Source organism: Fundulus heteroclitus, chromosome 4, assembly GCF_011125445.2.
Source record: "Fundulus heteroclitus isolate FHET01 chromosome 4, MU-UCD_Fhet_4.1, whole genome shotgun sequence".
In the NCBI taxonomy this organism is placed as follows: Eukaryota; Metazoa; Chordata; class Actinopteri; order Cyprinodontiformes; family Fundulidae; genus Fundulus; species Fundulus heteroclitus.
In genome coordinates this window covers 15,625,774-15,768,968 of record NC_046364.1, presented here as the reverse complement: position 1 = coordinate 15,768,968, position 143,195 = coordinate 15,625,774, and the positions used below count along the sequence as shown (strand labels likewise).

The 143,195-nt window shown below is 39.4% G+C and overlaps 8 protein-coding genes across 13 annotated transcripts in view; 4 read left to right on the top strand and 4 right to left on the bottom strand.

Annotated features, from left to right (window-relative positions):
* The window catches only part of dync1li2 (dynein, cytoplasmic 1, light intermediate chain 2), a 16,227-nt gene extending 4,349 nt beyond the window's left edge, over positions 1-11,878 (bottom strand). Inside the window, exons 1-12 of one of the 3 annotated variants that reach the window (XM_012850796.3) lie at positions 11,466-11,878; positions 10,626-10,699; positions 10,075-10,191; positions 9,725-9,955; positions 4,346-4,506; positions 2,961-3,054; positions 2,704-2,839; positions 2,466-2,577; positions 2,306-2,365; positions 1,898-1,942; positions 1,692-1,806; positions 571-696 (exon numbers count right to left, since the gene is read on the bottom strand). In XM_012850796.3, coding sequence (XP_012706250.2) covers positions 571-696; positions 1,692-1,806; positions 1,898-1,942; positions 2,306-2,365; positions 2,466-2,577; positions 2,704-2,839; positions 2,961-3,054; positions 4,346-4,506; positions 9,725-9,955; positions 10,075-10,191; positions 10,626-10,699; positions 11,466-11,551 — 1,357 coding nt within the window. In that variant the 5' untranslated portion in view covers positions 11,552-11,878. Of the gene's footprint in view, positions 1-570; positions 700-1,691; positions 1,807-1,897; positions 1,943-2,305; positions 2,366-2,465; positions 2,578-2,703; positions 2,840-2,960; positions 3,055-4,345; positions 4,507-9,724; positions 9,956-10,074; positions 10,192-10,625; positions 10,700-11,465 lie in introns of all 3 variants that reach the window. The other 2 variants (XM_012850795.3, XM_012850797.3) reach the window with 2 other exon arrangements.
* A 6,677-nt stretch (positions 11,879-18,555) lies between these two features.
* Positions 18,556-22,747, top strand: si:dkey-56m19.5 (cell surface glycoprotein 1). 2 transcript variants are annotated; one of them, XM_012850798.3, is made up of 2 exons: positions 18,556-18,818; positions 20,697-22,747. In XM_012850798.3, the coding sequence occupies exon 2, from the start codon at positions 20,705-20,707 to the stop codon at positions 22,415-22,417; it is 1,713 nt and encodes a 570-aa protein (XP_012706252.2). In that variant the 5' UTR covers positions 18,556-18,818; positions 20,697-20,704; the 3' UTR covers positions 22,418-22,747. The 2 variants fall into 2 exon arrangements, with proteins under 2 accessions (XP_012706252.2, XP_035992050.1); XM_036136157.1 differs by lacking the exon at positions 18,556-18,818 and adding an exon at positions 19,298-19,398.
* A 21,997-nt stretch (positions 22,748-44,744) lies between these two features.
* nae1 (nedd8 activating enzyme E1 subunit 1) lies at positions 44,745-51,732 on the bottom strand. Its single transcript, XM_012850799.3, has 20 exons — positions 51,616-51,732; positions 51,117-51,220; positions 50,972-51,032; positions 50,856-50,886; positions 50,618-50,689; positions 50,300-50,379; positions 50,085-50,194; positions 49,831-49,940; positions 49,671-49,733; positions 49,510-49,573; positions 49,341-49,432; positions 49,181-49,240; positions 48,937-49,070; positions 48,744-48,819; positions 48,402-48,441; positions 47,864-47,950; positions 47,319-47,411; positions 46,890-47,004; positions 46,758-46,807; positions 44,745-46,652 (listed from the first exon to the last, which is right to left on the bottom strand). Exons 1-20 carry the CDS (start codon positions 51,663-51,665, stop codon positions 46,543-46,545), a joined length of 1,602 nt encoding a protein of 533 aa, XP_012706253.2. The 5' UTR covers positions 51,666-51,732; the 3' UTR covers positions 44,745-46,542.
* Positions 51,733-53,403: 1,671 nt separating this feature from the next.
* Positions 53,404-67,295, top strand: ca7 (carbonic anhydrase VII). 2 transcript variants are annotated; one of them, XM_036136156.1, is made up of 8 exons: positions 53,404-53,531; positions 54,042-54,239; positions 57,022-57,140; positions 58,421-58,516; positions 59,115-59,177; positions 59,292-59,447; positions 60,596-60,697; positions 67,072-67,295. In XM_036136156.1, exons 1-8 carry the CDS (start codon positions 53,495-53,497, stop codon positions 67,087-67,089), a joined length of 789 nt encoding a protein of 262 aa, XP_035992049.1. In that variant the 5' UTR covers positions 53,404-53,494; the 3' UTR covers positions 67,090-67,295. The 2 variants fall into 2 exon arrangements, with proteins under 2 accessions (XP_035992049.1, XP_012706254.3); XM_012850800.3 differs by lacking the exon at positions 67,072-67,295 and having other exon boundaries at positions 60,596-61,637.
* Positions 67,296-80,358: 13,063 nt separating this feature from the next.
* On the bottom strand, positions 80,359-116,346 carry cdh16 (cadherin 16, KSP-cadherin). Of its 2 annotated transcripts, XM_012850801.3 has the most exons (17): positions 116,239-116,346; positions 116,013-116,111; positions 113,219-113,353; positions 112,828-112,984; positions 112,138-112,296; positions 109,737-109,933; positions 104,151-104,276; positions 103,253-103,403; positions 99,669-99,881; positions 97,482-97,558; positions 91,085-91,276; positions 87,182-87,423; positions 86,977-87,107; positions 86,610-86,849; positions 82,457-82,573; positions 81,732-81,848; positions 80,359-81,575 (listed from the first exon to the last, which is right to left on the bottom strand). In XM_012850801.3, the coding sequence occupies exons 1-17, from the start codon at positions 116,281-116,283 to the stop codon at positions 81,475-81,477; spliced, it is 2,499 nt and encodes an 832-aa protein (XP_012706255.2). In that variant the 5' UTR covers positions 116,284-116,346; the 3' UTR covers positions 80,359-81,474. The 2 variants fall into 2 exon arrangements, with proteins under 2 accessions (XP_012706255.2, XP_035992048.1); XM_036136155.1 differs by lacking the exons at positions 116,013-116,111; positions 116,239-116,346 and adding an exon at positions 115,298-115,534.
* Positions 116,347-117,044: 698 nt separating this feature from the next.
* On the bottom strand, positions 117,045-119,769 carry rrad (Ras-related associated with diabetes). The gene is made up of 5 exons (XM_012850802.3): positions 119,632-119,769; positions 119,004-119,394; positions 118,479-118,552; positions 118,161-118,365; positions 117,045-118,047 (listed from the first exon to the last, which is right to left on the bottom strand). Exons 2-5 carry the CDS (start codon positions 119,374-119,376, stop codon positions 117,770-117,772), a joined length of 930 nt encoding a protein of 309 aa, XP_012706256.2. The 5' UTR covers positions 119,377-119,394; positions 119,632-119,769; the 3' UTR covers positions 117,045-117,769.
* Positions 119,770-124,803: 5,034 nt separating this feature from the next.
* Positions 124,804-128,471, top strand: LOC105916347 (ATP synthase F(0) complex subunit C3, mitochondrial). The gene is made up of 5 exons (XM_012850803.3): positions 124,804-124,939; positions 125,249-125,334; positions 126,604-126,675; positions 127,451-127,644; positions 128,131-128,471. Exons 2-5 carry the CDS (start codon positions 125,296-125,298, stop codon positions 128,243-128,245), a joined length of 420 nt encoding a protein of 139 aa, XP_012706257.1. The 5' UTR covers positions 124,804-124,939; positions 125,249-125,295; the 3' UTR covers positions 128,246-128,471.
* Positions 128,472-130,983: 2,512 nt separating this feature from the next.
* nsun3 (NOP2/Sun RNA methyltransferase 3) lies at positions 130,984-137,249 on the top strand. Its single transcript, XM_012850804.3, has 6 exons — positions 130,984-131,179; positions 132,344-132,447; positions 132,530-133,047; positions 133,385-133,539; positions 135,566-135,687; positions 135,837-137,249. Exons 1-6 carry the CDS (start codon positions 131,048-131,050, stop codon positions 136,168-136,170), a joined length of 1,365 nt encoding a protein of 454 aa, XP_012706258.2. The 5' UTR covers positions 130,984-131,047; the 3' UTR covers positions 136,171-137,249.
* The last annotated feature ends 5,946 nt before the right edge of the window (positions 137,250-143,195 follow it).

The following is a 143,195-nucleotide window of genomic DNA, read 5'->3' as shown; positions in this document are numbered from 1 at the left end:
GACTGGACTCAAAGCCAAGCAACAGTAATGACTTATATTTACTTGAGTAACGTTTTACAGAAGAAAAAACGCGCTTCTACGAGTAGTTTTACCGCACTGTGATCTTTACGTGAATATTATTTTGAAGTAACGCATTTCCACTTCTTTGTAAAAAAAAATTTATTTGGAAACCTGTAATGATAGTTACCTTTTATTCATTCCTCATTTTATTTTTTTTTCAAGACCAGAATTTGCAATTAAATGTATATTTTTGTGTCTGATTACATAATTTTTTAAACTTAAATCAAGTCTTATAAAAAGACAGGCACCAAGTAACAAATCCATTTTACTACACATTAAAGTGTGCGCTACTCTCAGCCAAGGCACATCTATTGTCAGGTGGTGGAAAAGCAAACTGACTCCAAGCCCAGTAAAATGTTAAGAACTGGAACCTCTTTGGTGGAAAAGGCCCAACTGTGTCAACGTTCAATAGGGACAACTGTAAACTGTGACGAAAAAAAGTTTAAGGAGAAGAGTAAAGAAAAAAACAACAGTCAAACGGATGGTCGGCACTGGAATGATGGGTTCTACCTGTTTTCTTGGCAGATCCTTGCACTCCAGCTCCCACTGCTCCGGTTCCCGGGCTTCCTGGGGATCCAGTCTTTTTACTCAACAGACTGTTGAAGAAGTTGGCCAGCACTCCTTCATTAGCAGCCCCTGCTGCAACAGGAAGATTTCTGCATTACAACCAGAGCTCCACATTTTGACCCGACAAAAGCCACCAATTAGCACATTTAATCATGTTATATCCCCATTTAAAGTTAGACTGAGATAATCTGTATCCTCCTGTAACATTTAATAGGGACAAATGTTTAATTTCCATTTTAAATTACCACCATTTACTTATTCGTTGCAATACATTTATATTTACTGCGAGTTCCAAGATACAGTAATATGTCATCAGGATGTCCACAAGATAATGCCTGAGATGTAGGGATTATAAAATAGGGGTTCAGCAACAATAAAGGGTTAAATTCAAGACATTTTTAGTATCATTGTGATCCAAATACAAGACCAGCTGGAATTATTAGAAACAAGTCAACTTATTTACTCAGTTACATGCTTAGTAACTTAGGTAAGGGAAATATAACCGTCCCTAAACGGAGGTCTGCCACCTGTGGCTCTGACCAACATGTGGCGCTATAGCCCCACCCACAGAGGCTCCTAGACTATTTGTTCTTTAGGCTAAAATACTATTACCAATACTTTACTCATATTATTACTAATATTTTTTAATATAAAATTCAGAATGTTTTCTTTTTTTGAAGGGGGATTTGTGTGTTTTCCAGCTGTCTACACAAACGTTGCTCAGTAAGAGTAAGGTCAATGGCTCACTGGGTTGTAAAGGGGGCTGATGTCCCCGGCTCTAGCAAGTAACAGCTTCTTCTATGGTTTTGCAGAAATGACTGAATGTCAGCAATCAATTAGCACCTTCATTTCTTAGCCAGACCTTGGAAAAGTTGATTGCGGCTCAGGCAGACAGAGGTACAAATTAAAGGAGTACTAAATGAAATGTAACACCCAAGAGGGAAATTCTGGAGATATTTAATACTTCTAAAGACTTAATATATTTTTAAATGACATTTTAAGACCCCAGAGAAACCCCTTATAGACTTATTCTCTTAACTATAGGAGTAAAGACACTCTCTAACCTTTCATGTTAGGGTCAGGCTTCTTGACAGAAGCCATTGGTGAGGTGGTTGCGCTTGACTGAACTGCGCGTCCTGCTGGCCTGGGCGACCCAGAGGCTGGCCTTCCAGGAGATTCCTAACAACGCACCAAGCAAAGAGATTAGTCAGTCAGATATAAAAAAAACAAAAGAGAGCAGCAGACATTCATGGGACTTTCAGACACTTACTGTTGCGCCTCTTGTTGGCGTGGCCGGCTGCTTTGCTAACAAAGACTGCAGAGGGAAAAAACGTAGAAATTAACGCCATTCAACAACTGTTTTGATTCATCTGAATTAATTTAAATGCATTATTATTTTATTATTATTACTTCATTTTATTATTATTTTAGATCAAAAGTCTGCATGTTTTACGTAAGATACAGAAGGGAGAAGTTGAGAGAACTCTTTTTAAAAATAGATTTTTCCCCCCCATGTATACTTCCTGGTTTGTCCTTAAAAAGAGGAAGGATGTGTAGCACTACTTTAAGCCTACAATAAAGTGATTAAACTATGATTATCATTCATTTATAAGCTTTAGTCGAGAACCCTATATAAGCAGAAAACAGAGAAAACCTGAAACATGAAGCTGAAGCGTACCTGCTGCTTCATCAGGAATACTTGCTCTTCCTCTGCATTTATCTCCTTGTCATGAACCAGCTAAAAAAAGAAAAAAGATAATTAAAAAAAAATGTGTTACTATGACATCTTGCAATGCCCGCCGTCCAGTTCCTGGCAGACAGGGATTGCTCAGCCGTACCTTTCGAACTGGAGGCTTTATGATGAAATCTTCAAACGGATCTTCTGGTCTGACCGTTGTGAGGTTTTCGTGCAAAATCCCAATTTTCTTCTCATTATCCCACCCAGACGGACTAAAATATAAAAATGGAAGAAGATTGTTCCCCGTGCAGGGGGCAAAATGAGAGAGGCTTAAACATTTTAGAGCCAACAATCCTTTTAATTGAAAATTTAAGTGGTTTAATGTAAGGCCTGCTTACATGAACACTGCATCTTTCTCCACCACTAAGGCGGGCGAGGCGAACTGAAAGTCATACAGCTTGTGTACGATGTATTTGTAAAGCAGATCCAGGTTCTTCTCCTCTTTGACTGAAGTGTAGATCAGGCCAGCGCCATCTGTTGGATTTGGTTAGGGAAGTTACTGACAAACCCAGTTACTGACTTTTTCCTCAAACCCAGAACTGAAAACCGCGTCCAGATAAGCACTTTGAAGGATGAAGCCACGCTAAAAGGATACATTGTAAGCTGAATCGTCTGATGCAGGACTGGATGAAATCAAAGTGCTCGTCTCTGAAGTCGTGCTCCTTCTCTAATACGCTGATCGCATCACACTAAACACAAACACAGAGTTTTATATACAGGGTGAAAATACAAAGCACAAAAAACAAACTAAGCTTTAGGGGCATTCTCCTTTTTGTTTGAAACAAACAACTTCCAGCACCAAATGAAATATATCACAGGAATGTTGTCATCTTTATTTTACCTGCTGGGGACTTTTATTATGTGAAATACACATTAGGAAGCTCTAAGAAATGTGTTACCTAATGACTACATAAAATTAAAAAATGACTAAGGTACCATGATAAATCATGATTTTATTTCTTTGTATTTTGTTTGCCTCACCCTGACCAGTTTTTTATTTATTTATTTAAAAACCAAAGCGATACTAATAAAAAGGCACAGGCACTGGTTTCTAGTCGCAGCAACCACATGCCTCTTTTGCTGGAAGGGTTTAAAAAAGAAAGTATAATTGCAACATTTGTTCAGAGGGTAATTCATACAAAGCACATTAGTAAATTTTACACTAAATAACAAATCAAAGGATGTGGACGGTCCAGGGGGACGGACGTAATCAGCAGTGATTACAGAGATTTTTTAAATATAAAGTTTGCTAAATGTTTTTTAACCAAATGAGAAAGAAATGTGAAAGCCTGAGAAAGTCAGGAAGAGGTTAGGAGCAGAGTTCAGAAACCAGGGAAAATGTACAAATATTACAGAGGGTAAAACCCAATCATCTCATTCAAGGATGTAAAAAAACAAACAAAAAACCCCCGCTTAAAACCAGCATAAACATAATCTTGACAGGTAAGGCGCCCACTTTAATGCAACTTCAATGCATTCCCTGGGAAAACTCGTGATCAAACCATGATTTTTCACTTTATATAGAAATCTATTTCAGGTATGCATCATTTATGTGCATTAAGTTAAATAAGGTAATAGATTAACTCAAACATTTCAGTATCACTAGTCGCCAAAGTCACACTGTTGGCACTATGGGGGAAATTATTTCAGTGGACTTCTTTTTGGGATCAACGGACCGTGAAACACCCAAGAGCTGTCGGTTTGTTAAGGACATAGCCACCATTTCACAATCTGTGGTTGTTTTTTTTTATTTTTTCCTCAACTCATCGCTTTTACAGAAATGCAAACCAAAACCCATAACCCACTGATCACCTTAAAAAAAAAAAACTACCACAAACACTTTTGTGGGAGACGTGCACACTGAAAAACATAATTTTCGCTCTAAATGATAAAAAGACAAGACTTTACTCATCTGGAACATAAGATCAATAAAAATCTTACGGTGGCAGCCAATTATTAGTTTTTGCATTAGCCGTTTACCTTTGTGCAAACTATTAGCACTGGAATGCCCAAGTTGTGTGTGAGTGTGTTGTCCCCAAGTGGCAGCACAATGGCCTCATCTTCCCCCGATGTCGGGGCCCGTCGTGGGGAGGATGGGGTGGCATCCTCCGGTTCTGTGTACTCCTGAAAGGCTTTTACCACTTGGGAGAAAAAAAGAAGAAGAAATAAGGACAAAATTAGTTATTACACAGCTAAAACGAGGCAGACAATCAGACTATATGAACTGGATTTATCTCCTTCACACAGACTTCTTTCTTTCCATTCAAAAAAAACCCCAAACTATTTAAGTTTCGATGTGCCCTTAAAAATGCTGGAAAAATGGGTTTAAAAGAGTTGACTGGAATCTGAGCCATTGCCCAAAAAGACAAATACAAACAGACCAAGTTTTATCCCACTGGATGTGGTTTGCAACAATCTATGAACCTACTTTGATGCTCTAACTGTGAGGAAAACCTTTCAAACAAAGCTCTTAGATCAGATTACAGAGACGGTCAATGGTATAGGTAAACAGAATAATTTTCGACCATTGACCGTTTCTTTAATTAAACGCAGTGCTAAGAGAGTTATTTCATTGGCTACAGTGCTGTGAAGGAGTATTTGCCATCCTGGTATCGCTCTTTTTGTCACACACCTAATTTTAAATCCGACAACGATAATCTCAGCGAGCACAAACAGCAGAATTCAAATGAGGATTTTATCTATTAAAAGGTAAAACAGCTATCCAAACCCATCCAGGCCATAATATAATGACCCCTTTGTTAAATTTATACATTAACTGTAATCAGTGTTAATCATTTTATGTTCAGTTTTGGTTAAGACAAGAAGCAGTGTTTGACAATATCAATGTGGAACGAATAACTAAGCCAATACTAAGGCTTAGGGACTCCAGATTCCCTTATCAACAAATGGAGAAAACACCATAGAGGTGAAGCTTTGAATTTGGCCAAGCAAAATGACTCCTGAAGCTCATCAACAACTCATCAAGGAAGTCACTGAGGAGCCCAGAACATCATCAGCACTGAAGGACTCTCTTGCTTTGGGCGAGGCTAGTGTTCAGGATTCAACATTAAGGAGAAGAGATGTGGGAGAAAATGCTATCCAAGGGTAACACGGTAACGGGTAGCGCAATTGTCTGCCGCTGATTTACATATTTGGCTCCCGGACGACTCCCATAATTAATGGAAACAAACTCTCATCAATTTCTCTTTAACAGAGGATTCTGAAGGAGGCTGTCCAGCAACGGGTTTGTGACCTTAACTTAGAAAACAGGTTATGCAGAGGACAAACAAAGACGAAGGTCTTAATGTGACCTGGTCAAAGTCTGGACTAAAATCTGATTGAGATGCTGGGACATGACCTTAAAACAGGCCATCCGTGCTACAAATCCTCCAGTGTGGGTAAATTAAAAATAATTCTAGAAAAAAAAAAGATGTACCAAAATCCCTCCAAAGCAGCGTAAAATAATTCGGCAATTTTCACCAACGCTTGATTGCAGCTGTTGCTGCCAAGGATGGCACAAGCAATTTTTAGGGCTTAGTTTTCCACATAGAGTACTTCTTCAACTTCTTTCCCTTAGTAAAAAGCTATCATTATTAACTCAGATTATAACCTGAAACATCCCAACGTGACAAAAAGGCGAAGTAACAAAGACCCTGTTCCACTTTTCCTTTCCAAAAAATCTTGATGCTCTCCAAGTGTTTGGGCAAAATATCGTTTGAACAGATTCACATGCTCAGCATCCAGGGATGGAAGAAATCTGTAAAGGGCCAAATGCTTTTTCACGGTACTGCCCATAACAGAGTAAGGAGAAGGGAAGAAAATTGCATTTTCAAAGTTCTGCAGGAGAATGAGGAGCGGAGGGGTGGGGGGGTTAAAGCAGGAAGCCTTGGCTTACTTCCTCTGGCGCTTTGAGAATGCAGTTTGGGAAGAGCTCATTAAACCAGACGGGCTTGTCGCTTTTAGTCAAACATTTTTCCCCTTTAGATACGGGATTTGGGAACATCGGACAAGCACTGGTGCTCTAATCACTCTCCCAGCAAACCCTTCATGGAGGTCAGCATTACACAAATCCATCCAGAGACGGAGCAGAAACAGGCTGAAGTATTTACAATCATGCATCAAGAGTGAGTGCGTGGCTTTTTAACGCTACTCACAAAAACCATAAAAAAAAAAAAAATGAGGCACTGAAAGTGTAGAAGCAGAAGGAATCATGGGGCCATTTAATCGCTCGAGGACACAAAGTTACTTTATTTCATTTCACTTTATGTCACTCTAAAATATTAAATGAATGCACAGCCTGACAGACTTTGCTCCGTCAAGATCTACTTATCTGTTTAACAAAGGTGGGGCCCAAATGGATCCACGCTATCTAAAGCTCAACTTTAAACTCTCTTATAATCAACTGAATGCTAAAGAAATAAACGCTCGCCTGCAGTCAAAACCGTGCAGTCGGGATGCTTGTGCATGAAGCATTCTCAAATATTCTTGTCAAGCAGCAAAAATCTCTCCACCGGCAGTAAAACTGAGCAAAGGCTTTGTCGTTTTAGCACACCGTAGTGCAACAAAAGGCTGATCCTTGTAATTTGACAACAGCAGGCCCAAGAAACCCAACCTACTCTTAGTTGCAGCGCTACAGCAGTCCGAACATCCGGCCCACTGACTGAATTCAGAGCCGCTCGGTTTACTTCCTTTCCTTGACGCTGCTCTTGGAAAGGGAGGCGACCATGATGCAAGACGTGTGCAAGACTGCCTGGACAAAAGCCACTGACGCGCTCTTCCAGACTGCCGGCCTGTCGAAAAACATTTGGTCTCACCACCGTGTTACTGACCCGACAACGAGGCTTTGTTTTTATGAGACACACTGAAGGGCCTGACCAAACACAGCATTTAAACCGACCACAATATTAGGAACACTGAAAACTGATACAGTGGAACCTGATACCAGCATTGTGCATTATCCTTTAAAATGATGGCCCAAGCTGGAAAACTACGGAGAATGAGATAAAACTATTATATTCTTCAAGGTCGATTAAAATAAAAAAATTAAAAAAATCAAGTCGATACCAGAACCAGCAACCTTACAGAACGCCTGAAACTGAAATGAACCAAAAAAAAAAAATAGACCTGGATGTTGCATCACTGTAACTTTTGAGCATAATTTACTATTGAAACTCCTGTGTCAAAAGCAGTCAGATGTTGGTTTATCAGATGATGCTGTATCTTGGTTTTCTAATCATCTGTCAAATTGTCAATGTGCGCAGCGCAGTGGTCTGTGGTCAGAACACTTCAACGTGACAATAGGCGTGCCACATGGTCCATTATAGGCTCAGCTCCTTTCTCAAGTCATGTGAACAGGGCCGGTGAAATCGCTACTGATGTTTGAGTATATTTTTACGCCGATGACAAGGTGCTATACTGCTACATAAAAACTGCTACTGTTGTGGTCAGATGTCTGGTTTTGACCTATTCAGTCTGACTTGCTTCATCTGAGACTTGCCCTAAATGCCAATAAGACAAAGAAAAAAAAAAAAGCTCCACAAACTCTACTTTCCATTAAACAATGACAGCTACACCAACAGTACTTGTTACCTACAAGTATTTGGCATAGAAATTAGCAAACTTTCATTTAAGTCACGTATTGAACATTTAAAAAAAGTTAAAAGGTCAAACTAATCCTGCCTCCGTTAGATTAGTGCAGTGTTAATACGAGTGCCTCTGCCGCCTCTGTTGGGTGCCGTCTTTAATGGAGCGTTACGGTTCATAACGGGTATAAACCTCTCACTCATCACTGCACGCTATATTTTTGGGTCAACAACCATCATCATCAATCCGTAGACTTGTGTGTTGGTAAATGTTCATGTGTAAAGCTATACTCGCAACGTTTGGGCCTCATTTAGCCTCCTACATGTCACTTAAGACAGTCCAGCCATCGTCTTCATTCTCAGGACTTCCGCTCCTTCAGTGAGAGGAAATATTACCGTATTTATCAGACTATAAATCCGGACTACGAGTTGCATTTATTTAGAAATTTCACAAAACCCATGACTAACATTGGATTATACAACGGCATTCATCCACAACGGGCTAAATAACAAAACAAACCTGGGCGATTGAATGAAGTAAATTAGCATAACAAGCTAGCAACTCCAACCGGCAAGGTTCTCACCAGTACATTTGAGCGTAACAAGTTGACAAAATCATGTTGAAATTAAACCGTGAGTGTAACGGTGCAACGTGCTAAGCTAACGGTATTACACGGATGTTTGAGAGAAACATAGAAAGGTCAGTAAAGCTCTCAAATGTGCATTGGTGCAGTTGTACACCTCCTGGAAACATAAGCTAACGCTAGCTGTTATTAAGTTCACGGCCAGCCCAATGACGTGGTTCGTTGGATCTCAATGGGAGAACCTGTACAAATAAAAGGTTAACTAAAAAAATAAACTGCTTAACCAACTGCAAAGCCGAGAACCAATTCTAAATGTACCTCTTTGGTCAAACCTAGAACAGCTTCCCCTTTCTAACGCACAACTTCCTGATTACTGTCCCGTTACTCATTTAGCATCCAATACATCGAGTATAAATCAGAAAATGTAAGCACGTTTTACCCCTAATACTTAGAAGAAACTATTTACATTCTGTGTAAGAAATTGTTTTAGACTTGAGACCAATACCAAGTATGATACTTTGGAAACAAACTGGAATGTTCATACCAATCCCTGAAGGCCTAACTAAGTAGTCTGAAAAGCAATCTTTGCCAACACAAAAGAACAGTTCATAAGTGAGAGATGACCAGATCTAAAATTAAACAGAAGAACATCGGAGTGCATCACACTCATTGATTTGCAGAACTCGCCTGCAGCAAGGCGCGCACAGCTGAGGATCATGGGCCTCTCTGATGATGACCTAGAATCAGCCATGACAATGTGTAATGTTATACAGCGTCTGCCTTCCAAGGAGCACATTTACTAAACTTTCCTTTTTTTTTCACCCCCCTCGGTAGCCGGTAAGCAAGAACCCGGTCTCTGATTACGCAACACTCACGTTGCTTCCACGCAGGGATGCTTCAGGCACCTTTACTGCTCCTTGTTGTTCAGTTAAGGGGAAAGATTTCTCACAGAAAACTGAACAAAGTGTAATGTTTTCATATAGATCTTGCTTTTTTTGGGGGTCACGTAGTTTAGTTCACTTTACCAGTTTGGTGTTTTCCCATTAATAGAAAAATAGCATATTTGTATTTTCCAATCAGTTCCACAACTTCCAATTCAATTTGCCCTAAGGTTCGCTTTCTGCTGGACAGAAAATGGAGAGACGCTAGCTATCCCACGAAAAAAACATACAGAACCCAAACAAACTCCTTACTCCTCTGCTCCATTTCCCTCAAGTCCTCTGGAGGAATCTTTAGCTTGTCCACATGGTCACGAAGCACACTGGCCCACTTCTGCAGCGACTCCATAATGGTCCAGGGCCGCGACATGTCCGCAACGAGCACGGCTAGGCAGTCGGGTAGCGACTGAGGCGTGACGGCAAACTTTAGTAGGCCTTTGTGGTACAGGTCTCCGTCCAAGATCCACACGTTACAGCGAGTCAGGTCTACAGAAAAAGACACGGAGAGAGCACAAGTCGTTAGACTTATCCAATAACTTGGACGTGACTTTTGGAGCAGTGCAGTTATGGAACGGGTACAGAAAGGTCGGAGCAAGCGAACTCACCATCTCGGTCTTCATCGTGGACGCTCAAGTAAAGATACTCCAGTCCTCTCCCCTTCTTGTTGTGTTCAGCTCCTTGAAGTTTGGCCATGAGCGTTGTTTTTCCCGATCCATCCTCACCTGCAAGACGATTTAACAGTGGCATCCTAATCACTAGCTGCATTAGTGAAGTAAGTAGGCACAATGGCAATTAGTACGCTTTCCTCCTGTCTAATTATTTGCCGCGGTTGTCCCATAAATATAAGTAACCACTATTTTTGTTGAATCAGAGCTAAAATGTAAAAAGGAGTAGAAACCACAATGCGGATCATGATGTCGCTTGCAGAGGGATCTTTGCTAAAAACAAAAAAAAAAAACAGCATTCTTCACAGTTCAGGAGTGCTTATTCATTGATGACCCCACCCAAGAAAACTTCTCAGGGTAATTAGAAAAAAAAATCATGCCATATTATATGTGATATTGCAGACTTTGATGCAGGGACTTAATATTCAGGATCTCAAGGTTAAAGAGACAGTGTGCAAGATCAGGCAACAACAACAACAACAAATACTCACCAAATACCAGGATATTTTTTCCTGATGGCAATTTTGAACTCGAACTTGTTGAAACTTCACTAAGTATTGAGGTCCTACAAAACAGAAAACGAGTCAAAATCAGCACCGTCTGGATGTCCGCAAGTTGATCAATTATGACAGACCCCAATCCCACCCCCAAAAAAAGGTGCAACAAAGACGGTGGCAGCTTCACCAACGCTACGGCTTTATTGATAATTTAACTGTGCTATTAGCGAGTCCAGAAAAGAAAGGAAAAAAAATAGTCCACGACAGCACAAAATCAGGAAATGATCATCTATCACAGCTGACCAGCACATAAAAAAAAAAACGAGCAGGCGGACACCTGAATTCATTAAATCTGACAAGGCCTTAGCAACAGTGGTCCCCGGCGATCAACACCACCTCATGACAGCTTCAGCTTTTCTGCATTCCTAAGCTAGTCGCTTGTTTGCTAACATTCATTCTCCTGTTACCCCAGCTGTATCCTCCATAAAAAGAGGCTATATGGTGTTTAGCACTCCCGTCTAGATAAACCACGAATAAAAGCCCGTGGTAACATTAACGTAAAATGAAACTTGGCCGATCCAAAACACAAAACACCATGTACGCCGAACCTGAACACAACGCGACTCGTTTTGGCGGAGTGAAATGTAGCGGGCAGTTAGGTTAGCCGACGTTAGCTCCTCCGTTAGCATCCTGCTAGCGTCCCTGTTACGGAGCTTAGCCGGGGGCCGGTGTATGAGAGGGAGCCACCCGGGCGGTGACAAAGCACAACCGCGGGTGCGCCGCGGCTGGTCCGCGCGGAACACGGAAGCGCTTAAAACGACAAGCTCCACTTGCCAAAGGTTTTGTCCTTCTTCGTCTTCCTTGTTGTTGTCGCCCTGTCCGGCTGCACCCGTGAGCTGTTTCTCCAGAACGGGAGCCATCTTCTCTTTCTACACCCACAAAGGCGAGGCCCTGCTTGCTGCTCGGGCACCGCTAGCACCGCCTTCATCCAAAGTAACCGACGGTACGTTACATCCGTTGACTGCGACGCGGCTACTTCTTTCTATTATTAAAAAGGCAAAAAAAGTCAACAGTGTAATAAGGAAGAAAATTACTTCTTTGTATAATAATATCTGAACCGGGTTTGTCAAGTGTTTTATGTTCAGTGGTTTAACGTTTAAATATAACATCTGCTGGCCACATCCCAACAAATGATGTCACCTTTCGGTGATCAGCTGAGGGCGGATGTCGTCTCGTCTCAAGGTTCCCGGGGTTGGACAGTGGGTCCTGAGTACAATTTTATTAAGGGGGGGAGACAAGTATGGAGGACCAGCTCTGACACATTTAAAAATAAATAAATGTGCAGTAAACAAATAAGCATGAAACTCACAGAAATTCAGCAAATACATACATACATGTAGACAGTTACGGTGAGACTTACGCATATAGCTTGTTTAATTAGCTTCTTTATTTTTCCCCCTTTTTTAATAATTACACTATTTATTTGTACTACGTTATAATTTTCAACTTTATTTATTAAACAATATTTTTTTTAAATTTATTTATTTATGTGTGTTTTTCAACTCCTGCCTGTTTTGTTCTTTGTATTTTTTCACCCTATTTATTTCTTCAACACTGCCTTTTTTACATTTCTGTATACATTTCTGTCTCATTATGCAAATGAGAAGGGCGTGGTCTTAAGGGGACAACTCCTGCCTATTGGTCGGTTTGACTGCATAGCTGAATGTACCTGCTGCTGCTATTTGGTATCAAGGGCTGCCGCTACTACTGACCCCAGTCACAATGGCAATCCGGGTTATCCGTGAGCTGAGGCATTTAGCAACTTTTTTGAAGACGCCTCTTTAATTCCCAAATGTATTATTTGTAGTTTGGACGCTCACCGAACATTTATTTCAGTTAGTGGCCATGTAGTCGTAGAAATAGAGATATTTTAATTTTGTTATAAAGTGAAAGAAGAGTGTTGTTACTTCATCGTTTAGTTAGTGGGGTACAACAGACAGTTAAACTGACACTTATTGTTTAAGATCCCCCCTTCTCATTTGCATAATGAGACAGAAAGACATGTAGAAATGTAAAACGGGCTGGCAGAAATAAATAGGATTGGAGAAATAAATAGGGCAAAAAAATAGAAAGGAAGAATAAAACAGACAAAATAATTAAAACATGCACATAAATAAATAAATACATTTAAAATAGAAGTGATTGATGAAACATCATAAACAGATGGTATATAAATAAGATCATTATTTCAAAGGTGAAAAAATAAAGAGGCTAATTAAAAGAGGTCTATACATGTATGTCTCGTTGTATAGTTTAATTGTTGCCTACATTTATTTGTGTGGTGTATTTCTATGTGTTTAATTGTATACTTATTTATTTTTGCCACATTTATTTATTTATGTATTTACTTTTAAATATTTCAGTGTTTGTCCTCCTTAAATCAGGGCAACCAGATATTTACACACACAACATAAAAAGACATAGAGGTCAACCTTTGTTTGATCTATATATTAAAAATATATTTAAGATATTATTAAGATATTAAACCTACCTAAACCTTTCCTGTTTCAGTTCAGTCATTAGTTCACTGTAAGTATCTGTAGTTGCATGAGGCCTTAATAAGTAGTGAGCCTTTTTTCTCTTACTTTCTTGATATTCAGAAGTTTTCCTTAATAATGGAGGAAGGGCCTGTATGACTTGAGTTGAAAAGGTTTGTTTTTCTATCACAATGGATAATTTCATCAGACAGGACTGGTGTTACCTACTGGGTCAGGTTTGGAGGACACCTTCGTCACAAACACCTTTTCAGCTCTGCCCATAGATTTTCCACATGAATGAGATCCAAGGTTTGTGAGGGCCACTCCAAAAGATTGACTTTGCTGTCCTTAAGCCGCTTTGTAAATAATCTTCTGGTATTCTTGGGGTCCATTTGAAAAAAAGTTCAAATTAGTACCCAAATTTGAACTTTTGGGCTGATGTCTTGAGATGTTACTTCGATATTTCCACATACGACCATAGTAAGTGTTTTATGTCTAATCGTAACTGTGTAGTATCAGAGATGCACAGTGAAGGAGAGGAAGGACCTAGCACGGGTGGTGAGGACAGCACAGGGTATTGTGGGATGCCATGTACAGGATTTGGACTCAGTTTATGCAGAACGAGTCCAGAGAAGGGCCAGACGCATTTCCACTGATCCCACTACCCTGGGTAATCCACTGTTTGCCCCTCTCCCATCAAATAAATGCTTCAGACGCATCAAATCGAGAACTAATAAACTAACAGCTTCTCTCCAAGAACTGTGAGGGCTATCGCTCCCTGCTGGAAAGTTTGCGGTCCATCTTGTTACAATCACACTGCTGTTATTGCCTGTTTGCACACTCTTATTCTCCAGAATATCAAATTGCACTTTTCTGTAAATGAAGCCTCGAGATCACTGCACAAAAATTACCTCATTACTTGAGGTTCATGAAGGAGGGACTAATCTATATAGCATGGCTCATATCACTCGCTAAGGGACTGATATCAAAGCTCTTGGACTCTGCTAATTTTTTTATATATCTTTTGCATGCTCCAGTGTGTGAAAACAAAACGAAAAAAAGAAAACCTGTAAAAAAAAAAGTCTGTTGTGCTTGCATGACATGTTACTTGTTATTTATTTTTTCTTTCTGTATATCCTAGGCCGGTGTCTGCTTCAAGGGCAATCTCACCATGGTAACACATGATGGTGACAATAAAGGATTCTTGATTATTGATATGATGCCCTGGTCCCTCCTTCAACAAAAACCCCACAAAACACTGCAAACACCCATACTTTGCAGTTCAGATGGCGTTTGTCAGGCTTGCAAGATTTGCCTCTGTTCCTCTGAATGTAAATAAAAACTACATACATTGGTTTTTTTAAATATTTGAGCTTTTTTTATTGATTGCAACAACTATTTCTTTAATATTTTTCCCCTCTAGTGATAAGCTTTTGGGAAGAGTTTTAAACAGGAGGGAGCTGCCTAGCACTGGGCATAGGACATGTTCTCAAGAATGAAGGTCTATATCCATAAGTGACCAAAAAGCCTTATTCACTTATTTTCTTTTTGTATGTATGATGTTATTATTTTTTTTTTTACTATTTTTAAAGTTTTAAATGGTCAAGCCCCATCTTATCTATGTTATCTCCACTCTGGTCAACCAGCCAGTTTCTCGTCGAGGTACCGAGATCAAAGTTAAAACGTGGAGATGATTGAGCTTTTGTTGTAGCTTTCCCAAGATTGTTGAATACCCTTCCTCTACACGTCTGCACTCTGCACCATGCAGGGCATAGAATCATTTAAATGTCCTCTAAAAAGACATCTCTTTTCACTGGCCTTTCCTCTGATTGACTATGAGAATTTGTTCAACTCTTGCTGTTTTGAAGTGTGTGATAGACTGGCGCTCTGCCTCTTACCCATTGAACACTGGAGACAGGCTAGCATGTAGTAAGGTTTAATGCAAACCTAATTTTTTTGTTTTACATTTTATTCTCTAGAAATAAATACATACAGTTAAATACATACACATTAATTGTTCACTACTCAGGTAAAAATTGGGAGCCACTAAGTTATAAAGCGGAGAAATCACACATATATAATATTTGTCATTTTTTATGTGGTTGGACAGCTTGGTTTTAATAAAATGTATGTACTATTAAAAATGGACTGTTATAATTAGCCAAAATTAATCTTTCAACAATTCTGAAAAGATGCACAGTGGGTTTAATTTGCAGCAGAGAGCCAGGCAGACACCCACAAACATACACACACAGATAACAATAAACTATAGTCGTATCCTCAGTTTTACAATTGATGATCCTTTTTTTACTGGTCTCTAAAGTTATACTTTACTTATTTATTTTTCTACCTTGCATTATTCACAGAAAAGGTTGGTAAAAAACTAAGTACATGGTGTACAACAAATATAGTCATCAAAAGAGATCAATGGATTGTCAAAGATAACAATATTTCTTAATCTTAGAGTACATAAATAACCAAAGGAGCTCTGTGATTTATTTTATTTTCATGCATGTTCATAAATTGGTCAGACACTGTAGCTGTGAGACAACAATCAACAAGCAGATGGCGCTATTTCTGCATTTCAGATCAGTGATGAAGATTTCTGTAGTACAAGGTTTTTGTTACATTTAATATACAGTGTGTGTTTGTGTGTGTGTATATATATATATATATATATATATATATATATATATATATATATATATATATATATATATATATATATATATATATATATAAAATTAAAGATTGCAGGAATAAAATAAAATAATGCTAGGAATAATGATTCTGTCACAAAAGGACTAGTTGACAAATATAGGTCTAGTGCTCTTTTCTTTGACAGATGAAAGTCATATACAGTAATCACAGTTATGATTTTCATAAAACCAAATCAATACATGCATTGTTATTGCTCGTAAACCTACCCAAAACTGTTTTTAACTTGACAAATAATACAACTCTACAGATTTCTACTTGTTTAATATCTTTTAACCAGGTTTGAATTTTACAGAGATTATAGCATTATATTATATCTGTATAAACATTTAATAAGTTGCATACTTTCTTACGTTCTCTGCTCTTATACAGTGCTGCTAAATAACTGAATGTTGCATGGTCTTCTGTTGTAGTTATTTTGGATTGAATCTGACTTTCGCTGGAAATCTGATGCCGTATTCTGTCTTTATTCAGTTCAACTAAACATGAAGAAATATATCCTTCTGTCTGGGGATTATCCTGTTTTGTACTGGGAACCACAAACCGGCTGAACAAGAAGCCACATTCCTGCACACACTCGTCCTGCTGGTGGGCCTATAACGGGTTTTGCAGAAACAAGCACCTGTTTCTACACTTCTCTTTGTTTCTTTCATTGTACTGTCAGGGTCATCTGAACTAGGAGCTGCCAGCAGATGAGTTTTACATTTTAATGCCAGTTATCTGGGGGGAATTTGCAAGGCCTCTCCCCCACACTCTTCCGTCTTTTGAGTCTTGTCTGTGTGGAGCAGAGCGGTTGGCTGGGATGGAGGCTGCACTCATGGGATTGCATTCCAGAGCCTTTGCATCATGTGAAAGTCAGCCTTCTCTGCCCCCTTTTGACAATGCTGAGCCCTGCTGTCAGCAAAGAAAACTAACGTCAATACTTTTTTCTTGTTTTGTTTTTCTTAATGAGGCTGTGCCATCTGAAAAATAGATGCAATGTGTTTTACTAAATGCAATTCAACTAAGTTCCTAAACAAAACTTGTGACTGTTACGACAACAGTCAAAGTTTTATAACAAGGACTGAAGTTGCAAATGTATTTAATTGTCTGTTAATTGAACGAACCACGGGTTTCCCAAACAGTGACTGTCAAACCCCCCTATCATCACTGACAACTGATCATTTTCCGAAAGTGAAGAAGAATCCTTGCAGCTAAAGTTAAATTCACACTGTTTGGTGAAATGTCCATGCCGGCTGTGGTATTTGTAGTAAATGTTTATCTGAGGAACAACAGAGGATCAATACAGTTGACTCGCAAAAGAAAACAAAGGTGACAAAGGGTAGATGTAAGGTTTTTTTTTTACTGACAGCTACAAAATGTGCATTAAGTGTGCATCATCAGTAGATCTTTGCTTAGTGCTGTGTGTTGTGCATCAGCGTAACGCTGACAGGTTTATTCCACGCAAATAAATCATGTGTTTTGACCTTTTAACAGAAGAGGGTGCTGTCTGCTAGAAAAAAAAGTCATCAAAAAAGCTTGTTTTCTGTGGGTGTAAACAATCGAAAATGTATATTATGCGTTTAAATTTGCTTATTTCTTTGCTTGTTTGATTCAGTTTAAAGGATAGTTTCATTAAGATTTTTAAGCCACATGTTTTAAAGATAACTTTTATATTACATCAAGGTTATTATGGTCCTAATAAAACATACTGAATGCTTTTCAAATACTGTCTAACAGTTGTTTGACACTGAAATTCATCCACGACAAACCCAAACCCACTCCAGTATCTGTCTCCACTCACCTGTGATTGTCTGCAGGACTTGATAGTTTTGATTGGCCAAATCAAACCCCTAACCCAGTTTTTGTTTTTTGTCTTGTTTTCTGTTTCACTGAAAGAAATCTTAACTACAGACCTTTTTGGGTGAGTGTTCATGGACAAAGCTGATCTCTGCCTATTGTTTGCACACAAAAGTCCTCATCCGGGGAGAGATAAAAAAAAAAAAAAAACAACCTCAGTGGCTACAGGTATTTCCCAGAGGTTTAAGTGAGATCACACAAGGTGTTTTTCTGCGTCTCCTGTTTCACTGTCAACACCCATCACCTAAACATCCAGTCATTTACTTTATTCTTAGAAAAAGGTGAAATTAGATACTAATAAATGGATATTTAATGTGTTTATAGCTTATGGTTCTTTAAAACCTACAATAACCGTTTTAAAATGTAATTTTGAACTACATGACATCTGTTTGATTTATCCTTTAATTAGCATCTGCGTGATGTTGCTCTTGTTAATTTGATGCCACTTATTTCCACTTATTACCATGTGCCTGCACAGTAAACAAGAAAGAAAACATCAGGGGAAGTATGATTTACATGGAGTGTGTGCTTGCGTGTTGTCCGGTAAAGTCCTGAGGGTGTTGTTTTTCTTTTTCTGTTTTTTCCCCCCCTGACATAGCGCGTCTCATGCATAATTTACATTGCAAAAATCCTTGTGGGGATTTACAACTAACGCGGATTACAGGGTAATTTGTATCTGGGAAAGAAAGGTCGGGTGAAAAATACAGCTGTATACGAAAAAAGAAAATGGATGGTCAGTTTATTATTATTATTATTTCCCCAGTGTTTTGTTCAAAAAAAGGGGAACCATGCGCTGCAGTGGGTGTGTGAGAAAGAGAGAGAGGGAGAGAGAGAGGGAAAGGGGAGGAGGGGTTAAAGACTGGGAGGTATAGATTGCAGACGGAGCAGTCCTGGGGTTGGCTGGATTGTGATAGCGACAGATGTCCAGAAAACTGCGTGAGGGGCCACTCCTCCGGTACAGCGCACTGCATCTCAGAGAGAAGGAGCGAGGGGCGGAATCTGCAGCTGTCACTCCAGAGGCTCACCTCCATTATCACATCCACCCGGAGAGACTGGACAAGAAGCCCGACTGACTCCCCAACAAAAGGCACAGGTCAGTCCCTGCAAAAAAAAAAAAAATAAAAAAAAAAAGAACATGCGGTGTGTGGTACGCTAAGAAGGGAAATAGGCAAAAAGAAAGAGAGAAAAAACAGAAGAAAAAAAGAAAAAAAAAACAAGAAAGAAAGAGAGAAAGAAAAGGTAGAAGGGAGGGCTTTTCTTTTTTACAGTATGTTTTTTTTTTTTTACCCCCATGTTTCAACGCTACAACGAGCCGTAGTGCGTCTCCTCCTCCCCGCACGGCGTTGTTACGCGCCCCAAAACCTTGTAGAAATTGAAGCCAACCTGAAATCAAAGTTGCGCGTAACAAAACCGGGTTCCTGATTTATGCTCCCGCATTTCCAGACCCTCGTGAACAAAAAAAAAAAAAAAAAAGAGGAAAGGAAAAAAAAGAAGGAGGGCAGAGCAGCTGAGGGAGGCAGCGGTGGGTGGGTGGGTGGGTCTGAGGTGGTGGGGGGATGGAGACCTCTGCTAGAGCTTTCAGCGCTGATGCGTGTTTCTGGCGAGCGTACGTTTCAATTCAGCGCTAACTAGATCTGCTGCAGCCTATATATGGTAGTTTAATATTGCAGACGGTAGGGTTTTTTTTCCTTCTTCTTCCAAATCTTCTGCCTTTACAAGTGGGAGCAGTTAGACTGGCGGGGAGGGGGGGTCTCATCCTTTGTTACCGGCCGGCATGTGGACTGCCTGAGGCTCCATTTGCATTTGCATGTGACCATCCTTGCAACAGGAACTGGGTTCTACGTTTTGAATTCGGTGTCCAAAATTATCCAAACATAATTTGGAAGGAAAGGGTTGAAAGGACGTGAGATAAAACAGATTTTTTCTCAAACTACTCAGTTTGACTGGAATAGATATACCCCCCCCCCCCCCCAAAAAAAAAGGACGAAAAAACAGCAACTATGACGTCCATACATGAGGATTTAGTTTGTAACTATTATATTTACGTAATGATATTTGTTGTAGTAAAAAGAGGTACAAGGCAATTCCGGTTTAGTTGTTTTAATTGCTTTATGACAGCACTATGGACAGTTCCCCATTTTTTTCACCCCCCGCCGTCTGGTTTCTGTCATGTCTCGCATTGAGACACACCGAAACTTGACGTTTATAGATGACACGCTATTGATTGTTTTTTTTTTTTTTTTTTTGGTTCAAAACAAATTTATGATATCAATGATTTCTTTTTGTCCAATTGCCAGAGTTGATTGCTCATTGTTTGCTGAAAAGACTACCCTTAACACAAAGTTGAACTTCCTGTTCTCTGGGGAGTTGTTGCTGCCTTCTGTAGCAATCTCTGCTCTGTACACTTCCTCTAAAGGACCAGCAGTATTGAGGCAATAACTTTCACATTTGCTCCCATTCACAACATTTTTCATGGGATGGAAAATAGATGTGGATGTAGATCATAGATGTTCGACTCAGACTTGTGGGCTCGTTTGGCACCAAGCCTCACCACACATTCCTGGAAGGTTACATAGACTGTGGGGCTGTCTGACCTCCCTTAGGTTCCCATGCGTTAACATTTGTTTTTAACCCAGACTCTTTTTGGCAGTGAGCTGTTTCCCAATTAAACTTCTCATTCTCTCCCAGACACTTCTCTACTGAAGTGAAAAAAATATATTAAAGGAACTAAGTTTTCATTTTTATAGTAAAAAGAGGAAATGTTACTTGTATTTGATATTTCTTCATCACATATTTGTTGGTTGCCAAATATGCAATACTTTCACATTCTGTTTGACAATTCAGATGCATTTTATGATACATGGGTTGCTGAATTTCACCTGGTTAAACTTTAATTTACTCATGACTAGTGCTGGTATGCTTTCTGAAATGGGAAGGGAAAAAAACACTTAGTCTCATTTCTTTCTTTCAGGAAACACCATGGGAGGCAAACTGAGCAAGAAGAAGAAAGGATATGACGTGAGCGACCCCAAAGATAAAAAAGATGAGACTACGGCAAATGGGGCTGGTGCAGAAGAGTCTGCCAAAGTGGAAGATGGAGCTCCATCCACAGGAGCAGAGGGGACTGCTGGGAAAGATGGCGTGGTAGAGGAAACTGCAGCGTCAGCAGATGCCACAGTAAACCAGGCTGCGGTGCCTCCAGAATCTGCACCCGCAGAGGAACAAGCTCCTGCAGCGGAAGAGGAGGCTGCTCCAGAGAGAAAACCAGAAGCAGCCCCAGTGAAAGAAGAGCCAGCTGCTGTGGCAGTGGAAACAACCCCAGCTGTCGAGGAAACAGTTGCAGCAGCAGAGAAAAAAGCACTTGTTGGAGAGGAAAAAGGAGCATCACCAGAGAAAGCATCTCCAGTGGGGGAAATAGCTCCAGAAGAGCCAAAATCTGCTCCACCAGAGGAACTAGTAGCTACAGAGCAGAAATTAACAGCAGTGGAAGAACCTCCAGTAGAAATAGTGGCAGCCGCACAAGAGAAACTAGCTCCCGTGGAAGAAACGACAGCACCGGCTGAAGAAGCACCTTTGGCGGAACCAGAGCCGGTCATCGCTGCAGAGAAACCGGCAGCTGAACTGGAGGAGCCAGTGGCAGCTGAAACTGCTGCAGCTCCACAAGAGTCTGCTCCTTCAACATTTGAGGAGCCTGTGCAAGCTGAGCCTGAACCCGTAGAGCCCAAAGTGGAGGAGCCTCCTGTCGCTGCAGAATCCGTACCAGAAACAGAGGCTGCTCCAGTCAGCACAGCGGCAGCATCTGAGGGTCATCAGCCCGAGGCTGTCCACGAGACGGCGACTGAGCCAGAAGCCGGCGTGGAAGAGACGGCGTCCGCTGTTGCGGTGCCCGAACCTGAATCAGAGGCTGAGCCGACACCAGAGCCAGTGGCAGAGTTAGAAACCCAACCAGAGCAAACTCCAGAGGCAGAGCCTGAGCAAGACACTGCTCAAGCAACAGAGCCAGAAGCTGTGGAAGCACCCACACCAGAACCTGAGCCACAACCAGAATCAAAAGAGTCAACCGAGCCAGAACCCGAGCAAGACGAAGAAGAGCAGCAATTAGAGGAAACTGAACCCCAACCAACTTTAACGATGTCTGACACCGCTGAACCTGAGACTGTTGTAGCAGAATCATTCGAGGCTGTGGCAGTGAATGCCTCTGTTGAAAACAATCACGCAGAAGAAGAATCGTTTCCAGCAGAAGGCCCGGGCCCTGATCATTCAGCCCAGACCCAATCTGCAGAGCCTGTACCTGAGATTGTCATCTCCCAGTCTGCCTCCGCCAACAACATGACTGCTGAATCCGATAAGGCAGCTGAAGCCTCTTTGGAAGAGGTACCTCCTGGGCCGGAGCCGGAGATGGAAGGCAAGATGGAAAACGGAGACTTAGGAAGCCCTTCTTCCACGGAGAACGAGGAAGAAGCAGTTACAGCCGTGAACGGAGACTGCGGCGATAATACCGACGCCACGGCCGAACACGCAGAAGAACGTGTCAACGGAAACGAGAAGATAGATGAGAGGCCCGTCAAGGAGGAGCAGGGTGATTTTGAACTGAGAAAGGAGGTGCACCTCTGTGGGGACATCCAGGAAGTCCCCGACACGGTCTCAGACATGGTGGAGGGTCTCAGCACTGAGATCACCCAGGCCGTCTAGAGCGAAGCCCTCTGTTACGTCACTCTGAGTCAGTCAGCTCGCTGGAGTCGCTCGATGGTGAAGGAGAATCGTCAAGGAATCACAGACAGCTACGCTTTCATGAAACGCTTTAACCACTGAACTGTCTTCATGAGGAACTCGGGGAAAAAAAAAAAGCTCTTTTTTTTTTCCCTCTTGGGTGGCCTAAAAGGAAACGCAACCACTGGATAGAGTGACAAACATGTTGCAAGGGAGAAGGAAATGAGACAAAAAGTTACAAGGTGGTGATCTCCGTGCAGACAGACAGTGGAGCTGGGCAGCATGGCTAAAAAAAAAAAAAAAAAAAAAAAAGCAAATATGGTATTAATGAATGAATGGATCAATCTGTGTGTTTGAGGCTGATAAATACTACAAACTGGGTCACTGAAGAAGAATTGATTAGTAGCATATTCTTGAATTTAGTCTTTCATATATCCTTTCTATTGCTATATGAAGCGACGTGAAGTAATTGTTTTTGGCCTTTTATAATAATTGTACTTGTAAGGACTGTTCATTTTGAAATGATTGTTCGGAATAGAAAATAAAAAGAGATTGTTGTAGTCCACATGTGATCTCCATTTTCATTTTATGATTTTTGTTTTGTCGATATCAAATTTGTCAGAACTGTCTTAACACGCCGGTTTAGAAATCTGATAGAAACTCCAGTAAATTGCAGAGGATCAGTTATTTAGAATTTGATATGTTTTCATTCTTTCAGTTAAATGACGATATTGTTTATTTTGTAAATTAATTGAACAAATAGCAGCAGAACTTAAAGGTCCAAATCAGAATTTTCTAAACTCAAATCTTTTTTTTAACTTGTGGGCTATTTTAAGTTGGTGAACAGCGCTCCAGGAGCTCCTGTGACCTAACAGCGCTGTTCCTTGGCTTTCCAAAATCAATGTAGCAGCAATATGGAATTTGAAGGCTCTAGTCTTTTCTAACAACATGTTGACATTCACTGTCACTCATAAATGCCTTAGTGGATTAACGTTAAGGTGACACTGGCTGTCAGGCCTCAGGATGGCAGCCTCCATGTCAAAACTGAGCGACCGACAAGATGTCCCCATTGCAAGAAGAATGGTTGGATTTTCAGAAGTGAAAGCAGATTTCTTTTGGTCAAATCGCCACTCCTCGCTGCTGAAGCTCAATATTCTGGCTGCACACTTCACTAACACTTCACAGACCTATACTGGGGAAGGGAAACTCAAGGAGGGGGGAGGGGCAGGAATGCACGCAGGAGGCAGAGAAAAGAATGAAGAGGCTGGGATGGGGAGGGGGTGTTGGGGGATCAAAGGCTTTGATGCAGCATGGTGTAAAAAAAAAAAAAAGAAAAAAAGAAAGACCACTCTATGGCTGAGGACATTTTCAGTTTCACACTGATTTGGGAGCATTCGTTGGGACGTTATGACACCCATACATGAAGTCTTGTTGCACATTGCTGTCCCCTGCCCCCCATGCTGCTGTCTAATCATATTGACTATTTCACAGAGGCGCCACACACACACACACACACACACAGATATATATATATATATATATATATATATATATATATATATATATATATATGTGTGTGTGTGTGTGTTATAATTTCAGAATTGCTTGATCACTAACTGCTTAACTCTAAATTTATCTTGACTTTTGGTTAAGTCATTTGACTATCATAAGAGTTCAGTTTGAATATTGTTAATTTATCCTGTACTCATCCAATACCCATTATCAACCAACTAATTATCCATTCATTACTTTTTAGTTTAGACGTAGACTTTTAGTTAAACCTTTGTTGTAATGTCATTTTTCTTCCCTTCTGCAGTAATTTTGGGGAGTGGTAATCTAGTGGTTAGAACATTGTGCTTGTGTCCTGGAGGTTCTGGGTTCAACTCCCACAGACTGCCACTCTGGGTCCCTGAGCAAGACCCTTAGCCCCAGCATGCTCGCCGGACACCTCACGGCGACAGCCCACTGCTCCCCATGGGGAATAAATGCAGTGAACATATATCTTTGGAATGGAAGTTGCAATGACAATAAAATTAATATTATCCTGTCAGCCTGATGCAGAATAATTTGCTGAAATAGCAATCACCAGTCATCTTTGCAATGTGAGTGTGAGAGCAAGCGTTAATAAAGTTTATTAATCCAACCTTGAAAAACTTGCCGAACCAGGCGAGAGCACTAAAAGAGATCCAATCACGATAATCCAAACGTCCCATACGCAGCTCCATACTGGGTCCATCCGCTTACCCGCTCTCTCCACTTTCACACAAAAATACGCAGCACTGCATACTTATGACAGGAATGCTGTGGAGAGGGTTTGGGGCCAGAGACGCTCAACTTCCCGGGAAGTTTTCTGTTGTGCTTTGGAAAAGTCTTTGTGCAGATACAACGTACTGAGCGCCTCTCTCACAGAGTCCTGCTTTTGGAACAATTTATATGGAAATTTAATTTTCAAGTTGTTGCCAAAGATATGACTGATCGTATCAGTTTTTAGTCTTTATGTGATAACAGTGGGACAATTCAATTTTAAAAGCTGTTGAAGGGTTTGTTTGTCATCAACACGACTGTAACAAGACTTTTTGCTTCCTTTAAAACATATGATATGGAACAACAAATGAAATATATTTAAATCAAGCAGAATGTGCATTTCAAATATCAATTTACCATGTCCTCTCACCTGAGAGAGATAGATTATTGAAATCTAACACTAAGGACGAACTATTTCAACATTTCTTGGTGTGCTCAGCTTCATTTTCTCTAGCTATAGTGTGTGTGTTTGTGTAGGAAAACTGAGTCCTTGTCCTTTGGATCCTGATTTACACACTGACTTAAAGTTGCATGTTTGTGAAAGGCCAGCTGCACTGCCTGGTTACCCTGACACTATGTGCTCTATATGCACGCTCCTGCACAACGCTCAGACTGTGTTTCAGCCTCTTTTTCCTTGTGAGAGGAGCAGCCTGAAGGCTCCAGTTATCCCCAAATGATGCCTCTGAGAAGCAAAAAGGGGGAAAGAAAACGTGAACTAAATCCAAACGTTCTGCATGTGGTCAAATCTTGGCGCACCACAACTATTGATTAAATGTGTCTTTGTCGATAAAAGAGTGGGCTGGAGTTGTCGGCTTTTACTGTGCAAATATAGAGGCAGAAAAAGTGTTTTTTTTTTGTTTGGTTGGTAAAAACATGTTGGGGGAAAAAAAGATTGTCGCTCTTTAGTCTTATTAGGTTCTCCTCATAAACATCTGATTGACCTCTTTGTCTTTAATGTGGCTTAACCTGTGTGTCAGGATTAAAGTGCTTAACATTTGTTTGTTTAAGCAGAACCTGGAACATAACCTGTAACCAACACTCCTAAATGCAACATGAGGAACAGTAACCCACATTGCCAAAGATATCCTCTGCTTTGCCGCCACACGCATATGAAATTGAGCGACATCCCATTCTCGATTAATATAAGATTTTAAATGATGCCATCCCACCCCCTACAGCTATAACAGCTTAAAGGGGCTTTCGGCTTATGGTTGAATCATAGAAATGTTTGACCATTCTTCTCAAAGTGTAGGAGGTCAGACACTGATGTTGGTCGAGAAGCCCTGGCTTGCAGTCTCTACTCTAGTTATCCAAAACATGTCGGGTAGGGTTGCCGGTCTGTCAGGTTCTTCCATACCAGACTTGCTCATCCGTGTCTTTATGGACCCTGCATTGTGAGCTGATGCACAGTCAGACTGGAGAACAAGGAGTCATCCTCAAACTATTACCAGAAAGTCCGCAGCAGGATCTGTCTTGGTCTTAGAGTTCCTTTCACTGGAACTAAGCATTGCACTTGGTGATGTTAAGCTTGGATGCAGCCGCTCGGTCTTCAAAGCCCATTCCACGAAGAAGCTCTTTACAAACTGCTTTTGAGTTAATCACAGGAAGTTTGGCAGTCTGTAGCTATTGACAAGGTTGGTGCTCTCTGTGCACAACACCGTGTGCCTCAGCATTGCTCTCAGTCACTTCCACTTTGTTACGACGCCACTAACAGCGTCGTCAGTTGTCAGGACGTTTCATATCTGGGCTGGTCCAATCGTGCGGGAATTCACTGAGCACCTGAGAGCGACCCGTCATTGTTTTTTATGTGAACCAGTCTGCTTGCCTAAATGCTGGTTTTTATGTACATGCTCCACTGAAGTGATTGAATGGAATGATCTGGAAGAGCGACTGAATACTGTATGTCACACAATCACGTGGTAAAACAGAGCAAAAGTTTAATGAAAGTATCTCAGAATTGGATCCATGGTAACTTACAAAACTCATGCAAAATTACATGCCTTGCTGTAATAATTTTCCGAATCTATAGTTCATGGTGCAAAATTGTAGTTTATTGGAGGCCATTTGTTGTCAGACTCTCTATAGATTTGTTGTCATTGTATCTCATACAATCATTCTGAACTTATTCTCATTAAAGGTACTTTCTTGAAAAAAATATCTGAAGCATTATAGATTTTTGCATTCTGTTCGCAAAGACAAGAGATGTTACACACATTCGAACATAATGTGTGCGCCACATGTATTGTCAGCTTCGGAAAATAATAAGAGTCAGCCAGCGAAATACAGCAGCTCGTTATTCATTACTGAAACAGGAGGGTGGCAGAGCAGAGAACAAGCAAGGGATAGTCAAAAACAAACAGCTCCCTCTTTTCTCAATTGTTTGGACACTTTGCCATCCTAGACACACACACACGCACACACACACACGCACACACACACACACACACACACACACACACACACACACACACACACACACACACACACACACACACACACACACACACACACACACACACACACACACACACACACGCACACAGACAGACAAATGTAACATTTATTATTGCGACTGAAGGAAGTTCCTCTCCTTCCCTCTCTGTAAAACATTCAGGAGATGCACTAAGTGACTGACAGGTTGCAAGATCAGCAAAGATAGATTCATTTCCTGTGCTGACGAAAGCAAAATGGGAGTTCTCTGACAAAATAATTTCTTTTTTTTTTTCCTAGATATCTGTCTTGCACACACGGTTAGCTTTAAACGTTTAAAACTCTTTTCTTCTGGAGACCAGAAAATCTGTAAATTAGACTCTTTACTCCTTGCAGTGGTCCCAGTCCCAGATGCATCCATCTGGCCGCGTCTGCTAATGCTGTCATTGTATCAAGGAGAGCAGAGCCCTATTAGCCAGAGCCGAGGTAGTGGTCAGGATCAATATTGATCCGCTGTGCTGGTCTAATGGATGCTGATTCCTTCTTGTCTGTTCAGAGATCCCATCACCTTTAACTTCTCACACATGCACTCTCGCTCTCAACCACGCGCTCTCTCTCACACATAAAGACGCTTGTGTCCAAACTCTGCTGATGCTGCGGCTGCTGCAGCAAGCGAGCGAGCGAGCACTTTGCCGTTTTTGCCCATTTTCTGCATCTATGGATATGTGCCGGAGAGACAATGATGAATTTGCACATCATACTCTGACATGTTTCTCACCAAACATTACAAGATACCGAGACGTTAGCAGAGACTTTTGTTTTTCCGAGCGCTCTGCTCCGGAGCTAAGATCACAAAGTGAAGCGAGTATCAATGCGGTTGTCGTCTCAGCTTTCAATTTGGCTCAACCCCTGCTGAGATCTCCAGAGCTCAGTGTTGTATCAGCAACCGTTCGGTGTTGCAGAGCGCAGCTTCTAAATGAAAGTTGAGATGGCCTCCATCTGCTGCGCCCATCATTTGGTTAGAATGGATAATATCTTCATTTTCAGCCCTTTCAAAACAGCTCTAAACACGTGGGGGGGACAACGTGCTGCACAAAGCACTTCTTTTATAAATGCTGTCTGCCACAGTATTCTTTGGAGACTCTGTCAGTGTAAGATTTTACTTTAATAACTCAGTGCTCCCAGTGGCATTTCTCATTTCTGAGATGCTAATGAGTTGCTTTTGGGTGGACGGCCTGTTTGAGGGCAATCGTTGTAAAACTGATAGAGATATCTCACTTTGGGTGAGAGACCATATCTGAGAGGTCATAAGTGGATCATGAGAAATCAGCTTTTAACTAACATTTGCCTGAGGTTGCAGTCACAGGTACCAGCTGATTGTGGTTTGCAGTTTCTTCTGGTATATTTTAGTATTATTCAAAAACAAATGTCTCCAATGAGTCTATTGAGTAGAGAACACAGACTCAAAATATAGTGCGACTTAATAAATACACACACAGATCAAGTGTGGTTATAAATGTGATTATTTGTGTGTGGACCCACTGAAGTGTGCAAAAACGACAGTTATTTTAGATCAGTCTTTATACCCCTTTTGATCAAAAATAAAACTGTTTCCTAAACTTGATACCAGTGGTAATTCTTTTCCACTTCCTGCAGTAACTGGCTGTCCACAAAAAAGGTTGCCTGGATTAAACGGAATAAGCCAGTGATAGCCTCCCATTGGAAAATCAATGCATGGATGATTATGTTTTAGCTGGAAACAAGTTATTTAACCCTGACTAATGCAGTGAGCAGCTTCTAATTTCTGTCCCTGTTGGAAGACACATCCTGTGATTGAGTCAAAGATAAATGAACTGAACTTATATAGTGTTTTTCTAGGCATTACCGCCACTTAGACCACGTTATTCTAGAGTCACTCTTATAAAGAACATTATAAAGTTACTTTGAGGGTCTAAGACTTGGAGGAAAAGCAGATCAACAAAAACTTTAGACATACAATAACATTAATGACAGCCAAATCTGACAAGTTGAGCAGGCCTAGTGCTCACAAGGCGTCTTGATGACTTCTAAGGGTTGTTCTTATAGAATCTGGCAGGACTTAACTCTCATCCAACAGTGATGTTTTGGAGGGGTGTGGGGGTGGTGGAGCATCATCAAGACTGGCTGATAAATCAGTCACTCATTGACTTGGGGTGGCTGCAAAGCTAGCGCTCTTTAGAAAGCCAATGAAAAATATGCTATTATTTTTTTTTTTATAACCAGACTCTTTAGGTCTAGACTCTTGACACACTAAATTACCAAAAATGTATCACTTTAGACCAGTGGTGTCCAAAGTCACGCCTCAAGGGCCAGTATCCTATTTGTGGTAGATGTCACCGTGGGTCAACACACCTAAATCAAATGACTGGTTCATTACCAGGTCTCTGGAGAACTTAAAAACACGTTGAGGAGGTAATTTAACCATTCAAATCAGTGGTGTGGGAACAAAGACACCTTAAACATGCAGGACACTGGCCCTTAAGGACTCGAGTCCTGACTTGGACTGTTTTCACATTCATAAGTTTCTGAAGCGAGTTATCACTCAATCGAATTAAGGGAGCTGGACGTTCAAAGTTTGACACATTGACAATCAATATTTAGAATTACAAGAGGCGGCTCAAAGTTCATGCTGAAAATGTGCAAGGCCAAGGTCTTTTAGCTGATTATGTACAACAGGTCTCTAGCATGAGTTTCTTACTTATTTATTATATATCCCATAACTTTTTGTATAAGTATAGTACAAGTCTGTTAATAACACTTTAAATGCACAGTAGGTGTATATATATGTTTAATGATGATGATTAAAATGGTCCTTCTGGACTTCACCTGCTCAGTCATGCTATGAATCAGGAATGTTTTATTGGTTTAAGTTGGTGTTTTGTGTGCTTTTAAGTGGACTTATGCTATGAGTTTTGTGTCTTATTCATAGACAGTATGCATGTATGCTCAGTTTAACATGCCGAGGGACAAGCAGATGGATGTCAGCCTTGGGCCAAAATCTGGCATACTTGTGAACACTATGAATGCGCTGTTTCTGTTTTAAATGTACAAAGCTGAATGTAAAAAACACGTCCAACAGGTATATTCTGAGGTGTTTGTGTACCCCACAACACATTGTCTCTGAAAACAATGTTTCTGTTTTGCATCAAATTAAACTTTTACTGCTCTTTATGACAAATAAAGTCAAGCTAAAGATAACCATGTAGCAATAAAATGATCATGACAAATGTTTAGCATGTAGAAATGTCAAATGCAAAGTTTACAATGCGTGTTTGATTAAGAAAGCAAGGCCATCGAGTCCATTACATAAATCTGACTTTAAGACAGTTGTTTTTATCTGTAAATTAAAAACTATATCAATTTCAAGTGATGATTCAAGATTACTGTAGTCATTAAAGATCAGTTTCTGGTTAGCAATATATTTGTGTATTACATTTATTATGGAAACCTACCTGTGAGGCATCAACCAGGTCCCCCCAAACATTGTAAATTACATAGAAAAGTGAGGTAAAAAAAGGAAAAATATTACCTACTGCTATACCAACACAAGCGATTATCATTTTTAAGTGGAAAGGCACATCTAATATTAGAAACAGAAAGCACTTTATGGCGTATTACTTAGAAAAACACATTCTAATGTGATTTCTGTGCTGCTGTAATAAAATCACCGCATTGTAACGATTCAGTGCCAGCCACTACGGCAGCAGAGGAATGTCCGCTGAGGGCAGATGACCTTCACCGTGCCTTTGGTTACAAACAAAACTAAATCAAAGCCGCTTCTTGTTTAGCGCAGCCCCTCCACAGTTTGCTCCTGGTGAATTATTTATACGTGGCATGAAATGACCTCTGGCACCTTTGAACCAGCAGAGATCGGGCAAGGACGAAAGAGACCGAGTGACAGGTAGGAGGTAGGCAGACAGAAGGTTGCAGGGGAAAACAAATAGTTTCAATGTTTTTGCACATGCTGTCGAGCAGAACTACAGCTGGCCCGAGAGGAAATAGGAAGAAAGATGTAGACAAACTGATAGCTCAGCTTTCACCAGGAGCCTGCAGGGGTTCAGATGTTTGAGGTATTTCCTAACTTGCTAGCGCAGCAGATGGTGCTTTCTGAATTTATGTATATTTGTGTCTTTTTGGAGATTTGTACGGCATAGAAAAGGTGAAAGGACTCATGTGCCTTTATCTTATTCTAGCAGCACTCTTCAAATGTTGTTAATTTATTTTTAAATTCCCAGTTACCTGTTGAGTTTATATTTTTCAAAGTTTTATTTCTTAGGATAAAAAGGAAGATGGATAATTAAAACAGGCTGGAGGCCTTTGTTGGATACCATCCTTACTGGCTGTCCACGGTTGCTCTCTTACTAGTAAGTTGCTGGGGATTGGTTATGGATTGGAGCGGCAACATTTACCACAAATAAATATATGTTATAAAAGGTTGGCAGGATGCAGTCATCACATAATTCTATTGCTTGCAAACCCTTTAAAAAGTCTGCTTGACAGAGTAAGCTTGATAACTTAATACCAGGAATGACAGGAAGTTAAACTATGAGAAGTATGAAAAACAGAAGCGATCAGTGCAAGGCAACATTGTTACGAGCAAGAATAGACCGCATTCTTCTTTAATCCCAGTAAACAACTGGTGTCTCTCACACACACACACACACACACACACACACACACACACACACACACACACACACACACACACACACACACACACACACACACACACACGCACGCACGCACACACACACACACACACACACACACACACACACACACACACACACACACACACACACACACACACACACACACACACACACACACACACACACACACACATTGATCATGCACCAGACTGTAACATATACCAAATATATCTCTTTGCCAGATAGATGTTAAAACTTCTGATCTGAGGAGATAACTGGAAATAACAGCTCAAAACATTTGCCAGATACAGTCTAGCCAATAAAGATAAGTGGAGAGCATACACCGGACAAGCAAAGCCCCCCCCCCCTCCCTCCCCCCTCTTATGCTCCTCTACATGTTTATGAAATGTTGCACAGCTTACTTCACACAGCTTTTTACCATGGTGGCTGAGAAGTGTCCAGGCTGAGGAAGATTTCAGAGAGACACGGAAAAAACATGCCAGAAGACCGGCAGTCTTAAAGTATGGCTTAAAAACTTTTTATTGAAAATAGTAAGTAAGTAAGATCATCTTTATTGTCATTGAAACATACATTACAGGATGTCCTCATTTATCAGCACACGATTTTGCACATTTTTACTATGGCTGTTGAAAGTCTTGGTGCTAATTTAATTTAGTACTGCCAACATCAATTTAACTGTGAAAGACGCTGAAGTACTGTGACCGATCATCCTTCACACAGGCAACAAAGAAGAAAGGAAAAATAGAAAACAGATAGAAATCCATTCAATATAGTGACACGCAGTAGAGGTTCGTGCATGAATGGCTCCCTGGGTGAGTTCGTCCTTCTACCCCTATACTCTTCCCTCCATCTCATATGCAACACCCCAAGCATACTTAGCAGATTTCTTTCTATTTGATAATTTGGTTAATTCACTAAAAATCTAAATTACTTTAACACAACACATTTTTATCAATCTCTGCTCTGTGCAGAAGAATCCTGATGAAGTTTGACTCGTCCATGTATTTTAAACTTTAGAGATGATAAAATGCTGCTTTCATCTTTATTAGCCAGCTTCCATTTAAAGCAGTAGACATGCAAATAGGCAGTGGGAATTATTTACTAGCAAAATGTTTTGGAATGATCTTATGGCACCCACTAGACCAGGCCGCCCTGGGTGGCGTGCCATACGGTCCATAGCTAAAAGTGCAGCTGGTGACAAATTAAAGGAAGAAAATGTAGAGTTAAACAGAACTTTCACTGTTTGTCGGTGTAAATTTGACCAGCATTAGAATGAAAAATAACACTGAAGAGATTTTTCCGCACATGGTTTATAATGATTGTTAGCATGTTCAGGTAGTTTATGTACCCATTTATCTTGCTGAATGTTTCTAATTTCCAAATGTTTACTGTGTGCACTTGTAATTCGAGGTAAGCTATTGTCTATACACCACAAATAAACACAAACACACCCCAGCCTGAATTATGCACAACAAACTGGTATCTTTTTTGCCTTCGCAGTGCTTAGTGTGGTAAATAGTCATGTTTGTTTGACCTCAAATAGTGCATTTACTTGCTGATGGTGCAGACGCTTACCTTTGTACACAACAGTGTTCAGTACAAGATATTGGAAACAAAGGAAACGTGACCATGGCGAGATCCTTTTGTATTAGGATAAAGAACAGATATTCAAAAGGAATCCACCCCCCTTCATGTCACCTAACCCCTGCATGCTAATTTTAATCCTTTCTTAACTTTCTCATAGATTTATGTATACTTGTGGAGATATAACACCCAGTGCCCTGTGTATGCACCCCATAATGCCCCAGGCCTAATGCTTTGCCATATGTCCACCATGAAGGATCTGGCAGCTCCGCTCTGCTTTGTTCTGAGCACATATACACATTTATGCCTCCTTCAACATGTGAAGGAGGCACACCACGCAGAATTACTTAACCACAATTACAAAGCACCCAAAGTATTTTTTTGAAAAGAAGGGGAAGACACTGTTTTATATAAACAACTGGTTTACGTTTGGATTTAAAATAATCTAATGATCTAAAGCCAATATTGCAGTTCAAAGTGTCACAGACGCTCCGGCAACAACAGGTCACTGATTAACTTCTGTCCAGCAGGTTGGAAAGTTTGCGCAGTACCAAGCAGTTACAAACAATTCGAAACTGAACAGGATCGTGAATACCAGAAGTTTATTGCCCATCGCATCCCATTAAACGACAGCTGACTTAGTGTCTCGATGTTATTTATGTTTGTGTGTTAAAATAAATGAACAAAACGACAATTACACGGTAAATGCTCACCCACCTTTGTGCTAGTGTTGTTGAAAGGTAAAAACAAAAACACATGCCGGCTACCATTATGTACAATAAAATGTTCTCTCTGATAGACTTGCTTAGTGTGGTAATTATTCATATTTCTCGCCAGAAATCTTAAAAATAGATGTAAAGGTTCATAAGCATGTTTACTGTCAGGTTTTCGTCTGATGATAAGTCAGTTTCTAAAGTGACTTCCTCCCTTCCTTCTCTGCTGCTTTCTGGTTATGGTGATGCGTCATATCATGCTTTTCCAAGTTTCATTACAAATATCACGTCTTTTATTATATATGAATATACTATATTCTTTGTTTAACTGTTGAACAGGAATTTCCAGCAAACCAATGTAGAAGATTCTTGTATGTTTCGTGACTGCTTCCTTCTACTTTTTTTCATCTTAGCTGTAGAGCTTATTAGCGGCTCTCTGCCAAGTGGTTACTTTTTTATGACCTCCAGAGCTAGAGAAAAATCCATTTTCCTAATGTACTTATGGGACACTGAATAATCCACAGACAGGAATCAAATTACATAAGTCAAGGGGTATACCAGGAAATATAGCAACCGAGACCTGCAGCTGTTTATTTTAGGGTGAACAGCTATTTTATGGGATCAGTTTTATGTTTTTATTGTATTCAGTTTAAATAAAAACAACAAAAGTCTGTTTTTTTTTCCCCACGTGAACACACAAATCATTATGCTAAATGGAGGAAAACCCTTTGGTTTCTTTTTTTTTTAACCAATAAGTGAAACAAATAAGTAATGTGCAAGTTCTGTTTGCTGATGAATATAGAGATTGCTTTTGATTTACTGTATGCTGGTGGACAGCACGACCAGTGGTTAAAACAGTAATAACTGGAGGAGTGACTCAGCACGGGCCCCTGGGGAAAGGACCTATGGCCCCCTCTGCTTTCCTTTGCTGATGGAAAAGTGTCCAGTAAAGTAGGTCAGTGGGGGCCGTCACTTCAAACTACTACTGACACCCAGAAGAAAGGAAGAACCAGCTTCCTTACTACTATTTAGTGGGGCAGCCAACTCAGCTGACGCTAAAAGGGAGGGAGGGGAGCTGCTCGGCATGTGTTCGAGTCGGTGTGTGTCCATCCAAGCAAATAACTCAATAAGTGACCTAGCAGAATATTTTCCAATACGTTTCTTAAAAAAAAAAAAGACAAAGGAACAATAACTAATCCGTCCTGTGCTGCCTTTCTGTCGAGGCACTGGTGGTTTACTTTACTTTGAGTTGGCTGCATTGCTTCCGTGAACACTGCTGTTTAAGGAGGAAGATAATATCATGTGTGTCCATGTGAAAAATATGTAGGCTTCCATTAAAAAAAACTCTGCTTGTTTAAGACAATGCAATATGAGACAATAGCAAATCATATTTTTACCTGTTCATATAATCATATAACGGAAAAATATGTTATGTTCTGCTGGATCTAAAAAGTGTCTTTAAAGTTTGGTAAGCATGATGTTTTCTCTAAGGCTTTCTTGTCAAAGAGTATGTGGGTTATAGTGTCAGAATAAGTATACAAACTGAATAATTCTTATTGAAAAAATTAGCAGTAGCCTAATTGTTTCAAAGTTAACAATTACTGTAAATCAAAATATGACATCGAAATAGATGTGATCTTTTTATCACATTATTTCTACGAGTCACAAGAGGAATCAATTCTGGCAAAAGTTGGCTAACTCCGCCATCAGGCAGCTTTGAATGTGTCACTGCAAAATATTTAAACACAGTAGTGTTTGAGTCAAAATTTAGCCAAGAGGTTATCACAAGTGATTGTTTAAAGTCATGGAGTTCAAGAAGTTGTCTGGACTCTGTCACTCAGGAAATGTGTTTTTACACATCAGGGTCTAGGCTTTGTTCAACATTTTTCCCCTTTTGCAAAATGCTATGTCGTGGTTTTCTGATGTGGGGGTGGGGAGGCTTAAACGATGTGCATTTGTCTGGATTAGATAACAGTCTTACAGCTGCAGACATCTTCCCTTGTCCTCTGCCAAGCTTTAGACTCCCAACATGGCAGCAAAACTCCCCAGTTGAATGTTATTGCAGCCACGCACCCCCTGCTGTCTAATGCGAGGATTAGACAGCACATATTTGTTTCTAACCCCTCTTGAGGTTACCCCTTCCTTTCCCTCTCTCCGTCTCTCCCTCGGTGTCTCTCCTCCTTCTCCTCACCTCCTCCGAGCCACACGGACTGCTGCGTTTATGGGTCTCTTATAGCTTTCCACTGCGGGCTGAGCCTCCGCTAGCCTGCTTACACATGCAAAGGTACAAACATTCAAGTGCAGCACAAAAACAGCCCCTAAGCACCTCCATGCCATGCCGGGCCATAAACCCGTGTCTGCACACAAACCTGAGACGTGGCGCATGTTTGAGTGTTTTGCTGTTAAACAACGAAGCTTAAGGAGGTGTCTCTGCTACTGTGTGCAGAGGGTGGTATTGTGTGGTTAAACTGAGTAAAATCATGTTTGTGCTCTCTGAATTTTGTCAAAAAGAAACAAAAACAGGGTGATTCATGGCTGCCAGTATAATTTCAGGCCACAATGTGAACAATGCTGTGATCTGACACGATGTATAAAGCCTGATTTATCTAGGTCCAATATGTGTGTGCGTGTTTGTTCATGCAAACACGTGGAAGAATTTCAACATGGTCTTATTGTTAGTTTCTGGCATCTTAATATCATGAATGGACAACATTACAGAACAGTAATCAACAAATATCGAGGAGAGGTCTTTGCACCTCTGCGCACTTTCTGACAGCAGACTCAGGGGCCCCGTTCGGTGCCTGAATGTGTCTCTGAGGTTAACCATGGTCGGCTCTCCAGCCAGGACAGCGAGAGGCCATGTCACTTATGTGAGGAATTCACCCCGACCATTTTCTGTTCATAAACACTCCCCTGTGGAGTGTGTTTCTCCCCTCTGGTTCTGCCTTTTCCGCTAACACACCACCCTGTAAATCTGCATGCTGTGCAGCCAGTTTGCTTTAGAAACAGCTGAGACCAATAGCCAAACAAGGAAGCGCGAAACTAAAACAAAATCTGTCACGTAAGATTTACTCTGTTAACAAATTCTGCCGAGGCTTTTCATACGCCGCAAATGTTCTGCATCGTTTCCTTTTGTTTATAAAGGATTTTACAGCGTATCAAATTATACGTTTTTATGCAGATGATAATGTTCAGTATTCCTACAATATATGGGAAATTGCATAAATAGTTTTAAAAACCTAATTAGCAAGCCCACTTTGATGTATGGGGACATGACTTTTTTTCCCCCTTAGCTTCGACCAACACTGTAACAGTGAAGCCAAGAACAGTCTGTTCTTGGTTTCTTTGCCTGCTTGTTTTTCCATCAGAAATATGCCAAAACATTGTCAGTTTTTTGGGTAGAGGAGGATCTGAATTTTCATTAACCTAGTAGTATCTTGTTGTATCTCCTTATCTCAAATCAGCAACCTCCTGCTTACAGTGTTGATTCTGGTTTTAGCTCAGAGATGTTCCATAAATCCACATTACACAGATACACAGGCTGTGAGAAAAGCAGGTGTAAACTATTCTCCCCGTTATCCTCATTTTAACTATTAAGTTGTAAGGGGCAAATAGATGAAATGACGCTGAGCTGGATAAGCAGAAAAAAGTAGTTTTGTGGTTGTTCTTTGCTGTAATAAAATATTCAGCTTGTGTCTGAAGTAATGCTGAAAAACGAGTCCATGAATTTGTTATTTCAAGGCTGGACTATTGTCATTTTTTAATACCAAGAAGTCCACAAAATGCAATTAAAAGCCTTCAGCTGATCCAAAACGCAGCAGGAAAGGTTCTGATGAAAATTAGAACTAGAGATCATATTTCTCCTATTTCTATTTCCCTTCATACGCTCCCTGTTAAATCTGTCAGGATCCCCAGGGGTTTGATTACTTCCTGTAGCTCCCTAGGGATCCTGCAGTTTATACACTTTTGTTTGTCTTTAGATCCTCGTTTCTGTCATTACTTACATTTTCTGATCAGTATTTATGTTAGCAGTGTATTTTGAAGCCGTTAGATTCAGTTCCTATTTTGGTCAGCGCATGTCCATCATGGTTTCAGTAGTTCTGTTAGATCTTTATTTTCCGCCTGCTTTGTCTTAGTTTAGTCAGGTTTTTCCCTCGTGTCTGGGCATTCTCATGCTCCCTGTTAGATTGTGTTATCCTCCAGCCCCTGCCAGTTCATGGTCCTCCTTCTCCTGCAGCCTTATTGCTTTTACTCAGTTCACCTGTGTTCTTTTACTCCACCTGCTGTTCCTGCTGGCTTCTCCCCTATAATTTCAGCCAGTTCTGTCACAATCATTGTAAAGTCCTTTGTAATGCTACCTGGTTCTGGTTATCTTTTGTTCTGCTCTTGGTTCCTGTTTCCCTGCCTGCCTGTAAGCCTCATTTTTCATTATTAAACTTAAACTCTTCACTACAATATGCCTCTTCTGAGTGCTTCCACACCTTGGTCCACAAACCAAAACACAACTTCTGCCAAAATCAAGAATAGAATTTAAAATTCTCCTTCTCACATATAAAGCCCTTAATAATCAAGCTCCATCATATATCAGAGCTCTGATTACCCCGTATGTTCCTAACAGAGCACTTCGCTCTCAGACTGCAGGTCTGCTGGTGGTTCCTAGAGTCTCTAAAAGTAGAATGGGAGGCAGATCCTTTAGCTATCAGGCTCCTCTCCTGTGGAACCAACTCCCAGTTTTGGTCAGTGAGGCAGACACCCTATCTACTTTTAAGACTAATCTTAAAACTTTCCTTTTTGACAAAGCTTATAGTTAGAGTGGCTTATGTTATCATGAGCTATCTCTGTAGTTATGCTGCTATAGACTTAGGCTACTGGAGGACATAATGATCACTTTCCCTCACTCTGCTGTATTCTCCTACTACTCTCTAATTGTGTAATATTTGTTACTATTCCAACTTTCAACTTTATGTTGTCTCTTTTTTCATAGTAACTACACGTGGCCTGATATTCTGTTCAGCTGGGACACTGACATGGAGGGGGGCATTGGCTACTGCTAACTCATGTTCTCCTATAGATGACGGCTTGGCTCCATCTTTCAGTGGCTAACTCTGTCTCTCTCCTAGATATAGCTGTTGGCTGAGCTTTTACTGTGACTAACTGTATGTGCTCTTTGTTATCCTATAGACTTGAAAATGGGTTCAGAGCTCATCGGCATAGCCTCTTTTCACTCCTAGATGAAGCCACTAAAGGTGCTAGTACTACTATTGTATATTTAAAACTCCTAATTTAAAACGCCTTCTCTAAAATAGAAAGCATTCCTGGATCTATGCTTCTGCTTTGTTTTTGTGTCTCTTCTCTAACCCCAGTCGGTCGTGGCAGATGGCCATTCACTCTGAGACTGGTTCCGCTTGAGTTTTCTTCCTGTTAAAGGGGAGTTTTTCTTTCTACTGTCACTACGAGCATGTTCGGTATAAGGGATTGCTGCAAAAAGTCAACGACAAAATGCAAGCGACTGTCCAACGTCGCTGCACGCTCTTTCAGGAGTTTTGAATGCTTCAAGGCAGTAGTGAGTCGATGCAATCTGCTCGGTTTCCTTAGATAGGAAACTTTTTAACCATTTTGTCTGTGTGACTCAACTGAACTGACTTTGTAAAGTGCCTTGGGATGATGCATTGAGAATTGAATTATTCTCTGACAGGTTAAAAGCTATGGCATTTACTAAATTACTTACAGTAACTTCAGTCATTGTTATCATTCAACTAATAAACAATGGCATGTACTATCAATTCCCATTTGATTCCAATTAGATCTGAGTCATAAGGGACAGAGTTTAGGATAATGCGGTAAAAGTCATCGTTGTGATTGCTTCATTGGTCAAAACATTACTGATTTGTAAAAAACAAACAAAAACAAAAAAAACTTCAGGATTCATAGGAAACAAATATTCCAAAATAAGGGACAGTGTCTTTAAATGTGACAGAACATAATCTGCATCTGATAAAGGACATATGTGGCCACAGAGTAAAACTGTGTTTTTCTTCAGAGTGAAATTCCAGCGGCCGTGCTTCCGTCTGATCCCAGCGACAAGAAGAATGTTGGAAAGCGATGACAGAGATAAGAATGGTACCTGGAGAATGTGACCCGGAGCACGTATGTGTGCGCCTTTGATGTAAATGATATGTAAGAAATCAGCAAACATTGTTCCACACGAAACTGTACAACAGACCCCCCTGCCTGAGGAGGTCAGACATGACAAAAGGGGAAGCTAAATCTAAATAAATGCAGGGTTAATCTGCTTGCTCTTGACTGGGAACCCTGTCTTGTTTTGATTCTGTGAAGATCCTTTAAGTTCTGTGTTGCAGTGATCTGGCTGTCTGTGTGTGTTGTTTACCTCCCGTGAGTCCCCCTACACCCGTGTGTGAGTCTGCATTTTTAGAAGGGTAATGCAACACGCAGGTCTCGCCAGGCTAATGGACTCTTTGACTAAATTTTTGCTCTTGGTCAGGTGTTTACATGCCATTACAGCAGAGCTACTATTGCTTTATTTTTTACTTTGTGAGCCGGCCAGTGTATGTATGAATGTTTGGCATCATGGCTGCATTCTATCATGCACACACTGCCATCTGAAAACAATCGGTTATTTATGATCCATGTCACACTAAACAGCTTGTATTGTATTGTTATTCCGTTGTTTTTCATCCCAGCTTGATCTAACTCACTAACAATTTTCAATAAATTTGGAGATTTGGAACGCAATGAGCTGAAAGTTCTGGGTTTAATTTAACAGTTTGCGTTTTCCAGTTTTTTCGCATCACCAGCTCTCCCCGAGGAGATTTTTGGCAACACTTTCATGTTTTATGGTCTCATTCTATTAGAAACTGCAGATTTATGGCAGGATTACACCTTCTACATAGATTGAGGCAGATCATAGCTTTTAACTCCTAATGTCTGTATAAGGCTATATTCACAACTACCCTCTATGTATATGTGTGTATAAGTAGTACTGAAGCTGTTGCATGTGTTAAATAAATTCATTAATTAGACGTGAACAAACAAGGAACAAACTAAACACTAAAACTTAATGGTATTTGTCATTTCCCCTATGTTTAGGTTTGCATATAATTTAACAAGCATTAATGATCATTCATTTTTGGCTACTTCTGTTGTTTGCAAGTAAAAACATGTCAGCAATTTATTTTACTTGACATGTTTGTCCAAATACCAGAATAAAATAAGAATTTGACCCAACCAAACACTTTGTTGTTGCTCAATTACTGAAATTTCGTGCAATTTTGTACAGCCATTTCTTCCTCGGTTTAGTGGAAACTGGAATGTTGTGGCTTTGGTTTCAGACAATGGTTCATTTTTACAGATCCAGATGCAGTTATGGTCATACTCTATTGCAAGAAAACAAGCAGTTCCATACTGCCTATTCTTCTAAATCCTGCAGCTATGGTGATAAAAAAAAGTTACATACTTCTTTATTTTAAAGAACAGGGTTTCTGTCATTTAGTTCTACATTCAGAAGTGATCAAGCTGTCTCTGCGTCACTCTTTACAGTCGCTGTAGTTTAGAGGAAATGTGAATTTTAAATCTTCTTTAGAGGATTTTTACTCACACCTCACCCTTGTTTGAAAAAAAAAGCAATAAAGTAAAAATAGAAAACACCTTTGGCATCTGGAGCATGTTGGTATAGCAACTCAAAAACATGTTCAGCTGTTTTTTTTCCCTCTCTCTCTCACCCTACCAGGTCATCTCACTCCATCCCTGGCTTTACATTTTAAATTTTGGGCATCTGTAGCACTATCATCTGTGAATTTTACTGTCAGGAGCAGTGTTTTTCTACCGTTATCCATCTATGTTTGACGACATAAACCAGCTTTCCAACTAATATGCGCTGCATTTACTTGCATACGGACAACTAATGTTTCATGCATGCTAATGTTGCATACGGATTTACTAATGTAAATCATTAAAACACTAATTCAGATGCCCTATAGGTTTACATTCCACTGTGCAAGTAATTTCATTAATTTCTTAATATGCTGTTTTTCAGTAGTTACTTGAAATCACTTTAAAGTCCTAGCCGTAGCCCCAGTGTCCCTGAGCAGGGTCATTAGTTTGTTGGCAAAAATAAAGTATACTTTCACACACCTGTTGTGCTGGGATAATTTGTATCCCCTAAACCAGCATTTTGAAAATGTATGAATTCCAGCACAACTTTTCCTTCTGATGTATAGGTGCAATACTTTTTTAGAAGAACAGGTGTTCCACCTTACACTATGTTAAAAGTATCTTGTTTTTGTGGCAGGAATGAAGAGGCCCCTCAGCAGACCCTGAGGGCTTTAAAGTATGCCGGCCTCCTGCCGTCTCCCTGTAAAAACACAGGGAATACTCTGCTTTATTCGGTTTTAATCCAGCCTGGTTTTAATTCAAAATGGGCCTCTTTGGATCTTGGCCAGGTAAATAGTTCCCACTGAGAAGACTCCTCGCTCTAGCTCTCGTTCTCTCTCTTCCCCTCAGCCGTTCTGACCAGTCTCACTCCGTAAAATGCAATCTTCTGTGCAGCTACAGCGTGTGACAAGAAGACATACAACCTCGTCCTTGAGAAATATGACCATCAATCTGCCACCTTTACTCTGCACTTTCTTCCATTTACCTATGCCAACTCATCCAACCCCCCCTGCTTTCTCCCTCTTATTGCCAGGAGCTTCCAGCAAGAGTCATATTGGAATTGTGGCTCCTGTGCATGTGATATTTGATTTACTGATTCGTTTTACCATTAATGGCCTTCCTCTCCTTCCAGCTGCCCGTGAACACATCTATTCTTGGGCATTTGCTGTGGCCAAAGTCAAAGTATCCCATGCACTAAGTGAAAACTGAGGTCTTCATAAATCATGTGCCATTTCGAATTTATTTACAACTTAGCATATGGCAATTTGCCCACTTCTTTAAAAAAAGGTTGCTTGATTATGAAAAAAAAAAAAAACATGTGGGCTGTATTTGAAATTGTAATAAACACAATTGTGTCTGGAGACACATAGCATTTTTTTATTCACTTTAAGACAAAAGTAAAATACATGTTTGCAAAGTATAATGAACCAAAAATAATTAAAAACTTTTTTTTTGTTCATTATGAAAACAGTTTAGAGGCAAAGTCAAAACCGGAGCACCAGCTTGAGTCCCTTTAAGACAAAAAGAATTTCAAAAAGTTATGTTTAGAGAAGCACCCGGCTCTGCGGCGTTGCATGCCTTTTCAAAACATAAAAAAAAAAAGATGAGCTACACTGCTCATCTGCTGGGAAACTCTACATCCCATCATTCACATGCAATAGATGTTACTGTGTGTGCTGACATCTGTGGCCCAATTTCTAGAGACAATTTTGACTTTTTTACAAAACAGCTGCCATTTCCTACATGGCAGGAGTTTTCTTTTGAAAATCTAAGATCTGGAGCAAGATTCCTTATTTCGAGCATAATTTTTTTTTTAAGTACGAGAGCATAGTTTAAAGTGAAAGCAATTCCCGATTTCAGAGTGAAAATAAGAAATCCTATGTGATTATGTTTTAAAAAAACAAAAAACAAAAAAAAAAAAAAAACAATACTTTGGCAGTAGGGGATTGACTAGCACAGTGGTAGGACCAAGAGAAACTGCTTGGGAAACGCTAAAAACGTCTCAAGGCCTTTGTGGGAAAGAAGGGCCCAAAGGATCTACTGACGGCATCCTGGCTTCAGACTCTGCTTGTATTTGCCTTTACTACTCCAACTGCAGTGTTAGTCATCATACTTGTTAGATGCATAGGAACTGTCAATGTTTGACTTTTTAAAATGTTTCAATTATCCAGGTGCAGATTATATTGTCCCTCCTGAATTCATGTGAGAATTAAATATGCTAATGATCAGCTGGAGCATATTTTTGTACACAGAATAGCACATTCTGTATATACATATATGGTCCTGAAGAAAATCTCTAATGGGGGCAAACATAACTGAATTCATAAGAATCCTTAAGTCAACGGATAATTACGAGTAAATACCAAGAGACCATGAACCTTCTGGTCACTGAAAAATGACCAATGCTTAGACACTTTTCCTATTATTTTATCATAACTTTTATTTTACAACCTTTGCGTCATACAATTCACTAAACAAAATTTGCTAGTTACTGTGAAATAAACATTGCTGAATAAATTATAGCACTTTACAACTTGCAATGTACAGAACTCAAAATATTTAGGAAAACAACTCAGACCTCCTTTTCAGACACAAAACTGCCGATATGTGATTTGTACCACTAGTTGACTGATTAATAAGGTTCGGTTGGTTAGCTATGTTAAAAATATGGTAATGAATCTGTTTTTGTAAATGGGTTAAAGATCAATGTAGCCAATGGTATTTCATTAAGAATCTCTTTAAGTGACTTGCTTTAAATTCAGAGACACATTCAGATGTATTTTAAATCTAATATAATTTTTTGCTGGAATTGTTACCTTTTTATGTACCTTCTGAAATTTTGTTACATAACTGATATTCACATTTTTATGACGTTGACACAAAAGAAAACAATGAAACAATTTTGTATTTATTTCTCTCCAGTGATGGGGAAAAACTCTTTTACACAGTGCTTGAACTTGTTTTTCAATGAGTACCTAGAAAGATACATATTTTTAAAATGACCAAACAGAAGAGCAGCAGAAGCATTGCATGTGAAAAAGGTCTCCTTTGGGCTGTTTCTTGCCGTGTTATCTCTTATCAACAACCAACTGTAAGTGTGGGTGTTGGGTCACAAGGAAGCACGCAAAAACCTCACAGGACTCTCAGTATAAAGCAAATACAGAACAACACTTTTTAGCCAATACTGAATTAAAATGGAAGGTTTGCACTTGGGAATTAAACTGTGACATGCTAAACATTTGAAATCTCACCCCCTCATTTTTTCCCCCAGGAAGAAACAACAGAATCAAAACTTAAATATTCATCGGATCCTGTGTTTAATAACCTTTGACATTTTGAATTAGAAGAAAGATTTATCTGAAAACTATACTAATGTAAAGTTAAGAAAAAAATATAAGTGTATGCAAAGTTTGACTTCAAACAAGTGAGAGATCCAGTTTTGGGCTGATGAACCTGGCACAGCTGCATTATAATCCTACATGAAGCAGATAGATCGACAGGGACGCAATAATCTTTTAGGGGCCAGAGGACAAAATCTTAGATTTAGGAAATTGCCAGAGTACATTTTGGCCTCCAGCTTGATCCCCTGCAGTCAGACGGAACAGCGGGTGTGGGTATTAGAAAATCTCCGACAGATAGGCATTTGAGGGGATGATGAGGTCCTCTGAGGCCATATTAACATTTAGTTAGATTTGACAAAAAAAATTTTTTTTGAAAAAAATGCAGCAAAAAACCCCAAAAAACTTTTCTCCTTCAGCTACATTGCAACTAACTTCTGAAGACGCTCATTCTGAAAGATCCCTGCCCTCTTCATCTCACAGCCTCTCCTTAAAAAAGCAAAAAAAACAAAAAAAACAACCCAAGCGCAATTTGAGTTAAGGATTTGCATGAGAAATTTCTGCCGTTGATAACTTCAGAATTTTATAGTTTCTGGTCAGGGCTGTAGAGCTTAGAAACCACATGTTGACCCCTAAGTGGTAAAAGAGCTCCCCCTAATGCCAAACAAAAGAATAACTATTTTATCTTAGATTAAATGTAATTTCATGTTTTATCTTTGTTTTTGAAGAAATTTTTTTAGTGTTTTAGAATTTCATTATCTTAGTTTAAGCATTTTCTGGTGATTGTTTGCTCGTTCCTTTGTTACAAACCTCCGTGGAGCACGCTAGGTACCATATGAAAAGAGCTCTACATATTGGGATAGTTGAGTGATGGATTTAGTGACGCTTATCACCGATGCAATCAACTGGATTATACATCCTTTGCAAAAATCCTTCGTAAAAACAAATGAAACATGTAATGATCACTTATCTTACTTAAAAGCAGCAGCTAAACTGAGGTCGACAGTATTGAAGAAAAAAAAAAAAAACACACTCGAGCATATTTTTGGAATCCTTTACAGCAAAACACAATGACAAACAGTCGGGACAAAAGTGCTGTAATGACTGTAATATATCGACAAAGGTGGAAAAAAAACAACCTTAACTAACGGACTGCCACTTTCAGGCTTGTATAAGGATCTCCTCAGGACAGAGGAGACCCTGGAGGGGGTGTTAGGAAAATCTTCATCAGGTGCTGAGTTTCTGCTCTTCTTCCCCACAAGAAGGATCGACACCATATTCCCGACAGGTCCGTCCTTTCTGCCGTTTTCTCAGACGTTTCCGCTAGCCCGCCGAGGATTGGCTACCGCCGGCATTCACAGCTCAAACGTGGCAGAGGTCTGTGACATGGCGTTATAAATGAAAGTGTTGTTGAAGGGCACAAACTGGTGGCTGATTATCTTGATTGCCTCTTGAGCTGCTGATCCTAAACAACATATTCACAGAAGAGGTCAAGGGGACACGATTCAAATCTTTGGCAGATTTTTATTCATGGGGACATGATGCAGAAAGGCTTGAGGGAAGACTTTACCTCCTAAGAACGCAGAAACTGTGTGAGGCTCTGCTGCGCCATACCGACAGCTGCAGGGGTTAAATTATGACTAATTAGACTCGGCTCTGTTAATCACTTTGAGCAAACAGTGAGGCGGTGATCAGCACTTACAACTCGTGGATGTAGTCATCTTTGATGTTGACGTTGAGGCTGTACTCCTGCAGCAGGCTGTTCACACACAGCTTTAGCTTGCTGATGTCCTCCTCCACCTGGTAGTTATACACTCCTTCAATTAAAAAACAAACCAAAAAAGAAAAAAAGAAAAAAGCAGAGACATTAAAAAGGCAAAAAAAAGAGCACGATAAATGATGAAATAGCTGATCTGTCCTGTCATGGGGGACAGTTTAAAAGATTTATTCAACATGTCCAAAATCATCCAGTTAACCATCTACGATAGGTAAAGATGAGAATTACCACGAATAAAAAAAACATGTCATATGAAATAAATTCCTGATTCTGGGTGGTTGTTGGACTTCAAATTGAGGAGATTAAGGTCTTATTAGTTTTTCACTAAAGAGCAAAAGATGAAAATAGTCGTACCCGGGTAGCGCGAATGCAGATGATAGAAGCGATCCACAGCACGGAGCATGAGGTAGAAGACGATCTCGCTGTCTGGACTGTCCATGCAGGAAGCTGAGACAACATTACAGCGTGAATTGCCTCGCCGCATAAACACACGTTCATCTTACCAGTGAGGCGAAAGGTTAAACAGATGTTACAAAGTCATATTCAATAAATTAGAATATAGGTTCCAATTAAACTCATCCTTCAGATTAAAAGGACATTTTGAAAATGACAGCCTTCAAGAAAGTATTAAACATACTTTCCATTAACCCCACGTTTCTGTATTAAACACTTATTTTTTATTGGTTTGAGGTAATTTTCCTCTCTTAAATGTCATGTTTTCATGATATGCAAAAAAACAAAAAAATGGATTAACAGAAATAAGGGCTTGAAAACATCCTAATTGACCTACATAATGCGTTAAGTTAATTGGGTTAACAAAACTGAGTGAAGTTTTGATAATTTGCTAATTTTCTGAATATGACTGTTAACTAAATACAATACATTTGTCTCAGACTTACTTATTTCATCTTTATTTACTGAATCCACGTGATATTCTTCAGCCAAAGACCGGCAACGCACAACACGCAAGAAGGCTGCATTTTTACCTAGGCACCAACACAAACGCCTCCAGTTAGATAGAAATCGACTGCCGATTAAACAGAATTGAACCACTCTTGACGGGCCTGGACGGATCCAAGCACAGCTAATTTCAGATATTCAGAAAGGTCTTACAAGAAAAAAAAAAGACATCAAATAAATTATAAGAGATTTAAAAAAACTCTCTTTAGAGATTTGTGGGACTCTTGATGTGTAAAGAATATCATTAATAGCTGGATCAAATAATGTTGCTGCATTAATAGGACTAGAGAAAAGGTGATTCATTTCAAATATTATAAATGTGTTTTCATAGTGCAGAAATTACACAACATAAATGCTGCCAAATACACAACAGCATATCATATAAAGACCACTGTGCTAGTTTTTGTGAGGTAAGATATGTGTGTTAAAACGTTGAATCAAAGTAAAACTGCTAAACAAGTTAATTAGGGAACTTACAGAACAGCTTGATGTCTTTTTCAGAAATGCTCTCCGCAGGCTGTAAAAGAAGAAGAAAAAGAAAAGATTTATGTTTCTTTTATCCTAACTGAACCAAATGTATTAAAATAAAATAAAAAAAACAAGACCCACATACATTTAAATTGTGTTTAAGTCTGTTTGGATGAAGCTATTTGAAGTGCTTGACATGGTAACACTATTTTGTTGTTGAGGTTTATTATCCTATATGAACTTTCTGGTGTGTCAACAGCATCAAATTGTGTAAACCTTCCACAGACACCCTGATGCTTGTACACTTGTTTTAATCCTTAAGGTTAAAGATAATAACCCTGCTCCGTATACCTTTCCGACAGACTGTAACAGACTTTCAACATGCTTAGAAACAGCTGCTGCATCCTGCATGGCCTTTTCCCTGTAACTGAAAATACATAAAAAAAGAGAGAGAAAAAAGTCCATCACTTTATCCCCAACAGAGACAAAACTTGATTCATTACTAGTTTTGCACAGCTTGAGTCCACATATTCCCCCCACTTACACGTTTTGGAGATTGATAAACTTCTGGGAGTCTGCTATCATGTCTGGGATGCTGCCTCGCACGGGAAGGCTGCCGTTGCCTTCGTTGTGAACAAACTCTCTCACGGCTCGCAGCATCACCCAGAAGGACGAGGTCTAAAAGAAAAATATTAACAAGAAAAACAAAAAAAAAAATCAACATTTCAGACATTTGTAATGTTAAAAAAAATATGTTATACTATAGAACTATAGACAAATTACAAAACCTGTGCTGTGATGTTGTTACACTGCTCACTACTGAAGAGATCTTCAACAGCATTTGGAATCTGCAGAAACATATATAAAAAAATAAAAGTAGATCCACTTGCAGATTTGAACCGAAACCAACGACAGCTCTAATACATAGAAGAATTAAGGATCTGACACCTTGGTTTGATTTAACGCAGTGTTGACATTCTTAATGGCTTCGTCAAAGTTTTCTTCATCCTCTGGAACACCGTTATCGTTTTTTAAGACCCCTACAATGTAAATAAATCAAGCATAAATCTCAGTCGGTTGATACATAGGCAACGACAATCCACAGGTCCACGGCTACCTTCCCGAATCATCTGTCTGAAGGTCTCCTTCTCCTTGTAATTTTTTGGTGGCTGGCCATCATGCTGCAACCAAACACCAGAGCACAAGTCATAAGATGCTATACTCTTACCAAAAAAGACCGCCCATCCTGAAAAAAGATAACAGAACTAAGTGTCATACCTCACTGAGCCATCTATCCAGGTATTTAGCAACAATGATAATCCACGGTGTGTGACTGTGATCCTGCAAATTACACAGAAAGAAGCGGGGAAAATGTTAGTTATCAAGAGGAAGAGGAATTAAAAAGGTTATAATGTGCAATCTAGGTTGAAATAAACACCTTCTTGTCCATGCTTGTGAGGTCATAGGAGTTTATGTGGTTCTTAAACTCATCAAAGGGTTGATCTAATCTGAGATCCTCCAATGCGTTGTCTGGATGAGATTCAATTACTAAAAGGAGAGACAACAAATTGATATTTTAAAAATGAAGAAACAGATTGACTACACACAATTGAATAGTAACGCAATTCAACACAGTCTTGTAGATTGCTAATGTGGAATAATTGAAACTTCTTAGATAAAAGAACCACCTACCTGTGTGCTCCTGCACCACTAGTCTCATGTAGCCAATGAGGCCATAGGTTTTACAAACTAGAAAAGGTACCGAGGCACTCCATAGAACCGAGCCGAGCCTCAGACACGTGCTGTCGAAGGATAAAAGAGAGAGAGAAGTCAGAGCCATCGGACAGGGAGAACTTAAATATCACTCATCCTCTTTGAAAACTAGTTGGATGAATAATATCTTGTACCTTTCTGGTAACTGGACACCAATGACTATTGTAAATCTGTGGAAAAACTCTGGATCGTTGTCCAGAAGCTTGTCAGGACTCTGTAGGGATGGGAAATACAAGCAAGACCTCAGTATCTAACAGAATTACAATAGGGATTAAGATATTTATTATTTATGAAAGGAATATTCTTATTTCTTTGATCATGCTTCAGTCATGCGAAATACTCTTCCAGTCCAATGCATGTCTGCAGCATTTTCACATTAACAATGAAAATAAGTTGTGCATTTGCCATTTTTTTAAGTTAACGGAAGTTGCCAAAATGAAAACAACTCAAACCTCCTCGACGAAGTTTCCCGACACGTCGCTGTTCAATTCTTGTAGCAGCTCTGTGGCAGCCTGAGCTCTATTCTGCAACATCAAAACAAAGTTCATTTTTTTCCCGCTCCATTTCTCATAACACTATGACATGACGGATAAGCATGGACGCATGCAGAGATTTAAAGAGACCGTGAGCAGAAATTAGGGGATGTGACAAAAATAGCTTAAAATCAAAACAAATTTTAGGTATGCTAACCTTTCCAATGCTATTGCTGCTGAGGAAAAAGCTGCAAGCCAAAATAAAGAAGGTCAGTTACTGAAACACATCTACAGATTTAGACATGGATAGGCTGTTACAAAAACAACTCTTACTTGTTTCCCACATCTTCCCCGGCGACTGTGTGTCCATCTACTATGGTGAAAGCTCCAATTCCTATAAAACATACCATTTCAGCCAATCAGACAACTGTTTTCATCCCCATTGGCAGCACCTATCATCAACACATCGTCTGGTTACCTGGAAGCACCAGGTTCTTCAGGATCTCTGTTCCTGTGGCCGTGGCATTGATGAGACACACATGTGCATTCTCCAGAGCTTCTTGTCCATGGTCACCCCACAGGCTGAGGGTAGAAGACACAAGTGAAGTCATACTAATCCATAACACCTTTCATTTCAAGCCGCTGCATCATGCAGAAAAAAAACACAACAGTCATAGCATCTCCTTTTCTTGTAATATTTATTTAAAATTAAATAACAATTTACAAGTTAGAAGCTTGGGCGGCTCGTGGCATAAAACCTGTGATTAAGACCAAAATCAGAAAAAGAAACATATCCAGTCAACCTCAAAGGCAACGATGCTGAGGAAACATCTAGAGCAAAGCAAGCTAATGCTAACACGAAACCACAGCTTCTCTCGCGACGCGCACTGTGACCTCGCGTAAAAAAAAAAAAATTCATTACATTTACTTAGAGAGTCCAGTTTCTCAGAGAATATCACGACGCTAATAAGCCTTACCGCAGTTGTCTGTCGTATTTTTGTTCCTTGGAGCCTTGAGTGGCTGCCATGATAGCTTTCCAATGGCTGGATGTATTTTTACTTCCGGCCCGGCACGTCAGATTCGACACGAATGTGGCGGCGCGAAGATCCGCAGGTGCACTTTCGACAGAAATCCCCATAGAAAAATACTGATAGAAAAAAAAAAACGTTCAGCTTGTACGTTTAGAGACATTCTTTCCCATTCTTGTTGTTCAACATCTCTTTATGGTGGCTATTTGTTCAAAATTCCCATGGCTGATTTGACCATATTCTGACTTTTTCCCCCTCCTTAGATTGTCTTTTGAATAACGCACCAACTGGCACCACTTCAAAAGCCTTCAGAGCCGTTCTCTGATGTTCTTTTAATGAAACAATATCAGATAGATTGGACAACACGGAAGAAATAGCAGCATCAATGCTAACGCTTGCTTCCTCGATGCGAGCCGCCATTGTTGTTGGAATCTCACGGTGGCTTCTCCACTACGTCACATCCATGAAACACCCGCCCTGCGTCCTGATTGGCCAGACCAAAAATTTGGTTGGGGAAATCACTTTAAATGAGCCGTGTCCCAGATGTATGTGAGTGGAGCTAGGCGGAGCGATACATGCAGCTGGCTGTTGTCAGGTTACCAACTGGCACCACTTTGTTAAAAGTTTTGATATAGAATTATCGTAGTTTTCTGAGTTTTATTAAGTGTTTTTTTTTTATTGAAAACCAACCAAGTATATCATACAAGGATTTCAACTAGATAGTATTTTGATTAAATTCATTAAATTTAATTAAATTTAATAAATGGAAAGCAATGGACAAATAAAATGTGGTCCACAAATATTAGGGTTCTCAACAAAAAAAGGTCTTAGTCAAGATTTGCACTTTAAGCATATGCTAACATGTACATATCGGGGCCACGTGGATAGGAAACAGACTGTACAATTTTATCCTATCATTGCATTTAGACTTTTGATGTAAGACACCTCTACATAAAATGTGACCCATATGGGTCCTGTATGCGATGAGCAATTTGAACTTGCTATCCTGACTTGTTCTGCTGATATGGATTTATACAATTATATAACCCAAGTGAACTCAGTGTGAACCCAGGTCCATTTAGAAACTATGACACCTGAGTAAATTGCGGATGATGCCCACTTAAATTGTGTTTTTAATGCCTAACGACTTGTTCTTCCACCTTTTTGTTAGTCTGAATTGATAAATGAAGTACATAAATTAAATCTGCTTTATGTTCCAGTGTTGACATCTGTAATACATCCCAAACAAAAGCAGCTTTCATTTCCTTACGAAACAACCACAAAGCCGGAATATTTCAATATTGGACTTCAAATTTACAACAAATCTGAACTTCTTTAAGAAAGTGGCTAAACATTGTTTAATTCACAGATAAATCACCATTCATCGCTTCTTTATTTGTGCTGTCTAAGCAAATATATTTCTAAAACAGATTTTTATTTTTTTTGGCTATTTTTAACCTTTTAATTTTCTCAAAGCCTTTCCAGGAAGAAGTCCTGCAAATCAGCTGTTTTTCATCTAATTTGTTTTACTACTTTTACTTTCAAATAACTGAAAGTGTCCAAAAAGAAAGAAGTGGCTTATGCTTTCAAGGTTCATTACATTTCCTCATGAAATTAGTAATATATATCTAAATGATCTCTGACGGCTCTATTTTGACACATGTCTGCCTGATGAAAAGGTTCCTGATTGAAATGTGTCGGTGGGCGTGAGGGGGGCGTGTCCCGCCGGAAGTAATTGTCCCTCCCCCTTAATAAACTTCATCAATAGCTGCACCAGCTGATCGCGGTGTCCGTCATTAAGTCTGTCTTCAGCCGCAAAGCAAGGACAATGACAGGAGACCACTGGGGATACGGCAAAGAGGACGGTAAAATGTTCACTGATCACACTCTCCATTCAATATTTGATGGCTTCAACGTGATGAGAAGCGCGGGGTTTGTTTGCTGCACACCGACGGGTCTTACTTTGTTTTCTCCCGGAGGATACATGTAAAGATGGCTGTTAATGCGGGATTAGCCCGGTGCTTTAAAGGCTGACTGCGGACTTTGTCCTGGACTTCCAAGAGAGAAAAACGACTGATAAAACAACGCTTTGTGATTTATTAAAGACAAATTATTCTGCTGTGCTGCTTTGTTCTGTGCACCAGTGCAAAGTTAAATTATTAGAATTTCTGGAGTAGATTGTCAGGTTTTACTTTGACTTTAATTCATCAAGCTCTTTTTGGTAATAATGCATGGGTTCTTCTTTTTTTTTTGCATAATTAGATTTATTTTATTTTATTTATTTATTTATTTATTTATTTATTTTTTTTGCATAATTTGATTTAAGAGTGCTTTGTTTTCAAAACATTGCTTTATTTCTCCTCTGTAATTTAAAGGTCCTTCAGCATGGCACAGACACTACCCAGTTGCCAAAGGGAGCCGCCAGTCTCCCATTGACATCATCCCTGATGAGGCCAGACGTGACAGCAGCCTGGGTCCTATTTTCCTGAAGTATGACCGGTGTACGTCTCTTAGCATTGCCAACAACGGACACTCTGTAGTTGTGGAGTTTGATGACTCAGATGACCGCTCAGGTGAGAATAACCTGTCTGATTTTTTTGATGCTTATAACGTCCCTGTTGATTAAGTCAGAGTTTTGGTACTGGACGTGTCATAATGTTTTACAGGGACAGTGTTCAAAGATTGCAAGCCTTGCAGCTTTCAATCGTGGGCACAGTTCAGAGATAATGGCCCTCCTGTTATCTGCTGAAGCAAACGTGCAGTGTAAATCTGTGTCGTAAGTCAAGGGACAAGAAGCTTTGGAAAGTGCAATGCTGATCATAATAAAAGGGCTGAAAATAAACCTCTGATTATGAGGCAGGGAAGTGTAGCCGACACTTTATGAAGATCCGTCTGTTGGACAAAAGATATGGTAACCAGTCGGAAATCTTCATGGTAATTATGACAATGCTTGTTTTTATGACTAGGTGGATGCGTGACGGCTACCCTGCAATCATCGTGATTGTTAAGCAAAAAATACAAGCGCAGATTTGCACCGAGAGTTTGCACAGTGCGTTTCCACCAAGCAAGCAAATATCTAGGGAAATAACACATTAAAGAAAAGACCTGCGAGGAAAAGCAAGAAGCCTTCTTAGTATTTTCCAATGTTGAAATAAGAAGTAGATGTCCTATAAACTCTTCAAATTGTTTGTAAGTTCCTTTGGAAAGTGAAATCTAATAAGGGAAAGTTACTTGTCTGGTTAAAGGGGGGAAATAAAGAAGTAATTCAGACAGGTTGCAGTATTCGATTTAGAACATTTCTATCCAGATCTAAGAATGGTTAGAATTAAAGTTTATACTTTTCATGTAGCACAATTCAGTATCTTTCTACAACACCAACTATTAACAGCATTATCCATGGTCAGCATAACAATAGCACACACTACCACTTGCAAAACGAATGAAATTGGTGCCAATAGGGAATATTTATTCAACTCTTTTTATTTCCATGGGTGAAAAATAATTCGAGAAGTTGAGCAAAAATTAGAACTACTAAATGGATTAAAACTATTGAAATTATCTGGGATCAAGTTTAGTTTAAGTTATTAGAACTTGAATTAAAAAAAATCTAACTTTTTTTTTGACTCCTGAGACTAAATTTTCTCTTTATATACATATCTGTAAATTTACATTAATCGGGCTCAAAACAGCTAACAGATCAGTTTCAAATTAGTTTTTTAATGAATTCTTTTTTCAGCCCTTTCTTTCTGAGGTACCATACATCATTCAGGGTGTTTGGTTCATTTTTGTTTTCTTCACTCAATGGCAAGTTTTAAAAAAAAGCTTTAATTCCTGTCTGTGTTGTCTTTGAAAAACTAACTGGAACAATCATAATGTTCCTGTAAGTGCTAAGTAGAAGTGCTACATTTGTATTCATTAATTCAATGACGGCTTATCTAGTTTTCCATACATTTGGAGGCAGTTATCAGTCTTCATGTGACAAAGGCGTTGTAGTTTCATCTGATACTTTGTAATTTGCTTCATCGTTGTTGCTCATGGGATCTACGAAAGTCAAATCATAAACAAATTATTTTAAATTAGTTGTGATAAAGCTCATTTGTGTTTAAGTGATATAAACAAGAAAGGCTTGAGTGTGATGGAGCCTGACTTCATTAACACAGTCCTTCCTGGTTGTAGTCCCTGCAGCACAATGCACTTTTGTTTTTAATAGTTTTCCCACAAGGGCATGAGTCGACTTTTTTAGTTCTGTTTCTATATGAAGATGCCTCATGTGCAGAATATGGCTTCTTGGCATCAATAACCTCAATTTACACAATTACTGTACAGTGCAAATATAGCACAGTTGTAAATATGTTTAAGATGACTGCAAAGGAGTGCTTGGATAGGATAATATTTGGCACGCTATAATGCTGTAATGCATTCGCACTCTCCTTGCTGGTAATATTTGGTAACTTTTTCTTTTGCAATCAGATCTTTTATATAAAAGTTAGTGACAGAGATGCCCTAGCAAAAAAGTGTGGTGAAAATTAAGATTGCAAATTGGAAGTAAAATGTGAATTTAAGACTCACACATTTAACTACACATAGGTCGATATCAGTTTATTTCCTGACTATCTCTCTGTCTCAGGAAAAATGAGGAAAAACAACTTTGGTATTGTATTATCCATTGAGAATTGGCTTGTGTAACAATACTGGAATACCTCTGTAAGTTCACAAAAGTGAAGTAAATTGTGATGGGAAAATCTGATATTAGTCCCCAACCAACTGTGGTCGAAAATGATTGTTGTCATAGTTATGACTTTTTGATATGTCTCACACAGGGCCAATGTTAAAAAATGATGTACTCGGACTAAATCAAGCTCATCTTTCATGATGTTTGTGTGACAATGTTCATGCAAACCACAAAAAAAGTAAAATGAGTGGGTTAAGCTCATTCTCTATAGTCATTTCTATTTCTATATTATACTGAATATTTCTGCCAGAGAAAATGCAGAGCTTTCAGGATCAACATCATGACATTGTGCTTATCAAGTTTATCTTCTAAACTTGTTTCTTATTGCTCTGATGCATGCAATCACTGGTCAGGGAGGAACTGTCTCAGCTCCTTTCTTGGCATTTAATAAAAAAAAAATAAATAAAAAATATTTCAAGTCCGACAGGTGCTTACTGCATTGACTCATCCTGTCATGTCTCTGAGGCAAGGAGCCAAGCTGTTTTTAGTGATACTGCTCTCATAGTACCCGATGCCTGGGAGGTGTTTCTGCAACACTTCCTGAAAAGTGGGAGTGTGAAGGTACAGTAGGTGCATGTGTGACTTCCAGTTTATTTTTCTCGTTTCCCTCTTACTGCCTGCAGTGATTCAAGGAGGCCCTCTCGACAATCCTTATAGACTGAAACAGTTTCACTTCCACTGGGGCGGAAAAGGATGTGAAGGGTCTGAGCACACTGTAGCAGGGGTCGGCTATGCATCAGAGGTCAGTGTTTTGATTAAAATACTTTGGGTTTTCAGGGGCTGATGACTGAACAGTGGCTGACGTGCAATGTCAGTTTACTTGGATGGTTTTCAAGGTGGCAGAAATACAGAAAAAAACGGATGTTTTTTGGGTACAATAATTTAGTTCTGATAATATCCTGTTAATGTGTGCCCGTTCTATCATGACTCAGCACAATGTCCAAAGTCCTCGCTTTGCAGATGACTTGCAGATTTATTCACCGTTAAAGCAGCACCGTTAATGCAGTAATCCACAACATTGTCTTTTGGATTGCATTTCTGCTATCAAACTGTGGCTAAGCCAGATTTTTGTCTTTTTAAATGAACAAAAAAAATGATTTGGCAACAAAGCTGCTATTGACTTATGAGTTCCTCCTGCTAATTTCAGCAACTGTGTCAAACATCTAAGGGTCATATTAAAGTGTGACAAACAAATTGCCTCTGTAGTTTGGCCTGGTTTTTATTATCTACACCTTTTAAGCAGGGTCAAGTCTTTTTAAAGCATTGTGACCTGGAGATGGCGGCTCATGCTCTTATCAGTTCAACTTTTGCAACATACCCCATGTTGGTGCCTTCAGTCACGCCTTAGTGATCTCCATCTTATTCAGAACTCAGCAGCTCACCCTGACATGAACACATTGTACCCGTTTTATTTTCACTACATTGGCTACTTGTCCTTTTTGGATACAGTAATTTAAAGAAAATAATTTTAAAGCTCTTAATAGCCTTGCCCCACCCCTTTTTGTTTATCGGAGTTCTTGAGCTTTTCTGTTTTGCAACCGGTCCCTGAGGTCAGACGGTCAACTCACGGTTCCACATAGTAAAAACGTTCAGGTGACCGAGATTTTTCTGTGGACTTTATAAATCAAAGCTCAAACTTTTTTTTTTTTAATTCTAGCAAGTTTTTTAATAGTTAAAACTGTGGTGGCACTTCTGGTTGTATCTACCATGTTTATATTGTTTCATCTACCTCGTTTTCTTTAACCTCCTTGTGTTTTTGTTGTGGTGTGTGTGTATATATGGATGGATGGATTTTACTAAGCACTTTGGTCACCAATACTATGAACATGGAAAAGGCTATCCAAATAAATGATTGATTTGCTGGGGACATGTTTCTGAGCAAAAGAAAAATATATTTTGTCCTAATTTTCAACAAAAAATAATTTAATCTTTCCTCGATCATCATGTACTTAAGAACCTTTTATGAATATTCATCCAACTGTTTAAAGAAGTATTTTTTTCACATTTGGCTCTTTTTCTTAGCTCCATTTAGTTCACTGGAATGCTGTGAAGTACACAACGTATGAGGATGCAGCAACAGCTCCCGATGGTCTTGCTGTTCTGGGCATCTTTTTAGAGGTACAATTTTTATAGCGTTTGAAATTGTAATTTCTTTCTGCCCTATCTTGTTTGTGAAGAAGCTAATCAGTTGGATCTAGCAAAGCAAGGATAGTAAGTTACAGTGGCCAGTTGTGAAACTACTTTGATGCTATATCTGTTATTTACCCATGCCTGTTGTGGTCTCTTGTTCTTTATCAATGTACACCTTCCATCTGTTGATGGATTATTTGTGTTAGGGTCCAAATTGTATGGTTAGTGAAATTTGGTTTCTTCCTTAAATGGCACAGACTTGTCTCAAGTTTGTAATGCAATTCATTGGACTCAATTTGTAAAGCTAGAGACGTCACTTTCACTTTGAGATTCATAAGCTTGATCCTGTGGTCAATCTTTGGGATGTGTTGCAGAAGACTTGCAGATCTGACACTCCTATCATCCAGTGTGGATGAAAATAAAAACCTTATCAAAAGGATATCTTTTAATCTGGTTTAATTAGGGGGCCAACCGTATTATAGTGTATGGAAATTTTCACCATAACCCGCCAGCAAATGAAGGATGAATAATGTAAAAGTTGCTCTAAATATGCCAATGTCAATTTTAAGGCTGTCTGTTCTGTTAGCAAGGGGACGACCACAGATGGCTCCATACGATAACGGATGTTCTGTACATGGTTAAATTTAAGGTAAGTCTTGTATTTCACTGCTTATATTTATTAGATTTGCTCTCTCTTCTCAGTGAATTGTAAAAGCAGTTGTTGCTCTCTTTAAAAAAAAATAAAAAAAATCTTTCTTTACAGGGCAGCGCCACAAATTTCAAGGGTTTTAACCCCAAGTGCCTCCTACCCAGCAACCTCCACTACTGGACCTACCTGGGATCGCTGACCACACCTCCCTTACACGAGAGCGTCATCTGGATTGTCCTGAAGGAGCCGATTGTTGTCTCGGAAAAGCAAGTGAGTACTGTAGCCTTAACATTAAAAGTAATTTGTTCTCAACTGTTTGGAAATGGAAGATATATGCTGAAATATAATGTTTTTTGTTAGTTCTTTATATGTCGTCCTTCATATTAACGCTGATACTTTTTAGGATAAACATACCGGCCCACCATTACTTATATAATCAGTGGCCAAAATAAACTTCTGTTACACTGTCACAAATGAATCATTTAAAGATGTGTGTAGGTTAGTCACCCTACAAGCCTTTTTATGTTTGTGTTGAACATTAAACCATAATATCACATTGTAAAATTGATAGTAGTGATATGGTCCTTCACGTGGCAAACATGCACAGCAATATATGGAAGTCCAACAAGGAAATGTGTTTGCTGTAGGGAAGAGGGAAGGGACAATGAGCAACATAACTTTACACGAGGAATTTTTGTAGCAGCCATTTTTAGTTGCTTTCTTCAACATCCTGTGACTTCCAGTTTGCTGGAATTTGAAGGTTGGCTGCTCTCCCTCCTCCTCCTTTTTTTTTTAATCTCTGGATTTAAGCAGCGTGAGAGCTAGGACTAGGGCATTTTGAATTTTCATACTTATAAATCTGCTCAGGACATAATTTTAACACCATTGATTAAGTATCTCAGCTAAATACACGTACCAAGGCAGATGATCAAGCAGTTTTGGCAATGCAGTTTAATTCACCAGCAGCAGCTGATGCCAGGTTATTAATAAATCTCAAAATGAGGTAAAAATGATCCGAAACATTTGGAAGGACAATATAATAAAGTTTTTAAAGCTAAATCAATGCATACATGTGAGCAGTTACTATCGTCCTGAATAAATGTCATTTAATACTGTATTTTCTTTCTAAATTTTTTTCCTTTTTTTAACTTAACTGTGCACGTTTACTGCTTAAAATTATCCCACACAAACTACACTTGGCTAATGGATAAAATAATGATATAGATGTTTTTTTTTTTTTTTTTTATATATAGTAAATAACTTTGGTGTTGTCCTACATAGATTGGTTGACAATGATATATACAATGTTAGTTTTCTTTTTATGAAACATGTTACTATAGAGACCCAAATGTTCAGCAAAGAGTATATTGGGTAAAAATACTTGCCATGTATTTGTCGTTCTGTGTCTCCGTGTACAGCTGGGGATGTTCCGAATACTTCAGTTCAGTGGTGAAGAGGAAGATCAGAGGATGCGCATGGAGAACAACTTCAGGCCCCCTCAGCCTCTCAAAGAGAGGATAGTACGTTCGTCCAATTAAATTCACCTCACTACATGTCAACATGTAGGTGTCAATATCAGCTTTTAAGGGACAGGGCATGCTTTAGTTTGAGTGTACTTTGGCTGTCATGATAGTTTCTCTTTTTTTCTTTGGGTCTAAAATCTTAATGACAATCTTTGCGAATATACATATAAAACTATTTTTATAAAGGGGTTTGATATTATAAGAAATGAGTAGTGAAATTAAAGAAAACATACTCTAAGTTATAAGTTGAAGATCAAAAGGCCTTAATGGCACTCAGGCAACAGCTAATCAATGAAAACAAGCAACACAGTTGAAATAATTGGCAACAAATCTTTCAAAAAACAAAACAAAACTGCCAATAGCCTGACCACTGATCCTTTATCCCCTCCAGCCTGTGGTTGTTCATGACACAGGACATGAATTTCTCAGGTACTCTTTTGATGAAATATGCAAGAATACAACCATTTCTAATGGTACAGTCAACATAATACTGCAATCTGCTGGATTTTTACTGGTTTACTTGTGCTGGAGAATTAATACATATTTAAATTCTGAATGGTCTTGTTTCTCAGTGCCTCACAGGGGCTTTGGTTTTGCATTTGGGTAAGCTATGATCAGTTTGGGTAACGTTGCTTCTTGACTTTACTTAAACGCCCAGTCGAGAAGTGGCATTTGTGTTATGGTTGTTTAATTGCAATAAATGTAAATAATGGGTGGCCTAAATTTTTTTTTTTTTATAATGTATTGTAATTGCATTTATGTTGATCTGAATAAAATTGTCCCCCCCCCCCCCTTTTTATTTTTTTATTTATTTTTATTTTTATTTTAAAAGGATAAGGAGTTGGACTTTTCACTTTTTGGGATATAGCTTTTCATTATTTGAGCCATAATTGTACACTTTTGACCACCAAAAGTAACTTTAAATGAAATATTAGCTGACCTAACAGCACAAACAGATCTTTTACATTTATGAAACAGTTAAGTTTTCACCAAGGTTTTCTGTGTCACTACTATAAGGGAATCTTTTTTCAGATAAAGCAGCTTGCTTTTTTTTTTTTAAAGTAGAAGCTGTTCAAGCAAATGTTTAATCTTCTTCATGATGGCAACACAAACCAGCACTGAGTTCAAGCTAATCAGTAGCCAGGTCCAAGCCCTAAGGAATGTGTGACAGACATCAACTGTGACCAATTATTTACTAACTGGATGTATATTTTTTTAAACTAAAGGTTTAAGTGATGGACAGAGTTGAACAGCAGGAGTCACAGGATTTATTATATCGTGTTTTTTTTTTTTTTTCTTTTTTTAAACCCAAAGTCATCTTTACAATAAATTAATGCCAGGCTCATATCAGAGGTTAAAGAAACAAAACCTCATAAGGGGTGTATAAAATGGCTGATCAGACCACTGTAACGGCGTACGGATAGCTACGCAATGAATCTATAGCCAACTACAAGTAAAACACTATAAAACTTTGGTGTGGTAAGGAACTGGTAAAAAGCTTGTCCATCAGAGGTTTATCTTAGAGGTCAAAAATGGGTATTCCAGAAAGCGATTTAAGTGAAAACAGGTTAATCCTAACTTTTGGGGAAAGTTTGGGTAGTCCATTTCAGAAAAAAATGCCTGTTATGCTTAGAATAGGTCTGAACGATTGTCCTCCCACATATCGCATGAGGCAATTGGCTGTTCTGTAGACAAAGCTAGAACCTCTAAAAATCACAAAGTGGATAAGTGTCTGGCCACCACACTGATTTAATCTAGGGATAACCAACCTTTTTGAAACTGAGAGCTACTTCATTGGTGTTGTCAAATGCAGGGCTACCAGTACTGACCTTAGAAGAGTCAGAGTTCACCTTAACTTTATGCAAAATAAACATATCTTTCATGCTTTGTTATAGATACTGTAATTTTTGAATCTATATAAATGCAAGTGTGAATAAACAGGAACACTAATGGAATAAAATAAAGTTTTAGATGCAGCTCATTGGTGGATTGTGTTTTTTTTTTTTTTTAGAATGGGCACCATCAATTTTCACTACTTGTGCTGCTTATGTAAATTACATTGGCTGATGGTTGAGAATTGCTCGTTTTGCCCTTTCCTAGCCTTTTTTACTTTCTGAATGAAAGCAAAAGCTGGGATATAAAACACATTACAATGAAAAATTTATTGTAGAGGTGGTTGACCTGAAATTGGATTTTAGTCTTCCAATCTAAGATGCATAGCACCTTTCTCTGTTCCTGTAATAAATATAATGAACCTCTTCAGTGAAGTCTGAAATATGGGATGCAAAGCTGGTTTGATGCTTTATTCATTAAATCAGGACTGTGTTGATGACTTAATCGAGGTAACATTTATTTATTTTTTGCGCAGCCATATGATAAAGTTAATCAGCATACCCTATCCATGTCTCTAACTGTAAAAGCAGTTGTTCTCATAGGTTAGGAGTCTGCAGCCTTTGTCTCCAGAGCTAAAACACGTTCTTAGGGGCCCTTAAAAGATAGTCTGACATGTTCTGCTTCTCCCTGAGAGGCACCAAATTTCCTTCTAACATAAAAAAAGCCTTTTACAATTTCTAAACATTTTGGCTACAGCATCCTTTTATTTATGTATCTTAATTTGAACTTTTTATTGTGTAGCATGAATTTGTTAACTTGCAAATAAAATGGGTTAATTAAAGAGACTGGAGGTATGGCCTGTGACAGGGGTCAGCGACCTCTGCAATCCAAACAGCCATTGTTGGCCTATATCCTGCTAAATAAAATACATCCAAATCCATTTAAACCTACATATTTGAAAACTTATTGTACATACAGACAGATCAAACTCTTAGAGTAAATTTCTTGAAAAGTAAGTCCCACATTTATGTAAAATGACGAGAAAAAGAATGAGGTTTGTGAATGAACGACAATTATTTCCTGCACCATTAGTCTCATTCTGTTGTGGATATTCCAGGCAGATATTGCAAGAAATATACATAAAGTGATAAAGAAATGGCTTGTTTCATTACCTTTATATTTAAAAACACTGCTTAATTTCTTAAGTGCAGATAATCAGGGTTTGGCAAAGCTCAGCCTCTTGATGATCCTCTCCAGCCCTTGTAGTATCCATCTTCCTAATGATCGACTAAAAGGTCATTCATGTACATCACTACTGACAAAAGTATAAATTGACTTAATCTGAATCAAGGTAAAGCCAGGGTATCTTTATGCTTAACTCCTACCTACGTTTTGTGAAACAGCCTGTGAAACATCATCTGATCTGCAGCGTATAGTTGCTTCAGTCTTATTTTTTTTTTTTTTTTTTTTTTTTTTTTTTTTTTGAGCAGACGTTGCAGACCCGTTTACAGATCATTGTTGACCCACAAGTGAAAAGCTGAACTCAGGATGCAGTTTGAATGAGTATCAACTATCTCAGGGTATCCCCTGAGTATTTACATTTGCAAATAAATACAGTGAGCAAGAATTGTGAAAAATAGAGAAGGAAATAAATAGGCTTAGTGAAGTGAGTTGGTAAAGAAAATGCAACTGGAAAGATACAGAAAATATATTTTGTTTAAAGAAAAGACAAGACAATACTTAGTTTATTAAAAATCTATTTTAATGAAAATACAATGCAGCACAATTGTTTTGGGTAGTAATAAATCAAAATTCTTTATTAAAAAATCAGAAACATACAAAGTAAATGGAATTAAAGAATCTAATTAAAGTTGAGTGGTAAAATAAAATATTTTTCTCATCCATTGATATATCATTAAAGGCTATTTTGTTATTTTTGCCTTTGTTGGCACAGTATTTAAAATGTTAATCCATTCATATGTCTGTGTTCGCTCTTTGTTTTGGAAGTTATGGTCCTCCACAGGTATCCAAATTGATGGATCTATAAAATAAATAAATAAATAAATAAATAAATAAATAAAACTTTTCTAGAAGGAATTCTGTCTTATACTCATAAAGCTTTGCAAACTAATGGAGTACTTCATCTTATTCAGTCAGCATGTCATCTGTCTTTGTGCGACAGCATTACTGGTCCAGCAGATGGCAAGATACACTCAGGTTTGGATAGTGGAAGCTAAGACTGAGCAGAAATATTTGTTTGGTGTTCATATGAAAATATAACTTTAAGTCCATATTAATAATTGAAAAATAATTTCACTCCATTTTAAAGAACCGTAGATATTTATTCAATTTCTAAGCCAATTTCTAAACAAGTGCAAAAAAAAAAAAAAAAAAAAAAAAAAAAAAAAGCTTGAGTGGCTAAATCCAAATAACACATATTACTATAATTATGACTGGAATGTACATTAAGCAGCTTTTCTTTATGCTTCTGTGTTTTTGTGTGAAACACTTTGTTTCACAACAACCTCTAGGTGGCACCATTCACTGCAGTTTGTATTAAGCAGTGTTACCCAATCTGTTTCAACAGACTAATGGTTTTCTTTCTTTTTCTTTTTTTGTTTAAAACAACTAAATACAATTTAAAGCCATGGTATTTAAAAATGAAGGAGAATGAAGCGAGAAAATAAAATCATCAATGGATCAATAGGCCGATGACAGCGAAAGCACATGGGTTTTATTTTTTTCCCCTCAGTGGCTGCTTTGTTTTTCTGTATCTCAATCAATAACACTTGACCTTGCCTTTGTCTGCCCTCTCAGCTTGTGTGCCGCCGCCGCTCGAGTCAAAAAGGTTACATTACCCTGATTGGTTTCATTTTCATGCAATGTCTGTGGCTAAATAATTAAATAAAATCAGAGCTCAGTTTTTTTTATAAATAAAGCATGAAAATAGGGTGTGTGAAGTATATCCCCCCCCATATTCTCAAATAATCCTTCTGAAATAGCATCATTGAGCTTTATTGAGACTGAGAATACCTGAGCGGGCACATCATCCCCAGCCGCAATTGATGTGCCATGTAAAATGATACTACGGTCAGACCTCAGAAATAGTCAGTCACGTGTATTTTTAGCTGTAGGATATCTGCTTGCTTATCGTAGTGACTTTTTTTTCCGTACAGGGCAACGTCTGAGCGTCACTGTGAAATATAAGAACCGAGGACAAATAACCAGCAGATAAATATGCTGCTTCCAGCAGAAAAAAAAGCAATCCAGACTAATGGTATTTGCAATTTTATGAAACATAAATAAATGCTAAGAAAGTTAAACATGATATTGAATGTGTCTTTACCTACTACACAGTTTGCCCATTTTTTATACTGTACTTTTGTTACTTACCCTTTTATCACATCTTTTTACATTTAAACATTTTAAAAAAGTTTGATAAAGATATTGTGTGTTTTCATAATGTGTTTTTAAACAAAACACAGCAAGTTTAATTGGAAATGAACTCAATCGTGTGTGTGTGTGTATATATATATATATATATATATATATATATATATATATATATATATATATATATATATATATATATATATATATATATATATATATACACACAATTATTTATGCTCTGGCAGACCTGGGTTTAAAATAATCTCTGAAGTTTATTGACATGTTTCTACGGGTGGTATGAGGAGGCCGGCCCTGAATGTGACAGAAAATCTGTGAAGGGAGCTGTAGGTTCAGTCAAAATTAAAGCTAAAAATCAAGGCTGAACACCAGTGAAAACATGCAAAAAGCGAGTCATTAAAAAAAGTGTTTTTATTAGTGTGATGCCAATAATTTTTTTTCAATTAATAATTAAGAAAAGGTATAGATAATTTTCAACATGTAATTTTTTAAATATAATGTAAGTAAATGCTTCTTCAAGACTGATATCCCGTCTGTCATTGTTTTATGATCTTTATGAGAGATGTCTGTCTTGCTGTCTCATTTTCTATCACAAACAAACTTCAAGGTTGAATGAAAAAAAAAAAATGTCTAAATTTGCCTGTGTCATAAATAATTTTGGGCTCAACTGCATAGCCACAGATATATGCTCATTTTACACATTTCATTTTGATTTTTGTACACACAACGTAACCTAAAATCCATGCAAAGTGTTATGAATGTTTCTGGGATGCAAATCTTGTTTCGTTGCAACGACAGACGTGAGGAGTATTAGGGATGACACATTGAATCCGGGTTTTGGGCTCCAGCTATGAGTTTACAATTGTGACCAATCTGTCTACTGCTAGTTGGGACAGACACAAACTAGTGCACGAGTTCTGCTGTAAAATGTGATAATTTATTCTCAATGTTTAACAAGATTCTTGTATTGGTTAGTTAATGTGATCTGAAGGACACCATGTAGCAGAGGCGTGTGCTTTTCTGAACCATAGTGCCCACTTTGCACGACCCGAACAAATCTGACCTTCATATCCACAATCCAGCGTTTGTTACAATCTTCCTTTTCTTTTTCTTTTTTATCACTACAGCTCAAGAAAAGATGCTGAACTCCCGAGTTGTTAGATTTCTCCACACTGCCAAAGAGAGATCCTATCTGACGGAGGACGCGGCCGTGGTGCAGTTGCCATGGATTCAAACAGCACACAAAGCACAAAACAAATGCTTTGGCCGGCTCATATCGCCCCTACTTGTCCTTGAGCCAGTGATGCATCGCCATCACCCTCTCAGAAAATAAAATCATACTATAACAATATCTAACACTTAATTTTGCCCTCCACGGCGGCACGTGTGTTTTCTCTGTTCATAAAGGAGCTTTATTTAGCTTTATGCTATCTGCGCCCATGGACATGACCAAGTGAGGATACTTGGTCTGACACACCCACACACAGACACACACACATACACACACAGACACACACAGCCCCTGTGCTTGATGATTTGTGACCTTCATCGTTGTTCATGGTCACGTTTGAGGTAAAGCTATGACAACTTGCCAAACACCACACACTTCTGGCTCATGTATACACACCAGAGGTATTAAGGGGCCTAAGCTATTGTGGCCTTGGTTTTCTCAGTGTGCTGTAAATCACAGCTGAAGGAGGAACAGGGGTGCCTCTTAGCCCCTCAGTTGGGATAATTAAAGTGAGCAGAGCTTCGCTGTCACGGGAGAGAGGTCACAATCTGTTATCCAACACATCAGTGTCAACTTATGTACCATAAACGCTGTGATTTACGTGGTCTTTTATTAGATATAATATTTTTTTTTCCTAGCTTCGCTGTCTATTTTTGTCCTCAGACTGTCAGAATACATCAGCGTAGTGCAGGATATGACAGCGAGCTTTCACCCCTGACCTCAGATCGTGCCGGTATGAGGTTACCGGGGACTCGGCCGTGGCGCATCCTGAGTGGGAGCTACCTACGGGGTCTTCGGGAAGCTCAGATGCCTTCGCTCAGTGAGCCTTACTGACTACTGAGTCAGTCTGAGCGGTAATGTTTGCGTCGTGTCCACGGCAACCCGCGCAGCCGGCCCCTGCATCAGATCCCAGTCCGCTCCTATTTATTTCAAACGCGTCTGTTTAAAATCAGGGGCTGCACATGTTTGGCTGGCCGAGTAGAAACGGTAGAACTAACTCCGCTGGGCTTAATGATCAGATATTTAGACGCATTGCCGTTTCAGTCACATTTATAGAGTTTGTGTAAACCTTCGCTCACAGGAGCCTATTATTATGACAAACATGAAAAACCGGCCAGCTTTACAGGTGTAAATTACTCACAGACCGAACCATTTTAGGTGCTCTGCTGCTTAGATTTTTACTTTGTGGGCGAAGTAAAAATCTGTCACAGCTTTATATCAAACGTCACAATCCATTATTCTCAACGGATCCCAGAAATTGAATTAAAAGTGATTGTAGCAATTTATGCCTGCAGAAGTGTGACTAAACTCCATGACCCTTTTAAACAGAGAATACAGCCATGGCAGATTTCACTCTACTTAAAAGCCATCCAAAAGCTAAAAGCTGCTTTAATCACATTTTTCTGCTCAACTTATTTTATTTAGAACTTTTTATAACTCAGAGGTTAAATTTAAATCTGAATTTGTAATCCTAGAATTTCAATTATCTAAGATCTTGCAGCTTCACCTCCCTCCTTTGTCAGTTCTATTCTCATAGCTTTGACGAAGCAAAACAAGATGGTTTATCGGCAGGAAAGTATTACCATGGTACCTGGGTTAACACTTGGGTTAACATGAGGCCAGATGGGCTTATTGAACACCTGCCCAGCAGTGGGAACTGCCTGGAAGACATCACACTGATCCAAATGCTGCCGTTTACACGCTGCAGACATGCCAGCTCATACCAAATTGCAACTTTCCCCTTCCTATTACTGGTCTTTGTGTGTACCAAAATACATCCAAATCAAATTCAAATTCCCAGACAAGTAGCAATGAAACATCCGTCGCATTCTATAAAGACATTCTTGGTCAGAGCCCCACCGTGATGAATTCAATTATTTTAAAACATGATATCATAATGGGGTTTCACAGGCGTGCAGTTTTCTAGCACTGTTGGTCCTGGGTTCATCTTTAGAGTTTTCATGGAGTTTTCTCCGAATATTGTGGCTTCTTCCCACAGTCCGAAAACATGACTGGTAAATCAATTGATTACTCCAAATCATCTTAGGAGTGTGTGTGTCTGTGTATCTGCATGGTTACTTGTCCTGTGTTTTTCTGTGAAGCCTTGTGATAGACTGGCGGCCTGTCTAGGAGGTAAACTATGAGTATCAGCACCAGATTTTAATGAAGTCTGTTGCTTTCTCCTGTATAGGCTTTTAGATTTGGACGGACAGACTGAGAAAACAATGCGACGCTACCAGAACTAAGCTGTGAATGTGGAAACAATTTCAGTACTATACGAAAATGCTGATCTCTTTAGATTTTTCTTCCAAAGAATCAAACTTTGTCAAAATGTAAAAAAAAAGACTTGAGTGATAATACTCTTATTCAGCCGTCTAAAAGTCTAAATCTGTCCTTAAGGTGCGCTTACACCGAACACCAACAAGGCACATTTTTCGCATTGATCGCATTAAGTTTTAGTCCAATTATGTCAGAAGAAACATTCATAGGGTGTCCTAATTGATTCACATGAGTGTATTTACTGTATATATATATATAATTAAATATGCACAGGTAATGTAAAACAATCTCTACTTTCTGCCACAGTGGGCCATGCCATGTGGAAAATGTTGATTCTAATAAGGCTGTCAAGCCTTAATCCAGACGATCGCAATGAGAAGTGATCCGACAGCTTTACCGGTCCCTCTGAGACAGACGCATGTGATCATCTCCATGCCTGTCTCTCTGGACTTTGTCCAAAAACAACCCCCCGTCCTCGGCCAGTATGATCCCAGCCGCTTTGACTATCTGCTGCAACTCCCACAAACACCAAACACTGACACATTCACACACAGGGGTCAGCCACGCACCCCAAGCATCACAAGTTTCCAAGGTCCCTGTCTCTGAGGTCAGCCGGGTCAAAAATAGTCCCTGTTAGCCTTTTATAAACCAGAGTGTTTCTATAAAAAGCACTTGGATGACCAGAAACTGTAGCTGAAGCCACATCACCCTATCTTTAGCTTTATTTATGTCCTGGTGTTGACAGCCCCCACTTGCAAAGCTTTCCAGTCATGGTCACATGTGCGCGGAGCCCTTGGCCCACTGCCGGAACGCACCGTGGGGTGAAACGGTAATCAGTGGGCCCATGGCACTGCCAGCCTGCATCCTTCAGAGAAACAAGCTGCCCAGCAGCTGCCGAGTTAACAGCTTGATGGTCCTGCTCTCAGATTCTTTCCATCTACTTAGTGTTTATGGAGCTCTCTTTTGATGACAGATAGGCGGGTTTTCTATAGTTAAACCCTGTTTGACATTATTACAAGCGTCACATGCGGGAACAATTGTTAAATGCGAGCTGTAAAAATAGAGCGCTTTCCAGTTGTGTGCTTTATTTGACTTATGTGGGTCACGTTTATCGGCCTTTTGCTGATCTATTTTTTCATTTTACAGTTGAACTTTGTACATGGAGAGAGGGTGACTGACTGACTATATCCCTGGGAGGCATGATTTCTCACACTTTCTCAGAAGTGCACTTGACAGGCTTTTTCAAAAACTCATGCACGGAGTTTAGAGGAGCAAAGCATATTATTGTGTGTTAACACTGTAATTTATGAATTCAAATCTTAAATCAGTTTAAATTTTGTGAAATTTACTAAATTTTGTTGACCTTAAAACACATTCGGAAATAAATACTGGATATCCGTCTTTCTGCATAGAATTTTCATGCGCGGGTTCTCTGGCTCCCTCCCACAGTCCAAAAAAATAAAAAATAAAAAATGACTGCCAGGTTAATTGATTTCTATAAAATTGCCCTTAGGTGTAAGTCTGCGCATGGTTATTTGTCCTGTGTGTCTCTGTGTTGCCCTGTGATGGAGTAGTGACCTATTCAGGGTGTACCCCGCCCCTAGCCTAATGACTACTGGAGATAGGCACCAGCACCCCGTGGCCTTGCACAAATAAGTGGGTGTAGACAATGACTGGATGGATGGATGGATGGAAATACTGGATATGAAATTTATGTGATTTGCATCACAAACAGTGAGTGTGAATATTTTGTGAAAAATAAATGCTAATATGTAGTTTTCAAAAGTTGCATCAGTGATGTTTAGCAACATTATATTATAGACTTCTATAAATACACATTTTAAATGAGCTTATGAAATTATTAAATCCCATTTTCTACATTTCTCAACAAAAAATTTAAAATCACTATTATTCTTTTTTGATCAGTTGTGATAGACCAGCCCTCAGTAGTTCATGCTTGTCAAGTGGAAGAAAATGGTATATTGATTTTAACTTTTATTTCTTTTAAATTGGCATACATTTGCTTTCAGCCCCCCTTGATTGAATACTAAAATCACCTTTCAAAGCAATTACTGCAGCCAGTCTTTTGGAGTACGGCTCTACCTGCTTTGCAGGTCTTAGGAGACTCAAATTTTTCAAGTTTTTATTTAAAAAATAGTTCAAGTTCAGTTCAACTGAAAGGACGGTGTCAGTGCAGGTGAATCTTCAAGTCTTGCAACAAATTAAGCTAATCCTTTTCATTGTAGTTATTATATGTATTGGAAGGCGAACCTCCACCTAAGTCTCAAATCTTAGCCACCTTAAACAGGGTTCCAGGATTTCCAGGTGTTTAAGCTCCATTGATCTTCTCATCAACTCTGATCAGCTTCAACGTCTCTGAAAAAAGCATGTCACATGCTGCAACCCCATGTTTGGCCAAGGTGACGGTGTGTTCAGAGTGATATGGAAGCTTTGCAGGTGTACCATCATCTTTTCCAGACAACAGACTGATCAGTGCTCCATTTGATGGTTAAAATTTAGGATATTGTTTTATGTGTTAACTTTGTGTTAACGTTTTTGTAACATTGTCATGACTGCTGTGTGCTTTGGTCATGATGCCGTTTGTTCGCTAACGTTCTTGAACAAACCTCTAAAGCCTTCGCAGGACAGCTGTATGAACTGAGATTAAACTACTCACAGGGGGGCTATATTTACTAATTAGATTACTTCTAGAAGCAGGTTGTTGCACTAGATTGTATTTATGTCATCAGAGTACAGAGATGATTACGAATGTTTGTTACTTTTCAAAATTTTATTAAAGAAAAGGTTGAAAGCCTTACGTCATTTTATCTGGTTTGACATGTGGGCTAATCTATCTTGGTCTGTGACATAAAATGACATAAAACACACTCAGGTTTTGAAAACTTCTAAAACTGACCATGTTTGTGCATGTGTTCAGGTTTGGCACAAGTAACTAACTATGCCGAAAACAAATGCTCTAGAATAAATAGATCTTTGATTTTTCTGTTTGTGATGTTTAGCAGTTATAGTATTTACTCCTGAACATTTTAACAAGAACATTTGAATCTATGTTCCAAAACAAGAGAGAAACAACCCTCCCTCCAAAAAACCCCCCACAAAACAAAAAAAATAAACTTTTTATCCCGAAGTGTCAGTCGTACAGCAATCAGTCACAAGTGATGCAAATTAATACTGTGTGTAAAATTTCGATACCCCAGCATATTTGAATATCATTGCAGTGTTTTAAATGATATATTTAAAATTTGTATTTATATTTGTTGTAAGGAGGTATTAGCACATGTTTTTGTTTTTGGGGTTGGGGTTAGGTCGGTAGGATCAGGTCTGGCCACTCAAAATGTTGTTTATTGCTATTAACAAATTTTGTCTTTTTAGTTTAACTTGACGCTTTGCTCAAGTCACCGTTACAAAATCCAGGCTCCGCTAGATGCAAGTTCAGGGAAGAGCGGCCTCAAGAGTTTAGGTCTTTCTGAATGAATTTATCACGTTACTTTGACTGTGAATGAATCAGGTCTTGATGCAGCACACTTAGCTGTGACTCCAGATAGGGGAGATTAATGGGATAGACTGATTCACTTCACATTAAAGGAGACGCACAGGAGAAGGATGAAGGGCCTGCATGACTCCATGTGGAAAAACTGACTGTGTTTCTTCTCCTCCCCCTTTTCTTTCCCTTTTTTTTCCCCCCTTCTCCTTCTGTCTCGTGCGATTAATCAAGTTCAAAGCAGCTTTGCCCACACAAGGACAGTAGGTTTGGTCCCACTCAGGCATCAGTTCATGACTGATGGCAGAAGCTGCACTCACAGTGTAGGTGGACAGTGTGTATGTCTGCACCTGTGTCTGTTTCTAAGACGGCTCCTCACGACTGCAGCACTCACAGTAAGGGTCCGCTGGTGCTTTCATTACATCCCTTGCTTAATCAAAGCATTGTGGTCATTTCTATTATTTACTATAGCGATCCTTGCATTGATATACCGTACACCGAGTGTCAGGAATGCTATTATGGGAACGTAGTTGCCAAAATGTGTCAGTGTTCAATATGTGTGGGATGAATGAGCAATGGATTTAGCTCAACTCATAAAACTCCATGTATCCACAGAATTTATAACTGGATTAAAATCTGAAGGTTTTCTGGGGGCAATGAGATGGGTGTATGAAATAATTTTGTTTCTCTTTTGTCTTAAAAATCAAACTCATCTGCACGACATATCCTGACGTTTTTGTTCTATAACCTGCATGCATTCTTTCTGTGTGAAATAATACTTTTCATAATGTTTATTTAGGCACTATTCTCCTCATTTGAACCCTTTCCCATCTTCACGTTTAGGGTTCCCTCCAGCTGTAGTGCACATGACGTTTTAACTCTGTCTCACTTTCACATGACTTGATCCCACTCAATTTGGAATAATTACCTTATCAATGCAATACTGTGTTCCCCCGCGGACCAAAAGTTTAATGGCATTTGATGAAGTTTGTGATGTTAGAGGATTTAAATGTTTGTTTGTTTTTTCCCTTTGGATGTGGAAAGTTCATTCCCCTGCTGTTTTAAAATACGGAACTAAAAATAATTACCAGATAAGTTATACAGTATCTGATGCTCCACATAATGCTTAGACTCTGCATGTTCACAAAATATGAGGCAGATTGGATGAGTTTGCCTTCTATGTGTTTCAAAGAGCATTTTCTGCTTGTCTTTTTTCCATCAACCTGACCTACATTACAGCAGCCAGGTTTCTGTATTTGAGGGAGAATGTTTCCAGCTTGTCTTGTTATGTAATTTGTCTGAGAAAGACAGTCCCTGATTGGGTAAAGTGTGCTAATTAGATACATGTATTTCATTAACAATCTGCTGGATGTTAGGGAGGGTGGGCATGTTACTATCCAACAAAATAGTGCTAAATGATTTTTGGTGGCTGTTGCAATTGCTTTTTAAATCATTATGTTATATATTTTTCTGTTACTGAACTCATAACCCGTGTCATTACAATAAAACTTAATCTGTGCTTTACGGTGAATCTATAAGTAGATAAAAAAAGCACAATAAAATCACAATACTTCTGTACTGATCTACCTTCTACTGCTTTCAACATGCACCAGTGCAACACCTACGCACTGCAAGGTGTGATGGAGTTTAGATAATTGTCGTGTGTGTGTGTGAAAGGCAGCTGGTTCTTAAATGAGATTCAGGTTCATTTCCAGCTTCCTGTTTTGATAAATTCTGAAATGTAAGGCTGATTATGGTTTCTGAGATGCCATAAATAGCAGGAGTGACGCACATAGTCTGTCAAACGTCCATTTTATTTGACAAGCCGCTTAAGCTGTTTTTCTGTCTGGAACATCAAATTATTGTATTGAATAAATAACAGAAAAAAAATGACAAAACAATGACCCTGTTCTTCTTCTAGGCTTTTAATGCTGACATTTTAATTCTGGTGTTATTTGCGCCAACCTTGTCATTTGCAATAATGTAAATGTCAATAATATGCTGTCGGATGTCATTGACAGGATGAAGCAGCTTGGCAGGAATTAATGAGTCAGACATTTGCTTTTCTTTAAAGAGAAGAAGATGCAAGCACAAGAATAAATCCAAAATAATACATATAGACAACAATCTTAAGTTGTAATACATTTTGAAGATGCTAAATTTGACTTGGTTGACATTAAACAGATATGGACGAATTCTCCGGTAAAAAAACAAATTTTTAAAACAACTCGAGTATTATCTCACACTGATGAATATGTCAGGATCCCCAGGGGTTTGATTACTTCTTGTAATCAAACCCCTGGGGATCTTGCAGCCTGTTTATGTTTTGCACTTTTAGTATTATTCTGTGTTTTCCTATCGGCTCCTGTTAGTGAGTTTTCTGTTCTCTATTCTTTTAGGAGTTCATACGTTAGATTCGGTTTCTGTTTAATCAGTGTCTGTTCATTATGATTTTAGCAGATCTGTTAGATCTTATTTTCTGCCTGCCTGACCTAAGTTTGGCTAGGTTATTCTTGTGTCTGGCCATTCTTCATGTTCCCTGTTAGATTCAGTTCTCCCTCTGCTCCTGCCAGTTCTTCGCCCTTCCTTTCCTCCTGCCTAATTGCCTTACTCCTCTAACCTGTGTGATTTCCTCCACCTGCTGTTCCTTCCATCTCTTCCCCTGTGTAGTCCAGTCTCCCACTGTTGTAGTCTGATCTGGTCTCATCCTCGCCGTGTTACTGGTTCCTGTCGTCCTTGCTATCTTGTAAGCTTTCTTTGTTTAAATAAATCATTCATCGTTGACATGCAGCTTCCCAGCTCGTCTGCACTTTCATCCTTTGAACTAACTGCTTAGTTATAAAATTATTCACTTAAGATGTAACAGTGTTGTGGATGTGATTGACTAATTGGTGTACAAAGCATCAAGAGCGCACATAACCAGCGGATCCAGCTGTGGATGCAGTAGCACAAGTAGTACTACAGCAGATCCATTCCTATCAGCATCTTCACTTTTTCCCTCCAGCAGGCTGGTGTTATCTGACACTTCTGAGAATCACAAGTCAACTCCACTTGACCAAAATTAAAAGGTTAAAAAGCTGGAACAAACAACGCCGTGAAATGATGAGAACCTCTTGTTTGGTGCCCACAGTGAGTCCAACTATGTGTGCCGTTAAAGAGCAGTTACCGTAAAGGTAGGCAGCTGAAGCACATCAGTCCCAGTTATGTAACTTAACACATCAGCAATCTAATTCTCTGCTGGGAAGCGCCAGTTCTATTAGTGAAGGTATATATTTCACAAGGAAACCCCCAACAGCTCAGTAACTCGAGTAAACTGTTTGTTCACTGGGATTTTATATCCCTCAAACATAATTTGATTAAAGCGTATGTTAAAACAACTTACAGCAATTTTCTTGTGTATATGACATTTATTTTTCCATTTTCATAACATAAAATGAGAAAATAAAACAATACAAAGGTTACTGCTTCAACAAAGAATGTAGTCAAATATATTTAAATGAAAAACATAAATCTCCACACTTCAGTATATATTGAAAGTATAATACTATACTAAATCTTGATCACAACAAATTGGATTTAGTTGCTGAGAGCTATCTTGACCTAACCTCAAGCAGGGACTTTAAAACTGATTGAAAGCAATTTTAACAAATTTACTATGCATCTCACTTCTCAGCAATAGAAATATAAAGAAAGGCATTCAATGCAACTATTAAACTATAATAATATGATATAATATAAAGCGTTACAACCATTGTAATAATACTAAATTCATGCACCCATATGTCCAATTGACCAAATAATAAAAAATTATCAGACTGTATTTCAAATTTGCATGTAAATTACATTGTATTTTCATTTTCTGAAGCTTTCTTTTTCTTCTTTAGCCCTTACAATCACATAGTGCTTTCCGTGTGTTGCAGAGTTTGTCTCTTTGTAAAACTAAAAACTCTTGTAATGGGTTGTCCGTGGACACAGCAAATAAAAACTGTGTCCAAGAACAAATCAATAGATTAGCTTCTGCTCAGTTTCATTAACAGCTCTGACCCAATAATGTTCTGGTGGTGTTTGTTTAGTGCAGAATGTATCAGCCGTCACGTTGCTGATTCTTAAACTAATTCTTACTTTAAGAGGCCTACTCATTAGAGCCATAATCATCTTTTAGAGAACGTTCAGATTTATATATATATATATATTTACTCCGAGTAAACACTCTGCTCACATTAAATGCAAGTGTTGGGAATTTCAGTGGGGGACTGTCACGTTTGCAGTTAAAGTGAAACCTCGGCGTCTTAAAACAGTCCTAAAATAGCCAAAGCTGTGGGGAAACTCACTCCGCAGGGAGAGGGAATTAGGAAAAACACTTGCCTGCGTTAGTAACTGAGCAATGGAAAAGCAGCCAGCCCCGCTGGGGGAAATCCGGTCAGTGCTTCTCTCTCTCTATCTCTGAGCGCCCATCCTTATGCTGGGATTTATCTCCCGTTTCTCAAGCTACTTGAAGCGACCGCAAATCTTGCCCTGCAAGCCGGTCATTTGAGCCACCTCTGTCCTCTAAAGAAGAACCCATGCAGGAACCCATTAAGCCTGAAGTTGGAGGCTTATTACGTTCCAAATGTAAGGTTTGACCCCATGTCACGAGTTATTCCCTCCCCCTGTTCTCTCATCTCTGTCGTGGTGCTTTTCATCGTAGTTTTTTGCTTTGATTGGAACGGTTAGTCGGAGATAAAAATATCCTAACATAAATGGACAGTGTGTGTGTGTAGGCCGTCAGCAGTTTTGTCTGTACATGTGGTGAGTAGGTGCAGATTGAAAATATCTGGAATTAATGACGCCACATTAGTGTTTGAGATAAAGCATATGTAAACATAGTTATTTTTGTAGACTTTCCATCTCATTCTGCCACCGCACTCCCCACCCAAAGATTTCATGTTGGATAAGCTGATCAGACGATGTTTGATGCCTGGTTCACTCCATAGCAGCCTGCTCACTGTAACATAGACATTTAGAAGATACAGCCGCTGATGTGAACTTCGAAGAGATGAGCAGTTGACTCTTTTTTTAAATCCCTGAATCCACAAGGTGTCGTAAGATGTTCGTTCGCGTTGCATAGATGGTTTGTTTAGAAATCCTGGATTAATGATTTTAATCACCAAAACAAACGACCTAGATCGATTCTATCATGTCTTGCAAAAATATTCACACCAACAGATGTTTTTAAAATATTGTCTCATTTCAACCTTAATTTTCAATTTATTTTAATGTCTTTATGATAGACCAACATAAAGTAATTCATGATTATGAATTTGAAGGAGAAGGATTGATTGTTTTAAGAAGAATTACATATAAAGACTTTCAAAGTGAGTTCTACATTTGTGTCTCACAACTTCAATGCTGTTGAAGAACCACCTTCAAGTCTTTTTGGCTTATATCTGCAGGTTCTTCTCTGCAAAATAGCCAAAGCTCAGTCAGATTTGAGAGCCTCTGTAAATATCAGTTTTTAGGTCTTACCAGAGATCCTCAGGAGGACCTGGGTCTGAACTTTGACTGAATCACTCTAATAATGAAGAAGATTTGATCTAAACCAGTCCATTGTCCTGCTGGCTGTTTTATGTGTCAAACCTGGGCATGTGCTAACACTCAAAAAGTCAGGTAGGTAGGAGTACTTTTAAAACCCAGAAGTACAAGCAACAAATCCAGCAAACATTCAGAAGAAGAATCCTCCAGGTCTCTTTGGCCATGTTCACACTGAAGGAAAATGCGAACCAAATCTGATCTTTATCTTGGCAGTGTGAACGGCCCAGTTCTGATCTTTTAAATCCCCCCAAAATAATCAGACCATATGCGGTACCAATTCAGATACTTATCGGATATTTTTCAAAGTGTCCGCAGTCTGAACGGTCATGTCGCATTTTATCCATCCTGCATGTCACTCACTTGGCTCCAACTACACATCCACACACAGTAATAGGAGTTAGAGCTCTATAGAAGACCATTATTAATAGCTGTGCTGCTTCCTTCTTGCCATATTTCGTCTTGCTATGATGTGGTCTTAATAATGTCGGTTCCCATTGCTCAACAGCATCCTAGTAATAACAAGGAGAGATATGGGCTTGTATCCACGTTTTTTAATTATTTCGAGTTTTTTATTTTTAACATGACTTTATTGAACACTTCTAGAAACAATTACATTCACCATTACTTCCATAAACAGTGCGCTGCTGTGTAACATCTCCCGTTATCCGTGTCTGCGGGTCGCTTTGCGGTCTTTAACTGTTCAGACAGAAGTATGATGGCGGTCGCATTTAATAGTGGTATGAATGGTCACCTCAAAAAATAAATAAAAATAAATAAATAAATCAGATTTCAGCAAAAAAATCTGAATTGAGCATCAAGACCTGCAGTGTGAACGTAGCCTTAAACACCTACGTTAGCCCTTCAGTTCTTCTTAAACAGAGAGGACTAATGTACTAATGGATTGGCAGTAGGTAACTGGTTTGGGAGGTTATGGGTATTAAACCAGAGTTTACTTCCCTGGTTTCCACCTTTCCCCAGTTATAACTGGTCCCACTTCTTGTTTTCTGCATTTCATCCTTCTCTGCTGCCACCGCTGCTGTTCTTTTGCTTGTGTTTGATGAAGATGTTGCTGCTCTCCCGTTGGTCTCCCAACACCCCAGAGAGGAAGAGATGTCTCGATTTGCTGCTCATTTTCTCCTTTAAATCCCTTTCTTTGCAACCCCTCATTGGTTTTTACTTGTCCCCAGACTCCCCATTGGTCACATCTCCATCATCAGTGGGCAATCAGCGGGGTAAAGTTAAAATGGAAAGGCGGACCTCTCAAACCAAAAGCATGCAAATCAAACCCAGAAAATAGTTACTTGTTACGGTCCTTCTGGAAAGTGAAAATCCTTCTCAGCCCTAAGTCTTTTGCAGCCTCTAATGCAGGCATGTCCGACTCCAGTCCTCGAGAGGGCTGGTCGCCTGTCTGGTTTAAATATGTCCCCGCTCCAACACATCTGATTCAAGTGAATGATTTTACCTTCTCATTGTGTCATCAAGGTCTGCAGAGATCAACTAATTAAGCTCTCAATAGGGTCGGCTGTGTTGAACCAGGACAACACCTAAAACATGCAGGACCCCAGCCTCCTGAGGACTGACCCTATATGTGTTTTAATATTTCCCCTTCTATTCTGACCAGCTTCCTGTCTTTGGTGAGGAAAAAAACACAATGTGGACACCACTTTGTTTCATCACTGGGATGTTGTGTTCATGGTTATGTGCAGATACAGTTTGCAAGCTCAAAGGTTCAAGCTCAAGTCTCGCCAGACCAGATTCGCTTTTGTTCATGTTTGGTGTGTTCCCTCCTCTGCTTAGCTTGGGACAAACTGCAAATTGGGGTTCTTAAAGTTTTTTTTTTTTCAAGAGTGCCTTTCTTGCTGCCACTCTTCCATGAAGGCCAGATTCATTGAGTGCACAATTAGTAGTTTTCCCATGACTATTTTCTCCCAACTGCTTTGTGCCTCTGCTTAATTTTCACTGCGTCAGCGACATTCTGGCTGCTGTGTTCATCAAAGGGTCATCTTAACCTAGGCGATTTGTGTTAACAGCAGTCTGTACAGGTCTGAACTTTATTAATTTCACAAAGCTTCACCCTTTGTCATGGAGAGGTCATTGTTTCATTGGGAGCGGTGTCATTCAGTGGACCTTCAGTTGCTGAGCTGTTTTTAGCAACACTTTCGTCTGAATATAGCTCTGGCTGCCAGTTAGGTCGCTTGGGTCAGCATTTAAAAAAAAGAAAAACCTTAATTGCAGAGACCGAAGCATACAGCTAATGTAATTATGGAGTTCTGGCTGTCTCATTAAATTAACAGTGTTTTAGTTTAGGATGTGTAAGGAGCAGATAACACACCCAGAGCCTAGTAAGAGAGGTTCACATCTGCTATGAAATTCATATGCAGAATAAATGAACACAAAAGATGTTGGCATCTGAAGCTAACAAGACATTCTGAAGCTCCTCGCTGCTTCTGTCATACTTTATTACAATTCAAATGGGAAATTTCACAAACATCGTATACATAACAGAGATTTTTCTTCTGATTTCTGAATTTTGCTACAGCTTATTATAGTTAGAACTAAATAAAAAGCCTCAAACACCAACCCGGTGCTTTTAAAATAGCTGAAGTGTTAGTTACAAACAAGCTACATCTCAAAAAGCTACGTCTCAGTATAAAGTTAATTTATTTTAAGGAAGATGTCTCTTTTAAGCTTCCTAAAAACAACTCTGTACTTTGTTCTATTGTTATTATTCTTCACATCACTTCAGTGCTGCTTAGTAAATACATAAAATATTATATGTCAAATAAAAAGACAAACAGAAGTGACAATCATTTCCCAGGAATAGGGCATTAAATCACATACATGCACTGAAAAAACTAAAATATTCACAACGGGCTTAAAGCAACATTGTTACATTGGTGACGATACAGTGAAGGCAGTGACAGTAACATTTAATAATCATTTTAGTTAGATGGATATCTTTAGTGGAACCCTCTCCTGGCTGGTTTTGCTTGGCTCTTTGGGGTTTTGATAGGACAGTCTCACGAAAATAACAATGAGGATGATTCCTGGAATATAAACAATACTTTTATAGCTTACTGGTCTGTGGAGCATGACATATATGCATAATATATGTTATTTTCTATTTAAAAAATCATTGATGTGACATTATTTGCATGGTGACATATCATATATCCTCCTGACATTCAACCTTCACTGCTCACCTATGACTGAAAAGGTGCCCAGCAGAATCCCCACCGCAGACTGGATAGTTGGCATGCCCTGCAGCGGCTTGGCAGCTATTTTGCAGTTTCCTCTGATGTTGCAGGGACACACTGTCACTAACGGAAGAAACCGAGTCAAACACAAACAACAACAACAAAAAATAAATCACATCCAGTGATATTTTTAAAACACACAACAATAATTCCAAATCCAATCTATTGGTTTGAGGATAAATCAAGACAGATTACATTTTGAAATAGAAAGACAAATTTAAGAATAATTTTATTGTAGGGATCACATAGAAATAAAGCGTGTAGGAAGAATTAATGGAACAATCACAGTGATAGGAATACACTGTCTCTAGTAAACTATCATAAATGAAGAGAGAATTTTTATGAGAACGAGAGAACACAGTCTAATATTTCCTGGTTAAACTCAATCCCAATTAATCAGATTACAAAAGAGGCCGCTAGAAGACAAAAAGTGGTGCACCACACCTTGTTCTACCTAACAGATCACGTTAATATCAGGTGCCAGCATGTTTCATTGGGTACGGCAAAATCTTAAGAGAGCTGTGCAGTCACAAATCTGGAAAAATCATTTGTGCTGTTGAATCATGAATAAACAAGAACAGAGCGGGGACAAGCTGGCAGGCAGCGGTTTATCACTATTGATTGTCCCTTGTTATCACCCCGTGGCTCATGAGCTGAAATCCGAGCATTACCTGGCAAGTTTATGAAGGTGCTCCGAGGAGGAGAGCTGCTGTCTGAGATGGTGAAAGGGACCATGTAGACCTCAGGAGGAAGGTATGGGATGTTTAATGACAGGTTAGTGTGTGTATCTAAAGAAGTAAAAAAAAAAAAAAAAAACACAAAAAGTGTTCATTTTTTCATGTGACTCCTAAGATGTTAAGCTTTTCTTTGGACTTATTTGGTTGTTTCTAAATCAATATGAGTAAGGCAGATTAAACAATATAAAGGTTTACAACTCAAACGCACGTTCTATCAAAAGTCATTCTGATAGATGATTTTGGTCATTTCCACGGAGTGATCTTTATAACAAATTGAAAGTATGAATCATGAGATTTTTGTACATTTCCCAGATTTCAGATGTCCTTTGGATTAACACTGAATTAAATATATTTCAATTAAACTTGAAAGAATAAAATAAAAAAACTCAGGGAAAAAATAAAAAAATATATTTATCAATATTTAATTAGTTATATAAAAATAATTTTATTAGTTTAAAAAAGCACAAAAGCATCTATAAATAACAGTAATTCTACGACACAACTACTAAAAGAAATTGAAGTGTTTTCGATGTGTTTTCTGAAGGGAGGGGGGGTGAATGTTTTAAAATATTATTATCTGAACTGATCAAAATACCATTGATAATCTGAGAACTAAAAGGGGAAAATGTAGGTGAAATTCAAAATCTTTTCCCTTAATTTGGGCAAGACGGCCAAATCTTTGTCATGGAACCAACTCGACTGTGCCCTCATTTAGTCCCGATACTTGTTGGGATAAAATGTTGATTAAATGGATATTTGGATTCTCTGCTCCAAGAGTGCTTTTGTCTGTCTGGAGGTAACTCGGAACCTGGCAGCTTTACTTCTGGCCCAAGTTGTCAAATGTCTTACCATTTCTCCTCTTCGGTGTCAGATGCACAGATCTGTGTGGAGGTTAGTGGTGCTTCTCTCTCTCCCTCTCTGCAGGGGGAGGCTGCAGCCACAGGTGCTGCTAATCAGCAGCAATTATGAGGAGCATAAGAGGAGGCAGAAGTCATGAGGAAGGCATCAGAGCGTTGCTCACACGGAGCGGTAACCTGACCTCATCCCTGTTCCTGGGATCCTTGCCTTGAAGCATTTATTGATTCTATCGTTCATTCATGTTCGCAGATTTTTGTTGTCATGGTGCTAGACCTTCACCCAGCTACAACTGGGTTCCTCAGAAAAACCAAATATACCAACCTAGCCATGTACTCAAGAGCCTTTCTAGAACGTTACATACGGCTGTAAAAAAAAATAAAAAAATAGGAAGTATAGGTTTTAAACTAGCATGAACAACACATCTGAGAAAAATGTACAGTTTTTCAAAAATGTGTTGCCATTGGGCAAGTTGTTCTGTATTGTCAGCTAGTATTGTCAATGTTATGTGCGTCCAAAAGCCTAGAGAAAGAAATTAGTTTCAATGCACGTTATGAGTATATCTGGGAAGACGTTGACAGCGGAAACAATCAGTCAAGTTAGGTAAATGTTCACTACACAACATTTATTGGGCAAAGGCTTTTTTCATCTCCTGTTTTGTGCATTAACTATTTTTTGGAAAAGCCAAAGACCACCTTAAGCGAGTATAGCCACTTTTCTTCACCTGTTTCAAGCTCTTTACAAACTCTACTTGCTAAGACTTTCAATAATCTAGCACTGTCTTGCTGTCTGAGGAGACCCTGCTTTCAGGCCCACAACCTGAACTACTATCATGACTAGGAGCCTTGCCAAACTCTTCGGATCTGTACGCCCACATGCATGACCAACGCCTGTTTCCTGGACTGTGACTTCCATCCTTTCTGTCACCCTACGATATGAGCAGTCTCTTCAGGTGCATTGTTGCTCCTAAAACACAAATTCACATTCTTGGTGTCTTTGTCATTTGTCAGAGAGGAAATTACTGTGTTTGTAAAATACTAGTAACAGCATGGTCTGCATGTTTATAGCGCTTTTTCAAGTCCAACGAACCCAAAACACTTTACACTACATTCAGTCATTAATGCACGCTGACGGTGGTAAGTTACATTGCAGCCACACCTGCTGCCCCGGGGTAGACTGTCAGAAGCAAGGCTGCCATACAATCCACCGACAGCAAGCAAAGCTCATGAAGTGTCTTGCCCAAGGACACAGCGACGGAGATGATTGGAGCGGGGATTTGAACTGGCAACCCACTGGTTACAGGGCTCTTGCGCTTCTGTCAGCCCTAAAACAAGATCTGTGCTGAATTGTTTTATTCAGGCACAACAATGGTTCACACCTTGAGTATATAAGCTCTGCTTTGCCAGCGAAATGTGCAGAACAGTCTGTTAAATAGCTTAACTCACCCAGATAAAGATAAAACAAAAACGCATGCATTTTAAAATCCTCTATTACTCAACTAAAATATAATTTAAATAGCAAACATATTCCCAAGACAACATTTCTGAAAGACTTTTAGATGCCTATATACATATTGATCAAGTCCATTTTCTAAACCTTACACGATCTGTTTACCTTGAACTACAATGCAAAGAAGCAAAGGGATGAGCAGTGATTTTTGGACAGGGCTGTGCCTAAATGTGTTCGTTATTCCTATTCAGTGCTTCATGTTTACGTCTTAAACAACCAGCATGAGCAAAAGACACCTTAATAACCGCATAGCTGCACAGCATACGGAATGAGAGAGACAGGGAATGAAGTGCTGTGGAGCCAGCGGCTCTTTATCTTATCCTTGTGAATCAGACTAAAACACACGCCTGGCTGTATGACGTACAAACCCGGTCCTGTAAGAAGAAACGCTTTATCAAGCCGTTTGAACCCTTATCTGAGAAACCTTAACTCTGTGCTTTCAACTTCCCATCATTCCTCCTTCATGTTCCAGTTGTCAGCGAAAGGATCCTCAACCTTCACAGCCTTTTCTTTCTGTCAATGCAAGCTGAATTTGTGAGCACCTGTCTACCCAGAACCACTTTACACAACATGTTACCGTTGCATGAAGGCTAGATATTGCTTTTCTCTAAGCCAATAAAGTGGGACAAGAGCATGCTCTCATTAACTGAGTTTCTGCACTGAAACAGGCTCAGTCGAAATCTTCAGATAAATGGAGAGTTTTTGTGTGCTTTCTTTCTCGCTCTCACACACATTCTCCTATAAAGGGACACATTGAGGTACCTTCAATGGGAGCTTTGATGAAATCAACCGTCTTTACAGTAGTAAGCTGTTAATGTTCTTTCAGTTCCAAGTGTTACAGCCGTGACGTCTGTCATTAAGTGATTCAAACTGAAAAGCTTCCTTCTCAGTATTTATTCGTCCTGGTTCTCTTTCACTCTCCTGTTCCTGTTGGTATTGATTGAGCCCAGCTGTAATTATATCTTGTGTGTAATTTCTTTGGCGTCACCGCTGGTTTCCTGACAGCTAATGGAGGCTAAAAGAAGACTCTCCCAGAATGCTTTGCACCTAGTCACAGGCAGTAATGTTCATCCCAATAAATGTGAGCCTGTACCTATAGAGAGACAAAGCAAATGAATTTTGAATGTTTTATGGACCAGAGTGCCTCATTTTGCTGGCTATTTGACTCCATCTGCTTCTGACATCATCTCAAAAAAATCAAATAAAAATGACTGCGCTGTATCACACTGGCATTGTCCACTGAAGCAATTTGAGCATCTATTTACCAAAGCAAAGACGTCACACTGCATGATGTCTTAGCTTGATGAAAAATAAATAAATTGTGTTTTCCACTAAGTGCATCTTCACAGTTTATTTCCATCGATTGTGAAGAGATCAACTCATTGTGTTTATACTGCAATAGATGTCATCAAACGTCTAGAATCTATAACATCATTCAGGTCAGTGCATTTATTTTGTGCTCTGGTTGGTTTTCACACAGTACTTGAGCATAATTAATGCTTCACCTAATGAGAAAAACACCCACTTAAAAATCCAATTAGAACACTTAACCTTAGCAAAGTCCTTCTGCCTAGTAATAAGCATCTCGAAATAGCTTCTCCTGACTGAGTCATAAAAAATGTTCTCCCTATTCTATTCACTTCCCCTTTCATCCAGGATTCAAAGGGCTTATATTGAGTGATGTAGGTGTAATTGGGTTAAGGTGGTTTTGCATGGTCCGCACCGTTAATGGGAGTTAGCTTCCAGTTGCGTCGCACTGTGGCATCGCTCCGGAGAGAGAAATTGAGTCGCCCTCCGTGTTGTGGACCGTCGCTGTCCCGTGAAGCCAGCACCAGAGCTTGGTCCTCCCATCGAGGTGTGCACAGGTACTTCCAGGAGTAGTCTCCGACCAACACTGGGCTGTTGTCATTTACATCCAGGATTTGAACGGTCACCAGGGTGGATGCGGATAAGGAGGAGTTTCCTGATGTCAACACAAAGACGTTATTACCATCACTGGGCATGAACATCTGTTTTGGTACAACTTAGAAGATAAAAACAAAGACATTTTCATAAACAGTATGGTATTATATCCAGGTAAATGATCTTACGTCCATCCACTGCAATGACCTCCATTGTGTACGTGCTGTTTTCCTCTCTGTCCAATGCTTGGACAGTCTTCAGTTCACCTGAATACTTCCCTATTGAGAAGTATTTCTTGGTGTCTCCTTGGAGAGAATACCTTCAAAACAGAATATGTAATCCAGTAAAACTGGATTGATGATGATTCATGCCTTTAACAACTTAATTAGTTACCTTATTGGGTGGGAATCAGGGTCGTAGCCCCGGATGGTGGCAATGACGCGCCCTGGTTCCTCCCCTTCTCTGACGGTCACCTCATAATGGCTCTGAGACAAGACTGGGCCCTCGTTCACGTCATCGACATAAATGGACACTGTTGCTGTCGATAAGGGACCGTATCGGCCACGGACCAGAGGAACCTGGTTCTGGGCGCTGAGCACCAGGATGTACTCGCTCTCACGTTCAAAGTCTAACACCTGTGAGCACATACATATAGTCACATGACGTAGTGGGCTCAGCAAAAGTAAAATAGAATAATAAAAAGAGAATAAACACAAAATTAACTACAGTAGCTTATATATTGTTTAACAAGAATAAAACATATGGATAATAGCTGATAAGAAAACCAGTTTTCAAATAGCTTCAATGGCTAAATGGGTTTGAATTTTGGTGGATTCATTTAAAATCACAAAATGTTGTGTTTTCCCTTCCAGCAGCAGAGGGACATACTGCAGTCCCTTATGTCCATTCTGCTTATCTGACTTCCAAGAAATCTGGAAATTCTGGCTGAGTATTGTTGGATTTTAATATAAACCAGATATCCTCACAGGAAAAAGCTCTAGTTTCTTCCTGTCATTAACAAAACATTTTCCATGATGCTGCATGTGTGACTGCTACTCAAGAACTTCCTCAACCCCAAACAAGATAAATAGATGTTGAAATTAAAGGACATGCAATGAAATGCTTGAATACATAGAAAAAAATAATAAACTAATAATTAATAAAGCTTAATATCTTACCTCCCTTTTAAAGGTGATCAAAGATTTGTATAACTAGACTCAGACATATATGTACAACAAAATGGGATTACTATAATCTGATATGCAGGAATTTTTAAAATACCTTATTTTTATAGTGGAGCTGTGAAAAAAACAAGCAAAAAAAAAAAAAAGAAAGAAAAGAGGTTTTTTATAGTATTTACAGTGCGAGGTGGATGCTTGTCACACATTAAAATGTAATATAGATGAAAGAATTAGAAATAATTTAAATGCATTCTTCTGAGACATTTTCCAGATATTCAATCTAAAAACGTGCTCTGTCTTCCAGTAAAACACCATGTTAAAAACTGGCAGTGCCTGACATCATCCTGCTCACATCATGCTGAATGTCCCTTTGGTTTCCATGGAGAAGTAATGCAAACCTAGGAGAATAGACGAGCGCTGTTGTTACATGGACGTGACGCATCCAAAGACTCAGCATGTGTTAGTACGTACATGACTTTCTGCAGGCTGTTGTCAGACATCTGAACCACTGTATTATTATCAGTCAGATGTTACAGGTTTTGTTTTGCTCCAAGGTTCCTTTTGAGTCAGTAAGCTGTTATTATCACTCTCAGCTTTGCTGTTACTGCCTTAGATAATTTGTTGTCTCTTAAACATAATGCTTGCCATATCTGAGCTTGAGACCGCACTGATCCTGGTTAAATAAAATCCATATCAATCATTTGAAAACCATAATAATTCCTAAAGAATCCATGTATCACTCTTTTAGTCTACTTCAGAGGAGAAAAAGCTCACCCCTATGCAGACTTTTGAACAGTGCAGGCTTGTGTTGTGATACTTGAAGCTGGTCACAGCGCTGGTCATGAGACTACATTTTCCAAATCTTAGTCTTGTCTCAGTCTCGGATGAAGTGAACGCAGGATCTTTCTCAAGACCAATTAAGATCACAGCTGCAACATCCTTTTTTTTTTAACTGCAAATTAGTCAAATTTAACCAATAAAGCAAATGGAAATTTCAACGCTGCCACATGTGACCCCTCCAGCCAAAGTTGAGGAGACGAGAGCGATTAGAAAACAAGAGTGAGAAACTTGTTCCAGGACAAGTATATGATTTTCATTTCTGTATTCAACAAGCAGAATGAAAAAAAAGGAGAATGGGCCATGATGTGTCTCTATTTAAGCTCTTTAGACCACTACATGTTGTCAGACTGGCTCTGTGAAATTCATTTCTTGATTATCTAAGTTCTTTGAAATTTGATGAAAGCTGGTGGGTATCTCCAGCTGTCATTGAACAAGAGGCTCTGGACAAGTCCACGGTACATCACAGGGTAACATAGAGACACCAAGAACAAATAACACACACACCCACACACATCCTTTTTGAATGTCTAAAGTGAAGACTGTGCCTTGACTTCCATAGACTTCCATTGATCTTTAAGCCTCTCTATGGTCTAAACCTTACCCTGGCTCTAACCCTAACTTTTTTTCGGTACTAACTTTGCATCAAAGTCTTCATCTTACAAGTACAATGAGCAAAGTGAGTGTTTTCACTCAGCTGCGATTAAAAGACCCTCAGTCCATGTTCTACTCGCCACTCATTACTCGGCCTAAAAGGCTGATCAGTGATATCCACAGATGCTCTATGCCTAAGTTTATATGACTCATGTAGAAACGCACAACAACAAAAGAAAATGAGGATTACATAAATTGAATACAAAAGTACTCCCCACACATAGACCAACTACATGCAATAGTTAACAGCGATCAAAGGCAAGAATCTTTGCTATTATTCTGACAGTAATGGCAAATCCATGGCAACGGCCACAGTTACAGAGACGGCTGAATCATGTCAAGGCTTCAGTCATTATAACGGCGGTAGTGGCAGGCTGTGAAAAGATGGGGAACTTGCTCCTCTGGTTTTCTTTATCAAAAATAGCTACACTTGATCATGAATAGACTCCGTGCGAATGCAGAATTTGGGAATCTGCGGCAAAAAGCAAGATTAAATTTGACGCTTGTTTTTTCATGTTGAGAAATTGTGTGCTAGTGAAAAATCTGGGCTCTTAATTTTCTGTATTATGCATCTGAAACATATAATTTATGGATGTTTTTACCCCAAGAACGTGGGCTGTTTGCAACGTCACAAAATCCTCACATGTTGCTTCAATTTACTGTATTTTAATATAAAGCTGTCTTATCCTTTGCAGCAACAGAGTCAGATGACTATTGTTCTGTGCACACATTTTAAAAACCGTGTCTGCTTTCAGATGCTGACCTCACACTTTATCTTTGTCCATTGTAATCCTCAGGAGCTTCACTCGGAAAGTCTGTGAGATTTAAATGAAATCACCATAAGTTAAATAAACAAACGCATCCCCTTGGAGTGAAATTCCTAATTGACATGGATATCTGACAAGGTCACAATGAGCTTTAAGCACAGCCACTCAAAAAGACACAGAGTGACATCATCTCAGCAAAAAGAGCATTTCTCCCGTGCTCATCCCTAATAGTACATCAAGCTCCATTTTTAGCTTTTTTACTGTCTGCTTTATCTCAGCCGTGCATGTGCGACAGACAGTTCAATCAAATTCTGTCTCCAGCAGTACGGTTGAAAATAATAGACTGTGTCCTGCTTGGCCCACTTACAGAGAGCAGACCATTAGAGCAAACACACAGAAACACACACACAGACATGCACTTATTCCAGCAAGCGTGCCTAAAGCGTTCTGCTAGATTATGAGAGTCAGGCAAAGGGTGATGCACCCTGGGGACAGCAGAGATTATTGGGCTAAAGTACTACATAACCATTAGTTTTTCCCCTTTTGAATGAGATACCCGATAATGTTGTATTTAAATATTGTGAACATGTAATTTTCCTGCAATCTCTCAAATGTTTATTTTTGTAATTTTGATATCCAGCACTTATAAATGACCTTTCATTTTATTTTAGTGGTATTTTTACCCTGGTGGCAGGCCAGCGTAAGCCACCATGACAAAAATTGTCCTTGAAGTTAATCTCTGTGCCTCTAAGATGATGCTTTTGTTCAAATGGGATAATACAAAGCTATTGTTTTATAGGTTCATTAAAGGCTAAACGGATACATTGTGGTTCTGCAGGACTAACAGTGCTGTTCACCTTTGAGAGAACAAGTGAAAGATCATTGGTCTGCCTGTCCGTCACCAATGAAAAGACCTCCTCTTCATTTCCAGACTCTAAATGGTAGTCCACCTGCCAGCTGTCCCCGCCTCGAACATCGCCATCCCTTGCCAACACAGTTGTGACTGTGGTGCCCACGAGAGCATCCTCTGGAATGTGAAAGGGTCCATACTGAGGATGGAGAAAAAGGAAAAGAAGGGTGGTTGTTAATAAACTGCTCATTTGACTGCTTTTATGTGCAGTTTTGGTTGTATGAGACCAGGAACATAATACTAAACAAATAAATAATGGTAGAGAAATTCAGAATATTTAATTCAAAGTATTTTTACTGTCAACCTGACAGTGGTATGGACCAGTAATTTTGGTGAAATTGCTCTTTACCCATTGTGCAAATGTGTCAGTGGTTAATTTGTTAATATGTTTTCCCATCATCTGGTTGGGCTGACAAGCTGGGAACTGAGTAACTCCCTTAACGCCACAAAACAACTGTATACTATGGTTGAAGTTGGTAACTGGTCTGAGATTCATATTTGGGTTCAAATTAAAGTGTTATTCTGCAGTTTTTGAGGTACCTGGGAATTTTTGATCAGTTCAAAATCTAAAATACTTAACCTGTACCTAATACCTAACCCTTCCTTGGGTTATTCTCAACTAAAAGGGACTTCTTTAAAACACTGTTTGAGATTTGTCAAATCGTTATTTAGTCTACGGAAGCTTTTTTTCCCCCCACCAAGACAATTTTAGATTTACACAAGTGTGGAAATCCCAACATATAATCTGGTTAAACATTGACCTATTTAGATTCTTAGTTTTTGTTAAAGACAACCAAGGCTTGATGTTGCTGGCATTCATGTCAGGACCAACACTGATGTATAGTACAATGTAGACAGGGTAGTAATTTTAGATAAAAGTTTATAAATAATTTATAAATGTGCACAATATTCTTTATTGACTCTATTTAAACAAAAATACGTTTATATTTCAGTAACTTTTTGACCACTGTAGGTTTTTGCCAGACAGATAATTGTTTATATGGCCGTTTGGTGTTTGCAAGCAAAAATTACAGGTCACTGACTGGCCACTTTTCTACCGTGATGAAATGTAACTGTGTGCGAGAATATGTTTTCCACGCTTTTTTCTTGTGCTAAATGACCTTTATTCACCAACCTCTGTGTGTTTAGACGACCATTTAATCTGCTACGCACAGATGTCTTCCAGTAAAGCAGCCATGCCTGTGATCCGGCTGCCCCATCCACAGCATTGCTGAACCCAGGCCTGTCACCACTCTCCTCCCACACCCACCCCACAGCAGCGCTGCTTTCACATTGCCATGGAAAAATCTGCTCTCTTAAGGCATGACCTGCTCAAGAGCATTTTCCACTTCTGTGTTCGTGTGTGTGTGTGTGTTAGTGTGGCTGGGCTAACCGTTAGTGCAGCAAGAATTCATTTGTTTTAACAGCTTGAAAATAGGCACTCAGCGATGTTTACGAGACATGCATTAGAGATGGAATTGGCTTAAAATACACTTATATCAAATTATTAACCCTGAGCTACTTAGCATAATAAAGTAAGGAACATTATATTTGTCTTTATTGTAGCAGTCCTTGGCCATACATTTCATACCATTGGAAACCTATTTATTTGGCTGTCCATTGATCCCCATTTGTAAAGAAAATACATCCGTGGGTTGAGCACCAGAGTTAAGTATTCTGGTACCCATGAAAACCTTGCCAGATCGTCTCTGCAAGACCCAAACAGCTCTTGACGGAGGCAGAGTGATGACGTTCGCTGGTATCTCCCTCACTAGAAAAAAAAACACTTTTCATCATTCAAGGAAATCTCAATGTAAAAACGTGTTGTGATTCCATTCTGCAGCAATCCCATATGTCCACTTTTTGAAAACAAACTTTATCCTTCTAGATGTCAGTCCTAGCTCTGAAAGTACAAGGTTTAACAGAAACTACTTCCAGAATTTAGGAGTGGAGAACATTGAACGGCCTGACCAGAACCACACTGGACATTTGTGGGATCAGCTGGGGCTTGCTGCGACTCTGACCAACATGAACACAATGGTTGATGTGGCAAATGCTGATTGAGGAATGCAATGCTGTCCCACACTATTGTGTGATCAACCTGGTGACCATGCCTGAGGAGCAGGTGCCAAGCTGTTGTAGTTGTGTACGTTTCTCAAATGCTACACTGAATTCCTTTTTGTATAATGTTAAATTGCCAATATTTTCTTCAACCCTCAATCACCCATTCAATAAACGAAACAGAACAAGAGTCAATGGAAGAATAAGCTATTTGGCATTGGCAGAGAATTAGGCAACTTACTTATTTTTCGGACAATAAGGCTCACTTAAAATCTCTAAATATCCTCATAAATTCATGGTGCGCCTTAGAATCTGCTACGCCTTAAATAGATGATTACCATACTTGTGCTTACTGACCGATTTTATGTGGTACAATGCGCTCAAAATCTGTCAAAATGTGTAAGTACGTCTTTGCTTAGCAACGAAGCCGCTCCGCTCACTGGATATTCAGAGCAGTACGGTACACTGTGTCACTACCTGACTGGCCCCCTCAGCAGTCTACAAGACTGTGATGTCTAAACTAGAAGTGCATTCATGTAAGGCCAGCAAGAAATAGTTGGACTTACCCATGTGCACAACATGGGCTTTGGGACCCAACTCCTGGTCCTGGAGAGTCCCTGAATGGTGCCATGGAAGGAGTACCATCCTGGGATTTAGTGGTGCTCCAGAGGGACTTCAATTCCCATGTGGGTAACTATGGCACTATCTGGAGGGTTGTGATCAAGAAAAATGGCGTCCCTGCTCTGAATCTGAGCAGTATTTTATTTTTTGACTTCTTTATAAGGCACGCAATGTGTATAATAGACACCATGTTAAAGCGTACATAAGTGTAGTTGGTACCAAGCCAACCAGAGGTTGATGATAAATTTTGTAATCATATCAACAGACCTGCGGTGCTAGGTTTGGGTCTCAGCTGAAAAAAGGTGGACTTCCCAGTCTAGGTTGGGGGTAGATTTCTGCCTCAAGCAGAAGAGTTTGAGTATCTTGGTCTTTTGATCAAAAGTGATGCTCAGTTGGGATTGGAAATGGACAGGTGGATCGGGGCTTTATCTCAAGTAATGCAGGCACTGTGCTGATCAATTATGGCAAAGAAAGCGCTATGCCAAAAAGCGAAGCTCTTTACTTACCAATCTGCCTATGTTCCGACCCTCACCTATGGCCATGATGTATGGACCATGAACAAAAACGCCAGATACCTGATTAAAATGGCTGAAATGGGCTTTCTCTGGAGGGTGGCTGAACTCAGAATCACAGACAGGGTGAGGAGCTCTGTCATCCTGAGGGAGCTTAAAGTCGAGCGGCTGCTTCTCTGCATCAAAAGGAGTCAGTTAAGGTAGCTTGGATATCTGGTCCGGATGACCCCTGGAGGGCCTCCCCTTGGGGGTGTTTTGGGCGCGTCCCACTGGGAACTTGTTGGAGGGATTATATATCCCGTATGCCCTGGAAACACTCTGGAATCCCCCAGAATGAAGTAGAGGATGTCATTGGGGGGAGGGATGTCTGGGATTCCCTCATGGACCTGTTACCCCTCACCCCTGGATCTTGGATAAACGGAAGCCAAATGAATGGGTGAGGCATTGTTACCAAAAATAAATAATCAAACACAAATATCTTTACTTTTTGTTCTAAATCATACAGCCAGTACTTTTGTTCTACTGGCCATTTATTTATTTTTTGGCTTGATTTCAACAGAATGTGTTATTTTCAAAATTACTGGCTGCAGAAAGAGTAATTTTAGCCGTGTCATCTCAAATCCAGCTTTGGTATAAACTTTTGACAGTTCTCAATGGTATTTATAATCATGTGAGATTTGCTTTACTGATCGTGCTATGAGGAAGTATCTTTCTCTGTAGTCTGGACATTAAGGATGAGTTTTTCTCTGTTTTCTTCTCTCTGATGTTTTACATTTATGCATTATTTCCAATTACTAACTTAGGTTTTCCTCCATTTTTCATTCCTTTCATGGAAAGGGATTTTATGTTCTGCTGTTTCTTTCCTAGACCAGACAGTTGATAGAGCTTCTGATGCAATTATTACCACATGTTTGTTTTTATTTACCATAAAAGGCTAGACCAGTTTTATTGTGTTCTTCATGCCCTTTTAATCCTCACAGATAACCACTCACTCAATGTCTGGTTCTGATTTAAGTTTTTACATGCTTAGAGAGGGTCATTCCACTGTCACCACATTCTGGCTCAGTTTTAAGGGTGGCTGCAAAGTCAAAGACATGATGCAGTTGGCTGGGCTTCCATAGACAGACAACTATTAAAGGCATACTATGCAACATTTTTCAGTTAATTAATATGTTCCATACCGTTTTGGATGATTAAATGAGTCATTTCAGGTTGAACTAAGGTTTTCTCGGCCGCCCTGGTGGTCTGTGGGGGAAATACCGCACTTGCAATGCAGGAGCAGTCGGCCCGCAGTCACAGGCTCAGTAGTCTCGTGTGCATCATGAGAGTCGGTCTTGCTTTACGGCGAGAACTGCTACACGCCCGCAGTGAAAGGTGTGCTCGTTGGTAGCGCAGTGGCGATATTTGTGCAGTTATCATGGTGGAACCAGCGAGAAAACAGCGAAAGCCCATGTTGGAGCAGGCAAGAAAGAGGAAAAGGGCTCTGGACAGAGAGAGGAGTCGTACACGGGTGAACATAGAAGTCTGCAAGGCTGACGCGGACCTCGCGTTTCTGCTGATGCGATTGTAAGTAACATTGTAGGGTTTCCCTCACGCTACCGCCTCGCCGACATTCCAAAAAAATAATAATAAAAAAATAAAACTAACTCGATATGCGCGCCGCTCCGCTCAGCCGGTCAGCGGTGCAAAGTTTGTTTCCCCCCCCCGCTCCGCTCCGCTCAGCCGGTCAAATAAACATGCAAGCATATTGAGTTTTATTATTATTATTATTATTATTATTATTATTATTATTATTATCTTTTTTTTATGTTGGCGAGACGCTACCGCGGCGGCTGCGGCTTGGCGAGGCGGTGGCGGTAGCGTCTCGCCAACATAAAAAAAATAAAATAATAATAATAATAAAACTGGCGAGGCGGCGGCGGTCGCGGCTTGGCGAGGCGGCGGCGACCGCCTCGCCAAGATAGCGCTGCAAGAAGCTTGATGTTCATACCTTCACTGTGTTATTCATTGTTTGTACTGCCGTTTTTTCCACTTTTCGTTGCGTTCGCCTGTCTGCTAAGCTCAAAACAACCGCGCCTGGCTTGACGGAGGAACCAGAACAGCTGAGCATCTTTACGACAGTGCACTTTTACTTTCGCCCTCTTGGGGGAGCCTCGCTGGAAAATCAACCCCGGTTGCATAGTATACCTTTAACAAAGTGATGATAAATCCTATACTGAATCTGACTGTACCATATTGGATTTGGTTAGGATTTAACAGAAAATGTATGAATATGAATATGACTATATGAGTAGACAATTTTGTAATGAAAATTTAGCCAATTTTCAATTAAAATGGATTCAATCTAACTCAATGTGATTGGACCTGGTTGTCTAGTAAAGTGTCATGGGATGATATAAGTTGTGCATTGGTAATTTGTAATTTTTCAAAATTTCAAGGTGATATATTGTAGATTTGCAGTCAGTGCGCCTGAAAAACATTTCTTCACACCTCATAACAACCTGTAGTCTTTTAATGTCACTTTGGTCTGACAGAGATCCAGCCCTCAATTATCACAGCGTGACTGCACTCCCACTTATTTCCCAACCAGCATGGCTGTTCAGTCGTGTGCTCTACCATAGTGCTATTAGTGGGTATAAATAAATAGATTTTTTGTTGCAGACTTTTCTTAAGCAGCAAAAAAAAAGAAGGGGGAAACCACTGTTGGGTCTTGGACTTCAGCAATAAACACAGCTTGCTCCAGTTCAAAATGTGAATAGATGTGTTGAATGGAATTTTAAAGAAGTGGCATTGTTCATTTGAATGATTTAGCTAAAAAAATTACCTGTTGAAACAGGAATCAGCAGAAATGTTGATTTAAATAAACTCTGAAAACATTGTGTACTTAGGGAACAAGTAACTATAGGCTTAAGAAGGCCCACAGCGTGTTGCCTGCCAGGACAATTTGATCTGTTACATGCATTCAGAGCACTTTCACAGGCCACTGTCCTGCAGCCGCTTAGTCATGACAATGTTTACCCTGCCACTTTTTTTAAGGTTATTGTTCAAGAAGCCTACAGAAAGAACAGGACTATGTCTTAATATCGGTGTATGTGGTGTAAGAAAACATAAATCTTAGTGTAAGTGTGTGTGTTCAGTGCACTGTCATACCTCATGCTGGGAGAAGACTGGTGGGTTGTTGTTTTCATCCTGTACCGTCACAACCACGGTGCAGGAACTGTTTAGACCTGCCAGGGACATGATCACAGCTTCTGTTAGTGACTCAGGGTCAGCCATTCACACAAATGAAATATGCTGAAAGAACAGCAAGTACGTCTTCTTGCTTCCATCACACCCTGAGTTCATGAGTCACAGAGATCGCATCATCTGTTACCCCAGAGGCTGTATCTATACATCCCTTTGACCCCAATGTATTTACAAAACTACTGAGGTAATGGCTTACACAGTTTATATACTCTGTATGCCATATTTTTATTGTGTTGATGGTAGGAGCAATAGCATTTTCCACCAACGTTTCAGTCACTTCTCTCACACGTAAAACAGTTAACAGCTCAAGATGAATTGACCATCATAAAATGTCTTCCTAATTGTTAATACATTTAAAATAAAGCTGTATGACGGATTAAACTATTCTTAAAGAGTTTTGGCCAATTTATCAATATTGTTACATGACCAATATCTACAAAGGTTTGTTCTAAAATGAACAAAGGAGGGAAATGAGACTTGGACACAGGTATTGCTTCATAAGGTCACAAATTGTTTCTTCACTGTTGTTTCTTATAAATAATAAATAATAAAATAAGAAGAAAGAAATGGTGACCTGGCTAACTGAATGTAAAGAAGATCTATCAGTAATAATAATAATAATAATAATAATAATAATAATAATAATAATAATAATAATAATAATAATAATAATAATAATGTATGTATATATATATAATATAATAATAATGTATATATATAGATGTTTAAAATGTGTGATCTGGTAACACCAAACTTAAAGACTCTTTACTTAAATTTGTTTTTGTCTGGTTAGGATAAATGCTTTTTACGTAATGCAATGACAGAAGTCATTTGGTAACAACAATGGACTAATTGATTGCATAATCAAGCTAGTCCAGGCTTTTTTTGCAGGAATAATAAGCAAACTGGGGACAACCCAGGCTTACTTTTCTCTACTAATGACACAATGAGGGATATTTACCCAAGACATAGCCATTTATGTCAAAGAAAACAAAGAAAAGTCTCTTGATCAAGACTGTTTTTCCTCCAGAGGATTGTGCACGAACTTGAGGCGTGTGTTTAGTCTTGTACATGTTGACTGAGAGGAGGCCAGGAGGAAGAGGAGGAGGGTTTCTCATGAGGAGAAAACAGCTCGGGGCAGAGCTTTCAGTTCAAACTAAGCTGTTCTCCTCACTCATGGTTCGAATTTGTGCAGAATCAGCCATAGTTCCTCTAAAGCCTCAGTGTTTAAGACAGTGTGTTTAGACATGTAGTTTTTTGCTAAATAAATTATAAATGAACAAGTTAAGTGTGTAACAACTATTACATAAGCCGTGGAGTTTCATAAATGTGACAATGTCAACAACTATGTACTCCATGCATTTGGTACCAAGCTACTGCTAATAGCTACAGTCATCATGTGAAATAGTTTTTGGCACTGCTGCCAAGTCCGCTTAATATAACCAACCCTAGGCTTGTGTTTTTTTCTAAAGACGCTTGTAAATTCTGTGACTCACGTTTTTCAAAATAAACTTCACTGTTACACTGAATAAACTTACCTGTCCAGCAGAAAGCCTGCAACCTCCAAATCCAATTTTAATCCCCGCTCCCTCATGAATTGTCTCCACTCCACCTGATAATAAAAGCTACGCCAATGTACACTCTCGTTTTCTCCCGGTTATTACTTCATTTTCCTTTCTAGCTTACTTTCTCTTCCATCTCGCTGGGCAGAGCAGAGGGGTGGTCCTCCGTTTCAACAGAAAAGGTTAAATAGAATGATCTACGGTTGTCTTTGCTTGTTTTCTACTCCTCCACCAACAGGACGTCTTCATATAAATGGCCGATACGGAAAACACGTATTGCTGACAAGTTTGTCCCCTTTCGGCTACTGAAATCAGAAATGGCGACGCAACATGGCGCCTCCCAGTGGGTGCACTCTCACCAATGTATTTATAAACTACTCATTTTAAGCTATGAGAACAATTTCCTTTTTGTGAGGTTATTTAACTTTGTCAACATGTGTATTTATAAAAGCAATACTGGATTTTTTCTAATTAAAAACCACATTAGTTACACACTGCCCCTTTAGGAAAGGTAGTCCCTTATATTCACCTTTGGCATCCTCAGCAGTGATGGTAAGGGTGTATTGAGGTGCTGTGCCCTCCATGCTGTCTGCCTGGACAGAAATGACACCTGAGTCGCGGTCCACTCTGAACAGGGCACGAGGACTCTCTGGAATTTGCCCGACCAATCGGTAGAAGATCCGCACATTGTCCGTTTTGGGATCATCGTTGTCGGCTGCCTGCACTGTCAGGATTTCGGTCCCTGGAGAAATACAGGTGGAAGGTACAATAAAAGTGCATCCTGACGCATCAGAGCTTCTAACCATACAATTTTAATTTTAAAAGTTCAGGCATTTTTGTAAGTTTGTAATTATCCTAATATTTGTACGGAAAGCTTATGCAAAACCTGAGGATCAATCAACATAACCGTACAATATTTAATTTTCTGTAATATGGTGCAGACTCCACAACATGACAATAATGGAATGAGCGGCGGCAGCTTGCCAATAGGGGGCGCTCAGCCACCGCCACCATGAGAATTTCAAGGGAAAAAAGCATAGACACAGTAAACACAAATTATGTAATTTAAAGTAATTATCACATCTGTTCTGCCATAAATTGAGTCTTAAATTAGATTTTTTTGTGTGTGTGTGTTTCAATGCCGTGGGATGCAGGACAAATGTGTGTCCATATGTTTTTGTTACCTTCTGTCTTCCATGTGACTTCATGCTGGTGTCTAATTGGTTACTTAAATACTTTCCTCTGGGCAGAGCCCTCTGTACCCATGGCCAATCAACACTTTTTGTGCAATCCTTCATCCAATCAGATTAATTTATGATACTCATCACTCTAAGTCACATCCCTGGTAGTTTAGACGCATTAACGCAAATATCACTTAAACATTTGGATGCAAGTGTAGGAATCAGACATAAACAGCAATAGGAAAATAGGAGAGAATTACATAGAGCAAGAACATTTGATCATTTATTTACAAAATAAGAACTTCACAATGCTTTCACTGGTAAAAAAAAAAAAAAAAAAAAGCAGACCGACTTGATTTAAAAATCCAGCAGCAGACAACTGACAGTAGATGGATTTATGTTCGAACAGAGTTTTATTTTTGTTTTACAATCTCTGACCTCTAGTGCACCCCTCCAAAAAACATGTTATCACCAGCCGCCACTGAGAACGAGGGTAAAACAATAAACTTCTCTTTTATAACTCACTCAGTGATTCCCTTTAGATTAACAGATTGTCCCATCTAATTCATTTCCCAGAATCAAATCATTTTAAAAGCATCAACAAAATGGCTTTTATGCTGGTACTACATTTGTCACGACACACAGGGTGCTTTTTATGATCCTGGAGAAGAGTGAGGGTGTTTTCCCAGGGTCTTGGCAAATATCCCACAACCCTTTCACAAAAGCTACCTGGCACTCAATGTACTTTTAACACTAGTCTGTAACAGCACTTTACCAATATATATATATTTTTTCCCCTGAGGCTGTTAAGCATTCCAAATATAGACCAAAATGGACACTGAGTAATTGTAATTCTTCATGTTGTTTTTAAAAACTCTTCAGTTCATTATTTACAAAGATTACAAAATTCCAACTCCAGTATGATCCGACAAAGCTGGCACATTTTAAATGCTTAGGATTTAGGATTTTGTTTGAAAGGACAACTGAATTATACTCCCGCATTACATCTCCTATGTGTTTAAAAAAGTAGGAGTTTGAAAATTAAGGTTTTGACAGTCATCTTAAATGTGTTTTAAGTGTTTCTGTTGTTCAATGAAACAATTAGCTACTCAGGTGGTATGGTGACACTGGTGTTGGTCCCGGGTCTTAATCTCAGCACGACTGAATTTTCTTTGGTTTTTCTACCACTGTCCCAAAATAGGCATGTGAGATTCAGTAGAGACTCTGATTTGCCTTTAGGATTTAGGAGATGTATGAAATGCTCGTTTGACTCAAATGTTCATGTGTTGGCCATGTGATGGGCTGAAAAGGTCCCGCCCTGAAAAGGTACCCCGCCCCTGTGGGCCACTGATAACTACGCTAATTTATTCTGGCCAGAGAAGAGTTCATTTATTAATAAATCAAATGTAATCTGATGCAGCGATGATGGCGAAGGTAATGAAATTTCCTCCTGAAAGCACATCGGGCTCAACTAAGACACAGAAATAACGCAGAGCCTTGTTGCCCGAGACCCCTGTTGCAGGACATGTTTTGGTTGTTGTTGTTTTGTTTTGGGGAGGTGAGGTGTAATTTGTGAGTTTACTGTACAATGAATGCCAGAATGTACAGGTTGAGTGTTAACCACTGAAAGGATTGAAGCTGATTGTAAATTGAAATCAACTTTGTCATTTTAACAACACTCATTTAGTGATATCTGTCCATCATAAATGTTTAGAACCAAAAACTGAGACGTTTCAATCAGAAGTGAAAAAAAGGGAAAAACTGTTTGTTACCTGTTTGCATCGCAATTATCATTCAAGGCGGCACAGAAAACAATTATACGACAGACGGGACATGAATGAGTGGACTGCATTACAGCAACGTTGGCTTGCAGTAAGAAGGTCCTGTGATGTAAACGGGTGATGAAATGCGACAGGACGGTTCAGACTATGGACGCTTTGAAAAAAAATCAGATACAGATCCAAATTAGTTCCACGTGCGGAAGTGGCACAAATTTTTGGGGGAGTTGAAAAGATCAGAAATGGGCCATTCACACTGCCAGTGAAAGAAAGAAAGGATTTGGGTCGCATTACCCTGCAGTTGCTCCGTGTTGGACTGGCAGCCCGATGACATAAGATAAACGATGGTTGGGTGGACATAATTACCTAAAAGTGTGTGGCTAATCAAAAGTTGGCTCCCACCTCGTCTGCTCAGAATAATTCTCTCCCTTGAGCAAATCCAGTTGATGCTGCCAGCCCCAGATAATTGCTACTGCAGCTCTCTGATTCTGATCTGAAATTAGTTTTTGTTGTCATCTATACCTTGCCCACTTCCCAAAAGTTATTTGATTTGTGGATCACGCTTACACCTCAGTCTATCTGGAAAGATATTGCCTTGAATGTAGATCCTGTACTATTTATTATTTAAAGTCAGAGGTTAAACCTTTCCCTGTGACACTGCACGGATAAGCAGGTATAGACAATGGATGGATGGTTAAACTTGTTCTTTTATGACTCAACGTCCTTGACCAGTGGTCCAAGATATCAAACTACTATCCTGTTGTTATGCTAGGCTTGTTATTTGCCTTTAAATACTTTCGTAGGTTGTTTAAATATGGATAAATATAAATATTTTTGAAATTGCAAAAATTTTATAGTTAAAAATTCTTCAAATTGTTTTCTGCTGTAACATAATTTATTACTAGGGAATTTACTGTCAAACTTTTCACTCTATATTTAACGTAGCCTGTTTTCTCTGCAAAATTATTGTGTACATTTTGGCTTTAAAACATAATACAATTTCTTCTATAGATCCACATTAAGGTTTAGCCTACAATGCATCAGCAGGGTAGATAGGTAGCTCTGGTTTACGTTCAAGGCTGAGAAGGGAAATTCAAAAAAACAGAACATTTTGTAAGCGTCCACTTCAGAGATATCTAAAAGCTTTCAGTTACCCCGAGCAGCCAGTTCCTTCACCACGGTGTGGTACTGGGCCTGAGGAAATGTGGGTCTGTTGTCGTTGGCGTCACCCACCATCACCCGCAACTCCACAGGTTTGGCAATTTGTCTGCCATCCGGACGCTCAACTACTATACTGATGTGGAACTGGAGGAGAGAACAGAAACATGATATTTGATGACATAATGTTTACAGTGAGGTACTTTCAGTCAGGTACACCTGATAATTTTAATGGGATTAGTAAAGAAAAAACCTTACTTTTTATATTATTTAACCTGTCCATTGTAACTTTACAAGAACATGATGGGATACTTTCCTACAGGTACAGTTTCTGCAGTCTCAGATCTATGAAGTAGTCATAGGTTTGCCACATGAGCATTTGTGCCAGAACTGACTGCTGTCAGAGCCATTTGAGGGTCAGATGAGCTTCATTTAAATGCAAAACCAAAGAGTAAACTGCAGATTTTGATTTGTATTCGTAGCACACATGAAGATCTTTCGGCAACTGAACGTAATTTGAAATTAACTCGCTGCCATGTTGCAATCTTGTGCCAAAGGGGGGTCTTCTGCTGTGACATTCAAATGTTGGATTGTTTCCTCAGCTAAAATTGCTCATACAAGAAGTAGAAAAGGTTACACGGTGCTCTCGTTTTGGACGAGTTTTATGTATCAGGACTATTTGACTGAAAGCTGCAGATAACATCACTAAAGCTCATAACAAATTTTGTGGGGCTGCATTTAAACAAAAGGAGTCAAAGGTAATATGCGTTTGAATTTCAAGATTAGATTTAAGGTTAAAAGTACAATTTTCATTATTTATAAAGCTCATTATTTTCACTCTTTCCACACTTTAAACCGAGATTCAGTACCAGTGGAAATACATATGCTTCAAACCTGGTCTTGCGTCTCTCTGTCCAGAGGGGCGTTGAGATAGATGACACCTTCTCTGCTGATGGTGAAGAGCATCTCTGGAAACTCCCCGTCCAGACTGTACTCTGCTTGGCTTCCACTCCATTTGACCTGAATTCAGCAAACACATTCATGCAAACAGCATTTTAATGACGACAGCTCTCTCTCTCTATATATATATATATATATATAATGAGTGAAGCTAATAAAGCTAATTGTAAGGTTGTTGTCTGGGTGCTGCAGGGACATTTATTATAAGAGCTTCTGCAATAAAACATACTAAGGTTGCCCTTTGTTTATTTGACAAAGGAGTGAGCAATCGCATTGAAAATGATGGGGACCAGAGAGCATGGCCAAAACTAACGAGGCGGGCTAAAGGGGAATTTCCACTCTGTTTTACAACCCCTGTTACAGGGCTAAACAGAAGGATCTGTTGGGTGCCATCAAAATGGCACCCAACAAGGAGAGGATCCCAGACGCTGCACAGCTGATGCAAACCCGAAGCATATGCATCTCCTCAGCTCACTGTCAGAGCAGTAACAGCCCCCCCATCTTCGGTGCTTTTATATACACATACCCAATCCACACATCTGACTGTGTTATGGTGTGTTTCCAGACCTCTGAACTCTGCAGAAATTAGATTAATCCTGACTGACTGCTCTATTTAAAGCTGCACGCAAAAACATGGATGAGATCATCTGTTTTTGCTTTTGTCTGTATTTGAGTTAGCAGAGCACACTGAGTCTTCTTTTATAGGTTCAGCTTGTACTTCTGCACAGAAGCATCTCACAAGCACTGAGGAGAGAAGTCGGTGGCTGATGTTTTGAAATAAGCATTTGGCTTTGCCTAAAGCTTAAATTTAGCAACCAGTCGATTAGTTAGAGATAAAAAAAAGTGTTTTCCAAATTAACTATAAGGGTCATGGTAGTTTACATAGTAGATAGTTGACATATTGATTAAAGAGAGATGATGAAAAGATACAGCTTTATTACAGTGTGGTCACCTAAAAAAATTAAAACGGGGTTCAAAACATTTAATTTGAAATGGACAGCTTACTGTTACAGAAAAACGTTACTTATGTCAGGGCCTTGCTTAGTGGTAATTTATCTGGTATTTCTGGCACATTTTCAGAGGAAATGTTACAATTGCTGCCAGGAGGGTTTATAAAAGTTTAGGTTGTAGGTCACAAAATATTGATACATATATTTGAATATGCAGTCTTATGTTTTTTTTTTATGTTTCCAAATAAAAGAGCTTCAGTTTAGTGTCATGTTATTTTCATTTTGTATGATTCTCCTTTTAGTTTCATCATACTTAGGCCAGTGAACTATGAAAACTGTTGAAAAGCTTTAATCATTGATGTGATCCAAAGTAGAATATGACACGAGGGGTATTTCTTTACAAGTAACAACCCTAACAGCGTGTATACTTCATAGCATAGATATTATTTTCTACATACAGCTGATATATACATGGACTGTATAAAAATACACATAGAGCTTTTTACTTATTCTCTGATACTAAATCAGACTAAATGTTTCCTGTTTTAGGTCAGTTGTGATTTCCAAGGTTATTTGTGTTTGCTAAATGTCAGAATCATTTTCATTTCATGGTTGTTTTCTTGAAATTCAGAAGTCTACATACCTCAGCTATCTAACCTGTGTGTGGCACCTTCAGGTGCCACATTTCGTAGGGTAAATTGTACCCTAAGAAAGAACCAGACTTGTGAAGATAGACAATTCTCTTCCCGATGTCTTGGCTGATTTCTTTTGATTTTTTTCATGATGTTGCACTGTATATTTGAGGTGTTGCCTCACCTGGCTTTCCCAAATCTTTTAAACTTCAGTATTTGAAGGACTTTATGAAAGATTACTCATTTTTCTGGTGTTTAGCAAATAGATATAATTTAGGAAATCCTAACTGACCTAAGACAGGACACATTCAGACTGATTCATTGTCGGTCAGTGAGAAAAACAGGTTATGTTTCTTTTGATATAATGTCCATATAAATATTTAGTTTCAACTTTATGTAACGTTGGACCAAGAAGGTGAAATTGAAATGGCAATCATGGTTAAATCTATCCTCATGTTTTCCAGTTTGCAAGGTATCATGTAATGCTCCTTTTTTCTGACCATTTTTCAAATTACTACATTATGAATTAATACCATATTTTTTATAGATGTGGTAAATCGACTCATCTCTGAAGTGAGAGTGATAATCTGCTTTTTAAAGGCAAAAAGTCCTAGTTTAAAGTTAGAAATTTTCTGACTTCTTAAATGGTGTTATTTGCAAAAACAAATACATAAATAAATCTAATAAACATTCCTTTTTTCTTTTTCTCTTTTATAAAATTTATTTTCTTTTTCTCTTTTATAAAATTGAACACTGTGTTAGCACGCTACTCTGTGTCACTGTAACCAAGGGAATAAGGTAGCTGAATGGCCCCATAGAGCCGCACTGCGCAACAGCTGAGGATTTTGTGTTTATCTGGCATTATAAGCAGATGACCATCAATTCAATTACATATATCATTTCTTTATATTTTTTACAATATGAGATCACCTCTGCTGATCATTCTTAGCTAAAAAACATGCAACACCAGCAGTACAGGCATCAGAGATTTCTCTTGCTCTGCTCCAAAACTCTGGAAGTCTTTCCTGCCAAATATCCACTACATTGACTCTCTTCCCCTGTTCCAAACCTGACTTAAACCCCACCTGTTTGTTGGTTTTGAATTTGCACGGTGACCCTGAGTGTTGAGAAATGTGCTTCTAAATAAACTGTATTATGATGATATGAATATCTTAAAATCAATAAATATGCTCCAGTAAAGGTGGGCCAATACGGCGGATCTGCAATATTGCATTCAGATGCTAAAACGGGAAAGTCTGTGCAGTTAAGAACTTTAAACAATAATCCAGAAGTGTTTTGGCATCTTAGCCACTCCTGAACCTAAATAGATTGTTGTCATTGAGTTCAAGTAGTTCTGCTGATTGCAATAATTAATCAAAGTTTTAGACAATCAGAAACATGCACCAGATAATAGACTCAAATGAATCTCCTTGTACTCACTGGAGAAGAAGAACTTGTAAAAAAACAAAAACAAAAAAAAAAAAAAAAAAAAAAAAAAAAACATGGGACTTTAATATTTAAATTCACAGTTTGGGGTTGATTTGATCTCATATGAGAATTTGAGGAATCTCCACAGCATCTGTCCTCATAAGAGATTCTTAAAGGGAGAACAAGAGCAGCAAAAAGCAGAAAAGTGAGTGGAGCACTTTTCACAACGTGGACGTTGTCAGCATGAAAAACACAACATTTGTCACAACTGAGTCGACGTGTGGACATAACTGCTCCATTTATACGAGAAAGTGAGGGAGGTGGGAATGCATAGCGTGTTCCCTCTAACAGGACTATCTCTGTATGTGTCATAACAGCAGTCAGTCCCAACACCCACTGAGCGCTGCAAGACGATCACGCTACGTAGGCGAAACGAGGCTTTCCCCGAGTAAGCGCCATGTCAGCCTGATCTGCTGTTCTTTCTGCTTTAGATTCAGGATGAGGGAAGGTGGAACCCTGGTTTCTAATTTTTCTTTTATTTTTTTTAGGTGGATCAGCCAACGAGTTAATAAGCTTCATTTCTCAGACATTTGTCACAATGATCATTTAGGTGTTTCCACACAGGCCAATTTTCACTCAGACACCAAGGGGCATTAAGGACATCAAATAAATAAGACATAAAAAATAACAAAAATCATCATTTATGGTATCAACCCTACATTCAAAAAATCCTGAATAGATTTGATTCTTTATCGTAAATCGGAGTCAAGATTTGAAAATACTACAGAAATGATCAAATGCGCCTCCACTTGTGCAATCACACATTTTCTGTGGGTGGAGGAGGATGTTAGAGTAGGAGGGAAAGATGAGCTGAGGGTGAGTGTGGGGGAGGTGGAAGAAAAACAAAGAGGGGGAGGTTTGTCATCTACCTTTTGGCCACAGTCTGTCCAGAAATGGCAGAATACATTTATATGGGTCTTGCTCTTCTCTATTTGTTTCCATTTCTCAGTGCTGAATGGAAATAAAAATCTTTTCTCTCTACACATAAACATTTGAAAAGAATTTAGAGTCTTTTTTTTTCAACCAATATTTTCTGTTCCATTCATGTCTTATAAAACCTCTGAGGGTGTTTGGGTTATTTATAGAAGCAGAGCTAATATGAGTAACTCTGTAACAAGGAATAAATATATATATATATATATATATATATATATATATATATATATATATATATATATATATATATATATATATATATATATATATATATATATACCAGGATCAAACTCATGCATGATAAAACTGAGCCCATTACACAGAATCTATGTTCTTCTTTTGGACAAATTTTACTCTCTAGAAAAACGATAATTATTATTTTCACTGAAGTATGAAGGATCCACCAATCACTTAATGAGGCATAAGAAGGGAAGAATACAAATCTGATATTTCATCTAATTAGAATTATAATCTAAGAATTTCCCTATGTTTAAAAAAAAAATAATATTGCCATTGTTTTGCTGTAGCTTCCATAAAAAAGGTTATTTTGTTCTATTAATGACAAGCAACTAATAATCTTTCTTCATTTCTGATGAATTCGGCGTTTATTTTCTTTTGTAAACATGGGAAATTACCCCTTCAGGTAAAATAGTGTGGAACAAAGACTACCCCCGCCTAGTTCTACAGCAGGCAAACCAGCCTAAGTAAATAGCTGCAGATTAACTTGGCTGATAAAATACTTCCTACAACAAGCAAAGCAAAAATAACATCTGAGATCTTAAGTGGGAAAATAAACATAAATTCTTCACCATGGCTCAGACCATAAGTGCTTTTGTTTCCCAAAGCATGTTAAATATTAAAGTGTTTACACTGTGTAGTAGGATTAAAATAACACTCCTTGTGTGAGGGATCATAGAAGTTAAAGTGACTCAGCCAGAAAGGATTCATTGCATTCACCCAGCATGAATAATTTAGTATTTGATCACTTAGCAGGTTTTGAGAAGTACTAAAAAAGAAACTAGCAAGGGGATACCTTTTCTCTCCATCCTGACTATTGATCATGATCCTTTGATTATAATACAATACCGCAATGGATAATATGCTTTCCGGATTTGGTAGGAGAATAAAACAAGTAAAAAAATATATATATCTTTACTTGTTTAGCTATTGATTCCAGTCAGGTATCCGAGCCAACCCGCACTGAGACGGCACTGGTAAAAGTTTTAAATGACTGGCAACTCAACAGGGAAGCATCACAAAACATCTGATGAGCTTTTACAGGATCTCAGTCCAGAACATAACCAAAGTCTGGCAAAGTGGAATAAGATCATTTCTATCATATCTTGACTATTTATTTGCTTTACATGTTGTGCTTTATAATTTGTTTCTTTTTATTTGAAGCTTACACGTCCGTTGCTGTGTATTAACGTTTTATTAGAACTTTTTTATATAGAGTTGCATTATTTTTCTGTAAAGCCCCTGGAATCGCTGCCGCTCAGCTGTCGATGTCTCACCTGTGAAATGGGAATGGGGTAGGGACCTGGGAGATTCTCCTGAAGTCGCACGGGGTCCGGCGAGGCCCAAGTGTTCCCGGTGACCTCAACGGTAACGATGCCGGTGGTGAAGAACGCATTGCTCCTCCCTCCCATGTCTTTCACCATCACTGAGAGTTTATAACGACCGCACATTTCTGGGTCCAGAGTGGAGGCTCCTGAGGGGGGAGGAGGGTCACAGCGCAGTGAGAATTAAGAAAATAGCATTTTATTTTGGGAACAGTTTATTCTTAGCACTGACATTATCACCAAATTCAGTGGAAGATTATTCTGTAAACACGCCCCAGTGTGACAAAAATAAATCTGGCTTTTGGAAACAAATGACCCACATAATAAATTAACACCTGCAAACACAACTAAAATGTAATTAAACCCGGTAAGTCTGTCACTGACCACAGACTCCTTCGGATAAACGCGACATCACACCATTGTTGCTAAATTTAACATGTCAGCGCTTATTTAAAGCACCAGGATGCTGTTTTTGTCAAATGCACAAATGGAAGTGAAATAGCTCAAAAAGCACACCGCAGAGGCAATCATAACCGGTTTCAACTAGACTGCAGATGAAATAGGGAAAAAAAAAAAAAAAAGAAATCAAGGAGGCAATTTTAGTGCTCCTTGCCACTTGGAAATCAGCAGCTTCTGTCAAAGCGTAGCAAGGGGAAAGACGAGAGCAGCAGAAATAGAAACGAGCACGTGGGAATTCACTGCGAGTCCGCACTAAAAATGTGCCTGTTCACAAACAATAAAGTAGCCTTGATTTTTAAAGGATTATGGTGTTCTTTATATTTGAAGCTCCTACAAAAAAACCTAGTGTCACATATCTTCTAGTAGGCTTCTGTAGAGGTGTTAAAGTTATTTCCTTTTCAGAAAATAACCTCAATGCGTGGCTAATGGTGTGCAGAGATTTATTTGTTAGAAAGGAAGAAAGCTCACTTTTGAGACCAATTTTAAATGACTTGCTTCGGCAAAATGCAAAGAGTCTCTAGGCCCCACAGCTTATATTCTGTTCAGTACAAACCTCAGTGCAAGTAGGTGGATGAGCACAATTATATTTTCATGACAATTCAATGGATGCAATAATAATAAGATTCAACACAAAAGTGGTTTAAAAGCATATTAAGTGTAATTCATGTGGCCCATTTACTGAAATCTCATTGTGAGATACAGTCACCATATAGAAATGTGGCTGCAGTAAAAATATGAGGGGGTATAGAAGGTGTTGTGAAAGTATGGTTGTCACAATGAAAGGAATTCCCTCTCAGTTTTGAGGGAGCACAGAGAGATTTCTCAAGAGCGATTTTCTGTTTTGTTTTTGGTTGGTTGGTGTCAAAAGAATAGTTAAATGCACAGCTGCAAAAAAACCTACAGCATAATGCATTCAGTGTACTCTATATTTGGTAATTTACCTGGATGAAATAGCACGGCCAAATTAATTTTAAGAATCATGTTTATAGTAAAAATAATTTGTATTCACTCAAAAAGCTGTTTATCACCATAGGGTAATTATTACCATCGGAATCAGAATTGTCAAATATCCGATCAATGATTTAGCCATTTTTTTCTTTCTTGCTTTGCTTTCGCCTTTCTGTAAGTTTCCTGTAAGGAATATTTTTTTGCGGTGGGTTGGGGGCCACCTTGCCATTTATCCTGCCAGGTTAGGTTGGGTGAGTAGGTGGGTGGGTGGCTGGGGGGGGGGGGGGGGGGGGGGGGGGGGGGGGTCCCCACCAGTTTTTTTGCCTGTGGTTTCAGTTTTGCAGGGATTGAAATGTTTGATATAAAGACATCCAATTGATTACATTGACTGCAGACCCTTTTGCCTTGTTGTCCCATGTTCTTCTCGGATTTTCTTACACCCTTATGTGGTACATTTCTAAAAAAAAAACTTCTTACAGTATAATTATTTATTGTGAGAAATATGCATCTGTTTTACTTCCTGGCATTCTGACTTGTATAATGTTCATATTGTTGCTATTACTTCCATCCTTGTCATTACCATTATTATACCAGTCATACTTTAAGTCAGGGGTCACCGACTGCTACCAGTGCTACCAGTACTGACCTTTACACTAGAAGATTCAGAGTTCATCTTAAATTTATGTAAAATAAACATACTTTTCATGTTTTGTTATAGATATTGTCATTTTTAAATCTATATAAATGCAAAGGAGAATAAACAGGAGGAGTAACGGAATAAAACAAACATTTAGATGCAGCTCATTGGTGGATTGTGCTTTTTTTTAGAACAGGCTCATGGGCACAACATGTGGTCCTGGGGGGCTACATGGTGCCCGCGGGCACCATGTTGGTGACCCCTGCTTTAAGTGATGTGATGTTATGTTATGCTAGTACACCAACTGACCCTCCTCAGTGAGGGAAACCTCTCCTGTAATGGAGTCAATGAAAAACATTTGACTGGAGGGAATCCTGGGCGTTTGCTCCATCAGGCTGAACCGCAGCTCAGCATGAGCCGTGTCACGGTCATCGCGATCGAGCGCCTCCACCTGCATGAAGGGGATCCCTGATGCACACAGAGGATGCAAAGACAACAGAGAAAGATGAAGCATGACAGAGAGACGGGTGCTGTTCATTATTATTGCAAACAACAAAACATCCTACATACAGTTGTTTACTATATATACATCTTTACAGTGGGGATGAAGGAATATCTTTTTTGCATTATGATTGAATACATTTACTTTTTAAAAATAAAAGTTAATGTGCAGGTCAGGTCCTATGACAAAGCGCTAACAAAGCTTTAATGCGATGAAAAGATTTAGAATCAACTCTGCAGCCTTATTAAGGAATTCCTTAAGTACAATATTTACTGTACAGAAAAAAATATTTTATATTTTTTACATTGGTATAATGCATATGTTATTTTTTGATTCCATTGCTCTTGTGTGTCTTAGTTCCCTCTCTGAAAAAGTACATACAAATAAAAAGAAGAAATTGTTGGGGATATTTCCTTCATCATATTTAACACATTTGGACAAGCAAATTTCCAGTGGAGAGAAATAAATGGCCATGGAAGACCTTAACATTCTTGTACCTTTGAGAAGCCCAAGCTGTACGCTGCCTCTCATGCTCTCCTCTATGAAGGTGGGCACATTGTCGTTCTTGTCAATGACACACACTTCCACGGTGAAGCTCTGTCGATGAGACGACGATCTGATGTTCTGAGCGGCGTCCGATGGTCTGAAGGACACCTGCAGTACAGACGCCAGAACCCTGACTCGGTGTGTTGTGTTTGAACATCACTGACAATTACTCACAATCCAAGCAGAGATTTAAAATCTTTATGCAACACCGAACATAAGATGAATGTGATTTGATGTAGATATGCCAAGCAACTTCATTTCACATATCTTGAATTTGAAATTGATATATCTAAAATTAGCAATATATGGGAAACTGAAATATGACATAATGCAGTGTATAACCTGCAAAGAGTAGGATGGCTGTTTCTCTCTGTCCAGCGGTTTTATTGCGTACAAAAACTGGGCGTCTACTCCAAATATCCCCTCATCGTCTCCAGTTAACACCAGGTCAGTGTAATTACTTGGCAGGTTGTGAAGCTGTGCAAAAAGGAAAAACAAAAGACTCAAAATAGTTTGTACTGCTGCTTAAGACGCATAAGCAAGATGACACAAAAGCAAAACAGATATCATTATGCTAATGAAATTATTACTATATTTAGATAAATTCACCATGTAAATAATTTTAAGACTTGAACCATTACATTGTTGATTTCAGTGCAAACCATCCACATTTTATTCGTCACAGGGACCGTCACCCTTTCTTCTCCATTTTCTGTGTAACAATTGTGGAACTACTAATTGGAACAGAATGCTCATTTTTTTCCTCAAAACGTGCTTTAAAATCATTAATTCCTCCGAGCACAATTGACAGCATGAGTGTTCAATGATTGTTTTAAATAGTCCGTATCGTTTTTGTTGTGCTTGGATTTACCTTACAAATGTCAAGTGCAGTACCTTTTTAACACCGTTCATACATCTTGACCTTTTTCACATTTTATTGCAATGCATCCACAAACTTTAATGGATTTTATTTGGATTTTGTGCTATGGATCAAAACCAAGTGGTGCAGAATTGAGAACAGGAAGGAAGGATGGAGAATGTTTGGCATTTTGTTCAGATTTTAGATTGTGTCTCTTCCAGCTTTGCATGTCTGGACATGCTGGTTTGTCCATTTTAATAAAATAATTTAAGTTTTGTCATATTGGAAAACCAGCCTCTGTAAACGGCAGTTGTTATTGCAGCCCTGCACTCCAACAGCACTATATACACAAATACAATTTTACCCGAGCTATTTCATTGCAGCTCTGGCTGTGTGTTTAGGCGTGTTACTCTGCTGGAACGTGAACATCCTCCCCAGTCTTAGGTGTGTTGCAGCCTTTAACAAATTTTCCTCCAGAATTGTTCTGTATTTAGCTCCAACAATTTCAACTTCAACGCTTACCAGCTTCCCTGTCCTTGTTAAATAAATGCTCATAACGTGAAGCTGGCACTACCATGGTTTTTTTTACAGCCGTGAAATACACAGCTTTTTGTTTGTACAGTTAAACACCACAAGCCAACAATTATTCATACCCTTGTTATATTTATGATATATGTAATGTTAACATTTTAGGAGGATCAATTTGAATCAGGAAGAGAACCTGTGGAGAGAGTTAAAGATTAGTGTGATGGCAAGGAGGCTCTCCGACCTCAAAGACTTGGAAGACCCATCATCAAGGATAAATGTTTTTTCTTTTCTCTTTTTTTTTTTGATTTTCAACTGTTTTCATTGCAATCATTATTAAACTGGCATAAGTAAGGGTTTAATGATAATAACAAAAACCAGTAAAAACATGCAGATTGCTGTTTTGATTGCTGTAATGCCATTTAATATTTCTCCATTGATTATTAAGAATGGTATACATAATTTTGGCATGCTTTGTATTGATAAAAATGTATTAAAAAACAGAAAAAAAAACATTTGTCGTTAAAACTAATACTGCTGTTACAGTCTCACATTCTGTATGCTACTTTGTGCTGGACTATCGCAAAAAAAATAAATAAATAAATAAACAGTACAGAAATGTTTGTACCGGTAATGTGACAAAACATAGAAAAGTCAAATGGATATGAGTATTTTGGGGGGCAGCAAAAGATTTTGAGATGATTCCAAAATGGAAAGCGTGCGTCTGTCCCCGTTAACCCTGCGATGGACTGGTGACCTGTGCAGGATCTGCCTCTGCCTCTTTTCTTGGATACTGTCCAGCCTCGTGCAACCCTGACCATGACAAAGCTAGTGTGGAAAACTGAGGGAAGGTCAAAGCGAAAAATAAATCAGCCCTGAAAGTGTTTATTCACAGAACCCTTTATGATTTGTAAAGAAGGACCTCAGCAGTGCTGTAGCGTAAGGTTTGCTAAGTGAATCATGCAAGACGTCTAAATAGGCGAACAGACGAGTGGGCCGCTCGGTGACGAATGGAGCTGCATGAAAAGATTTTTTACCTTGAGCAAATCTGAGGCAATTATTCTGTCCAATCCATTTATAACACAAAGCAGGGTTGTTATCCTCCAAAAAAAAAGAAAAAGCATAGAGCATGTCATGTTTATGACAGTCTGGCGAAAAAAGCAAAATGGATATATATTTGCGCAGGATGTATTGACATCACTGTAAAGCCGATCAATGAGCCATACACTCATGATGCCACGCAATCCAGAGGACATCTGAGTGACACAGATGGATAAAACACCCCACCTGCCTCCAAGCTGGACTAAAAGCAGAGGGCGGGTCAGACGCCAGAGAAGCACTGTGAACATGCCAATTATAGAAGAGCCATGACGTCAGCGTGTTCGTGCATCTTCAACCTTGAGTGCAGAAAAAAATGGGTTGTAATAAAAAGGGCCTGATGCTGTTTTGACTCACTATCTACCTTCATCTCCTTTCAGTCGAGCAACAGAGGTCTTTCATCACGCAATGGTAAAAGTGTTAACAGAAAAAAGGATGGGAGATTATTAAAATGTGTATTCTAGCTTGCAATACAGGCAGCTTTTTCTATGGTACTTTTTTTTTTAATGTCTTCCATACAAGCTCATCTTCATTCACAAAGGACAGGTTTGGGGGTTCATTTCTCAGTTCCGTTTTTATTACCTGATGCTTTTTTGTTTTGGCTTTGTGAACAGTGAATATTTGTTTTATTTCAAGTAAACTGTGGGGGCTTACCTTAGTTAGATACCATGGGAAAATGCCATCGTAGTTTTCAGGAACACCTATTTTGACACTTGCCCCTGAGCATGGCACTAATGTCTGAAGCGTTGCAAGCTACGAAAAACAGCATAATAAGTGTCTTACTAATGATTACCACAGTTTTTCACCTATTTAGTTTCTTAGACAAACAACCGCAATAAGGCATATGCATAAAAACAAGGAGGAATAACATGAAACTTACTAAAAGTGCTGCGAGGAGCATTGCCGTGGCTTTCCTGTCATCCATCTGTTCCTGTAAATGTGGCACACTCACCGTTTTTTTTTTTTTTAAACCTGCCAATGATCAACACAAGCACCGTCTTTGTTGCTGATTTATCCCTGTGGTATTCTTTTGAAACCAACGCCCCAGAAACATAACAACACTGGATCAACCACTGCAGCTCACAGGGCAGAAGACCAACAAAGACATGTTTGAGTTTGGAGCAACAACTTGTACCTGTTAAACTTAAACTGAATTCAAAGAATAATCCAGCTATGTGCTAATGTCTGATGGACGTAGCTCTCAGCAATCTCAAAGGGCGTGCCAGAAAAAGTCTCCTACTCCAGGATGGAACATCGATCAGAAAAATAAAAATAAAAACTGACCGTGAAACACAAAATGATGACGATACAAATAAAATGATCACAGCTATTACATTTATCTTAAAGGCATGCATGCATCCAAAGTAATGACGACCATCCTACCTTCTCCAGATGATGCTTGCGCTACCTAACTCTAAGAGCTGTGAGAGAACTTTGAATTGGGTGGAAAATTTGTACACTCGCACTCTTTTTGGTGGGTTAATGTTTAACGGTCTGAGAGAGAGAAAAAACACACGCCTAACTACCTTATTTCCTTCCTTTAAAGCGGATACCCGGAGTGGTTCCGTTCCACTGATTGGATCAAATAAATATTCATGAGTGGCTAACTCACCCACACAATTTACTTCTTCTTAGTCCCTTTCTGAGTATTAAGTTGCCAGGGGGAATAATGAGAGGGGGAAGGAAACAGTTTTTTTTTTTTTTTATTGAAAATTTTATTGAAAATCAATGTAAACAAAGAATTTTCAAACAATGTCAAGGCTCACATGACCAACTTATTGCTTTACTCATACATTCACAACCTGAATTCAATGTCATGGAACAACACAGAATAAAAGAGTTTTTTTGCCCAAGCTTTGAGTAGTCTTCATTAACTTGGCCAAGGCACGAACCTGCGCACCGACATTCAAGTAAATATTAGAAACCCCCACATGACCTTGATAATGATGAGATGTTTGTCGCATTCAGCACTATGCCTACTTATGGTATATACATCAACCCTCCTCCCACAACGGCGCACAACTTCCCAATAGCAAGACGATCTTTGCACCTTATTAGAAATATCATGTCAGATCTTTCAGACAAAAGTATCCCTACGTGATGGCAAAATGTTTAAGGCAGACTGAAAAGTAAAATGTTTGCAAAGCTTTAGAAGATATTATCATTATCATGATATCATTTTACATTACCAGTCTTTTTTTTGTTGTTGTTTCTCTTGCAAATTACAGCCTGTCTTAGCTTTTGGTTTGTGCGTTAAAAACAACAAAAATATATTCTGTACAGCTCTATTAGTCCTTTAGGATTGGTGTTAAAACACACACAGGATCTGGTCTTCAGAGGCTAAAGAAAAAAAAAATAGAAGAAAAACAGAAGAAAAAAAAAGCAGTCTGTCTGTCTGTCCCATGTGCTGCTCAGAGAACCGTGAGGTCGTGGCACGACTTGGACTTCTGCCTGAAGGCCATCTTCTTGTTTTTGCGCGCGACCATGCGACCCAGAAAGCGTTTGGCCTTCTTGCTGATGCTCTCCCTGCGCCTGCAGTTGGCCATGCGTCGCGCGTTTTCCTCCTTGCTGTCCTTCCGCAAACGGATCTGCCTGACGATGCCCTCGAACAAGGCATGCACGTTGTGGTGAAGCGATGCGGACGTCTCAATGAACTTGCAGTCAAACACCACAGCACAGGCGCGTCCCTCTGCAATCCAAAGCACATGGGGGGGGAAAAGAGACGCACATTAGGTCTCTGGTTCTCGTGTTCATTTTGGCTGTTTCTCATGTTCGTCTTATTGATTAACTGCACTAACTCACCATCGACCGACACCTCTCTGGACCGCACCAGGTCACTTTTGTTGCCAACAAGGATTATGGGAATGTTCTCTGACTGCCTGGCCCGGCGCAGCTGGATGCGGAGCTCTGATGCCTTCTCGAAGCTCGACTTGTCTGTCACTGAGTACACGATGATGTAGGCGTCTCCCATCCTCATGCACTGCTCTTTAAGCCACTGACTGTTATCCTACAGAAGAGAGAAACAGATACTATCGTGAGGCTTGGCAAGTCTTTAAAAATGAGATATCCATCAATGGGGGGAAAAACACCCATTGCATTAATAATATATATAATGCTTACCTGCTGCCAGATGTCATAGAGCAAAATAGAAGCTTCCTCTTCGTCCACAACAATAGATCTGTCATAGGTGTTTCCTGGGGGGAACAAATATTGTGTTACATTCTGCCAGGAGAGCAACCCTTTTTGTCATCTATGTTACTACTTTTTTTCTAACATTTTTCTCAGCTCTATCAGGATTCAAGGAAAATGTTTGTCCTACGCCTGTGAGAATGTTCTGCTATATTATATATATATTTTAAACATGCTGTTAGTTGTGTGTTTCTAACCGAGTATAGAATATATAAATCACTCCATCCGCATGTTTTAATAGCAAAGCACAATTTCAGTGCAAATACATAATTAAGAGACCTATCTCTCTATCTTTACACTCATTTCGTTTTTTCTACTTCAGCAGTTTTATTATTCCCAATATTTTACACCCCAAAAATATCCCAGTATAACGTTGTATCAATGAAGATCTTCAGTAAACGTGTGTATATATATATGAATGTGGGCTGATGACTCATCGTCAGCATCACCATTTACCTGCTTCATCGCAGTCGTGACCGACATCCTCAAGCCCTCCAAAGACGCGCGCCAGGCTGGACTTGCCGACCCCCTGCTCCCCGAGGAGGACCACCTTGTACACCTGGGAGTCCGTCTCGCTGCCGGTGGAGATCACCGAGTCGGAGGAGTCCGAGGCACAGCTGCCCCGGTGCTCCTCGCTCGGGGAGTAGGACGTGCAGCGCAGGAGGTTGGAGAGCTCGTCGGTCTGTCCCGTCTGCGGCGTCGTTGCGCGCAGGTCCCGGTCATCCACGGGCATGCTTCTCCTGTGCAGGTTGGGAAGGTTCATGGGGAACGGAACGCTCCCTCTCCTCTTGTCCATGTTTCGCAATTTGTCACCCTTGTTCAAAGTCATTGTGAGGATGTCGAGGGTCTGTGGGTAGATGCGCCATGCGTGAATATGCGTTTTTTTGGTCGAATTGCATACACAGAAACAACGCTTAACACACTGGATATGCAAATAATAGATTTGTATGACTAGGGCAATTAAAAAGGTCATGCTATAAAATAAGAACAGCTGATCTGAACACATTATTGTCTGCTATCACGTCGAATAGTAAAACAAAAAAAGTTTCACGTTTTCTTTAAATATGAAAAAAAAGAAACTTACTCGGGGCCGATAAATAAATCCAACGAAAGCTATCCTGTAATCCTTGCTTTTAGAAAGTCGCTGCGGTCAAAAAGGCGGTTTTGCTTGAGTCTGATCACAGCCGCTGCTCAGCCTTTTTATATCTGACAGGAGTGACGTCGGCGGGGATTCGCCCCGGAGAGTCACGTCTCCGTTTATTGTGGTGGTGCGTAACGGTAACATCACGCAGGGGAGGGGGTGTATGACTGGAAAGGCTGAGGAATCTCCCTTCCGCAGCTCCAAATGGAGCTCACGGTTGAGGGGGCGGCCAGAGATGAATTTTTGAAGAGGGGAAGCCCACTTGAAACGGGATTTCTTGCACATTTTGGTATCAAAAATACAACACAAATTAGTTTTTCTTCTTCTATGTCGTTTGGATGTCCGCAACGTGTAAGCTGCACATCACACCCTAAAGCACAATGTGGACGAAATATATATGTATATATTTTTGTGAAACTGCTGAGGAATTTCAATCTCCACAGCCAAATCAGAGTGGAGGTTACTAAGGCGCGTTATTTTGTATCGAATATGGCGAGGTTTCTGCTCCATTAAAAGAGATCTTTGTAACTCGCCTTGTATCACTCTCAAAATCGAGCGTAAAACACACACACACAAAAACGTGCATATCCAAAAATATTGACGTTGTGATAATACATTCAGAAACCTCCGACAGATTTTAACCACATGAAAATTCTCCACACGTATGCCAGCCAATTGTCATTCATCCCCATGCACCACCTATTTCAAAAAATGAAAGAAACGCTGCTGTCGCACGATCTGTAGTTGTGATGTCTTTCAAAATGGTCTCGTCTGACCTCACAAGGAGAGCAAGAACGGTTTAATTGTGCTGCTCCATGCCTGGAATCAAAGTGTCTGAATTTAGGCGGCATAATCTGAATATAACGATGCTGAGTGCATTTGGTGCATATTCTGCATGGCTGAAACGTGGGGGTCTTCTCTCACTATCACACCCTTAGACAGAGAAATGCTTGTCTATCCATGATCACGCCTCTTTAGAGTTCAAGGTATAGTCTATTGCTGCCATCTTGTGGTAAGCCTATGGCATGGCATCTATCTATCTATCTATCTATCTATCTATCTATCTATCTATCTATCTATCTATCTATCTATCTATCTATCTATCTATCTATCTATCTATCTATCTATCTATCTATCTATCTATCTATCTATCTATCTATCTATCTATCTATCTATCTATCTATCTATCTATCTATCTATCTATCTATCTATCTATCTATCTATCTATCTATCTATCTATCTATCTATCTATCTATCTATCTATCTATCTATCTATCTATCTATCTATAGTTACGCTCGTTTCCTTTGGTGCAGTTTACAAGTGCTGGTTTATTTATGGGGCCAAGAATTATTATTTTTAAATCTGAGTTTCAGTTCTCCTTAAATAGCGACATTTAAACAGATATTAAACAAACTATTCATTAATCTCGCATTTCCGTATCAAACATTTTCTTTATGGGCGCAATGTAATATTCTCATCTTAAATGATGTGTTTCCGTTGCGTGCAAAGTGGAAAATTGTCACCATTGACCGAAATAAAGGTTTGAAAACAGCAGTATGTGTGTGATCAAATTAAGTAATGTGTTGGAATGAATCATGTTTTGTTGCCTCAACCTGGAATTAAAATAGCTTGAGAGTTAGCACCATTTCCTTTATAGAACACGCCTACATCTTTGAATATCCTTTTTCCTACTGTGAAGAAAGCAACAAATAAGAGAAGATAATAGAAAACTTCAGCATTCATCCAGCCATGAATGTGGAGGAGGAGGAAGATGAGGTGGTTGCCTCTTGCTTAGTGGTGTTACAGTCTCTGGGGTCTTAACGCCAGGGTGGGGCTGGAGTGGGGTCTCCAAGGGACTTTGTGGTGGAAATTCACTGTATAGCATTACACTGCACATCTATTACATCATCATTGTGCTGATGATCTATTATCATCAACACAATGATTAAACGTGGCTGATGAAGATTTCAAGTAGTCATACAAGCCAGAGGAGGTTTTTAATTTTAGGATTGTGATTCACATCAATAATCTACAGAGGGAACACAGAGGCATTTTACTGTTTTTGTCCTCTTCCTGAACTGAAAAAAAGCTGTGCAACAATAGCTTTTTCAGGTGACCAGAATTTTTAGATGAAAATATTTCCTGTTATTTGTTCAGAGTTCTGCGTTGCTAATTTATTTGTCTTTGCGCTCAGGTTAAAAAAAAAAAGAAAAAAAAAGTTTGGACATTTTTAAAGAATAGTTTAAAATCCAATTCACTTCTTATTCTACTGCACTTTTCTGTGTTTCTTTTTTTTTCATATTTTTTTTATCTGAAGCACACTTTGCAAAACATTGTCAGATTCAACATCTGAATGGATAATACCTGAAAAAGAAACACAATTTCTTAATTTAAATTTAGAAAGGCTTTTAGACAACTTTGACAACTGTAATCAATGGACGTTGGTTTAGGATTGCTGTCCCATTGAAAACAAAACAAGACATTTGTGCACCGCAGAACACGCTGGCCACTCCTCTCCACGCTTTTACTTAGCTTTTATTTAGCTATTTAGCTTTTATTTAAACATAGAGAGAGAGGGGGGGGGGGCATGGAGAGAAATATGATCAAGTAACATTGTCCATGTAAATTTTTTTTAGTTTTAGTCCGCTCTTGCTTAATTGCTACTGGCTGGATTTATTGAATCGTGTCATTTTTCACAACTAAATTATAGTGCACCATGTAAGTACACATACCCAGAAAGAGTAATTTTGGTTTGTCATAAAATACATGTCAACAAACCTTTTTTAATTGTTGAAGGTTCAGAGTAAATACAAAGAAAGCAGGACAGTTAATGGAGCATATGGTTCCAGGATTATTGCAGACGTCTGCCCCCTCTGGCGACAAGCTGAAATGACACCAGTGGGAGAACTACTGAACACGTCTTTTGTTTGAAGGCTCTAATCCATTGATTACGATGGAGACTCAACGAAGTAGCCAGGTGAACGAGGATGTGCAATGCGTCGCACCCACACGCACCCAGAGGATTCGCCTGAATCACTCTCTCATGAACTGAAAATGGCTGACAAGAATAAGTGAACATTATGCCATGACAATGTTACACCATTTTCTGTATCCCATCCTATTCTGTGCCTCCACCAGAACAAACATAGTGCTTCTAGTGCGCTGATTTAATATGTATTCCATGTACATCTCTTAACGTGTAAGAGCGCCATCGTCGCTCTGCTTGAACAGTGCTTTAAAACCCCTTGGATGGTAAATATTAGTCATGTCTGACCAAAGTTGGCTTGGTTTTAAAAACCCAACTATACTTTATGACAGTTAATTAAAATAAGCTCGTCTGCAGATCATTTCTATCATTATAAACAAGTTAAGCCACAGCTGCACAACCGTCTACTATTATTCCTTTATTAATTAAACTTAGTATTATAAAGGATTAGAGCCACGGAATATGATGAATCTCAGAAAACGGTGTAACACCCATGGCCCCTGGCCAGAGCCGCTTTAATGCATGGGCTTACCTGGGCAGCTCATGGGCCTACAGCGTTAGGGGGCCAGCCTCTCCAACTTGAGTCTTGTTCACTCGAACAACAGTTTCACCCAACACGCATTCAGTCTTGCTAACACTTGTACTTTATCACTGATACAAACCACTGCAAGCTCAGTTACTGGACACGACAATTCCAACTTTCTCAAAAGATCAGTTTTCCACCTCCATCCATCCATTTTCCAACACACGTATCCCTTTTGGGGTCGCGAGGGGTGCTGGTGCCTATCTCCAGCTGTCAATGAGCGAGAGGCACTGGCTCATCACAGGGAAACACAGAGACAAACAGGACAAACAACCATTCACACAGGCCAATTAACCTAATTTAGAGAGGCCAATTAACCTAAAATGTTTTTGGACTGTGGGAGGAAGCTGGAGTACCCGGAGAGAACCCACGCATTCACAGGGAGAACTTTCAAACTAAGAACATTCTAGTTTCCAAATTTATGGAAATAGTCAAAATTGGTGGGAGAAAACAACCCAAAACAATAAGACCTGATCGACCTCTGTTCTAGATCCAGGTTGAACAGATTGTTTTAGAGAGACAACAGGCGGGTTGAAATATTATGCTCCTTTGTGTAGCTTTAGTAAGGAAGAGCTTCAAATGTAGACAAATAATTGTGTCTGATGAGTGGAAGACATTATGTTATTTCATTAACAAATCTGCAGTAGAATCAGCCTTTCCAGCTTTTCAACTGTGGTCTCTTGACTGCAAGAGGACAGGTTATTTCAGGGGAACTGAATTTCACACAAAATCGGGATTGTGTCGAAAACAAAAAACAACAAACTGACCGTGACCAGACATGTAGCAACAAAGAGTCTGGACCCTCCTACTGATGTCAGCTAAACATGCATCCTTCATGGTTTGGATTTAAAGTGGGAAAAATCTAAAAAGGTAAGAGTGCTATATTTATTGATTTTCAGCACCCTATTTTGGTTTTTAAAAGTTTTAGCAATGCAATGATTTAAAAATTATACATTTGTCTGTTCCTTTACCTAGAATATACTGCAACTCTTGTAAAAATGAACCAATTGATGTGCTGGTGGCACAGGGGTAGCACACACAGCCCATGTACAGAGGCCTTCGTCCTCGACCCAGCTGACCCAGGTTCGACTCTGGTCTGCGGTTCTTTGCTGCATATCGTCCCCCTTTCTCAGCCACCCTTTCCTGTCAGTCTACTTTTGATGAAAGAGCCGCTAGTCCCGTGAAAAAAATAAATCTGTGATATCTGGTATTCAGCCCATATCACTGTAGCTGTGGTGTTTAAAGGGTGTGTACGTGTGTCTTTGCACATACATATAATCTTGTAAATAGATCTCAGGGTATGTGGAGAAAAAACTTCTATTTTAAAGTGTTTATGGTTTTCTTTGCGTTTCTGTCTTATTGGTTGGTTTATTAAATCATTTAAATATTTGACACTGATAGTTTACTGCCGTCATCACAGTTGGTGATGCATTAAATGGGGAAGGTTTTATTGTGAGGGCCTGCCATTAGGTTAATTAGGCCCTGCCCCTGGCAAAGCTGTCCTCCGTATGAAATGTTTGATTCCGGACATTTATGGGAACCAGGTGGTGTAATTTCACAGCCGTCCTGCTGGGGGGCAGAGGTGAGCTCTTCGTGCCCATTCTCTACCGAGAACTCACGAGACAAGTCAAAAACAGCGCATGCGTCTACCTCTGGTTTGTTCGACCTCTACAACAGACCGGTGAGTGCTAACCTCCTCCGGGAGCTATTGAGTTTCAATGACTTTTAAGAGCCTCTTGTTCGGTATTTTGTAGCTTTAACATCTGCAGCAACGCTTCTTCTTCTTCATCGCCAGCCGTCTTTCTCTCTGCGTCGCAGTGCGGTCTTTGCAGCCGCTCTTGACCTTTTTGCGTGTCAGCTGAAGCCATAATGACTAGCCTTTTTATCCACCGAACAAGACTGGCCCCTTGATTCAATCTGTACGCCCTTTTTTTTTGTTTCATCCACCTGCTTATTTTTGTTTGTTTGCTTCTTTATTTCTTCCCCGCAGACATTTGCCTGCTGCTCCGCCTGATCCGACCCAGACGACCCATCGCGATGTACGCCTGTGCTAAGTTCGTCTCCACGCCCTCTCTGGTGAGTCCGCGCGAATGAATGGCGACGGATCAAAGTTACGAGCGATTAAAATGCGTCTTTTCGCTGCGGGACCGGGAGCCGCTGTGTTGGGTGCCGTCTGTGGGAGGACAGACCGGTCAGAGGCTACACGGGAAGCTAACGATGCTAACACACTGTCACCGAGCTGTCTTTGACCCTCCGCTAAAGTCAGCTGCGCTCGCACCTGCAAGGACAAACCCCCACCTGTCTGCTGCAGCCACACGGAGAACCGTGGTTTGAGCTCAGGCTAACATAAGCATACAATCCAAATAAAAGTGTGACGCATATTAAGAGGAGGCCCAATTAAATTACAGACCTTGTTGTAGGACAGTTACTTCAAAGTAACCTTTGGTCGGTGTTGCTGTTTTAAGCACCAATTTATCTCTTCTTAGAATGAATCAAACCTTAAATTATACGAGAAAACATTTTGTTTCTGCTTATAAGATGGATTTAGAAATGAAAATGGGGGAAAAAACTCAGTTTGATCATTTTTACATAATGTCCTCTGGTCACCAGGCAGCTCATTTGCAGACCCAGTCCCCAGTCGGGCTTTTCTATTAAAAGGAACTATATAAAATAGTTTTTAAGTTACTAAAGACGAAGCATAAAGCTGTAAATTAAAAATCTAAACCCCTGACAAAGCGTATTAGTGAAATTATACTGAAGTTCAAGTGGATCAACATTTATAGATTGTGACAGTTGTGAATTTTTTTTTTTTTTTTTTGTTATTATTTATTCTCAGGGACTTCACAGACTTGACTGCTGACTCATTGGTTTAGGATCAGCCTTACATGTTAAGACAAATGTAGAAAAAAAAAATTGACACATTGAGCTCCATCTTTAAAAATGGAGTAAAAAAATCTTTAAAATTGGTGAGAATCTAATACTATCCTATATAATTTCTTGTAGATTGTATAGCTATGATTTGTATACAGGATGAAGATGTGGGTAGGATTTAATAAGCACTTATTTTATCCTTATTTGAATTAGAAAATTAGGTTTTTTTTATGTAATTTTAACCTTAGTGATGAAGCCTGAATGATATGGTTCTAGTCAATGTCTTATTTTGTCTTCTAACATTCATTGCTTGTCTGTTTTTTTATAAATAAAGATATATGATTCATATTTCCCTTAAACATTCATCAGGCCTAATTCTATAAGCCTCAGACAACTCTTTCACTCTGTGTAAACTTGAATTTAACGTCTCTGCTTTTTTTTTTTTATCCCCTCTATTCCTCCCCCTCCCCTCAGGTCCGTGCTGGATCCCGGGTAATTTACAGACCACTCTCTGCAGCAGTCGTCTCAGACAGCAGGAAAGCAGAGGTGAGGGCAGTCCTGTGGCACCGATCATCTGGGCATTAAGGCCTCACAGCTTATTTAATCTTTTGTTTTAGATGCAACTGGAGTAACTCGACAAAAAGATTTGGTGATGAATGATTTAGTACAAAGGCAGAGGTTTGACTTTAACAAACTACCGGGCCACCTGATCACGTCGTCGGATGTGAGGCGATGGAGAAATGAAGAATATCTTACCTTAAACGTCTCCTATTTAGGAGTAACCTGAAATATTTTGAGTTTGTCTTTTTTTCAGGTTGTGTAACACAAAATCCTTCCGTTAAAACAAATGCCACCTCTGCATCAGCACCAATAGTCTGTAGCATGGCATCACAAAACCAACATGAAAAGAGAAACTTCGTCTGTGGTTTGGGTTTAATAGCAGAGGCAGGCAAAATGCATCCATTCTATTTTGCTGAAAAATGCTACAAGCCTGAATAATAAAGTCTTACATTTTAGATCTTTGCCCTGCTTTGACCTTCATTTACTTTTATCAAACCTAACTTTTATCAAGTTAGGACAATCACCTTGCAGAATAAACAGGTTTCCAGTCTGAATTATTTTATATGCTGGAGAACTAAAAGTGGTAAATTGACTTTAATCCCCCACCAGAACTTAAATGAGAAGCTGAACAACAGCATGTCCAATCTCTGTAGTAGGAGTTTTTGTTGAGTTGGTGGTTATTTATATTTTTACTGAATCAAAAGCCTCCATTTGTGTTTAAATGTACTTTTTGTTCTGTGTTTGAATCATTCGTTTGTAGACCGCTTCACTGCTGGCACCTACTGCAGCCGCCCAGCAGCTGGTGGCGCTGCGGGGGTTCCAGACCAGCGCCGTGAGCCGCGATGTTGACACAGCCGCAAAGTTCATTGGAGCAGGAGCTGCCACCGTCGGCGTGGCTGGGTCTGGAGCCGGTATAGGAACCGTGTTCGGCAGTCTTATTATTGGATATGCCAGGTATGACCTGAGGACGTCTCTGCTTACTGCAGCTGCTGAGCTTTTTAAAACCCGTTTTGTCCCCCATAGTTCTCTGAGCCAGATAACATTTGCTATTGAGATTATGATTGTAGTTCAAACTTATTTAGCGTTTCTTATTTTAAATGGTGTGTGTGAGGACAGGATGCTTCAGTGACAGTAAAAGCTTAATAAATATAAATGTTCATATGCTATGGACAGATGCTTTAGTACTTAGTATCCACTTTCTAGTTACAAACACAGGATCAATCTTTTGAAGGAAAGAGATTCAGTAACACAAATCGTTAAGATTTACATCTGTCGTTGTACAGTCTTGCCAAAACAGGAAGCATAGACCTATTTATACCATTATCATTTAGCAGCTCTTTAGGGGTCAAGAAAAATGGATCTTAAAGAGAAGATTTTCTAAACTGTTCTTACTTTGGTAGTTTCATTACATTTGCTCCCTTTTTTTTTTTTTCTCAACAGGAACCCGTCTCTGAAGCAGCAGCTGTTCTCTTATGCCATCTTGGGCTTTGCCCTGTCTGAAGCTATGGGTCTCTTCTGTCTGATGGTTGCATTCCTCATTCTTTTTGCCATGTAAACGCCTTGGCCCTTACTGTACAAGGACACATCATGTTAACAAGAGTAAGCAGTTGGAAAAGAAGGATGATTTCAGCTCATTGTGTTTAAATCTTATCAGTGTTTCTTGGAAGATAGTTAATCTGATGTTGGGGACCTCTGCTAAACTCATGATGGGTCTGAACTACTGTGTATTGAAGGGTTTAACAATCTTGCAGCCTGTAATGGAAGTAAAACACTTAATTCTTCATCTGCTGTTTTTTGTGTCGTTTGTCATGAAGAAAAGTGGTTCTTGAACATCAAATATACAGCACCACCTCTTATTTTCCAACAGTGCATATTTTGATTCCGCTCATTATCAGTGTGTGTTTACTTGACAGCAGAACAACATAAATTCAGGTTTCAGTATATTTGTGTTATTTGAGGTGTGTAAAGTGGCCAAAAATGTTACTTAAGAGTAGCACTACTTTACTCATGTAAGACTTAAGTATTTGGTAAGAAGGCCACTCAAGTACTGAGTAATTGTAACTGGTTTAATATTTTAAAACGATTTACCATTCTGGTATTCTTAAAGACTGAAGTAAATAATACAAAAATAACTATTACAAAGGATCAAATTCATGCACAAAAAACCCCTAAAAGAATTTTTTTTTTTAAATAAAACTCATGAAACCAGTATTTACAATAGTCAATGGATATACAGTAAGTTGGAAAAATGTAAAGTTTGTCCATAATCTTTTTAATTGTATGTTCACTGTCCCTCCAAGTGGCTCAATGAGCTCTGCAGATAAAAACTAACAACAAAGCTTGTGTACATGTGGAAATCTCACTTTAACATAAACTGAGGATGTGTCACTGGTGCATTTTTTTGGTTAAAACAAGTCTTATTTAATTTAATGAAGTTATGGTGGGTAGCGTAGCCAGAAATTATACCCAAGAAAGAGTCGCAGTACTTCTTAATGAAACTCCAGTAAAAAGTGCAGCGCAGTTTTTTTCAGAAAGGTACAAGTAAATGTAACTAGTCATTACTCTCCTCTGGATGTTACAGTGAAATAAACATTGCCAGAATCCAGAACAATATACTGAGCAGCTGTCCATCTTGGACACTTGAGCTATTTTAGGATGGGAGATACCAGGCAGCCATGGAAATCATTTCAGTGTATTTGAAAAAAAAAAAAAAATATCCAGTGTTATTGTTTACATTGCTCTGCCTTTAGTTTTAAATCCATATTCAATGTTAAGTGGGTGATGCCAGACTATCTTTCATGTAAGCCAAGTTCCACACTCACCCCCTTCCCTTACCCCCCTGCCTATCTGAAATAAAATCTTACTTTCTTTCAATTTCCTTAAATGGACCAGTGATAAAACTGAGATCCTCCTTGTAGGAAACAAATATATATTATCCAAAGCTGACAGTTTCTCTCTTTCACTTGATGGTTCTATAGTCTCCGCTTTACCCTTTTAAATGTCTGGGTGTCATCCTCGATAGCACTCTTTAACTCTCACATCAACCTCACCCGTTCTGCCTATTTTCATCTATGCACCATTAATTGCCTTCGTCCCTCCCTTTCTCCTCACTCTGCATCAATTCTGGTCCATAGCCTCGTCACCTCTTGCATTGATTACTGTATCTCTCTTCTCTATGGCCTTCTATATAAATCCCTCCATGAGCTGAAAGTGGTTCAGAGTTCAGCTGCACACATTATTACCAAAGCCCCCTCCTTTTATCACAGCATCTCTGTCCTACAGAAGCTCCACTGCCTTCTGGTTAGATTCAGAATATAATTCCAGATTCTTCTTTACACATTCAAGGCCATCCACAACCTCGCTCCCCAATACCTTTCTGATCTTCTTCACATCTCTACTCTTTCCCACACCCTTAGATCCTCCTCTACCAAGGAAGGATGAGCACACTGTTCATCTTTGCCCACCTCAGCACTGTGGGGAGCAGAGATTTCTCCCGGTCTGATTCCAAACTCTGGACCCCCCCCAGACATCCGCAACACCCACACCCTGTACTCTGTTTAAAAGTGCATACTCTCTGTGATTGCTGGTTAACTAACTTTTATTCTTTGCTGTTTTTATCTTTATTATTCTGCTGCTAGTTCTGTAGAGTGTCCTTGAGTACACTAAAAGGCACTTTTAAACAAAATGTATTATACAATTTTAAAAGTTTAATGTCTTAAGACTGGAGACTGAAGCAAAATTGTTTAACTGTAAACCAAAATGGCCAAGAGGTCTTTTAGTGCCTGGCTCATAAGAAAACTATTTAAATAGTATATTGAAGACATCTGAACATATACAACTGCACATAGTTTTTCAATAAAATAACACTGGTCGGTGCAAATCCAACAATCATTGCCACTCCATTTTACTTATCTATATATATATATATATATATATATATATATATATATATATATATATATATATATATATATATATATATATAGTTTTTTTTTTAAGCAGTATAATTGTACTGGAGCACAATACTGACAATAGAACATTGTGAATGAATTTTGTTTTATTGGCATGGGGATTAATAAACGACATTTAAATGAATGTTTAATACATTTTACATGTGTATACATAAACACATACATGTATACACATATACAGAGGTAATAGCAGGGAGACATGACCTGCTTGGTCTTCCCGAGGTGGAACTATAGTATATGTTGTAAAGCGAGGGGGGACAGATTTAATAGACGTACCCATCAGGGGTCAGTGGCGAATGATTTAAAAAAAAAAATGTTTTAAAGTGATTGTTTTATAAATTCAATGCACGTAAGCCACGTATAACTCAGTCGATTGGCGTTACATTATGTGGAGGAGAATATGTGTCGAACTTGAGACAACGCCGACGCACCTGCAGTGGCTGGCACCGTTTACCTGCAGCACAGGTCCGGATGGCGCTCTGCAGCGAAATAAACAGCGTGGGGCTCAGAGGAACAAGGTAACCGGCACGCGTGGATGGACGAACTCTATGTTTTTTCTTTCCTTAGTGTACAAAGCGAAAGTTTAAAGCGATAGACTGGCTTTGCATCAACACATGTTACGTAAGCCGACTTTATTTAATATCAGGTCTTTTTTAAGTTACATGTGTGGTTTAAAGTTTAAGACGCAAGCTAGGAATTGTACATTTAACTGTTTTACCTCTTTAGATCATTTCTGCATTTTCAGCCTCAGTATCCAGCAGGGGGCGCTGGCGCATTAAGATCTTTCAACCCGGATAAATCCGTTTACGTATGAGCTTCAAGTCTTAAATAATTATATCTTCCTTGTAAACTGTTCAATAAACGCAGAATATCAAGAGTGCATTGAGTTTATTTTGGCTTTTAGCTGTAAACATTATAAAAAAACGCATCATCTTGAAGTGCATAGCACAGAACAGGCAACGAAAAGAAAATTCTGATTAAAACTGTAAAATATAAGTGCAAATTTGACTATAACTATTAAACATAAATAAATGCAAGTTGGAGAAAACAGAGCAGTCGCAGTGCCCTCCATAATTACTGAAATCCATGAAAAAATGAATAAACACTCAAATAACAAAATCTGTGGTGATGCAACCCCTGACACATTAATTAATCATAGGAAGACAAAAAAAAAAAATCTGTTTTAACTCTAGCTAATCAGAGAGTCCAGGAACATTTTTTAAAGGATTTTGTGGCACTGACAGATTTAATCTTAGCTGTCTGACAAGAAACAGGCAGAGAAGGAAGGAAGGAGGTTAGACACGCAGCAATGGTCACAAGGTCAGGATTTAAACTCTGGATGGGTGGTTCGGGCACTAATAGCCCCATATACAGGCGTCCACTATACCACAACACCACACACTGCCCTATCTAGTAACCTCATGTATGACATCACAGCCCCGTTTCTGTTAAACACTGATCAAAATGGCAAATACAAGAGGACTTGCCTTCCAAGTTTATCTTGCAGTCACAAAAAGGGGGCATGGTAAGGGGAAACAATCTCCAAAGCTCCCTGGTAGAGGATTGTAGCAAAAACGGGTATATAGGGGCCACCAGATCATATTTTTTGAACGCCTTTATCTGGAGTGCCAATGTTATAGCAGATGTTGTCTTTTTTCACCGTTTGCATTTTTTCTCTTTAGATAAGAAAAACGGGTGACAGCAAGAGACATCCATGTCCAGCAGTCCTCGAGCATTTTGACCAGCAGTACAGTGAAGAACTGGGGGATTTGTGGGCACCGGCAAGGTGAATTTAATCTTGAGTGATTTCCCAGTTAACCCCATCAGTAGATCTAACTGTCCATCCGGGACTCTCTTCTGTCCTGCAGAGCAGTGCTGCTGGACCCTCCTTCGTGGCAGTATGGGGTCATGTTAAACCGCTTCAGCTCCGTGACAGATATCGCACAGATTCTTCTCTCTCGGGGCTTTTCATCATTGCTGCCGCAAGCAGATGTCCCAGAGCTGTCTCGTAATGATGCCTCCACTGTGTCTAATTCTACGCATCAGAAAGGAACAGACACTCTGTCACATCCCTGTTCCTCCAAGTGCCGTCCTGAGGACTTTCGTCTCCTGCCCTGCATAACCTCCCATCCGTTGGGGCAGCCCCATCGGTCGGAGCTTCCTCTCCGTTTGCCTCGTTCATCGTTACAATGTTACATCCACCCGCGGCCCCTGAGATTTCCCTCCCAGGCTCACCGGCCGGGCCAGCTGAAGCAGTACTACCTCCTGAACGCGGCCTCCCTTCTTCCAGTGCTGGCTTTGCAAGTGCGCGACGGCGACACGGTTTTGGATTTGTGCTCGGCCCCCGGAGGCAAAGCTGTCGCCATAATGCAAAGTGCAACTCCAGGTAAACAAATCGTCGTGACAAGACTTTCAGTGTATCACGGAAAAGGATTAGCACGGGCGCAATTAAAAGAGATGAACGTGATAAAACAAAAAGATGGGCGCATTGCTGTCTGCAGTGATTTACCTATACAATAATAAGCGCTTGTTGTTCAAATTGCTCCTGTTTAACGTTTATTCATTACCAATCGAGTGCGATAAATCCTCATTTCTGTGTTTTATTTGACCAGGCACACGTGTTTCACAAAAAAAAAAAGTGTAGCAAGCTTGTGTAATGATAAACCTGTTTCCTATCCTATTAACCACTAGCAACCGGTAATTCTGCCTGTGTTACGCTGTAGCTCTTCTCTGCTGTAATGAGCCAGATCCTCACAGACGGGCCTGGCTGGCCAAAACCCTGGAGTCCTTTCTGCCTCCCTCCCTGAGCAGCAGAGTGATGGTGTCGGCACAGGACGGGCGCTCCTTCGGGAAAAGCGAAGCCGGCTTTTATGACAAGGTGAGCAAAGAACACCTGATAGGTCTGCGGCCACTGACAACTGAATTTTCTCTCCGCATCCAACAAAATTAGGGTGATACACTTTTATTTTCTTTGAACGGAAGCTAATAAAGGAAGAAAAGGAGAGAAGCATTTATGCAGAGCAGAAATGGAGAGGAGGCAGACAATGGCTGGGAGGAATCAGAGGGCTAAAAGTGGCTGATAATGGAACCGAGTCATAACAAAGGAAAGCAGAGAAATAAAAGGTTTACTATTAGATGTCTGAAAGGGAGAAGTGACAGACTGTACTGATGTACTTTTCCACAGACATGAGATCCAAGGTAAGATTTGTGGGAAAATTTGAACGTCATTGGCTAAATTTATGGACTCCTCGCTCTTGGAAATAGTTTTTAAAGCATGTTAATATGTGTAAACAATACCTTGAGTATGAAAATAAATATAAAAATAATTAGCAGAATAATTTCGGATTACATGCAAATACAAGTAAATTTAAAATATCAAAAAAACTACATTATAAGTGTATTATAAAACATATGGATTTAGCATTTTGTTATGCTTTGCAAGACATGCCTTATATATAGCTATTATGATAGATTAATAGTATAATCCCTGTTTATTTTGAGAAAACAATCTTGAATTTAAACACTCAACCATAAGTCATAAATTCTACAAAAAAGACCCTTGGAGCTGTTGCACTCAGTTAATTGATAGAAAGAAAACGGCTCCAGCACTAAACTTGAAGGGTTATAAACAGAAAAGAGAACCAAAAACTAATATTAAAGTATAAGTGTTGGAAAAGTGAAAGCTGTACAGTTGCATTTAATATTGTGAAAAACCTTAAGGTATTTTTTACTGATTTCAGGAATGTTTTATTCAGATTCATTACACAGAGGGGTATATTCCAAGCTTTGATTTTTTGTAATTTGGCTTTCAGGTAATGAAAACTCAAAATCCAGTGCTTCAGACAATTACATTAGATCTGTAAAAATTTTATTTTATAGAGAGATGCCAGGCTTCTGAAAAGTGTGATCCTTTCTGTCCATTAAATACTTGGTCAGGGCTCCTTTAACGTGAATTTCTGCTTTAATGCTGCGTGGAGTGGAGGCGATCAGCCCAAGGTTCTGCTGAGGTGTAATGGAAGTCCAGGTTGCTTTGATAGCGGCCTTCAGATCACCTGCGTTGTTGAGTCTGGTGTCTCTCATCTTCCTCCTGACAATGCCCTAAAGCTTCTCTCTGGGCTTCAGGTCAGGCCAGTTTGCTGGCCAATCAATCAGTCACTCCACGGTCATAGAACCAGCTTTTGGTACCATTGGCAGTGTGGGCTGGTACCAAGTCCTGCTGGAAAATGAAATCTCCATAAAGCTTTTTTGAGCTATGTTTAACAGACTTTGATGTTATTTTATTGTTTTTCTTGGCATTATTAAACTGAAACAGATGAATCTATACCTTTTAAAGGGTGGCAGTCTTCACAGTTTTATGCCAACGGCATAAAAGTTTGAAAAGTCGCTATCATCTCCTTTCTGGCTGCTTCCTTTAGAGGTGGCCCCAGCAGAATATCCACTCTGTCCCTACCGTCCTCCTCTGTCACTGCTACCTTTCTTCTTCCTTTTTTCTCCCTCCAAGCAAGCTCCATGTTAAATCTCCTTTGTCCACCAGATCCTCTGCCCTTCTTCTGCACATGTCCAGACCATTTCAGCCTTTCATCTCTAATTCCTTCCTTTGTGATCCACACGTGGTCTTTTCTGATGCAACCCTCCAAACTTTTCCGAGCTCAGAACCAGCACTATGACTATCGACTTACTTCCTTCTCTGTTGCTGGGTTTTAAAAAGTCTCCATGTTCTGCTCTCATAATATATCTAAGAATCGAGTAATTTGAGAAAGAAAGTGTTTTTTTGTTTTATTGGGTCTGATGATAACTGTTTATTCAACATTTTTTGATGTTCTGCTCCTGTTTTATTCTGTTTGAAGCGTTCCTACCACTATGACCCTGAGTTATCCATGTTTCTTGTTGTGTGTGTGTCCCAGGTTTTAGTTGATGCTCCGTGTTCTAATGACAGGAGCTGGCTGCATTCTAGCTGCAGACACCAGGGGCAACAGAGGCTGGAAGACAGAGCCAAGCTGCCTGTGCTACAGACTCAGCTTTTAAGGTAAGCCCAGGAGCAGAGATAGAAATTACCTGCAAGGTGTGCTGCTGCTGCTGCTTCAAAGCAGCTAAAACATAACAGATGGACGCTTTGTACTGTGTAAAATCGATAAGGTGTGATGTAAAGAAGCACTGTTTGCCTTCCTCCTATAGGTCTGCCATATCTGCAGTGCGTCCAGGGGGTGTTGTCGTCTACTCAACCTGCACACTGTCAAGCTTGGAGAACTGTGCTGTAGTTGAGGCTGTGCTGAACGACTTCCCTGGTGCTGAAGTTGAAAGTCTGTGGGAGGAGATTGCTTTGCCTCTGTCAAAATACTTTGCCTTTATTTCACGCCCCGGTCATAAACGGTTAGATGCCAAGCCGTCCCTGTGTCCACCGACTGACGCGCCGTCCTGTTCTCACGACAAGCTCGGCATTCTGGTGGTTCCTCAGCCTGGCAAGACCTGGGGGCCGATGTTTTTGTCTCGAATTAGAAAAAAGGGATAAAACTTAACCTGCAGGGCAAAGATCTTGCAACTCTTAAGGCCGGTCCTGTATCAGTTCCAGCACTTCTTCTCACACAAGCTGTACAAAGCAGTTTAGATGCAAACGCGTCAGGATCGGCACATCAGGGATTTAAAGGGTCTCAAGGAGAGCAGCACTTGGTGTTCGGAGCTGCAGTGTCTCAGTTGAGGGTAACGTGCACGAGTGGGCGTATTGTGTGAGATTTTACATTTAACCAGCAAATAAAAATAGAACAACGCTCGCATCAATCATTCTTACCTCCAGCAATTTTCATCAGAGACAGATTGATGTTCGCTGGATACTTGTAATCAATGTTTAATATGGCTATGAGGAAAATGACAATGTGACAGTAAAGGAGCTGCTTGTACTGATAAAACAGCAGAAAACTCATATTCAGTTTGTATGTATAGTTTCGCTTGTCCTCTAGTCTCAACCTGGGTTTTTGTCTGGATCAAAAGGATTTATGTGAAGCGTTGGATATCCACAGAAGCTGGAAAAGACCACAAAACAGATAAAACGAAGAGGGATTTATTCATTAGGAGATTAAACACTGCAGCTGAAGCATCATGTCGCTCTATAGTAAATGTAGACAAAAATAGCAGCACTTAGATAACAAGCTCTGTATATCAACTTTAAAGTGGATAACACGATGTCTTCAGCCTTTGGATTTAAAACTTCAGTCTGTTACGGAAATCTCCTCTGTTTCGTTTGCCGGTCCGTAATCTTCTTTTTACTGGATATTATTTAGAATTGATTTAAGATGGAAATCCCATCAATCTGAAAATACGCTTGCAGCCAAGAACGATCAACTAATCCTCTGTATGAGGTGAAAGAATATGGACCTTCTACATCCAGATCTATTAGAAAGCAAGTAACCACGACTGTTGGAGTAGGTGTCAGATGTTTTACTCAAAACTAACTCAGTATTGATGGAAACTTTTTTATTTTACAGGCAAAAACTCTTGTAAAACATAACTAAGCAAAATGTAAATATCTTTTATTTGCAGAACATCTTTTCTGTTCAGAACAAATAAATTGGAATTGCTTATTGTTGATGAAAACCATGGAATCAAATAACCGTATGTGTATAATTAGCACTTTGTGGACCCCGTTTAAGGTAGTTGGTTTTTTTATGAACAAAAATAATTTCTTCTCACAGTAATTGACAGACCGGTTTCACCCCCAAAAGAATTAAATAAATAAATCATAATGCTATTTTGCTTGCTGGTAATATGCATTATCATCCTGATAGCTGTTCCTTTTTATTTTACTCTATTTTTACAGTTAAGTCACTAACATGGATTCCTGTCTGTACCGATTTGCCTTCATTTCTTTTGTTTTACGTTTTCTGTTATGAGTCCTATAGCTTTGAGACTTTAGTCATCTACTTCTACCTGTTTCCTTAAAAAAACCCAGAACATTTTGTTTGAACTTTCTCCAAAACTCAGAGCTGACTTCAAGAGGGACCTAAAACATCTATTGCCTCATTCCCTGATTATTTACCTTCATATACAGGATTTATAGTCCTTTGCTTTATTTAAAGTGACAGCTCTTTAGTTGGGACCCTGACTGACCTTCCTCTAATTTATATGAAAAAGTGTCGTTAATTACAACAATGTCATTCATAAACTCAATGAAAAACCACTGACTGGACATCCTGAGAAGTGAGTCTACATGTTTAATCGGAGGCTGTGTTGTTGGTAGTAGAAACATAATTATCATCACGGCGTTTCTATTGTGACAAGCAGAAATTCTTGAAAGAAAACTGAGAATTGGCATAAAACATCATTTCTTTTTACAGAATTTTAATTCAGGATATGATAAATATTTAAAGAGGAAATTGTCTCTTGGAGGTGCAAGTTTAATAAGATAAATCAGTAAAAATAGAGATGTCACAAAGATCCTCTGATCTCCCTACCAGCTCGTTTACTGCGTCCTGTCTGAATGAAGTCGAGTTTTAATTTTCGCTGTCGGTAATCTTAACATCTGTGAGGTCTGTTATTACACCGTACCTTCTCTCGGCGCGGCGGAGAGACGATCATATCATCTCTCCTGGGTTATTAAGTTGAAGGACTGCGCTGGAGTCATGCTAGTGGAAAAAGTAGACACCGTTTCGTCGCAGTGTTGCAACTTTTCATTAGTCTGTAATTGCTCAGGTCTGAGGCGGAGGTACATTGAAGGCAAATGCATATAGTTCACCGTCTGAGCATTTCAGCCTGACAAAGTTTACTATTGTCAAGGTAGTTTCCGCGTGGCAACTCTGCACTTAGATAGAAAAAGGTTGGCGTTTGGAAGAAAACTCCCATGAGACACAGTCATAGAGATGATTGCTGAAATGAGACAGCGCCTGGAGCTTCATAACAGCTTAATCCAGCGGTTCCTCTTGCACATATAGACACAAGCAAAATTTACTGCACCTATATGCCTATTTTTGTGGACTGTCCTAGTTTTTCTTTCCAATTTTTTTAATAGAAAAAAGAGTTTGTTTTTTTTAAATAGAAAAAAAAACGGCTTCTTTCTGACATGGGAACACCGATGCACCACAACCACAGCAACACAAATTTACCGTGGCGAGATACAGAGATGATGCAGGGATGATGCGGAATTTCATCGGGGTTAACTGTATTGCTGACCTTTGAGTGAACCCTGGTTTGTTGATGTTCCCCATATTGCAGCGTTTCCTCAAGGGCAGAATCTCTAAGCAGCTTTTCCTCCACTTCAAAGGGAGCGAATGTAGGCCTGCTTTGCATAATCAGGTGGAGAGCCGCGTTTGCCAGAGAGGTAGGAATTAATTTGTGGCACCACCAGATGTAATCATTAAAACCTTAGTCATTGACAATAAAGGGAGAAGAGGAGGGAAAATTAGAAAAGCAATTGTAGAACAGTAAATGGAGTTAGAAAGCAACGTGGAGCACAGGATGGTGCTGAACGCCAGAGGAAAGCATAGCAACACAGAATCATCTGAGCTCAGCTAGGAGCATTCCCCCCGTCCGCCCCCCTCCCCCCCACCCTGGTTACATTCTCTGTTAGGACATGCTGGGATGAAGTTAATCCTTACTTCGCTCCTAACCATTTACTTTATGTTTTTCATCATCTCGGTGGTGGACAAAATTGCAGAAACATTTAGAGAAAGGATCCGAATGTTAAAGCACTACACGCCAACAAAACTGAAAGCCACTTAGTTGTCTGTTTATAGGTTTCAACATGACACCCACAATCTGTGAAGGCATTTTATTGTTCGGTTTCTCTGCGGTCTTTAGCAGTTTTAGTGGCAGGGAGCTGCGTGTCAGAGAGAGAGAGAGAAAAAAAACACTTACAATGCATTTCTGTACAGTCTAAAAATCTGAAAGTAACTTGGGCAATTCTTTATCTTTCTGCTTTTGCCGTATATTATAAGCATACACTCACCGGCCACTTTGTTAAATACTCTGATAGTACCGTGTTGGAACTTTTTGCCTCAGAACTCCCTTAGATCTCCTTGGCATACATTCAGCTATATGTCTATATACGTCTGAAACATTCCTTGGAGGTTTTGGCCCATATGGACATGATAGCAGTTGCTGCAGGTTTGTTAGCTCTACATCCATGATGCAAATTTCCCAGTCCACCACATCCCAACAGTACCCGATTGGATTGAGCTCTTAGGGTTTAATCATCATCAACTGGTCTTCACTACATCAAGCTCTGTGTCAGACTGGCTGTTAGGGTAAAAAAACAAACAAAAAAAAACTGGTGTACCTAATAAAATGACCACTGAGTGTACACCCATTATATTACTTCTTTTCATTTGATATTTGTGCAGCTACAAGACAATACGATGGACATGCTGTTTGTAAGAATTTTCAAGGTGAAGCTTTTGAGATTGAATGACATAGACAGCTAACAAGTGAGTTTATAGATTTAGTGCCTTTTGGGGTATCCATCGCTCATTTCAAAAGTCATCATTTGTCAATATTCCATCAGTGAAAAGGAGAGCACGACTGATGCTGTTGATTGATTGTTACGCCACTTGTCTTGAAGGAAAGGATGAGAATGAACCCATGCTGAGGCCAGTCAGACAGTGTTTTTTTTTTTTTTCAATCATTTAGCAAAAACACACCAATGGAACAAAATCTAAATAATTAATCCTAAATGCTAATACTAAGTTTAGAAACTTAAACGAATCCAAGACATGAATGAATAATAATAAAAAAAAATCCAACAAAGGAAAAGGATTTCCATCTAACGTTGCTGCACGCATGATGGAGTTTAACAGAAAGCATTTTAAGTCGTCAATATGTGACGTAATGCTGATGTGTAATTCATATAACCCACACATATAGCAGCTCTTCAACCTTAGTCTGACCCAGAAGGTTCCAGTGTTGTGGAAGACCTCCCGCGTTGTTGCAGTACCGAAAAAAGCTTACTCATCCGTCCTCAATGACTTTCGACCTGCTGCCCTGACTTCCCACATCATGAAGGTTCTAGAGAGACTCATGTTGGCCAACCTGAGTAAGCAAACAAGCCGCCATCAGGACCCCCTGCAGTTTGCTTGTCACCATTTCGTTGGAGTTGGACGTGCAATCATACACCTGCTTCAACAAACCCACTGTCATTTAGACAAGGCAGGCAGCACTGTGACGATCATGTTATTTGATTTATCCAGTGGATTTAACATAATTCAGCCAGATTTGCTTCGTCGGAAACTCCAGAACAATCAGGTAGCGACTTCAACAATCACCTGGATCGGAGACTACCTCACAAACAGACCACAGTTTGTAAGTTTGAAGGGGTGTGTGTCTATCCAGGTAGCCATGAGCACAGGAGCACCACAGGGCACTGTACTCTCACCATTCCATTTCGCTCTTTACACCTCAGACTTTCAATACAAGACAGACTTCTGTCATCTGCAGAAATGCTCAGATGACTCTGCAGTCGGGTGCATCAGAGATGGACAGGAAGCTGAGTACAGGGAAATGGCGGACCGCTTTGTGGCATGGTGTGGACACAATCATCTCATTCTGAATGTGGATAAAACAATGGAGATGATTGTAGATTTCAGGAGAAACTGGAATAGTAGTAACTTGATTACCATACTGGGAGAAGAAGTGGAGGAATACAAATACCTCAGTGTTCACCTGGACAACAAATTGAACTGGAGACACAACTGTGAAGCTGTCTACAAGAAGGGACAGAGCAGAGTGTACATCCTGAGGAAGCTTAGGCCCTTCGGGGTTTGCTGCACGATGCTGCAGATCTATAAGTCTTGTTGAGAGCGTGATCCCTTCTGGGGTAGCAGCACCAGAGTAACTGACTTAAGAAGCTCAGCAAGCATATAAAGAAGGCCCTGGAACCTCTGCAGATGATTGTGCAAAGAAGGATTCTTCATAAAATAAAAAAAAACATGAACAGCCCTGATCAGGCTTGTCCAGAACCGCTGTGAAACAGACTGCTACAGGAGATCCTTCCTGCCGGCAGCCATCACCATCTACAACTCTGTGAAGAAACCACACAACACGAGTTACAACAGCATTTATTCTCCCTTTGAGATTAATAAAGTATTTTTGAATTGAATTGAATAGATCAGAACCAATGTTAGGGTTTATAATCAAAGACTTTGTGGATGAGAAAGACATTTTCCTTTTTGTGTTTTATGGCCTTGGAAATGAAGATCAGATCCCATCAACGTCAACTCTGACAGACAACACCAGAGGAAGGTTAATGGGACAGACTAGAAAGGGTTACCGAAACACCTTCAAGATGAAAGAAAGGAACAGAAATGTCTGTTTCATATCTGCTGTTTGTCACGTATGGAAGGGAAAGGGAGGAGAGTTATTTTGTCTCTGCTCAGACCTCAAGCAGAAAGGCTGGTGATCTAGCTTGATTCATCTACAGCAAAATACTGGAAGCTAAACTCAAGTGATTGTTGTCAACACCTGCAGAACTGTTTGTCTCATTAAGACCCAAGCTCTCATTTAGAAGAGAGCCCTGTTTTGATAAAAAGAAGAGTTGCAAACACAGTAACAATACAGATAATTAAAACATTCAATTCAGATCAAGTAAGCTAATAAAGAAGATTGTATTTTTTTTCTTAAAATAAATTAAAATTGTCTCAGATAAATCAGTGTGGGCGGTTTCAGATCCAGCTGTAGAGTATTTCAAGTTGATGGGGCAGAGTAAGAAAATACATTTCCCTCCAATCACAGTATAACTGAACCCAGAAGGAGAAAAAGTCCTGAGAGCCAAGTTTATGGCTGGACTTAAGTGACATGTAGGAGGACAAAAAAAGGCAGGAACCGTCCAAGGACAGCTTTATAGATGAGAACGTACCAATGCGTGGGTCTAAGGATAGCTTTATAGATGAAAATGTACCAATGCAAGAGTCTACGGTACAGTGAATGATTGAGAGATTTACACCCTGTTATGAATCCTAATGCTCCATGATAGACAGCATCCAACACATGCAGAGAGGTGGCAGATGCATTCATAAACAATATCAGAGTAAACTAACAGAGGCAGGAAGGTCATTAAAGCAAGATGCTTCCCTGCACTCAAAGAAAATCAAGGTCTATTTCTGAAGAAAAGCTCTAGTTTGATCTAATGTAAAAAAAAAAAAGGAAAAGAGAATAATGAAACAAAATAGTAATTCCATTGTCCAATTCTGTCATTGAATGTGTCTTCATTTCTAAATTCCCTATCAGAATTAAAAAAAACAAGTTATTTAAGGAATTTATTGTCTGACAGAGTCATGTGGCGTGAATCAAGGTTACCGTCAGTTAAGGCGTCTTTGATGCAGCAAATTGATAGTTTACAACTTTGTTCACCACTTTTACCTGTAAATGAAACAGTAAAGATTTGTGATTACTTCAGGACCATTCCAGTGAGATGTGGATAGTATGTAAGAGAAAAGGAAGTCTGTGGAGGTGCATACATGGTGCTCCAACTTTGTCACTCCTTTACTGTTCCAGACTCTTTGACTGGAGCATTTGATTCAAGGTCTTCTCTGCAGAACCTCATTTGCAATACGT

Bases quoted from the DNA above. Each gene is read 5' to 3' on its own strand.
- si:dkey-56m19.5 (XM_012850798.3), top strand. From the start codon at position 20,705: ATGGGAGGCAAACTGAGCAAGAAGAAGAAAGGATATGACGTGAGCGAC.
- nae1 (XM_012850799.3), bottom strand. From the start codon at position 51,665: ATGGCAGCCACTCAAGGCTCCAAGGAACAAAAATACGACAGACAACTG. The intron at 50,380-50,617 runs GTTTGAGTTGTT...CCATCCCTACAG, and splicing joins CGGGAAACTTCGTCGAGGAG to AGTCCTGACAAGCTTCTGGA. The intron at 49,071-49,180 runs GTTTTGTAATTT...TTTTTCTTTTAG, and splicing joins GTAACAACATCACAGCACAG to ACCTCGTCCTTCTGGGTGAT.
- ca7 (XM_036136156.1), top strand. From the start codon at position 53,495: ATGACAGGAGACCACTGGGGATACGGCAAAGAGGACG. The intron at 58,517-59,114 runs GTACAATTTTTA...CTGTTCTGTTAG, and splicing joins TTCTGGGCATCTTTTTAGAG to CAAGGGGACGACCACAGATG. The intron at 59,448-60,595 runs GTGAGTACTGTA...CTCCGTGTACAG, and splicing joins TTGTTGTCTCGGAAAAGCAA to CTGGGGATGTTCCGAATACT.
- cdh16 (XM_036136155.1), bottom strand. From the start codon at position 115,516: ATGTCCTCTGGATTGCGTGGCATCATGAGTGTATGGCTCATTGATCGG. The intron at 87,108-87,181 runs GTAACTAATTAA...TCTGTTTTGAAG, and splicing joins CCTGATTCCCACCCAATAAG to GTATTCTCTCCAAGGAGACA. The intron at 81,576-81,731 runs GTGAGCAGTGAA...TTTATATTCCAG, and splicing joins GGGCACCTTTTCAGTCATAG to GAATCATCCTCATTGTTATT.
- rrad (XM_012850802.3), bottom strand. From the start codon at position 119,376: ATGACTTTGAACAAGGGTGACAAATTGCGAAACATGGACAAGAGGAGA. The intron at 118,553-119,003 runs GTAAATGGTGAT...TGTTCCCCCCAG, and splicing joins TCACGACTGCGATGAAGCAG to GAAACACCTATGACAGATCT. The intron at 118,048-118,160 runs GTGAGTTAGTGC...TTTGGATTGCAG, and splicing joins CAGAGAGGTGTCGGTCGATG to AGGGACGCGCCTGTGCTGTG.
- LOC105916347 (XM_012850803.3), top strand. From the start codon at position 125,296: ATGTACGCCTGTGCTAAGTTCGTCTCCACGCCCTCTCTG. The intron at 125,335-126,603 runs GTGAGTCCGCGC...CCCTCCCCTCAG, and splicing joins TCGTCTCCACGCCCTCTCTG to GTCCGTGCTGGATCCCGGGT. The intron at 126,676-127,450 runs GTGAGGGCAGTC...ATTCGTTTGTAG, and splicing joins CAGACAGCAGGAAAGCAGAG to ACCGCTTCACTGCTGGCACC.
- nsun3 (XM_012850804.3), top strand. From the start codon at position 131,048: ATGTGGAGGAGAATATGTGTCGAACTTGAGACAACGCCGACGCACCTG. The intron at 132,448-132,529 runs GTGAATTTAATC...TCTGTCCTGCAG, and splicing joins GATTTGTGGGCACCGGCAAG to AGCAGTGCTGCTGGACCCTC. The intron at 135,688-135,836 runs GTAAGCCCAGGA...TTCCTCCTATAG, and splicing joins CTACAGACTCAGCTTTTAAG to GTCTGCCATATCTGCAGTGC.